Raw genomic sequence first — 144,179 nt, 5'->3', positions numbered from 1 at the left:
TTAAAAATGGTTCAGATGGTAACTTTAATGTTAAGTGTGTTTTACCACATTTTTTTAAAAAAAGAAAGAAGAGATTTTCTTGAGTCCAATGCTCTGGATCCCATCATCCCCAACCGTCTCAGGGGCTTTACTCCATTTATCATCCTGTCTCTTTCTCTCCTGGACCTTCAAGCCTTTCCTTTCTCTCTCTCTGTCAACTCTTTCTAGCCAATAGCCTTCAAATAATTTTCTATATTTTGTAGAGTCTATTTTTTCACTCTTCAGCCACTACCTTCGGACAATCAATCGACAACCTCCTTCTCCTAAAATTCAACTCATGTTTTTTAGTTCTTACCTGCCTGGACCACCAAGCGGGAGTTTATCTTGTTGACCTCCTCCTCCTTCAAATTGTTCCTGTCCCTCTTCTGTCCCACCAAACTTCTGATGTATCTACTATCTGTGGAGTCACTCCCTGACTTCCATTCAGGCTTCTTCATGGTCGCTCTTCCTGTGTGCATAGTGTTGGGAACCCCCAGTTCCACCTTGGATTCTCTTTTATCTCTTTTATCCTCACACTTTTGGAGTGATCATATTCACTCTTTGGCCTCAGGTACCATCAAATGTTGATGATGCCTAAGTCAACATCTATAGTAGAGATATCATTCCAGTACTTTCCACCCATAGTCACTGGCCTTCGAGACATCACCACCTGGATGTCCCACACCCATTTCAAGCTCAATATGTCCCAACTTGAGCTCATTTTGACCCCTCCCCATGATACACATACCAACTTCTCCTTTAATATGCCATTTGCTGAAATGGCAGGCTTACCATTAACTACCCAAACCAGAAAGTTCACATCATCCTCTTTCTCTCTCTCTCTCTCTCTCGTGCCCATTTCCCATCATTTATAATCCTGCTGATGGTGTTGACTCTGGGAAACTGGAAAATCCCCAGGTAGGCCAGTGCCCTGAGAAGGGTCTTACAGCGTTCTGCCCATCTGAGGGGCCATCAGAAAACTTACTAGTGCCAAAAAGAAATATTTTAATGGTAGTTTGATCTGTGTGTTAGGAAAAGGGATTTGAATATTCAAATGACTTGACTTTCATTAGTAGTAAATGTTTCGGGAAGATTCAGTAACCCAGGTGTTGAGTGTACTCTTTAAGGTCTGCTTTTGAGGCATTTGAACTGCATTTGTTGTTAAAGTACTTGATATCAGCAAATGTGACAAGTTACTTCCAGAAGAACCAGGAATGACATCTGTTGTTAGATGATAAGGCATCAGTTTTAATGCCCTGTTAAGTAGCGAGAAGGCAGTCAGCTGGAATTTGCCTGGGAGGGTTGGATAAGGGAATCCCTGTCTCCTCCTCCAAAGCCTGTTGGGTTTGATCTATTCCGGAGCCCCTTCAGGGCTCAAACATTGGCTCACTCACTTCAAGTGGGAAGCTACCCCATCCTGCCTGCCAGGACCCTCCTTCCCACACCACTGGAAGGGAAGAAGGCATCTGGGGGGGTGATGGCAATTAGCACTCATGAAAGAAAATCAACACTGTTGGCCACTGTATTGTCTTTGCCATGCTTGAAACCTCCTGAAGGGCACTGTAGATTGTGTTTCCCCCCAAACTATGTTCAAGTCCCAATCCCTGATACCTGTGAATGTGACCTTAGAGATGGTCTTTACAGAGGCCATTGGATTAGGAAGAGGCCATTAGATTAGGTCCTACTCCAATAACTGGTTTCCTAAAAGAAGAAAGTAATTTGGACACGCAGAAACAGGAGAGAACACCATGAAAAGACAGAGGCAGTAGCTGGACAGAGGAGTCTATAAGTCATGGAATACCAAGGAGAGATGTCAGCGGGGCGCCTGGGTGGCTCAGTGGGTTAAGCCTCTGCCTTCAGCTCAGGTCATGATCTCGGGGTCCTGGGATGCAGCCCCGCATCACGTTCTCTGCTCAGCAGGGAGCTTGCTTCCCTCTCTCTCTCTCTGCCTGCCTCTCTGCCTACTTGTGATCTCTGTCTGTCAAAAAAATAAATAAAATCTTTAAAAGAAAAGAAAAAAAAAAAAAAAGGATAGCTGTCAGCCACAGGAAGGCGGAAGGACCACGTGGCCCAGATTCTTCCCTAAATCCTTGGAGAGAGAGTCTTGGTTTTGGACTTTGAGTCTCTAGGACCCTGAGAGAATAGATTTCTGTTCCTTGAAGCTCTCAGTGTGTGGGTTTGCCACAGCAGGCCTGGGGAAAGAAAACAATGGGGAATCTTGGATGGGACAGAAACAAGAGTCAAAAAAGTCCACCCCAGGTTTAAACGGCAGCCAATCAGTACACTGAATCTTAGCTCTCAGATCTGCCCTCCGGTCTGAGCTAGGCCCCCAGGCCCTCTTGCCTGGATTCCACCATCGTCCCTAACCGGTCTCTCGGGGCCAGCCTTACACCAAGGGATAAAGGAAACCTAACACCAGTCATAGTCACAGCGATCGCCAACTGAGTTCTCAACCCTGTGCAAGGAGCTGGCAGGCTGCGTACACGTGCAGGCAGAGTCCTGACAAGGATCCTCATCCGCCTTGACTAAATCTTGACAAGAGTTCGTGTGAGTGTATCGCCTGGGGAAGGGGCTGGCGGAGCAAGGCAGCCCCGTGAAACCGGGGTGAGGAATCATCATGACTTCTCAGTGGAGACCCTGAAATCTGAGATCGGCCTCAAGCGCCCATGTGAGTCAGAACTGGACCGCAAACCGCCCTTTCTACACACTCTCTCCACCACCACCACCCCCCCCTCCACCAACTGCCGCGGTTCCTTCCTGGGCCCTCCTCCAGTCCGAGCTGGGAGTGGAGCCCAGAGGGTCCCCAGGCGCCACCAGGGGCTGACGAGCCGGAAGTCCCGGGGGTGACCCAAGGCGGTCGCTGGCGGGCTGACAGCCAGCGCGTTATCAGGAACTTTCCCAACAGTGCAGCGAGAGCTAGTGTTTATAAAGTGCTCTGAAAGCCTCTGATAAAAGATGTTAAATGGCATTAATGGAACACGTTCCGCAGATCCCACGTCTGGCTCCGGCTTGATTGATACGCATCCCTCTTGCGCAGTCAGCGGACTCTTTACTTCAGATGAACTGAGCTCATTAATTAGGATCCTGTGTGCCGTTTATTGTGAAGGATGCTCACTTATTACCGTAATTAGGACCCTGAGCCAACCCCGGACTATCTCACTGTAAACATATGGGGGAGGGGGACTGTCTCCTTGAACCCCCAGTGCAGGGAGTTGCTAAATTCAAGCCCATTATCTGGCGCAGACAGGCACCTGAGGTTCCAATAAAACAAAGTGTTGCTGATTTCAACAGGGCTCGCTCTTAGATGAGTCTCTGGTAAGCACGTGATTAATGCATTGCTCAGCAGCGCTTCCCTGTTTCCAGACATGAGCTCAACTCTGGTCCTGTAACACCTCTATTCCTCATTTGCACTCAGCAACTAATAGACATTTTGAAGCAAAATTAAGCTTCCTTACCCATTTGCCACCAAGGGGCTACTTCTATTATCCAGGAAAGTGGCAGTACCCTTAAGGCGAATATTCGGGAAACTGGTTGCCCATTAGAGGCCTCTGGGGAGATTTCATCAAATCTGGATACCCAGACCCCAGCCTTAGAAATTCTGATTCTGATTCACGTGGTCTGGGGACTAGGCATTAGTGTGAATATGTTGGGCGGGGGGAGTATCTTTCTTTTTCTTCTCTTTCTTTTAATTAATAGACTTTATCTTTTTGGAGCAGTTTCAGGCTTACAGAAAAATTGATGGTGGTCCAGAGAGTCCCCTCCATATACCCATTATACATATACCATATAGGAAATAGATCTATATATATTTAATGATCTGAGTGACTCAAAAGTGCAGGCAGAGCTAAGAATTCAGTTTTAGGGCAATCATTAGCTATACAACAAGAATTCAGCAGTTTCTGGTAGAAATAACTTCTGATTGAACCACAGCCCAAGCTGTTCCAGGTTTTCCCAACACGTATCCCTAATGCAGCAGCCCAAGCTTGAGAGTGGATTGACATTCACTCACATGAAGATGACTCTGTCCACCACTGTGGTTTATGCCTTATGCATAATGAAGGGCCTTATCAATTATTAGAGGTCTTGGAGAGTTCTCTTCCTTGCTAGATTAAAAAGAATATAAGCAGAAATAATACAAGTTGTGGCAATCTCGAATTCTTTGAAATGGTTGATGAGCTGCAGTACTTAAGAAAATTAACATAGTACTTCTAAAAAGGAGTTATTTGAGCATTTTTGACATTAGTCGCCTTACTAGAAAGATGACTCAGTAGAATAAAGGAAGTAATCCATTTAATAGAGAATAGAAAATGTGGGGGGTAAATGCATTTTTTCACAGTACCCAAAAGAGAGCTAGACATGAAAGCAAGTATTTTGGGTCCATAACCATTCATTCACTGAACAAATTATTTATCGAGCACTTACTGTGTTTTAGGTTCTAGGTGCTGTGGATAAACAATGAACCAAACAGGCAGTAGTGTTGCTCTCATAGAATTTACACTCTAGAGGCGTATTGGAACATGTACCCTCCCACTTACCTGAATGCTGTTGCAATTGTCTAACTAACAACCTCTGGAAACGTGAAATACGTTATGCAAGTTGTAAACGTTGTTGACATCACCTTTTCATTAGACTGGCATCAAGATAAAACTCTAAAATTCACTACTAAATATAATTTATTACTAAATTTTGACTTGAGGGAAAGTTCATGCACTTTGATATGTGTAACAATTGGATTGTTGAAGTATAAATCATAAATCATATTTAAAATATGGAAAAGAAATAAATTCGGGGCATCTGGGTGGCTCGGTCGGTTGGTTTCCACTCAGGTCGTGATCTCAGGGTCATGGGATCAAGCCCCGCATTGGGCTCCATGCTTGGCGGAGACTTTGCTTGTCCCTCTCCTCTATTCCCCTCCCTACTTGGGCATGCTCTCTCTCTTTCTCTCTCTCACTCTCTCATGAATACATACGTAAATAAATAAATACAATCTTTTTTTAAAAAAGAAAAGAACTCGAGTTCTTTCATAAAGTTAACAGCTTATGGGTATGTTGGGTCTAGTGCAGTTGCTAGACATGTTTGGGAACTTTAGGAGGAAATGCTATCTTTATTGAAGGGCACAGGTATCTATTACTTAGCTTATGGTGCATAATAAGCTTCTCTGAAAGGAAATACCTTTGTACAGCACAATTTATCTTGTATTTAGCTCATGATTCTGTGGGTCAGCTGGGAGCTTTGTCTGGACTGGCTCAGCTGAGCTCTGTTGGGGCCTCTCGGGTGCTCCGGCCCGCTGAGGAGATGGCCTCTCTCACTCACGGGTGGTCTAGCCCCCTCAGCTGGGATGGCTCACCTCTTCTCCAAATGACCTCATAGCCTCCAGTTTCCTGGTCTCCTTCCCTTGAGAGCAAGGCCCAATGCTCAACTAGTTTTCAAGCCTGTGATTGTGTCACATTGGTTATTGCCCCTTGACAAAAGCAACTCATATGGCCAAGTCCAGAGCTGGTATGGGGGGGGGGCACTACTCAAGGGCAGAGACGGAAATTATAGTGACATTTGTGCAAATGATTCATTCCACTATCTCATTGCTAGGTATGGGTTTTTAGGTGAGACCCTCCTAGAAAGTACTATTTTCTGAGAAGTTCCTGCCTTTGATGATGGGCCCCATGTACACTCAGGTCTAACTGTTCCCAGTAAATACAGCCCAGGGAACACAGTACCTTGCTGTGTCACTTCACACAGTCTGGGATCTGGAGATGCACACTTTATCCCTGGGCGTTCCAGGTTCCCCCTCCTGGGACCATGCTTTCCTCTCTTAAAGCGGCTTGTAAATTTCATATACACCCCTAATTTCCACACAGATCACACCCCTGCATTTTTAGGAGAAGAGAGCGATGTTTGTGATAGCGCTGTGAATCTCTCTGTCCCGGGATTCAAACCCAAGAGATCTGCCTCTTCCTTAAGCCAAAAGTATATAGGAATCGTTGTTAGAACCTCATGTAGGGGATTGGAGACCTGGAATTCACGGGGACTGGGTCAAGAAAGAGGCTCAGGAAAGAGAGGATGTACCTCCTGGGGGGACTCAAACTGGACCCCCCCCCCCCAGAGAAGAGAGACTGTCTTCCAGCATCGGCTCCTTCTTGTTTACAGTCTGATAAAATTCATTAAAAACTTTGCTTCAACAAGATCAGCCAGGAGTTCAACACTCAGTTGCATATTTGAAAGTTGCTAAGAGAGATCTTAAAAGTTCTCATTACAAGAAAGAAAAATTTGTAACTATGTGTGGTGATGGATGTTCGCAAAACTTAACATGGTAATCAATTTATAGTACATACATGTATCAAGTCATTATGTTGTATACCTAAAACTAAAAGGTGACAAATTGACTCAACGTGTCAATTATATCTCAGAAAAAAAAAGGATTCTCCATGTGTTGATGATTGTTCAAGCAGATATTTACACAGAGGTTCATTGTACTATCCCCTCTACTTTTGTACATATTGCAAATTTCCCATTAAAAATTTATTTTGTTGGGGATGCCTGGGTGTCTCAGTTGTTAAACATCTGCCTTCAGCTCAGGTCATGATCCCAGAGTCCTGGGATCGAGCCCCGCATCGGGCTCCCTGCTCCATGGGAAGCCTGCTTCTCCCTCTCCTACTCCCCTTGCTTGTGTTCCCTCTCTTGCTGTCTCTGTCAAATAAATAAATAAAAGCTTTTTTAAAAAATTGTTTTGTTTGTTTGAAAAAAATGTATTTCAAGTTTGAATATAATTGCCATGAGTAACTCCCTGTCCTGGCACAGGAGGTAGAATAGTCCACTGGTTAGACATGCAGGCTTCCACCTCTGACCATCTGTGTGACCTTGAACGAGTTAGCCTAGGTAAGCCTCACTTTCTCCCTCTGCCATGGCCAGGGTTGTCCAGAGAAACAGAACCAATGGATAAAGATTGAGATGGAGATCGATTTTAAGGAACTGGCTCACAGAATTGCAGGACCTAGAAAGTCTGAAACTATAGAACAGGCTGGCAGGCAAGAAATTCTGATGGTCAGTGTTGCGGTGTGGAATCAGAGCTGCACAGAGCAGTGGACTGGAAACTCAGGCAGGGTTTCTGTGTTGCATTCCTGAGGATAATTCCTACTTCAGGGCCGGGGCTCAGAGCTTGCTTTAACGCCTTCAAATGATTAGAAGCCAAATTATGGAGCATAATCTGCTTTACTCAAAGTGTACTAACTTGGGGTATCTGGGTGGCTCAGTCAGTGAAGCATCCACCTTCAGTTCAGGTCATGATCCCGGGGTCCTGGGATCAAGCTCCACATCAGGCTCCCTGCTCAGTGGGGAGTCTGCTTCTCCCTCTGCCCTTCCTACTGCTCATGCTCTCTCACTCTCTCTCTAATAAATAAATAAAATATATATTTTAAGAAGTGTACTAATTTAAGTGTTAATCATCTCTCAACAAATACCTTCAACAGCAATATCTAGATGTGTGTTTGACCAAACAACAGGCACCATAGCCTAAGCCAGGTTGACATATAAAATTAACCTCACACTATCCGTTAAAGGGACACAAACAGTATATACGTCCTAGAATTGTAATGAAATAAAGCAACAAAGCAGGGAGAACGGCTCCCAGCATTAATCTTGGTTGTCATTATTCTTATCCATACCCTATAGAAATAGTAAAGGCTGGTCATCCACATAAATTAGGGCTATCTAGTTTGGGGAAGGGGTGAGCGGAAGGTTTGGGGAATTTATGGCAGTAAGTGGTTTTATTCCTTAAAGAACCAGAGTGGGGGGACGCCTGGGTGGCGCAGTTGGTTAAACGACTGCCTCTGGCTCAGGGCGTGATCCTGGAGTCCCGGGATCGAGTCCCACATCAGGCTCCCAGCTCCATGGGGAGTCTGCTTCTCCCTCTGACCTTCTCCTCGCTCATGCTCTCTCTCACTGTCTCTCTCTCTCAAATAAATAAAATAAAATCTTAAAAAAAAAAAAATTAAAAAAAAAAAAAAAAAAAGAACCAGAGTGGGGCATCTGGAATTAGTTTTAAATTGATGTTTGTTTTCAAAAGAAAAGGAATTTAAAAAGAGTTCTGATCCTTTAAGACTGAACTCTTGCTTTAGAGACCCATCACCTAGCAACAGGAAGATAAAACCTTCTCTCCTCCAACAGGTAAACCTCCAGCTTATCTAATTGAAATTTCAGGCTTCCTGCCACACTCCCCCAAAAACTATCACTTTAAAGGGATCAAACTGTACAAGCCAAACAGAGTCAAATTTGAATGTGCTGGTTTCCAAATGGCAGGCTAATGAGATTTTCATTGGGAGAAGAGATTTGAAGCTTTATAGCTTGTAATTTAAGTAGCTTTGTTCCATTGGCATTCATTGAATTTCACAACAAGACTGCAGTAAAATTCCTTTTTTGACTCCTGTCTGGGGATCAAAGATAAGTGTTAGAAGCAGAAACAAAGTGTAAATTGTATGAAAATAAAGAATTATCTAGACTTTTCACCAGGTTGAGTTATCTTTTATTCTTCCCTCCCTGTTCCCTGGCCCTCCCTTCCCATGTTCGTTACAAATGCTCTCCATTCTACTTCTGAAATGACTGCTCATTTCATGCTTTTCCACTCCACTGACATTGCCCTTTACAGTACCCTTGATTGATCTCCCTGACCAAACTGTCTAATCTATTCTTGACACCATTGACCAATTTATTTCTTTTAAGATACAGCCTTTCTTCTTTCTATTCTCTGCTCAAAAATTTCAATAGCTACTATTGCTTTCTTTTCCACAAAGTTCAAACTCCTTTGCTTGGCATTTTAGACCTTCTGTGATATGACCACAAACTTTCTTTCCAAGATTGTTTCCCTATTTCTTTGTACAAGTTCTAGCCAAACACAAATTTCTGGTCCTCCCCAAACCTGCCCTGAGCCTTTTTGACTCCACATCTCTGTTTATACTAGCACCTCCTCAAATGCCCTCTCCTTGAATCCCAGTAATTCACCTAGGTCCAGGCATGCCAATTCCTCCAAGAAGCCTTCCTTGATTTCCCTCCTCCCAAGTAGCACTTCTCTTGTGACATTTATCACATTTAGAGAAGTCAGTAGGGTGCAGGATCTAGGTGCACAACTTTGAAGGTGGACAGCTGGGTTTGAGCCAGCTCTGCTGACTCTTACCTGTGTTAACTTGGACAAATTGCTTACCTTCTGGGAATCACGGCTTATGTTTGCCTTTTTGAAAAATGAGATAGCTACTGGTTGTGAAAGGTAAAGAAGTTAAATCATGGAATGTGCTTGGCACGTAGCTGACAGTCAGTAAATATTAATTCTTATTTTTTAAAAATCACATTTAATCTTTATTGTAGTCTATAAAGTCCCCATCTCATGCCCCCATTGTAAAATCCCTGGGGGTAGAATCTAGATCATAAACCCACTCTCGGTTCCTCTCCCCACCAAGCCTGCCATGTATTACTATTTGAAAACAATTGTTCCTGGTGGCCTTCCCTGGGTGCCCCACCCAGGGAAGGCCAGGGACATGACGCTAATTCTCATCTGAGTTACAGTATATGCCTATTGTTTTCATCATACGTATATGTTATTGTCTGTCGCCCCCACAAAAATGCACTTTCAAAGAGACAAGGACTTTTGTGTGTTTTGATTATTGCTGAATCCCAGCACCTGGATCATTCAACAAGTATTTGCTGAACACTTGAATGAATGAAGATCTACTTTCTATTTCTCTCTCTCTCTCTCTTTTCCTGAGTTGTATTTCCAAATAAAGTGATGACATTTCTTGCCAATTCCTCAAATCTAAGTTTACAGAGAACAACTGGAATACCGACCAGATGATTTTGGTATGTAAGTGTCAGGGGAAGAAACTCCAAATGTGATTGGAAATGTGTGGTAGCGATGTCTAGCGCTTACCCATTTCTTCTCTGCCTCTCCTTTGGGGCATGTGAGGAGAGCACATCTCTCTGCTCCCTTTCCAGTCAGGCAGGACTATGTTCTGGAGCAGAAGTGAAGCACGTCACTTCCAGGCCAAAACCTTTAATTATCAGCGTGAGACCTTCTTCCTCTGTCCCGTAACCCGAGGAGGTCACGTGTTCTTGGAGGTATAGCTCCGGGATGGCGGGCCCTCTGTTCAGCCCGGATCCTGCAATGTTGTACAGAGAGGACAGTTGTGTTAGACAGAATCACTAAATGCACAAATAACTTCTCAAGAGTGAGAAATCAGCTGGAAGGTACTCAGCCATGAGACGTAGGGGTTGTTTGTTACTGTGCACAACCTAGCTGCCCTGACCAATACAGACTGTACTAGGGTGGATTGTACAAAGAGCCGGAAGGAGAGTCTTGGTATTTTCCAACAAATCTATCAATGCAACATAGTTTTTCATCTGAAATATTAAGTAGCTCACAACGTATGCTCTTTAGTTTATTTCAGTGATCATGGGAAATGTCCTCTCATCTTCCTTGATTATCCCTCATTCTTTGTAGATAAGAGGAATGTACCAACTTTTACTGGACATCAGTGGAGTCCTTGCTTTGCCTGCTTCCGTATTTACCAAATCCTGTGCATCTCAGAACCACATGGTCACGATTTGAACATGCCCATGTTCCAGCTAACACTGTACTGGGCAAAGCAAGGGCTACCCAAATTTGACTTTACTAGAAAGTACTGAACTATAAAGGGACAAGACTTTGAAACTCAATTTCCTGGCAGTTTCCTTTGGCTTTCTTTTTTTCTTTAAAGATCAAGAATGTTTTTCCTATAAATTACTGTGACTTCTCAAGAACAATGAACTTCACACACTCTATCTTAACATTACTGATTGTCACAGTCTTCGTTCTTCATATCCAAACCACTGTTCCTCCTAGCACATAAGTAATACGGCTTACTGAGCTACAAGAATTAATTCATCATCAATTCACTCAAGATATGGCAGAATGAACTTAAAAACAAATAGCTGCCATCTTTTGTAAAAGTACCTGTAGTCTGAGGGACAGCTTCCTTGTACAAAAATAATAAGACCAACCCAGAAGCCATGAATTCTTCCCCAGGACTAAGGGATGAATTTGCAGGAGTCCCTCGCTCTTTCTGCCCTTTGGGCAAGAGCAGCTGTTGGCCAGAGGATGAGATCTGGTCCATGTCCACAGGATGGGATATGGATTGACTTTCCAAGGGATGAAGTCCATGTCATTAGCTGCATTAGCACAATTCTCTAAACAGCCGAACTCAGGAGTCATCTGTATTCTTAAAGCGGTTCCCATACCCATTGATTCATTATTGACACCAACCCAACCCATGCTGATGCTAGGAAAATCAGGTATTTTAAGGTGTAGTCTATGCACTAGAGGGTCTTACAACCTAATTTGGTCAGGAGCAACTGTGTCTTCAAAAGTAGAAATAGAAAGTAGTGCAAAAAATTGCATTTGCTGTTTCAGGAAGTCTAGAACTTTCTGTCATGTCCATTACATTATAAAAGATAATCCATGATGAGGGCCATGAATAGTGTAGGCACAGTAAGAGCTATAGGCATGAAGAGCTGCCAAGGGAGGGAATTGCAGGACGAAGCGGTTTTAGAGAGGGCATGAAATAAAGGTCAGGGAAGACTTGCATCCGAGATGGGAGCGCAAACACCCAGGGGGCCGAGCAGATAATATGAGTGAGTGAGAGCAGGACAGGCTGGAAGTGCCAGGAGCACCTGCCCAGTCTGGACGGAACTGTCACCACCCCTCTGCTGCGCGCGAGCCTGGGGCCCTGTAACCGGGCCTTCAGATTTTTCCAGAAAAGTCAGAAATCCATATTTGTAAGAATGGCCACGTCTTAAAATATTGGCAACTCAGATAAACACGATCGCAGGCCAAATAAAACAGTTTCTGGCAGGACTGGGCTACAGCCCTGCAACTCCTGCCTCGGGTCAACCAGGCGGGAGGCTTGAGATAGACTTCTCCTCTGCTCTCAGCCGACACCTCGCATTTGCGACGACGCCACATCGACTGCGTACAGAGCAGAGTGAGCTCTGATTAAACTGATATTAGAGATAGTACACCAACTTTGCATGATTCCTTAAATTCGAGGAGGAAATTTATATTACCCCCCAAAATACATAATTTTGTTCTGCCAACGGTAATTGTCCTGAGCCGCTGCCCCACGGGGGAGGGCTGCCGGGGAGGGCTCAGTCGTGATTAATTAAATTGTTTGCCGCGAGCAAACCGCAGAGCCCTCCATCATGCCTCCCGCCTCTTCGGCAGCCTCCAGAGGAAGTCACTGTCCGGGATTATAAAACTGCTACTTCTCTTTTTATTTTCTTTTTTTTATTGTGGTGATATATACATGCTATTTACCATTTTTACCATTTTTAAGCGCGCAGCTCAGTGGCGTTAAGTACATTTACAATGTTGTGCAACTGCCGTCGCCATCCATTTCCAGAACTTTTTCATCATCCCAAACAGAAACTGTTTATTCATTAAACAATCACTCCCCATGTCTGCCTCCCCCACAAGGCCCTGGTAACCTCTATTCCACTTTCGTCTCTGCGAATTTGCCTACTCTGTGTACTTCATATGAGTGAAATCACGTAAGATTTGTCCTTCTGGGTCTGGCCTATTTCACAAAGCATGATCTTTTCAAGGTCCATTCGTGTTATAGCAAATATCCTGTTATTTTGTTCCTTTCCTCCATATTTCCTCACCTCTTTCCCTATTTTAGTGGTAAATCTATACAAAAAGGATAATACTTTGAGCATAAAATCCACCAAAGTACACATCATTCAGAGCTTTAATTCTCTTAAAAGAGAAAGGATCTTGATCTGTCCAAATCTCTCGCTTTCAGACTGTCTGGATTTGAATCCTGACGCCGCCATTAACTATTTTACGGTTTTAGGAATGTTATTTAGCCTTTCTGTGTCCTGGAATTCTCACATAAAAAAGCCAGGAAAATAATAATTTATATATACACTAATATCCAATGTTATATGTAACACAGGAGGAGCATTTATACAGAGGAGTTTTAGTAATACAATTTTTTGAAAACATAACCAGGGACTGATTTATGTATCTCTGTGTATATTCTAAATAATTTATTTAAATAAATCCTTATTAGTAAATGAGGCCTGTTTGCTAAGCAGGCACTGCTCTGAGATCCAGGACCATTAGAAATCAGAGAAGAAGCTGCCACAGGGCCTCTGCACAGCTCCCTGTACAGGGGTCCCATCCCCATCCATCATGCTGAAGTTTGGGAGCAGAGCACACCCCACACAACAAGATCACAGTGACCACTCTCAGGGGGGAAGTTGACCGAGGTATTTGGAAGTTCTTTGAAAGAAGGAAAAGAGAGAAGAAGGAACAGGGCAGGGGTGGGTGGAGAGGAGAGGTCTAATCCATTGAACAAGGCCATTCAGAGTAGGGGCAGAAATCCTGACATACCTTTTCTTAGCCCCAAGATCATCCACTTTTTCAGTGGCCAAGCACCATTCAAGAAGGACAGGTGGGAGAAAACAGACAAGTGAGAATGTTCGCTATGGGTCCTTTACACAAAGGAACTAAGCAGGATCCTTCCCTATAGACAGATCACAATCAGGCAGGAGAGAGAGGTAGTTTAGCCAACAAGCTCTAGGAGAGTGCCAAGCAGGAGAAAGGTAATCAGATACCAACTACCACAGAGGAGGGACTGATGAACCCTCTCTTGGAGGGTCAGAAAAGCTTCCTGGTATCTAGGACATGAAGGTTAGAAAATTGAGTAGAGTAGTTTCCTGGTCAGACCAAAAAGGGAGGAAGAGACAGTGTATGGACAATAGCATTCAGGGAACATATAAAATCCTTTAACATTGCTGGAGCTTAAAAATAAGCTGGAGAGGTAGGGAGGGGGAGGAACCAGGAGACCTGCGTGTGATGCTAAGACACAGGGAGCCTGGTCTTATTGGAGAGACAGAGCCAGGAAAGGGTTTAATCAGGAGAGGGGGGCGCCTGGGTGGCTCAGAGGGTTAAGCCTCTGCCTTCGACTCAGGTCATGATCTCAGGAATCCTGGAATCAAGTCCCGGGAATCAAGTCCCCCATCAGGCTCTCTGCTCGGCGGGAAGCCTGCTTCCTCCTCTCTCTCTCTGCCTGCCTCTCTGCCTACTTGTGATCTCTGTCAAATAAATTTAAAAAAAATCTTAAAAAAAAACAGGAAGGGGCCATGCTCGGAGATCTGTGGTTTCTGAAAGAACACGCTAGCACGCTAGCATCGGTGAAGAGGACAAAACGTGGGTAATAGAGATAAAGCAGAATCGGGGGGACATCATCCAAGAGTTGACGGGAGTTTCCTGATAAGCATCGAAACCAGGGCAGTAGCCATAAGAATGTAGAAGAAAAATAAACAAACCTGAAGCTTCTTTTATTATTTTTTTAGTCTTTTTTTTTAAGATTTTATTTTTTTTAAGTTATTTCTACCCCCAACATGGGGCTCCAATTGACAACCCCTGAGTCCCGTGCTCCACTAACTGAGCCAGTCAGGTGCCCTTAATATTTTAGTCTTTACAGCCATTCATTTAAGGGGTATTTCATGACCATTCACTGTTAACTGAAGCATTTCATTAATACATGTTATATTTTTAAGCTTTTTGAAGCTTAAAAAGCTTTTCACAAGCGTCATTGTCGTGTTTGAGCCCCAGAGTAACTGTGTAAGATAGTAAGTTCCATCATTCCCATTTTACAGATGCAGAAACTGAGGTCCAGCGAGGTGAACTGATTTTTCCCAAGGTTACACAGAGAACTAGCTGCGAAGCCTGAGCTGGGACCAAAACCTTACCCAGAACCGGCGTTCACTCCTCCCCCACCCCATGACGTCAACAGCTCAAAACTATTTCCCTGTTTATGCATCCCCAGAAAACGAAAGGCTGCTTGGCAATGGGTTATTGGTCGGGAGAATGGAAAATTGCAAAGAAACCCCAAACTATGAGTGAACTGTAGAATTCTTGGAGTCCTTGATCTAGATACAAGCGTTCCAGCCAATGGGAAGGAACGCAGGGCTGTTTCTGGTTTGTTTTCCAAACAGGCGGGGAGTCCACTTACCTACACACACAGCTCAGGCTCCGTTAAGAACCAGGGTTTCTGGGGTTTGACAAGATGCCTGTGCCTCCTTCTTGCTGCTGGGGAAAAATCTATAAAATCTCTGCATTAGACGGAAAGGCAGGTGGGGCCGTGAAGCTCTGTCCTGCTCACAAAGGAAAACCAAAATCATTTGGTGACCCATTTAGGCTTTAATTTGCTTTCAGGCTTCTCCACCGTCTGTGGATGCCGGGAGGTGAGCCTTGCGTGGCCCATTAACACACGTGGGTCCCGTGCGGTGTGTCCACTCGCCTGGGTCCCAAACAGGTGCGCCCTCGGAAAGCCAAAGTCTCTGCTTCTACCTCTTGCTGAGCTGGTCGTGTGTTCGTGGCTCCCAGGCCTATTTGCCAAAAACCATTTTCCATTCAGAGTTAAATCTGGCTGATTCCGCCACCGTATTTATTTGCCTGGGCCTGTGTTTTATCGCTGTAAGAAGTGATTAGTCCCGCTGTAATGATTTTTTTCCATTTAGAGGGCACTTTGGGCTGAGAGGCCCATTCGAAGCCACAATGTTTTGAAGCTGCTTCTTTAAAATCAGCCACTTTCTCTCATCAACCTCTATAAAAATGGCAGATGGGCTCTGGGCACAGCCCGCACAATCACCTGGGAGGGGTCTTAAAGAAGGCCTTGTTGGCAAACTTTTCCTGAACCCCCACAAGAGAGGTAGCCCACACCTCACGTTTAGACCCAAATTAGAGTTAACCTAATTTGTGGGGAAAAGATTAGCTGGAAAAAAGCAGAAATCACTTTAGAAATCACCAAGAAAAGTTTGTTTCTTCCAGCAGAACTCCTTTTACCAGACAGAAATCCGTGACGGACTGGTCAGCACTACCGCAGTCCCCTTGCCCTCCCCTGGCGGCCCCCATGGCTCCCAGGGAACATTCTCTGAAAACTTCTACTACAGGCCACCTTCCTCGTTTTTTGGATAAGGAGAGGAGGTCTGGAGAGATGAGGTGACCTGCTCAAAGGCTGACAGCCAGCAGCAGGGGCAGTGTGGTCTCCCAAGGGCCTCCCCAGACAAGGAGGGAATCAAGGGAGTGACCAAACAGCACTCTGGTTCCCTTTGATCATGTCACTGTTGGTGCTTGTCAATGAGCAGGGGACTTAGGAGAGCTTCGGTTCCTCCTCCATGTCCTCCTTCCTGACCTCCCCTCCATGGGGACCAGCATTGTTACTTTTTTCACCTTGAACCTGAGTTGAAATTATATGACCTTTTGAGGACATGCAGAATCATCCTGCCCAGAACCTTCGCCTTTGTGAATCACAAAATAGACCTCCCAGGGCCAGAGCCCAGGCCTTTGGCTAATGGCTGGAGGGCACCTCCCCCGCCTCTGTGTGCCTCCCACTCCTCCACAGGGGGCCCTTTCTGCCCCAACGTCACCCAGGGATCTCCCTCTTCTTGTGTTTGTCAAGAAAAAGAAAGAAGAAGAAGAAGGAGAAGGAGAAGAAAGAAAGAAAGAAAGAAAGAAAGAAAGAAAGAAAGAGCGAGCAAAGCAAAGCAAGCAGTGTGAACATAAAATGTCAAGATCCAAGAAAATTGTAAGACCAACCTGCTTAACCAAGCATTTCTGGAAGGGAAGAATCCTTTTGACTAATGTTTTCAGACGGTTTGCTCACTGTCCATTTATCACCAGTGCTTGTTTGCCAATCCCAAGCACATCATTTATATGTGCCCAGAATCCCTGGGTAATGGGCATGCTGTAAAAATAAATAGAATAAATAAATTAGTTCTCGAGCTCCTCGAATAAATCCAGTTGAATTAAACGCACCTAAAGTCACTCAGTCTTGACGAGCAAAGTGAAGACTGTAATGAAACAGGCTTTTTGTCGGGAAAAAGGGAGAAGAGGGAAAGAACTTTGCTCGAATGCATGGAAAAATTTAAGAAACAAATGAAGTCATATTTGCACAGAGAATTAGTCATTGTTATTTTCCAGAGGTTTTGTCTCCCAATTGCCTTTTTCCATAGCCTCAATTTCACCTTACATTTCTAGAACCTTCCATTGAAATTTGAATGCAGGTCCTGACAGTTATTGGATATAACCAAAGAAAAGGTAAGATTGTTTACCTCACATCCTTATTGTCTTCCTATTCTGAGGTTTACACACTTAGAATAACAAAGCTCATATGGGCTAGAAACGCACATGGCCACACACACACACACACACACACACACACACACAGGCACGCCCAGACCTCGGTTGAGACCTCACAGGATACCAGGCGCTATTCTAAGTCCTTTATTTGCATTAAATATTTTAACCCTCACAACAACCCTATCAATCGTGTACTATTATGATCATCTCCGTTGTAAAATGAGGAAACTGCTAGTTTTAAATTTTTATAGAGGTCACCTGATAGCATTTTTTTAAAAAGCACCTAAGATTTAAAATATATTGTACAATTAAGGTTAAAGCAGACATTTGACATCTATGCCTATAAAAGTTTATATATTCAAGTTGACCTAAACTGCATTTTTTTTTTTTAGAACTTCTCACTGGAAGGATAAGGGACCACCTTGCAACTTGGATTATTTTCCACTTGAGCACACACAGTGTTTCCTGGGCACCTGCTGTGTGCCAGGGACTGTCTGTCACTTTCGGGGAGAGGGACAGGTACCCCGCGCCACCTTACATCCAAGTACAGTCAGCACTCCTCACCCTCACACACACTCACTGATGCACACTCATGCTCATATGTACTCACCCACACTCACACATCCACGCTCTCACATACCAGTGCACACTCACACTCACACGCCATGCTCACGCTCACAAACTGACCCACACTCACCCACTCATACTCACACCGACACTCTCACACCGATGCACACTCACGCTCACACACTTGCAATCACACATCCATGTTCATGCTCACACTCCATATTCGTTACACTCACACCCACATCCACACTCTCACACTAGTGCACACTCATGCTCACACTCACATCACTATTCATGCTCACATACTCACACTCACATCCACACTCACACACCGATGCACGCTCATGCTCACAGACTTGCATCACACTTCCATGTTCATGCTCACACTCACCATATTCACATTCACATCCATGCTTTCACACACTGGTGCACTCACACTCACATCCATGCTCACACTCACATACTGACCCTCACATCCATGCTCTCACACACCAGTGCACACTCATGCTCACACTCACAAACCCATACTCATGCTCACACACTGACCCATACTTACACTTATACACTCATGCTCCTGCTCACCTGTTCACACTCACACCCACACAGTCACACTCACACTCAGGAGTGTGAGCCAGGACAAGGCCGAGGCAGCCGAAGCCTCTGGAAGCGAGCACCTCCGCAGCCTCACCTCTCCCCATCCTCCCCTGCCCTCTCCCTCCTCACACACACACACCACACAGCACAATTAAATACAACAAAATCAAACCTAGTCCAGTGTGCCAGTGGGCTATGGGGAACACACAGCATCTGCAGATGGCCAAATGACAGGGCTGGTACAGTCGTGACATCAGTTAATTCTGACTAACAAGTGAAGCCACCTAGGCAGTCAGCCTCAAGCATGAACATTTTAAAGAAGAGGAAATGACTGGATTGTAGGAAGATAGCTGAACAGGAGCAGCTCATTAAAATGGGTTTGACGGGCAGGAAAGAGAAAGCCACTGTTCCCCACAGCAGTAGCAAGAATCGAAGTGTGGAAAGTGATGAGATCTGCAAAGAGAATCCCAGCCACACGGCCCTCCGCCCCCGGGGATTCCAAAACCCACTGTGCATCCGAACCTGACCGCGCTGAGCTATCCCAGCGGACTGACTCACGTCTCGTTCATTCAGCAAACACTCACCGAGCCTCCATCACTCCTCTGAGCGCTGGGGGCGGGGGGTGGGGGGGTGGGGGTAATGCTGAGTTCCAGGCACAGATGGGTCCCCAGGGCAGGATTAACCTGATTCCCTCTCTCGGTGGTACTGGGTTCAAATTCTCTTGTAGGAAGTCTTTTCCCATCCACTAATTTTCCAAAACTTACATATTCAATCCTTTTATTTAAAATAAATATTACATTTTTAAGTAATTTCTACACCCCATATGGGGCTTGAACCCACAAACCCCGAGATCAAGAGTCAAATGTTCTATCGACTGAGCCTGCCAGGCACCCCTGTCCTCTTTTTTTCTTTTAAGCGGAATACCATTTTCCAGAACTATATAAACTGAAGTCATTCTGAAATTAATAATGGTTTCCATAGAAATAAAAGCCACCAAGTACCGGCTTTGGAAAAGGCTAGAGGAGTTGGGCTGAAATTTGAGGGAATGCAAAGCTTCTACTTCGGAATGAATGTTACCCTCTCGATGGCTGGGGGGAGGACGCACACTAGAAGGGGGTGAAATCAGGACCCCCTTCTTGGTTGTCGGACATAAAGCTAGGAAGGAGGTGTGATTTGTCCTAAATGGTGGGGGCGGGGGATGTAATTAAACAGGGAACTTAACTGTGCAGTGGGGCTGCTTGTGTTTCAAGTGTATATAAACTGATAGAAATTTATAATTTATAGAATATAAATATAAAATTTATAAAAGCATAGATAGTCCCTACATTGCTTATGCATTGCTTATAAGTATACTGAAAGTAATGATTACATGGGCTCCTGGATGGCTCAGTCGGTTAAGCGTCTGACTCTCCATTTTGGCTCAGGTCATGATCTCAGGGTCGTGAGATGGAGGCCTGCATTCGGCTCCAGGCTCAGCATGGATTCTGCTTGAGACTTTCTCCCTGTCCCTCTGCACCCTATACACCCCCCGCCCCGCCCGTGCTCGAGCATACACACGCATGCGCATGTGCTTTCTCTCTAAATATAATCTTTCTAAAAAACTAATTATTACAACTATTGATTTCATTCCATGAATTTTATATTTCTAGTAAAATGATTTTCTATGAAATGCTAAAATATTTTTAATTTATGTGTTTTGCATATGTTTGTAAATTCCTTTGTCTGTGTAATCCTCTGTGTAGCGTTTCTCAAAATATGACCCTCTGCCCATTGCGGGGCCAACAGATCTTCCTAATGGGTTCCCCTTGACAATCCTAAAACTTTTTCTTAAGTGCCTGAATGAGATCAACTCATTAATAACGGTCTACATATGTTTTGCTACATGTGGTATTTTTAAACTAAAATTAGTGCTTCTTAGACTTCAGAGAATTTAGACGTGGCTCTAATTCAGTGTTTTACTGACGCCGCAAGCCTGCAGTCGCACGTGTGCCTGTGTGAGTGGCTGGATTCCGACAATGTGGGGGGAGGTTACGTATTAATGATCAGTGCTGCCTGGAATAATCGTGTTTTTTAATTGCTGCTCTTTTTTTTCTTCACAGCAAATTATTGTTAGTTTTGTTCATCATTATCAATTTAGTTTGTTGTGAGTTGTTTTTAACCCCATAGTATGTAGTAATGAATATTTATGAATTTTCAGGCTATAATTTTCCAAAATTGCTCTGGAATGTATACTGAAGCGTATGTATACATATTTGCCCCATCATTTGCTAATATGAGAACGTTTCATCTGTAATGTGTGCACTGCATGGAATGTCGGCATGCAAATTACAATAGAAGATGAAAGTAAATCTAATAAAATACTGGGTTATTTTACATTTACATGTTATTATTTTTAAAAAGTGAACATATGAGTAGTAGTTTAATCTTAACATAAAAAATAAGCAAAATATGTGTGTGTGTGTGTGTGTGTGTGTAGTTTTTGTGTTTTTTTGTTTCGTTTTATCCTATTTTGATTAACTGGAACAAGACAAAATTGTGAATCATTATTCAAAGCCAATAGTCTCCAAACTGTGTTTTATCAGATGTTAATAGGTTTTCTGCAAATGATGGATTCTTTACTCACATAAATTGGGAGAAAGTGGTATGTATTATGTTTCCCTTTTCCAGATTTGCAAGGCCCTTTAGCATACCGCAATGGTCAATTTTACGTGTGCTGAGATAGGCCATGATACGTAGGTATTTTGTCCGACACCCGTCTGGAAGGTATTGCTGTCAAAGGATTTTGTAGATGAGATTAACAGGTAAATCACTGGACTTTGGGTAATGCCCACTGTCCTCCCTAAAGTGGGTGTGTCTATTCAATAAGTGGAAGAGTTTTAGAGAAAAAAATAGTAACCGCTAAGGAAGAGGGACTCCTGCCAGCATTTCGTTTGGGACTCAAGCTGCAGCGTCAACCCTTCTCTGGGTCTGCAGCCCCCTGGCCTGCTCTGATGACTGCCAGCTTCTTCAGGTACCAGAACCAATTCCTTAAAATAAATCTCTTTACAGATATATATACAATATGATAAATTTATATAGATATTTGTATATAAATATACACACATATATACATATGTGTATATATGTTTCTCTAGAGGACATGTCACACATGTTAAAGGTTCTAGAAATTTATATAATTCAAAAAAAAATCCCTATTTAACCCAGTGTTTTCTCAGTTTATTTAATCACGAAAACTTTTTCATATAACACCTACAACTATGTCAAATACGGCTTGGGCCAGTTTCTTCTCAAGGCTTGACTCTAGACAGAGCTGATCTGTATGCAGCCTCTGTCAGTAACGGCAGACTCTAAACGCGTCGAACTCAGGAACCAATAGCACAACTATTGGAACAAAAGGCTCGACCTGCCCTTTTCTTCTGCACACGGTGCTGACAGAGGGAAACGGCTGCATGTTCTGTGGGCAAAGCGAGGTGAAAATACTCACTGTGGAGTCAGTTCCACATACAGCGACGTCTGATGAAAATAACTACCGGAGGAATGGACCCCATAGCTGGGCTTTTGTCAAAGGCTCTTTTGTGGCTATTTCTGGGGGACAGGTGAGTCGTCCTGAAATATCACCCATGACAGTGCATCGTGGCACAAGGCAACATGCGAATGGCAGGGAGCCCGACAGGACAAGCCAGCTCTGCCTCCTCTCTTATTGTCCCTTCTTAAATGTGTCCTCACAAACGGTCCTCACTGACCCCAATTTATCCTTCAGAGCTTATTCTAGAAGCCATTGCCTTTTCTGACTCCTCCCTTCCCCAGAACCCACCAGATCAGCCTGCCCTCCCCCCTGTCAGGTATGTTCAAACACCAAGTACCCCTTCCCTGGACATAAACAGCGTTTCTTTATTAATGCCAGGACTGTGAGGGCCAAGAGGCCAGTGGCCACTTCCATCTCGTGTCTGTCGAGCAGCGGGAATGGCCCAGGAGGGAACAAGCGACCCGAGGAGCTCCTACTCCTCCCGGCTCCCAAGGGCGTCCGCCATGTCAGTTACCCTTCCTTGGTCGCGCAGCTGGTGTGGTCGTCTGTCCTCTCACCTGTCTCTAAAGATCTTCACTCTTTCAACGTTTGGAGAAAATCTGTGCCAAGGGTCCACGAGATGTTCACACGTATGTGTATGCACATGCGCACAATACACACGCACGTGCGCACACGCATGCACATTTCTACATCGCTGACTCTTGCAAATAATAATCTATACGTTCATTTACCAGCAAAATAGTGTGACGAGATGGGCAAGCAAGGAACCGGAGGGGGCAGGAGACTGAATCCAATTACAGCTCTGTCCTTTTCTGGGTCAAGTAGAATTGCGCACAAATTTTCAAACCTATAAAAAGAAAGGGAGAGGCTCAGTCTGGGTCGAGGATCCGTTCCTTCCCCCACCCCCACCCCCTCACAGCTGCCATTTCCCCAGCCCAGTGCTACACTACGTACACCGAACGTGCATTTTTCTTCAAGAGTCATTGCTGGAAACAAAAGCATTGAGAAAAATAATGCATTGGCAGGGAAATAGGCTTTCATTTCAGGAAACTCGGCTGACTATTCGGAGGGGACACATCTGTCAGGACTGAGGCTGGGGGTGACACACAGTGGATGCCAGTCCTGGCTCCAGTCACTCCCTGTGCCCCACCCCCATCCCCTCCAGACCTTTGGGGGTACTCAAACGCAGTACCCCTTTGCAGGAGGGGCCAGAATGGCAAAGACCTTGGAGTTGACACAGGTTCCCCCTCTTCTTCCACCCCCACACCCAGAGGCAGAAACCTTGCACTAGCTATCCGAATAGAGCCTCTTCTGCAGAGGTTGCCAACATGGGGCTCCCCAGGCAAGATGTGTGTGCAGGGCTCACCTGTGCTCCCCTCTCATTCACTCCAAGTCCCACCAAGTCTACAGAGAAGTCTCTAGTAAGATACAATCCAGTCCTGCGCTTGGAGGAGCTAAGACCTGGAAAGGCTAAGGTATTTAACAAGGGCCTTAAATGCCTTCTTGCCCCTTTTGAGTTAACTCCTTCTCTAGCTGAATGAAACGCACAAGCTTGAAGAAGCAGTTACAGTAAGGGAATCCCTACCCTCCCCAAAATACACACATGCCCACTCACTCCGAGACCGGGGAGAGGCACACAAGAAATTCCAAAATACGCTAAATAAATTTCACATTTCCAAAAAAGTCTGGACTCCCTAGTACAAAGCTTGCTTTTGGGTACAACGAAAGGGTATCTCACACTTTGCAAACTATTGGGAGGGGCACTTGGGTGGCTCAGTCTGTTAAGCAGCTGCCTTCCGCTCAGGTCATCCCAGGATCAGGTCCCACATCTGGCTCCCTGCTCAGTGAGGAATCTGCCTCTCCTTCTCCCACTTCTACTGTTCAAGCTCTCCCACTCTCAAATAAATAAAATCTTAAAAACAAACAAACGAACCCCCCCAAAACCTATGGGGATTATTTTTTAATTGCCCAAAGAGAGCCAGGTCATGCTTATACAAGCATGCATGCATGATCAGATCATTGATAAGCCCTTATAAAGGATTAGGCCACTTGCAAACTGAGCTGAAACTCATTGATGCGATCCAGAGTTACTGAAAGACAGAATGCTTTTATCAAAAAAAAAAGGCTCTCCTGAAAACTCTGTCCCACGGTTGAGAACGTGCATTGAAGGATGCCTTTCCAGATTCAGAGCCAAGAGGCAGATGACATGGGGGGCCTGGGTGAAGCTGTCCTACACATAGTAAAATAAGATGGTCCACCTGGGGCCCGACACACGCAATGCAATTTCAAGACAGCAGAAGGACAAAGTCGGGGCCACAGGAAGTCATGAAAACCCAAAAAGGCATTTTTCGGCTTCTCGGAGAAGCTGCTTGAAGGTCACCTCCACTTAAAATTCTTGGCTCAGGAGCTCCTTGTTGCTTTATTACCCTAGTCTATTAAAATTCTTAGAGTAACTGATGATGAAAATTCCAGCTCATTTGCGCATTTTTTTTCCTTCATAGAGTGGGAAGAAAAAAAACACACACACAAAAAACCAGCGCGCGAGTCTATTTGAAATCGTTTTATGAATTTTAATCATAGCAAATGTGTTTTAACAGTAGTCATAAAATCAACATTACCACATATACAAAGGACAAGACACCAGTTTGGCATACAAAAATACCATATATTAAAATTGGGTTCATTGGAAAATCTCAAGACTTGCTAAGACACCATCTACACCAGAGAAAGCAAGCAAGAATGCTTTTAAGACATTCAGATTTATAAACAGCAGCTTGATATCCCACTTCCAAAGTCAATTATTTGGCAACATTTGAACAATATTTTCTACACAGCCCAGCAGCTCATTTATCTGTAGGGCAATTTGGCCCTTTAAAACAAAAGCTTCTAAAATAAATAATCTGCATAATTGTGAATGAAACATGTCAAGGACTTGAGTTAGCCTCTCAGCAGCATTAATCTAGCCACCTAATACTGGAGTATTAGCTCTCGAGAGGGCCAGGGAGCCCACCAGTGGGGCTGGAAGACCGGCGGGAACAGTGCAGAGCGGCTGCGTGGCTTATGATGGGGGAGTTGGGACCCGTCCCAAGCTGCAAGCAGACTCCCCACTTGCAATCGTTCATTGAGACAAACAGGACCAGGTGGTGGAATAAAGAAAGTATAATGACAACCACCAGGATTGAAAACCAAAATACTCTTGGATGAGTCTTCCCAGTAGATCAACCTACCCAAGTCAACCACAGACCCGGACAATGCATTCCACTGCTAAGAGGGTATTATTAGAATTCGTGGGTAATGACCTAGCAACCAATTCTAGAACAGGCTCAGAGATTGTCTAGCGTGTGGACAACCCAGGGGTGGGGGTGGAGCAGCTTGGATCCTCTCACTGGCCCAGCCCACTCTGTCCTCAACTTAGACTCTGGAACTGAATTTGGTAGGCCAGCCTAGAATAACAAATTGTGCTTGTCTAAGTTATTCCGAGTCGTCCTTGGGTTTCTTTCTTCAGCTGGTTTCTACCATGACTGACCTTCAGCTCCCACGTCTTTTGTTCTCCACCCATGATCCCACTACAGATTTCTCTCCTTTTATGCAAGTATTTTCTGTCTTGAGCACATCTACCTATTGCTAGAGACCCAAGGCCACGTCTCCACTGCTCCCACACAGGATCTGTCTCTCAGCCAGAAAAATCAGGAGCCAGGAGCTTCCTAAAGCACAGTGTACCACAGCACCTCCTCTGTCCTCCCATCTAAACAGAGAAGACACAGATTGAGGTCAAGGGGACATCTTCCTCCTCTTTTTCCTCCTTCTTACACCCCATGGTCCTTTACCGTCCTCACAGTCAATCATCTACTTCCAGATTCTCAGAAAGCAAATGTCAAATTCAAAATGGAACATCCCTTTGGAAAACTAATTAGAATAACCCAGTAACTCACAGGGAGAATACAGGAAACCCTCACCCAGGCTACTAGCCCTGCACCCTGTGGTGATGAATTTAGAGCAGTGTTCTAGAAGAACAGGGACAACTCTAAGAGAGCACCCCCAGAAAAAACAAAAGACAATGCATGCTGATGCAGACTTTAAGAGACTCCTCTGTACTTTGCCCCAAATATTACTGATTGTCCCTATAAAAGATCATAATATGAATAGTATCAAAAACCTTAGACTAGAATAATAAAGTCCAGCTAACAAGATGAGTGTTTTCAAGCACCACTACATCATAAGGGAGATATACATAGTGGGATACCCCGGGCAGTGAGTCCTGAAAAAAAAAAATCCATTGGCCCAACTGTGCAAGGAAACTTGTGCAGAAAAATTGGAGCCACGCTGCATGAGTTCAGGAATAATGGTACTCCACCCCTGAGCCAAAAAACAAGCCATTTGAAAGACAAAAATTAAATGCCCCTCCTGCTTGTGTTCTTCAATCATCAATGGCTTTCCAATAAAATGTATAGAGGAGAACCCACCTCTTCATAGGTTTGAAGTCTCAAGGGTTTATTCATCTAGACATTCCCAAAGGTGGTTGGTTTGATATAATGTATGCAGCCTACAGCATTTGTTAAGAAATTAAATCTAAGTTCAACATTATATAACCCACAAATTGGAAAACATGACTAACAACATTTTTTTACTTGATTTTTTAAACTCCTGTTACAGCTAAGTCGTGTGTGTGTGTGTGTATATCTACATATACGTCTATACCTGTATGTGCAAATATACACTATATATATATATAAATATACACTATATATATATATAGTGAATCATGTCAGGAAAAAATTCAATGGCTTCAATTTCCACTTATTTTTTTAGAAATATTTCATGCTTAATAAAAATTTAACTGAATTTAACTAAAATTTAACTAAAATTCACTGCTTTTGAGATAGACTAATACTTTCAACACAGCTACTGGATTTTCTTGATGACTCCTCTCTTCTGGAGCTTCTGTTTTGGTTAAGGGTTACCTTGTATGTGATGTTTTCCTGGGAATGACGGAAATTGTCAAGGATGACCGATCAACTGACTGGTGACACGTTTTGTGTGGGAACAAAATGCAGACTGACTGACAGTATCATTCTTTTAGGAGAAGATAGAAATTCAAACCTTTTTGATATCACTCCTCTCATACCAATAACCTCTGGACTTCTAAATTCCTCTTAAGTCTGAAGACAAACTATCATTTTGGCAAAAAAAAAAAATAATAATTTTAAGAGATAAGCTAAAAAGGTCATGCCCACTGACGAGTTCTCAAAAAAAAAATTCTATTTTGCTAAAATTTTTAAAAATTTTGCTAAACTGAGACAAATGCAATGTTCACATTACACTCAGAAACAATGAAAAGTAGACTAGCCAATTCTGACACCACACGGGATTTCAAATAAAGCAATGTGAACTCTTCAAATAAAAATCCAGACTAGAATAAATATCATACTATCAGAAAGAGTCTCATCTTTCTATGAAAATGTATCTCAAACTCAATTTTCTGCTTTCCTTTATTCACTTAAAAAGCAATTTTCATAACTTTAATAACCTTTTAAATTCCCTGGACAATGTTTTTTAATGTAAAAAAAAAAAAAAAGCCTTTGTGCAAGGCTGCAAATTTGCAATTTGTTCAGTGATAAGAGATAAAAGGAAAAACCAAACAAGACTGCACGTGTCAAATCTCACTCTAAGAGCAGTACCTACGTTGTAGTCCAGCATCTGAAAATGGATCCTCATACCAAACACAACGACAAGCCAGCAGACTTCAAGGGCAAACAAAACCCCTCTCCGAACACTGCGAAACATGATTGCTCTTACATTTCACACCTTACTCATGCAATGATGAAGTCTGGGTAAGATGCTTGAAGTGAAGAGGAATTTCATTAGACTTTTTTTTTTTTTTTTCTGTTTTTCTGTAACATTTACTTTTTGGCCCTAAGATCCTAAACACAGTTTCACAGTATAGGTCATGCATAGCTTGCAAGTCAAACGTTTTTACAGCTACTGTCTAACTACTATTTTTGGACAACAGATTTACATGCAGCTAATGATCCCAGACGAGGGGCTTCATAAAACACTCTTTAATCTTTAAGCCTCACTGACCATTCTATGGCCCAAAGTATGTAAGTAATAATCCCAAAGGGTCATCAATGAATTTGAATCATCATACTTGAGATCATATATCTTTTAAGCCCAGAAAGGATTTTTTTTTTTTTTTAGCAACTGCATGTTACTAAACTGCAAACTGTTCTCTTTTCTCTTAGCCCTCCTCTGTACTCTGTCAACACTCTCATGCTAGATCCCACTATGCAACCCTACAGAATTACACGGTCCAATACGGTAGTAACCAGCCACAGGTGAGTGACTATGTTTAGATAACTTAAATAAAATACAAAATACATTCCTCAGTCATACTAACCCCACTTCAACTATCCACAAGCCAATGTGGCCAGTGGCCACTATATTGGACCGCATAGGCCATAGAACACTTCCGTCACTGGAGAGAGATCTATTGAACAGAATAGCTCTAAGCTGCACCAGCACATGGGTTAACCTTCAAGGAACCTACTTTTAGGTCATGCTAAAGACTGAACTTAATTGTATTCTTAAAGAAAATACCTTTTACGCTTTCTAATCATAAAGTATGACTGAAACTGAGAACCAATTGGCCTTTTCGATCACAACTTGTGCCCCAGGTCACTGTACAAAAATTTCCCAAAGACCATGCTTTTTGATAGCATTCTTGGTTGGTTGTACTTAACATATGAAGTATTCTCTTGCTTATGTCAAGATCATTAATAAAGATGAAAATTCATGCTTCTTAAAGTTTACTATTTACACAACGCTCATTGTCCTTTACATAAGGGTGGGGGGAACCAATGGTTGGCAATTTTAAAAATTCAAATCACATCATTTTTTATTAAATGTCTATACTCATCCTTAACTCAATCGTCCTTTCGTTTCCCAGAGAGGTAGATGCTAACTAAAACGGATATATATATATATTTAAAACAACAACAACAACAATAACAACAACAAACTAAAGCACTATTGAGTGAGTAAAGGGTATTTATTCACCCTCCAAAAGATCAGAGCCCAACAGAGACATCAACAGGCCTCGGAAAGAGCAGAGAATAATGCAGTTCTTGTCTCCATTTTGCTGCAGAATTACAAAGGGCCACACACCTCTGTGGGCCTCCATGGACTCATGCACAAAAGGAAGCCACCAGAGGCTGCTCTCAGCTCTGACTTTCTGTGCTTTCAGTTGTGATTTTTTTTCACTGATGTGCAACTGTGAATTCCGGGTGATTGTGTCCTGGACTTTTGTCACACGGGGTAGATGAGTTGTTAGTGTCATGGGGAAATGCCAGAAGAGGCCAGAGCGATGGGATGCCAACTAACATGAAAACATCAAGTGTACAAAAATTCTCTCTGCAGGCTGAGCTATGACGCACAGAAACACACGCACACACGTGTGCACAACTGCACACTTTGACAGGCAATACACAAGTAACCGCAGGCAGAATCCATTGAAACAGGATTTCTTAGGTCAGGAAGATGCACACACAGAATTCTGATTTGGGTGTTATTGTTACCTTAAATTGTAAAGTCAATAATCTATCACAGGACTGATTAATTTTGCACTGCTTCACTGCAGCTCTAGGTGGGACTGTTTTTAAGTTACGTGGACATTTTTACTCTACGGCTTTGCACTAAGAAACACAGGGCGCTCTACTGCCACACACATTAGTGTCTATATAAAACCTACTTAACACGCAGGACTCTAGTTCATACTACACTACAGGGCCAGTCACTTCATACTGAACATAGATAGACGTAGATATCATTCACAAAAGCAACTCAAATATGGCCTGGCTGAAAACTGCAAGGGTCAAGTCCGTTAGAAATGTAGCATTCTTAATGCAACATTTTCCGTGGTTTTTTTTGTTTTTTTTCCTTTCCTCCAAGAGGTATAGAAATTAGGTCAGACATGCATCACGGCAGCCTGGCAGAGTTTGAGAAATCGACACTAACCCAACAGTGTATTATGTTACGTAATAGAGGATAGTATTCAGTTAATAGGATACCTAAATTATTAATACCAAATAAATCCTAGATTATTTGTTGTATAATGCCCAATAGCTTAGACAATAAAATGGCATTTTAACCTAATTTCTACTTTGAGCTTTCAAATACACTTGCTCCGTGAATTCCATAAAAGAAATTAGAAGAGAACAGTAAAGCTGATGGCTATTTCTGAATGCACACACATCCAGACACAGGAAATTACCACTTCAACACCAGCAGATCTTTCTTCACCAGCGTCTGCAGATCACTATACTTTTAAGAATATTTGAGAATTTATGATGAACTGATCCACTTTAGATTGGGAATGTGAGTCGTTAATTTACCTTGTCACTTTTCTCAATAAAAACATATTTTGAAATACAAGAGATTTTCTCACTTGTACCAACAAGAGGAAATTGGAATCCTAAATGGTTTAAACTCTGACGGAACGACATCGTTCAAAAAGCAATCATGGCCTGTCTATTAAAATGTCAGTCCAGGTTCGCCATCGATGAACAATACTCATATCTATCATGATACCTCCAAACCCCGAGCCAAGACAGCGTCTTCTGTCACTTTCCATCTGTGCCTCACAGAATACAGGACTTGGATATGCAGAGGAGGAGCAAACGTTGGAAGTGATACGTGCGCGACACTTCCCGGGGAGGGTCCTGGGTCCTGGCGCTCGAGAGGGGGCCACAGAGTCAGACCCTGGACTCATTCAGGCCCACAAAGTCTTACTCCTGGGATTCTTCTGAAAAGATTCAAAACCTGAGGTAAATCAAATGACACACATACACGCACACACAAATAACACAATATTTACATTTAAAATTCTTACTTCGTGAGATGGCTTGAGAAAAATTGGCATATAGGGTTCCTGTGGGATTAGGCATTTCTCATTATTACTCAGTTTATTGCTCTCCTGTTGGGCTTTCAGTTTAATAAACACGTAGCAAGCTCTAATTACAAGGGAAGAAAAATGGAGGTACAGAACAAAACAACACACTGGAAACACTTGTTCGGACACTTTCTTCAAAAAAAAAAAAAATGACCATCCACTTCACTTATTTTAATTCGAGTGCCATTCAAAAAATATAAAAAGCCTTAGCAACTAAATGATGACTGGATTTCATTAAAAAGGGGAAAGGAACCAGCACTGCAGAGTCGTCGCTGAATTTTTAGGGGGATTCTCAGGTTTAATTCTATTTGTATACATAAGCATCTTTGTTTTAAACTACCACATTTAGAGAAGATCACATTGTACGCACTTGCACAGTTTAACGTCTAAGTAGAATACATCTATCTTGTAACAGGATTCTGACAAATCATAAATCACAGTCCATTTAATAAATGATTATGGGGATGCATGCAATCGTCTTCGAAGCTGTTGCCACCAACGCTCAATGATTTGCCCGGTATCTCGCTGAGACCTCGCGTCTGCCCTTCGCGTCTGTCTCCGGTTAATCAAGTGGCAGCCCAGAGGCCAGCGCTGGCACCAAACGATCAGCGTCGCCCCCCATCTTCTCGCTGCGATCCCATCACCAACACCTGCTCAACCCCGAGTTGGCACCCACGAGAGACTCCCCTGCCGCGCTGTTCAGCCACAGGAGATCACAGTGAAGCGCTTGGAAATGCAAGACATGTTGTGCAGCACTATGCCCAGCAGGAAGACGAGGACGCAGGCCACCAGGATCACAGTGCACACCCCGGACCAGGTGGAGCTTTTGGCCACGCCCCGCCGGTCGGGCTCCTCCTCCACCGCCTCCTGGGGCGCCCCGCCCTGCAGAGGCTGCTGTTCCGCGGGGATGGTCACCACGGTGACCGGCTTCTGCTGGCTCCCCGGCAGCAGGCGGCAGCCCATGTCTCCGGGCAGCAGCGCTCGCTCCTTGGAGATGGGCAGGGGCAGCATGTAGCACCCATTGCTGGGAAGTTTGATGAACACTGGGGTGTGCTCGGTCGCGTGCGGGATGGCGATGACCGCCAGGACCTCGGGGTCGTCGGGGAGCTGCGACACGGAGAAGCCCGGGGGCAGCTTGGTGACGCCCCGGCACCAGGGGCACCTCACGTCCTTCTGGCTCGTCCTCATCTGCTGGAGGCACACCGAGCAGCAGGTGTGTTTGCAGTCCAGCAACTTGGGCCTTCGCCGGGGGCTGTAGTAATTGAAACAGATCTGACATTCCAGCAAGGAATCCTGGGACAGCGTCTCCATCGCGCCTCTGGGAAGCAGGGAGGCCAAGGCCAAGGGGAAAGAGCTTGTTCTCAGGGCCACGCACTCCCACGCCTTCCTTCTTGGCTTTCCAAAGTCGTGAGGGGATCAGGAAGCTCACAGGCACAGAGCATACTCCAGTGTGTTCATTTCTGAAGAAGACAAAAAAATGCAGAAAAGTTAATTATTTCAAACAAGCTGAGGTGTCAGCACACCAGCCGGGGTTCAAAAAGTCTTGACACTGGGTCAAAAACATAAAAATTTCCCACTCGGGAGAGATTACAGGAGTCCCACTTATAATGCCCAGTGGAAGGTAAAGGAGTTGTCTCAGGCGGCTTCTTCCAGTAAATACCTTGCTCATTTCTAAAGGGAATGCTTTCACGGGGGTACACATGCCCCATATTTCATAAAGAGGAAGTCTTGATTATGTTTTGTGTATCTCGGTGGACCCTAGCTTGTTCTTCTAAAATACACCGGAGAAATTCTCTTGCTTCCAATAACTTTGTATCATCTCCTAAACGTAAATTTCTTTCCTTCAACCCGCTGGTCATCTTCTCCTGACTCAACTTACCCTCCTGCAAGTGTTCATTGCCAGATTCAGGAAACTTCCCAAATTTAGGGAGTCCATGTTACCTATTTGCTCAATTCCTCTCTCAAAGGAAATTAAAACAGTGCTGCCAAATATCTGGGGATTCCCCCCACCCCAAATCATTGAAATAAAGTAATGCTTGTCATTTGGTTTCAAAAGAGACAAGAACTCAAAACAACAGTAACAATGGCCAGCCACAGCAATGAGCTTCAGGCAGCAGGGGTCACAAAGGCACATAAGGACCCCTAGTATTTTCCATCCGTTACTTTAATTGCAATACTATTTAGGCTCGCACCCAGGAACGGGACCGCAAGCAAGTACTATTAACTTGCGAGTCGTAACCAAGTATTGTCTAGCAAGAGGTTGCCAAAGAAGACTGGCAAGCAGCCCCCACCATAAAACGAAAACAGTGTAAGCCTCCTGGTACTGACTGAGAGGAAGCAGAAAGACTTAGTTCAACTTAACTGGGGTCTGAGGAAACCCCTAAGGCTCCAGTGTTGCAGTGAAGGCTGCTAATTCTGTTTCCTATTGAAAGTGTCCAAATTACCCATCATTGGATAGAGTGGCAATGGCTCTGGAAAGAACCACCCAACCACTATTGTAGAAAAAAGTCACCAGTCCTTAAACCCCACCCACTCCCAGGGCCAGGAGCTAATAACAAAGAAAAGTTCCAGCACACAGTTCTTGAAAAGCAAGCCTCCTTTTTCTAACTTCCCTTGTGAAATTAAGAATGTACTCCTCGCCAATGATCTGATTTGTCAGAAATCAGAATTAGAAATGGAGGAAAAGTTTAAAGCAAAAAATAATCACTGGTGAAAATAACAACAATAACCAAAACCAGCAACATACTGTGAAACGTTTTAGATGTAGGAAGAGTGCCTCGATTAAATTACTGAAAGTCAAACAGAATAATAGAACATTCAGAAAGTTCATATCATAATCAACTGCTTATCTAACCACTAATTCAAGAAATGTTTATTGAATAATTGAAATCTGCTAAGGGTAGAACTCAAATGTTCTCCATGAAAAAACATATTATCGGGTGATGGAGGTGTTAATTAGCTAGATGGGGGTGGGGGCAGGGGGTCCTTTCACAAGGTCCATATAGCAAATCACCACCACGCACACCTTCAATGTCTTACAGTTTTGTCAGTTATACCTCAATAAAACTGAAAAAAAAAATAAAACTGAAAAAAGTAAAAATTAAAGCTATCTGTAGAGCATCTACCAGGCACAAAGCACAATGCTAGCTACTACTGGGCATATAGATGAAACTGATCCAAATCCTACCCTTAAGCAATTTGGTTGGGTAAGAAAGAAAACGTGAATAGCTTTTCGCTTCCCATTCATTTATTCATTCAGATTCTTACTGACCATCTCCACGTGTCAAGCATTATGGTATTTGTTTTTGTCCCTTGTAACCAAGACCTTGTCACTGCCAGTAAGAAACTCCAAGCCTAGGAGTAACCAGTTATGCGTGTAAACACAGCTGTAATACAAACACAGAGGGAAACGTGCCGGACAGGGGCGGGAGGAACCAGGGAAGGCTCAATGGAAGATCTGGATTACGGAGAGAATTTGGACATATAAAAGCAGGGGGCAGATCATTTTCAGGTTCAGAAATCAGTGTGAGCCAAGTTAAGAGCATGAGCAGCTGCAGAATTATTTCTAGGCTCTACCTGTGGCACTGGCTGGAGGATTTTTTTTTTTCCTAATATGAGAGTAACTTGAAAATCCCCCCTCTAAGAATTTTATAGTTTTAGCTTTGATGTTTAGGTCTTTGAAAAAGATGCCTTTTAGTTTTTTATGATTTTATTTCTCAGGAATGTCTACAACCAACGTGGGGCTCAAACTTACAACCCTGAGATCAAGAGTCTCAGGCTCTACCAGCTGAGCTGGCCAAGGTGCCCCCAGATGCCTTTTACAGAAATGAGATTCTTGGAGAACTTGCAAGCAGCCTCCCGCTGGCCCAGCCCGAGAGCGCATTCCTGCAGGGAGGGGAGAGGGGAGTGTGGCCAGGCACAGACCACACACTGTGGACAGCCTTGAGTGCCAAGGATGTGGGGCTTTCTGGTGGGCGATGGGAAAACACCCGAGAGGTTAGGAGTATGAGAATGAGGGGGCGCCTGGGTGGCTCAGTGGGTTAAGCATCTGCCCTCAGCTCAGGTCATGATCCGGGGGACCTGGGATTGAGCCCCACGTGGGGCTCTCTGCTCAGTGTGGAGTCTGTTTCTCCCTCTCCCACTGCTCCTTCCCATCTCCATCCCCCACTCATTCTCTCTAATAAATAAATAAAATCTTTAAAAAAAAAAAGTATAAGAATGATTCATTAGGTAGTCATACTTGGGGTAGATTGGAAAGACCTGCTGGGAAGCTATTATAATATTAGACAAGAGGTAACGAGTCGTTGAAGGAAAGATGGGCAATTAGGCTGAAGAGATGAGAGGTGCCAAGTGGTAGTAGAGAAGCCGAGTGGGATCCGGCGGTGATTACAATGCGGCCGTGTGGCAGGGAGAAGGCACAGGTGACATCTGGAGAGGAGGGTGGCATCGTTAAGAGAAATAGGGATCCCGACAGAACGACAGTGGGTTCTGCTTGGGCCACCTTCCAGTTGAGGTGCTGGGAAGAGATACGAAACAAGTTATTCAGAAAGACAGGAAAGAGTCGGGAAAAAAGCTGAAAATGTGGGGATGATAGTATAGAGAAGAGTCAGGCACGGACCTGGAGACTCAGGTGAGGGCCACCGAAAAGAGCTATCAGCCAGAGACAAAAGAACAGACAGACACCCTCGGGGAACACACAGCTCCTTCTGATGGAAAGGATGAACGGGGACAGAGGTAGAAGGAAAGCCATCATCTCCCAGCCCGCATCCCTGGGAAAAAAAAAAAAAGAAGAAAAAGAAGAAGAAAAAAGAAGAAGAAGAAGAAGAAAAAAAAGGCCTGAGCAGCATGAGGGTATGGAGAGAGAACCTTGGGCTTTGGTGACCAGGAGGTCCTTGGTATTTTTAAGAGTGTCTTCAGTGGAGTATCAGGGGAATGACGGAGTCAGCAGGGATGCTGGAATGGGAGCACCGGAGTCCCTTTTGAGGTAGCGTGAGGCAAAGGGGCAGGCCAGTAGCTGAGAGGGCGAAGAATCACTTTGATTTGAGAACACAGAAATCTGAGCGAAGAGAAGCAGAGGAGGCAGGCGTGCTCCAAGCCACAGGGTCTGTGCGCTGCTGCCCAACGCCGTTACCACCCGCGACAGGTGCAGGTGAAGGGAGCACATGAGCTCAGACAGGGGAAAGCTGCCGGACGTCTGCAGTGGGCAAAGCGGAATGCAAATCCCCCGTGAGCCAGCAGTTAGGGTAGAGGCTTCTCATTTCATACCCCAGGTATGGAATTTATTCTTTCCTGAAATACAAAAGCAAAACACTGGGTTTGTGAATCTTGGCAAATGCTCCTCTCTGTCCTTAGCATTAAAGCCTAGGGACAGAGATAAGGCCGCGGTGACAGACCACAGGGAGGTGACAGACCACAGGGAGACGGGAATGTGCATGGGTGGGAAGGACTGACTGCTTGGAGCTATGGTGGCAGAAATGACCAAACTGGGGAGGGGACAAGAAAAAGCACAGATTCCTGCAATTTTACGAATTTGGAGACAGCTTTCTTTAACAACGGCACTCGGGACCACCACCTTCCAGATACAAGGAGCTGGGACAAAAAAACAGTTTCTTGATACCAGTACAGAAACAGTGACCACGAAATTATCAATCTTCCTTCCTAACAAAACAGAAAAAAAAACCCTTCCTGCCTGCCCTATCCTTTACCTTACTTTCATATAAAAAATGTGGGAATCCGTTTAGTGGAGGAGGAAGAACAAGGGCTTTGGCCTCAATGAACCTTGGGTCCAATCCTTGCTCGATCACCACCAGCTGTGACACTAGAGCGAGTCACTGAACCTCTGGAAGTCTGATTCTTGACCGGCTAAAGAGGAAAACAGAGTTGTCGCTGAATCAGGTAAAAGGCTCAAGGAGCACTGGTGCATCCCTCTCCCTCCCTCCTGACTCCAGACTCCTTCCAGTGCCGTGCGCCATCTGCCCAGAGAGCGCTTCCTGGCTCTCAAAGAACCGCCATTTTGAACAGCTTGAGGGGAAGAACACAAGGGTTCTCCTTGGCCCTGCCCCAAGGCCTGCCACACCATCGTTTTTCAACAAAACCAACATGCAATTTTATTCATGATTTTATGTTCCAAGTAATGCTCACTTAATTGGCATTGTGCTCCTTTAAAACTGGATTATACTACTCAATTTCCAACTCTATCCAAGTAAGCCTAGGCCCTAGGGTAAAGGCTGACCACCAAAGCAGAATGGGGAAACAGTTCCTATCTTCCATGCTCAGCCACTCAAGGCATCCTGGTGACAACACCTCTCATCTACCCGTGGACGTGCTCTGAGTGACGCCAGCTTGTACTGCATTCCAGCTTATTTTCTGCAGCATAATTAGTAATGATGATGATTAGTTGGGTAAAGGGAAGAAAATTTATGAGCCTATGGACCAAAGCTAATGATGAATCATCCCCTTTCCCTTCCTTCGGAACCTGGAAAGGTGTGTGTCAACCATAAAAGAAAGAGAATGCAAACAAAGCCGACATAAGCTGGGAAATAAACTCGAGTGCCTGGTCGAATGCATCATACATGAAGCACACACAGGCGAGAGCCTCAGGAACCAGAGTCTGAGGTTCTTTCCTTACCAGAGCAAGATACAGCAGTCAAGTAAGACACTCGTTACATTTAGGAGGAAAGGGCACTTGGAACGCATACAAACAAGTGTATTCTGAAACATAATGGGACAATTTATTCTTGAAAGAATCTGAAGATCAAAACCAGATCACAAGAAGAGGAAGAGCCCTAAAGGAGGACATTCTCAAAATAATTATGGCTTATAATAAGAGAACTAATTTTCAAATGTATTTTCCTAAGACAGTACTTAGTTTCATAAATGATGTCAACAGTACAGCATACAGATAAAAGGCCTTGAATAATCACTGAACGCAGTACTAACGCATGCTTTGGTTTAAAATGCCTTTCTTAAAAAAATACTTATTTGACAGCAAGTGAGCAAGTGGGACGGGGGCGGGTAGCGGGAGGTAGAGAAAAGAGAAAGAGGGATAGAAGCAGACTCCCCACTGAGCGTAGGGCCCAATGCAGGGCTCGACCTCACAACCCTGAGATCAAAACCTGAGTGGACGGGGTGCCTGGGTGGGTTAAAGCCTCTGCCTTCGGTTCAGGTCATGATCCTGGGGTCCTGGCATCGAGCTCTCTGCTCAGCAGGGAGCCTGCTTCCTCCTCTCTCTCTCTGCCTGCCTCTCTGCCTACTTGTAATCTCTGTCAAATAAATAAATAAAATTTTTAAAAACAAACAAACAAAAACCCAAGTGGGCACCAGACATCAGGCACTCAACCGACGGTGGCACCCAGGTACCCCTAAAATGCTTTTCTTGGTTTCTTGGTTTCGGCTCAGGTTGTGAGTCTGCTCGAGATTTTCTCCCCCTACCCCTTTTCCTTTGGCCTCTTGCTTATGCGCCCTCTCTCTCTCTCACTGTCTCTCTCAAATAAATAAATAAAATATTTTTTTTAAAACATGGATTGAGATTTGTATAACTACAGGGAAGCATGATTGGGGGATAGGGTAGAAATGCCAAACACTAAAGGGTTGTGTATGTTGTTGTTTGGGAGTAGTGGTATTTGATGTTCTTCAACACTTGATAAATTTTCCCCAAAATAAAAGTTCCCCTTTTTCAAACACTATATACTTTCAAACACCATGATAAAAGGTGCGGGCATGATAAAGCGTCACTATGGATTTAGTGGTGGTAAAATAGCACAGGCCTCCAATACTGAGTTTGCACAGTCCCGGGTGCGTTTAGAAGTCGAGGCACAGGAGGATAAAAAAGCAGAATAAATAAATAATCCAGAACATTGTACTCTGCTTAGACTCTTGCGACCCTCCGTACATCCTGATTTGGATCTGTGGCTGTGACGTTCATTGGGAAGCCTCCCCTCAGAACTGGCGTGGACCGAGAACGACAACATCTGGTTGACCCTGGTTGACCTTGAACTATTCCACCCAATGGTCTCCATCAGGACCTTCAATTCAATGGTCCTGGTGAGAATCATCTCGAAGTCAGAGATGACACTGGACACTGTCCTGCTTTTCTTCCTCTCTGGAAATAGCTCCTCCTTCTGATGCCGGCCATTTGTTACTTCATTCTTCAAGAAAAAGTAAATATTTGAAATGGGATTAAAGGAAATCATTACAATTCCATGTAATGTGGCATTTCAGCTGGTAAGACCCCTTGGTTATACTGGATCTCAGCAAACGCTCTGGTAAGTGGCAAGAATGGGAATGGTCTGGCGGTGACCGACGTGTCACTGACGTCCGGTCCTCTGGCAGCAGAGAGCAATTCTTTCAGGACACAATTGCCTGATGGATGCAGAGTCCGACTGGTCTAACTACACTCGCTCTGACTTAATGGAGAAGGCAGTGGATTCTAGGACTCTGACAAATATTAAATGAGAATTCCATCGGCCCAAACTCTAATATTTATATTGTTTCCTCCCATGAGCATCTGTGGTTTGCTGTATTTAACGATGTTAAGACTCTAGAAAGTGAAAACTCTCATTCATTGTCTTGGATGACCTGAGGATGCGGCAGGGAATGGTGACCCGGTCTAGAGGCAGAGTGGCCTTGGTGGCAGGGGCAGACCCTGTGAGACAGAGAGATCGTGGCTAAACAGGCAGAGGGCAGCAGACCAGCCAGCCAGAAGGCCATGATCAGCCCCAGGGACCTGCACACGACCAGAGGACTCACCTTGCCCATTGGGACAACCACAGTCCCGATGGACTGGGCCAAAGGACAGGGGCCAACTCTGTTACTCTGAAAATTTGACTAACCGAGCAGGGGAAGCTGAACCAAGGTCTTCAGAGATGTTATTTATACAGGAGCATTTCATTTCCTCAGAAGCATTTAAGTCGAGTTACAAAGAAGATAAACAAATTTGATGCCCCCCCCACCAGTTGGGCAATGCATATTTAAAATCCAAGTATATTGGAATCAAGACATATTTAGGAATTAAAGCCGAATTTCAGAGTAGCTATGACTGACAATAACCACTGGTTTTTGTGGGTTTGCTTCTTCTAATAGCTATCAAACCATCACTACTCTTAGGGGTCAGGAAAGGAGGATCTTAGCTCTAATTCTGCCCTAATAAATGTGTGACCTTCAGCAAGTCACCTCCCTGAGAGCTGTGGGGTCCTCACCTATGAGGACACTGTACTAGATGATCCCCTAAAGTACCTTCTAGCAAACATAGTTCTACTACATGACCAAAGTGCTGGCTTTCAGTGACAGAGCCGCCAGGCTATTTGTTCTGTGCTTATGATACCTGCCAGATCATCTATTAGTATCATGTTAATGATCTCACAAGAATGTACATCTATGTGAGAGAGCAGGCAGTTCAATAAATGGGAGGCAACTTACATTAGAAATTTCTTCCTTTGTGCCTCTGGTTCAACAAATGAATTTAGGTAGAGCTAAAGGGCTAACAGAAATAGCCACAACTCTGATTTGCAGCAACAATCCAAAGAATAACTATCTTATGTCTAATCAATAACCTTCTTAGATCAAGGAAGATATTGCTATTACTCAAACTCATTACCATGTGAAGGTGGTCCCAACTTTTCCTTGAAAAGTCACCTGCACAGCCGCCCACCTCACACAGAGGATAATATTGACATAAATCAGATACTTTGTTTCACCTTCACTTGTTCTGATCACCAGTAATGGTGAAGAAAAAGTTGCATATGCTCATAAAAGCAGGGAAGAGCTATAAAGGACTGTCCCTGGAGAGGAGGGATAATAAAAGATGCCTCAGACAGACAGACAGGTAGAACAAAGAGAAAATGATCAATTACCCCAAATCCTAGAATTCTGAGTACAGCCAAAGGAAATGACAAGTCAGACATCTAAGTAGAGCCAAAGAAATGAAAAACAAACAAAAACCCTAATCCTTCCCAATGGCTGGACATCTACTAAGGGAAAACATTCGGTAGGTAAACAGGTATTTTTGGGAACCCATCATGTGCCAAGCATTATCCAAGACACTGAGACACTACGGCCAACTAGTGCCTTTGCCCTCAAGGAGCCTAGACGTGCACTTGAGGGAGGAGCTATGGAAAGAGAACCAAGGGGTGGGAGGGGGGTGGCCAGTCGGAGCACTGAAAGGAGGTGCTTCTTCAATCGATCATGCACAGGCCTCAAGCAGAAATACCAAGCAAAGAGCTACCACTGCCTGTTAGAACCAGAAAGGTTAGAGCCAGCTGCCAGCGGGCTCACTGTTCTTCCTGCTCCGGTGACACTGGGAAACAGGAAAGTCAGAGGAAAGGACACGGACATTTCCCATTATGATTAAGCACCATGTTAGACCCATGTGGGCATCACCCCAGACAGCACGATGGGCTCTGAGCTGTAAGGACTATAAGCCTCAAGAGAAGCCAGAGTTTAAGTTTGAGGGGGGATCTCAAGGTCGTCTAAGTGTGAGGGGGGAATCTCAAGGTCGTCTAAAGACAGCGCATTGCCAGCGAAGCACATTAGGTCATCGCTGGGGAGAAGGGTCTGAGGGCTTGAAATTGTGCATTAAGGACCCCGAGGCTCTAAGTAAGCAAGCTCCCGGGAGGGCAAAGGCCCCTCTCTGCCGTGGGTCCCCACTGCTCCTGCTATTCACGTGCGGGGTACAGGGGGACGCTGAAGGCCCCAGATAGACTTGCTATGTATCCATGTGCATTTCCAGAAAATGAACCACACAGCTGCCTTTCCCACCAACCCCAGCGCAAACAGAAACCTTCAGGCAATTTGTTTTTTTAATTTTTTCCCATTGTGTTTTGTCTGTATCAGAGACCCTCGACTTCCTTCCGTAAAGAGGCAGATATGAATTTTAGGCTCTGCGGGTCAAACAGGCTCGTTCACAAACACTCAACTCTGCAAAGTGTGAAAGGAGTCATAGACAACAGACAAAGAACAGTGCCTTTACAAAGACAGGCCTAGGATTGGAGTTGTGCAACAGGCTATCATGTGCTGACCCCAGATGGCCACCATTTCCCCTCAGCCCTACCCTTAATCCCCTAAATTCAATGCGTTACTCTGGAGACACCCATCCCCACATCTGCTTCTTGCTCTATCATCAGTTATGTCACCTGGTATCTTTCTGTCAAGTTCCAGAAGACAAAATACTTTCATAGTTATTTGGGGAGATAAGAGAGTATCAGCTTTATAGATGCAACACCTTTTTAAATTACTGTTTTCAGAAAACAGGAAGAGAGGTGAGCAAAGACATTGACAATGACCATCATACCTGACCCACTAACTGCAAGACCATTCGTGAGAACACAGGTAGGGTTCCAGACTTCTTTCCACTTAGAAATACGAATCTATTACTTGGACCAAATGGCAATAACTCTAGAATTTATCATGACCACTCCAGATTAAAGACAACCCCTAATTTGATGGAACGTCACAGGGACACAGTGGTAATGCCGCCTGACTGCCCGAACTTTGGATACAATCCTATGTTCACCTCCACAATTATGGCAAGCCAGGAAGTAGCTGAACCAATTTAGATCTGGCCAGGTTAATCTCAGCTTTAAAGACCTTATTTATTTACCTGACAGACAGAGATCACCAACAGGTAGGGCAAGCAGAGAGAGGAGGAAGCAAACTCCGGGCCGTGCAGAGAGCCTGATGCGGGACTCAATCCCAGGACCCTGGGACCATGACCTGAGCCGAAGGCAGAAGCTTTAACCCGCTGAGCCACCCAGGTGTCCCTAATCTCAGCTATATGTTGCTATCTCATGGTACTTCACCTTTATGAAGAAGGGACACTGGGTACATTTCCTAAACACATGGAGAAGTTCTTCAAAGTGCCACAGAACATGGATGAAGATGAGAACGCCATTAATCTGAGACACCCTGAGGCTAGAAAGAGTGGCAGGACAGGAAAGTCTTAGCTCAACTTTATTTTTTAAAGATTCATTTATTTATTTGAGAGAGAGAGAGAGAGAAGGGGGAAGGGGCTGGGCAGAGGGAGAAAGAGAATCTGAACCTCTGCACTAAGCACAAGCCACAACACGGGGCTCGATCTCATGACCCTGAGATCATGATCTGAGCCGAAACCAAGAGTCAGACGCTTAACCGACTGAGCCACCCAGGTACCCCTTGGCTCAGTTGGAAAAAAAAAAAAAATTCTAAATATTAAGACTCACCTACTTTTACACATTTAAAAAATACATATATTTCTTAAGATTTCCTCAAATTACCCGGAAAACATTCTAAATTAAACATCTGAAAAGAACAGCACATTAAAAACCTGGTGGGTTTTATGGATATCTCTTTAAATAAATCTATTCAGAAGCCAGTCGTAAGATTATTTTCTTTGAGCAGGGAGTATTTATTGCTGCAATCACTCTACCTAGCATCAATTTCGATGATTCATGGCATAAGTTAAGTCTCAAACTGAAGTTACTAAGCTCCCTAAAGGCACCAGTACTAAACTAAACCCAGGAAGCACCGTGGGGCGGGGAGGGGGGGTGCGCAGGGAGTCAGCTGTCAGTCTGCTTGTTACACTTCTACTTTTTCTGACATCCAGCTGGAGTGACTCAACGAAACTTGACTTTCCATTTAGGCAGGGCAAGAAGAAAAAAAGCAACCCCTTCCCCCAAACTGGAGATGGAACGGTGATACAACCAAAAGCCATCAACCATGAGTCCGTCTTCCCTAACCTCACAAGAAATCCAAAAGACTTCTCCTTTGCTTTCTTATGTTTGTTTTTAAGTCAACTCAGAAGTAATATTTGACAACAAAATGTACCTACTTTAAACAGAGTTCAATGAGTTTTGACAAATACACACAGCTGTGTAACCACTATGCCAATCAAGCTATTTCCATCAGCCCACAAGGTCCCTTTGGGCCACATCCGGCTCCAATCTAGCTTTGAATCTGTAGCTTGTCTGTGGGTATAGATTTAAGGCAAGTGGCAATATTCTTTTTTTTTTTTTAAGATTTTATTTATTTATTTGACAGACAGAGATCACAAGTAGGCAGAGAGGCAGGCAGAGAGAGAAAGGAAAGCAGGCTCCCCGCTGAGCAGAGAGCCCGACGTGTGGCTTGATCCCAGGACCCTGAGATCACGACTTGAGCCGAAGACAGAGGCCCCAACCCACTGAGCCACCCAGGCGTACCAAGTGGCAAATATTCTGAGTGTACTTTCAGATGACCTAGGACCATCTTCTGGGGAATAAGGTGTTGAACCAACTTCACATTCATATTCCCAGAGAAGACCACAGGGTAACAAAGAGTACTCTGAATGCATTCATTCAAATACAGACAGAGTACAAGGCACTATCCTGGGTTTGGGGGATCCAAAGAGAAAAAGATGGGCCCCTCCTTGCAAAGATAACAACGTGATGTGGTCTGGGCTTAATGCAGGCTATCAGACAGCAATGGAAGAAGAGACACCTGGTCTACCTAGGGAAGCCTGGCACGATTTTTCAGGAAAAGGTGGCACTTTAACCTCAAGGATGAAGCCACAGCATAAGTAAAGGCACAGAGCCCCAGACTGCGCAGTACCAGTGGTTACGGGCAGGGCTCTGAACCCATGGCCTCCAGCAGTACTCACGTGTGTCTGTCAGCACCTACCTCAAAGGCTGTGCAGACTTCAATGGGTTAGAACACACATCAAACTCTCAGACCAGTGCCTGAGCCCCGGCCGGCTCTTCCTGGTATTATCACTACCTGATGAGGAAGGAAAGGGAAGGCCTGCCGGAGCCTGACCGACGGCAGAAGGCAGTGGGGTCTGAGCAGCATTAACGAATCCATCAATTAAGCACAGTCTTCCCTCTGCGCTCTGAGCTCAGCGGAAAGGCAGACAAAGAAACAGGTGGGGGTTCAAATGTAGCCTTGGCTCCAGGGTTCTAAAGCAAGACAGGAGGAAGTCCCCAAAGCCAAAATGGCACTTCCCTGGTCCTCGCACTGAGGTTCCAAGGAACCCAATAGCTGTCCCTGCCAGCTGGGAAAGGTCAGGTCACTAGGTGGCAGTAGAAGCAGGGGGCAAAACATGCCCCCCATGGAAGGCAAATAAGTCATCGAGTGAGGAAGAAGAGAAGGAGGAAGGAAAGAGGGAGCAGGAAAGAGCAGAGGGGGAAGGAAAGAAAGCAAGCCAGAGCAGAGCCCATCCCCCTCCTCTTTGCAACTCCTCAGCCCCCAGCAGCAGGCAGAAGCAGCAGTTCTGAGTTTGTGGGACGCTCAGGAAAGGAAGGGCAGGCCCCTCCCCTAGTTCTCAGGGTTTGGATTTTGGCCTGTGCGTGGCAAGGCTGCTGAAGCTTCACTGGGGAGTGGATCACAATCATAACCACATGATCTTTTTTTTCCCTTTTTAACCATTTTAAAGTCCACAATTCAGTGGCATGAAGCACACTCCTAATGTCGGGTAAGCATCATCACTACTTCCAGAAACAACGTCTTCATACCCAACAGGAACTCTTGTAGGGCCAATGGCAGGCTGCCCCAAGGGGGGCCACTCTGACATGAAGAGTATTTTGAGTTAAAAGCAATCCAAACCCAGCAGATTCAGGAAAAGCTCTTCACCTCCCCTTCCACTGCCTGCCTGTACCAGGAAGAGAGGTGTTCACGGAGATTTCTCTTTACCTATGAAACGTATCCGCGTAACAGGGCCACCTCTGCTTCACAGACATCTCCTCTCACCTCCCCGCTAATGGGCTTTCTCCCCTTTGTGTCAGCAGACCCCACCCCTCTCCTCAGCTCACAGAAGCCCCATGGTACCTCACTGTCTTTGGGATTTCATGTCTGTGTGGATTCCCCATATGTTTGAAACTACATTTGATTTTCTCCTGTTCATCTGTCTCTTGTCAATTTGATTCTCAGGCCAGCCAGAAGGACCTCGAAGGGTAGAGGAATTTCTTCCTCCCTGACAGTTGGTACTCCTCAAGAATGTAACTCCCCACAGTCCCTGGTAACCTCTCTTCTGCTTTCGTTTCTCAAGGAATTTGCCTATTCTAGGTGCCTTATATAAGTGGAACCATATATTTGTCCTTTTGTGTCCCCATGGGGCTCCCTGCTCAGCGGGGAATCTGCTTCTCCCCCCTCCACCCCTCCACCAACTCATACTTGCTTACATATGTGCATGCTCTCTCTCTCAGATAAATAAAAATCTTTTTAAAAAATAAATAAAACTCTAGTGTCCATCTTGAGTGCATAGAGATCAGGTGTTAAGGCTTAAGCCTGTCAACTCCTCCAGCTTCCGGCACCCAAAATAAATTTCTCCCTTTCTCTTTTCCAACTCTCGTCTCTTGAGTTACCAGCTTCTCTTATAAGTTTATCCAAGTTTGTTTGGCAACAATGTTGGCCAACTCAACCAGAAGCTACGTTTTGATTGGTCTGGCCCACTTGGGTTCTCCGGGATGGAGCGGTTGGCCACTACAGTGCCCAGGCTCTTGCATGCAGCTCCCGGGTTCGTGACTATAGCAGACTGTTTGGTAACGTGACAGGGGAGGCAAAGACACCCATGGTTCTGGTTCAGACAACCGAATGGAGGTCAGATTTCTGAGGAAGGCTGCTTACTGAAAGGCAGCACGGTGTCCGGAGGTTATGGAGATGGCCAATACGCTCTGAATCTTTAAGTTTTCTAACTGCTCAAGTTCTGACTTCCACGCGAAACTTAGATAACCACTGCGGAACTAGCATTACCAAATACTTTTATTTATATGACATTATATTTCACCAGGTCAATTATTAGACAACAAAGAAATGGATATTTTCATTACTGGGTCCTCCAGGAAAAAAAAAAAGAGAAGAGACTATGAACCACAAATGTCTAAGTTCACAGAGATTAAACCTTAGCAGTGTTCAAATTCTTCTCATCTCTAAAAAAGCACAGTGTAAAATATTTGTAAGCGGTTCTGTGGTGCCAGGCTAGAGCTGTTTATTAGGACAGCCCATTGTCAAATAGGGCTCAAAGCTGTCTTTTGCCATGTAAATTCCTCTCTCTAAACCCTGGCTCTGGTTACCAACTAAATGGGAAGAAATGCTCAGATTCACCACCTTTCCCTTTGTGGCTCATTCAGCAACCCCCCCAAACAGATACATCTTTACAGAATAATAAAGCCTGCCAGTCCAGTAGACAGTATACAGTAGGCGCTCATCTATAATAACACCCAGATGAGAGAGCCTGTCTTCCTCTCACTGTCGTATTACTTCCATAAAAAGAATAAGAATGTTCAACTTCACACAGAGGCCCAAACTGAAATGTGAGGTTATGGATTATCCTGATTTTTATATCCAAGACCACACACAAAGTATTTAAGCTTCAAGAATAAAAAAATTAAGCAGTTTTGGACATCACGCTCTCCCCCTACTCTCACCAAGTACCCTTAGAGGGGGGGGGGAATTGTAAAATAAGCCTATTTAATCTTTCGATTAACTTATTGAGTTTCAGCTTTCCTATCCTTTGTGAAAAAATTTCTTGTAACTTCCCTTTCTCAGAAGAGTCACAAAATATATCTAAAAGCAGTAAGTTAATATTTTCTTGTATTAACCCAATTCTACTTTTGAATTTAAAATGCAGAGATGCAGCAATAATAGGAGTAAAACAACAGATACAGATTTAAATGAAAATAAATGTCTCACAAACCGTTAGCTGATGTAGGTCATGGGAATCAGATTACATTGGTTTATTGAGAGAGCCAGTCTATTTTGGAAAATAACTCTCTAATGCTGTCAAGTTACTGAGCAACTTAAAATAAAACAAGGTCGAATTTAACCTACACTGAAAGGAGGGAAGAGGTGGCAAAGCCTCACATAAATTCCAACCTACGGTGATGGACAGGGCAGACCCCGCCCCATCCCCCACCCTCCAACGCAGCCACACTTCAGTTCCGCTGCCGTCCTTCCCGCAGACTGTCGCAATCCCTCCGTGTCCCCGTCAATGGAATATCAATGAGACCACAGAGCCACAGACTCACACACAAATACAATTTCCTGAGGAAGTGATTCTAGAACTAACATCAGTGAACATGAGGGCCCTCTGTTAGTCTCATCGGTGTGTTTTTCTTTAGCTGATGGGATTCACTCTAAGGCTTTCAAGGCCAAAGAGACTCTGCATTTTTTAAATGCCATCTATCCCTGAAGCTGGATTATAATAAGCAGATAAAGAGACAGAAACATCATGACAACAATTTGAAGAGATTTTTCTTTCTGTCCATCAAGCCAGGATGGGGCAATAAATACATCACCCAGGGTTCCCCATGATGGCTACTTTCATAACCCAGACTGCCATTTGCATTTAAAAAAAAATCCACAAGATAAAATATCAAATACACGGGCACTACAACTCCAAGATGCCAATGCACACCTTCTTTATTCCACAAATAAAGTCATCATTCCTGCCATCAGCCCTCCAGTGAATTACTCTTGCCAAACACTACAGCAAATGATGGGAGGGACCCCTTGGTTACTTAGTCAAGTACTTGTCAAGCCCTGGCTTGAACTCCACCCTCCAGCCACTTGGGGTCACCCGCACTTCTATAACAGCAGCATGCCTCTCTTAGAGCCTCTGAACTTCTACACACACACCCTTCTTGGCTTAGCGGCAGTTCCCCTTTTTGGTCTGGAAACGTGATGTCCAGCAGCAACTCTAAGAAACCATCTCTTCCCCTTCTAGCTGGGTAAGGTGCTACACTTACACTCTCATAGTCTGTTTACTTGCATCCTCCCCATTGGAAAGGGTTCCCTCAGGGAAGGAACCTACACACCCCCTATGTCTGACCAACCAAAGGGTTGGATGGATTCTTGTTTACCGGCATCTCCCCCTTTCCCCAGCATGAATATAGTGCAGAATGGCCTCCGCACTGAGGACAGGAATCTGGCCTGCCTTCTGTTCTTTCCTTAATGACTGCCGTCCAGGAAGGGCTCCACAAATGCTTGTAGACTGAAAACTAACTGAAATTGAGCCATTTCTGAAAAATTAAGGACATACGGTCACCAGGATTGCAGGCAATTCAGAAATCATGAACAGGGTAAGACTCACGCTTTAACAGTATGCTTGTTATTTACCTCTTCCTAGAATGGTACGCTAAAGGAAGGAGTTACTGATTAGGAAAATAAACTCAGATGTTAAGCTAGTACTTTTTTTTTTTTTTTTTAAAGATTTTATTTATTATTTGACGGAGAGACACACTGAGAGAGGGAACACAAGCCGGGGTAGTGGGAGACAGAGAAGCAGGCTTCCTGCCCAGCAGAGAGAGCCCGATGTGGGGCTTGATCCCAGGATTCTGGGATCATGACCCAAGCAGAAGGCAGTGGCTTAACGACTGAGCCACCCAGGAGCCCCTAAACTAGTATTTCTACAAAATACTTTGAATCCATGCCTCATAATGTCCACTGAAGCCAGTGCCTGGGTGTGGGGTCCTGACGTAAACACCTCCCTGGGGGATGGTCATATCCAGTGAGGTCTGCCAGTTGCTGCCAATTCCTCACTCTAACCAGAATGGGCTCCAACATCTACCCCACAGCAGGCTCCTTCACACACTGCTCTTGGGAGAACAGGACAGCCAGAGGGGGAGGAGTCGTTATTTAATAAACCTACGTGTGATTTACCTGTCCACCTGGTAATTCCACTTCTAAGTATTCACTCTGAAAATATACCCCCATGCACCCTAGACAAAATATTCACAAGGTAATTCATTTCACCATTATTTGCAACAGCCAGATGCTGGGGAAAAAAAGAAATTTAAATTTCCATTCACAGAAGCTAATTGGTTTCTAGCCACCAGCGAAGTAGTATGGAACGCGGCAAACAGAAGAATGAGGAAGATGCTATGAACTGCTCTGCAATGACAGCCTGCTGATACCAAGTGGAGGGGGGCAAGGTGGAAGAAAGAAGGGGAGTAAGAAGATAAATGTGTTTATTTTTACGAAAAGAGAGAACAAACCAATTCATGTCACAATGGTCGCAAGTGAGGGAGTGGGTGGGAATGGAGAGGAAGGGCAAGATGAGGCCGAGGGCTCTCCCACTGCATCTTTTAGACGGCTGCGACGTTGAGTCATGTATACACTGCACTTATTCAAAAACTGAATTAATCAAAAAGGATGAACAAAATCAAATCCTAAAATTAAATGTATACACAGAAACAACTGAACTGAGCTCAGATGGACAACATAACCACCATAACATATCAACATAATCGGGGCAGGGGGGAGGATGCAGAAGGACGAGAAGAATGAGGGGAAGGGGGAAAGGGAGAGAGTTCTTTTTTTTTTTTTAAGATTTTATTTATTTATTTGCCAAAGAGAGCACCAGAGAGCGAGCACAGGCAGGCAGAGTGGCAGCAGAGGCAGAGGGAGAAGCAGGCTCCCTGCCGAGCAAGGAGCCCAATGTGGGACTCGATCCCAGGACGCTGGGATCATGACCTGAGCAGAAGGCAGCCATTCAACCAACTGAGCCACCCAGGTGTCCTGAGAGTTCTTTTTTAATGAAGACTCCCACATATATATGAAAAACGAGAGATTAAATTTTTTAAACCACCATTTTGCCAACTTCAGTGTAGTGTCCGATTTAGCTGAAGATCATCCATAAATGCCAAAATCCCTGGGTGAAAGGTTGCTGGAAGACAGCACAGCGTATTTACTCCCCTCGGAGATCAGCTCACAGGCTGCTTATTAAATAGTGAAGACAAAAATCGTCTCTACGATGGTAAGATCTGGCAGGTGTCACTTAACCAAAGCTCCAACTCAGCACCTCCCAATAATGGCACAGGCTGATGTCACGTGCTTCCCACAATGGCGCACGGAAGAACACGACTTTGCCTGTGAGGTGCCCTGCCAACAGGTTCATTTGAATTTAATCACAAGGAACAAGATGTGGAGGACTTTTATGAGCTCCTCAAAGCCGGCAATGTCACGGAGAGGAAATCAAAAGCAAAAAGACCGTCCTAGATTACAAGACTAAGAAGATGCGTCAACCACGTTGGGATCCATGACTGGGGGGCGGGGGGCTCTCTACAGTGATAAAAAACATTTTAAAATATGGACTGTGTATTAGGTACTATTACTGAATTAATGGTGAATTTCTTGGGTGTGATGATGGGATTCTGAGGGAGAAAGCCCCTGTTCTTGGGAGATACATGCGGGAAGTATTCTGCAAGTAATGCGTCGTGATGCCCGCAAACGAGGTGAAGTGTAAAATTCATCTCCATTCCACCTGTTGAGTTACTCCTTCTGTTTCTGAGACTTCAGGTGAGAGAAAGCTACACGCAGCCAAAGCAAGCCTCTTACACTTCCTGAAAAGCTGCCAATCACCCCTCAAAAGCGTGTGAGGGTCTACAAAAACAAAGCTTCCTGACTATTAGGGGCTGAACTGTGCTCCTCGCCAACCCCGTAACTCATACCCTGAGGTCCTAACCCCAGGCCCTCAGAATGTGACTGTATTTACAGACAGGGCCTTTAAAGAGGCGATTAAGTTTAAAAGAGGTCACTAGCGTGGCCCTAATTCAATAGGACTATGTCCTTATGAGGAGGGGAAATTAGGGCACGGACAGGTATCCCGAAGAGCACATGAAGACACAGGGAGAAGGTGGCCATCGACAAGCCAAGGAGACAGACCTCTGAAGAAACCAACCTTGCCGACACCAGGATCTGAGACCTGTGGCCCCCAGAATGGTGAGAAAGTAAACTTCGGTGGCTTAAGCCGCCCAGTCCATGCTACTGTTAGAGCACCCCAAGCAAATGAATATACTCACTTTCTGCTTTTCTTTTCTTTTTTTTTTTTTTAAGATTTTGTTTATTTACTTGTCAGAGAGAACACAAGCAGGCAGGGTGGCAGGGAGAGGCAGAGAGAGAAGCACGCTCCCCGCTGAGCAAGGAGTCCAATGCGGGACTCAATCCCAGGACCAGGACCATGACCTAAGCCAAAGGCAGTGACTTAATCCACTGAGCTACTCAGGCATCCCTTCTTCTCTCTCTCTCTCTCTCTTTTTTTAAAGAGTTTGTTGTTAAGTAATCTCTACAGCCAGTGTGGGACTCGGATACACAATCCCGAGATCAAGAGTTGTCTGCTCCACAACGGAGCCAGCCAGGCACCCCTTGTGCTTTTGATTCATTTGCTTCTTTGCCAGTTCAAGTGTCTAGCAGAGTTCCTGGCTCACAGCACCCAAATGCACCCTTTCCTTCTTCAGACTTCGCAAGAATGGCACACACGGTCCTTCAGTCCCATCCCCATTAATCACACGGGCTCCATCCCCCACCTCCACCCCCTCCCCTAGGCTCCAGGACACCCTCCAACTCCTGGTTCCTTGCCTCTGGGCCTTTCAAGAAACACACACGCACTGTCCCTCCTGACTCCAAGGCCTCCGTCCACAGTCCTTACAGAGCTGGAGGCTCGCTCCACCCAGTTCCTCAGCTCTTCGTCTGCCCCTATGAGACCCCTCCCCATGCCGCAAGGTAACTACCTGTTCACTCACAATTCCCACCCACCCCCCAGATCTGGCTGCTCTAGAGCAGGAAATAACGTGTTCTTTCTCTTTGCAAACCACAGCGTTTAAGCACATGCTAGGCACTCCTACTTTTGGTGAATTAAATTAACATGAAACATGAACCACGTTCAATTTCAGACTCCTAACTTTTCATCCATTTGGCATGTTCAAGGGACCAGAGAAGCAATCACAAAAAGGATTCAAAAGTTCAGCCCTATCACCAAAGGCGGAGGGATGATCCTTACATCGCAGTACTTGAAGCCAAATGAAGCCAAAATGAAGTTTCATTTTCATTAGTATTCACAGAAATGAATCTTAGAGAACCAAGATCAAATTAAACGTACCTCAGTGTGAGCTTAAACCAACCTCTCTTTCTAGAGTAAACTGTTGTAATCCTTCTTCAGTCCCTGGCCAACCACCTCTCCCTGCCACCCCCCCACCCAACTTGGCCCCAAAGCACCTACAAATACGTCACAAGCTTCCTAGCTAGCACTAACATTCCTGTGGCTTGGGAGAGGTGGAAAAGCTGCCATTTACTAGGACGGCAGCGGAGGGTCCAGTAAAGGACAGCCCATAGACAGATGCATGTCTGCTGTCCAAAGCTACACTCAAGGTCCTTGCTTCCCCCTCCCCATCCAGATCCAAGTCCTACCTATCCTTTTCCCGTGACTCACCTCCTTGCCTTCCACTTCCTCCCTCCTGAGGGACACCTGCCCTTTGTAGGTTGATGCTCCTTCATCCTAAAACGCCGATACTTCCCATCTGTTCCTTCGTCCTTCCTGTCCCTACTGATACCTGCTTCTCTGCAAAGACCAACACAGGCTACAGATTTCTTCTCAACCTTCCTCACCTATCAGCAGTCCCGGCTGACCTTTGCCATGTTCTTCCATTCCACAGCTTCACCAAATGTAATGATTACTCACAGGACCCCATCTTGTTGCCAAAAAACCCCAAATAATTTCCCCTTCCCCAAAATATTTAAGTTGCAGACCAGAGGTCCCATTACTCCTGTGCACTCAAGGTTATTTACTACGTAAGAGCTGTACAATGATTAAAATCAGAAAATTGCACCAAATATCCTGACAATGCAAAGGGACAGAATCCAGGGTCACGTGTTGTATTTACCTGTCCTAATTCTTTACTCTTCTTCAATCTGGAACAGTTCCTCAGTCTTCTCTTGACTTTATTATAACTTTGACAGTTTAAAGATTATCAGGGGTTACTTTGTAGAATACCCTTCAGTTTGAACTTGTCTGTTGTTTTCTCATGAACAGACTTGGTTTACACACTGTATTTGGTGGGGAGACGAGAGAGCTTACAGAAGTAATTCTAGCAGGTGGTTATGTGATATTAACTTGATACTTGTGTCTCCCTCATTTCTCCACTGTGAAGTTACTCCTTAATCCCTTTCCTTTTGTATTTAATGAGTATTTTGTAGAGAGGTACGTTGAGGCTTTATAAATCTTATTCCTTTGGAAACATGCATCCACCCACGTTAGCACGCTTTCAAATTTCTTGCCTGAATTAACGATAACATGATGGTGGCCAGATGGTGATTGTTAATTCTACCCTTCCTTCTACACTTATTAGCTGATATTCTAGACAGAAAGTAGATAGAATTAGCCGATATTCTAGGTGAATGTCCTCTTTTCCTTATTTATTTTATTCACACTAGTATGGGCTCATTGAGTTTCTATGATTCAACGAGTTAAGACTGATTACCGCTATATTTATTTTGATGCTGTAAGTACCCTAGGTTTGGCTACTGGGAGCTCCTTCAGGCATGGTTCTTATGTCCCCATCATTCTTTGCGCATTTCCTTACTTTGTGACACAGAAAGATGTTTTAGGCTCATCTCATACTTCCCCTGTCCCAGGCCCAGAACAGCCACTTCTCCCAGGAGCCCATTCCCTTCACTTACGGGATGGATCTAGAAATCAAGATCGTAGTGGGGTGCCTGGCTGGCTGGCTTGGTCAGTAGAGCATGCAATTCTTGATCTTGGGGCTGTGAGTTTGAGCCCCACGTTGGGTGTAGAGATTACTTGCACACACACATACACACACACATACACACACACAGACACATAGAAGGAAATCAAGATCTTAGAAACCAGAGATATACTCATGGCTGTCACTTATCACTGCTCCCAGGACCTGTCAGTGGACACAGCTAGGAGCTGAGCTCCCCTGGAGATGGCCGGCATCTTGCTCCCATGTAGCAGATAAGCCTCAGTATCAGTTAAATTGGCTAGGATCCTGCCACTGGACTGGTCTGTCTTTTCTTTACAGCCCACAACCCAAGGAGCTGTGCTTACCAAGCTGGGGTCCTATCCTGTCACTCACAGCCCCCTCTTCCCTTCCAAAGTCTCACACTCTGGTCTGAGAGCTTCTAGTTCTACCTGATTGTGTCATCCTTGGTCTTTCTCCTTGTCATACTACCCGGTATGTTTGCATCTAACTTCATGGCCTCCTAGGTGGACTTTCAGAGAACGTGGGTTCCAAGGAGCCCAAAAGCCCTGCCCTGTGCACAGTCCACCCCAGCTCCCAGAACCCCGGGAATCTGTTTGTCCCAGAGGAGAATCTTCCCACTAAAAAACAGCACCAAAAAAAAAAAAAAACAAAAAAAATACATTCTTCATGGTGACAGTTCTTCTTTCCCTATGTTAATTTCTTTTTTTTTTCTTTTTTTTTTTTTAAAGATTTTATTTATTTATTTGACATAGAGAGACAGTGAGAGAGAGCATGAGCGAGGAGAAGGTCAGTCCCTATGTTAATTTCTAATGGATTTTTTTTTTTAAAGTTTTAGGTGCTGTAGCGAAGTGATGGGTAGTACCTTTTTAGGTCTGTGGGGGTGATATTTTGGTCCCAAAGTCAGGGCTCCTCAGCTAGTCCTACATTTCTGAGCTTCTTCCCTTTCTCTGCCTCTGACATCACCATTTCTTTTTTCTTTTTCTTTTCTTTTTTTTTTTTTTAAAGATTTTATTTATTTATTTGACAGAGAGAGATCACAAGTAGGCAGAGAGGCAGGCAGAGAGAGAGAGGAGGAAGCAGGCTCCCTGCTGAGCAGAGAGCCCGATGTGGGACTCGATCCCAGGACCCTGAGATCATGACCCGAGCCGAAGGCAGCGGCTTAACCCACTGAGCCACCCAGGCGCCCACCATTTCTTTTTTCTAAAAGCACCATTGTTTTTTTTTGTTTTTTTTTGTTTTTTTGTTTTTTTAAAGATTTTATTTATTTATTTGACAGACAGAGAACACAAGTAGACAGAGGCAGGCAGATAGAGAGGAAGGGAAGCAGGCCCCCCGCTGAGCAGAGAGCCCGATGTGGGACTCGATCCCAGGACCCTGAGATCATGACCTGAGCCGAAGGCAGCGGCTAAACCCACTGAGCCACCCAGGCGCCCTAAAAGCACCATTGTTATTCCTTCTCTACTGCTCTGCTCAGCTTCCATCCCCAGAAATGTGTTCATCTAAGTAACCTAGAGATGACATATAAATCTTCTGGTCCCTGCCACCTGTCTAGGAGCCGAATCTGGGGTGAGAAAGACTGTCACAGAGTCCTTGAAACAGCCATTCATGGGACAGGCGATCAGAACTCAGTCCCAACCCACTGCACAGTCCATCTTCTGCTTTTTGGAAGTTTCTGCAGGGTTGCATACATGATGGATGTTTAATAACATTGTCAGGCTAACTAGCAGTGATTTCTAGTGGGTACCCATAAAAAGTTACTACAAAGGCCTATAATTCTGGACCTCCAAGCTTTCATTTTTCCAAACGGGAAAGGCATGTAATAAATATCTCCAGAACCACAATGTGATATGACACAAGCTATTAAGGCTCAAGGAACCAATATCCATGAAACAGTCCCTTATCCATTAATAATAGTTACAAAATGTCAAATCCCACAGCTGGCCTGGGCTGCAAATCTTATATTCTTTACTTAAGAATAGATAAATAAATAAGCATGAGTTGGTCTGACTTTTCTGGGCATAGAGAAGCAAGATCTTTGTAATCATCATGTCAAACGTGAATCCATGAGTTCTGCATCAAGGTCCCCCTCTTCCAGACTAACAATTCTTCACTCTCAGGAGCTCCAAACGTTCTGAGAAAGGGATAAAGGGTACAGACTCCTCTGTGTCTGAGAGGGCAGAGGTGCAGAAAAGCACACATGTACACAAGCAGAGAGTGCCTCTAACTTCACGGAGCTCGATCACGGGGGGCCCCAGGTGAAGAGCCCCTGCCCTCGGCCAGCGCTTCTCAAATGTTAATGTGCCAATGAATCACCGATGCTGCTTTGAGCGGCAACCTTCTAGAACAGAGGTCAGCACCCGTTTTCCGTCTGGGGGCAGATGGTAAATATTTTGGGCTTGGTGGGCCACACGGTATATGCTCCAACAACTCAGCTCTGCTGCAGTCCCAGAAAGTGGCCACAGACGATACCCCAACAACCAATGGATTCACCTGTGTTTTTTTAAAAAAAACTTTATTTACAGAAATAGGAGGCAGGCTGGCTTTGACCTGAGGAATATGCTGGAAGGTATTACTTGAAATCCAGCACAAAGACTACAATAGCAAATTATAAAACTAAACTGATTTTTTTTTAACTAAACTGATTTTTTAAAGGTTTATCACATACTCACTTTGTTACAAACTTAACCAGCAAGTCCCATCGCCACATTTTTTCCTACCGCACAATTTGTTATGAAGAAGCCACTGTTCTGTCTTGCAGCCCGCACAGTGAGGGTCGGACTAACTCCACATTATAAACATCTCCTGAAAGACCCTTTGTGGCCTGCTTTTCTACCTCACAGCCCAGTTCTATTAACTGACAGCTGACCACGCGCCAGACATAAAAGCAGAACACATTCCTTCGAGTTCCAAGCTGCCCATTTCTCTTCTGAATCCCGCTGTCATTTTAACAGGCCTGGCAGCTGTCAGACTCAGGCCAACAGTCACAAGGGCTTTGTCTGCACAGAGACTTGTTTTCACAAAAATCGGGACCCACACAAGGCTCTTCTCCGGCCTGGCCTGGCCTTCATGGCCAAAGGGCAGACGCTCAACTACTGAGTGCCTTCCCGGGTGCGCTGCCCTGAGTCGCTTCCCGTTCTCCTGACTTTCTGGCAAGCCCTTTCAACCACAGCCTGTTAGCCCCACAGAATGGAGGGGGTCTGGATGGGTTTTCCTCTCAAGAGTCCTGCATTCTTTTCTTAAATTTTTATTTTATTTTATTTTTTCAGTGTTCCAAGATTCATTGTTTACATATAATACCCAGTGCTCCATGCAATGTGTGCCCTCCTTAATACCCACCACCAGGCTCACCCATCCCCCCACCCCCATCCCCTCCAAAACCCTCAGTTTGTTTCTCAGAGTCCACAGTCTCTCATGCTTCGTCTCCCCCTCCAATTTACCCCAATTCCCTTCTCCTTTCCTTCTGCTAATGTCCTCCATGTTATTCCTTATGCTTCACAGGTAAGTTAAACCATATGATCATTGACTTTCTCTGTTTGACTTATTTTGAGAGTCCGGCATTCTGAAGTTCACACCTGGCCAGGGGCCTGCCAACCTTGCTCTGAGGAAGCGGGTCAGCACGAGCTGTGCGGGTATGGAGCCATTTCTGGGGCACTGAGGAGACGGTTTTCCCATCCTGACAGAAAAGCCAGCTCTCCTCGCTAGAAAGGACTTAGTTAGGTTCCCAGTGTGCTTCTAGCCATTTCTGCTGGTCTCCCAAGTTAAGCCTCACGGAATTCAATATTAACTTCTTCAGAACTGCCAACTAGTTTAAACCCTAGTGCGTGTAAACAGCGTAAACAGCACAAAGCATAAAAACTCTACAGAGCACGAAGGAGCTTATCCTTTTGTATGAAAATTCACCAGCAAACACCTTTTATAACGTCTCCCACAACCCCTCCGGAAGAGCTGTGGGAAACAACACCCGACGCCACCAGCACACTACCCCGCTGCCTCCTCCTGCTGTGGCCACGGACCTTCATCACCTGGATGTGGTGTTATGAATAAAGCCACGGGGGCTCCGCTGTCTCTCAGGGGGTTGTTGTTGTTGTTGTTTGTGTTCGAGAAACGTGTCTGGGATGGGGCGGGGGGGGCTCCCAGCTCCATTTTTTCACCTGGCAGGTCCGATTCTCCTTCTAAATCACTAGCACAGACTGTCCAAGTTATTCATCGTGCGTCTCCACAGTAACTCTAGAGATTATGAGGAAATAAAAGTAATAATAACGTGAGTCTGCAGGTCAGATGTGCTTAAAACTTGGGTCTCCAAGGAGGGCAGTCAGATGCAGTACAACTTGACTCCTTAAGGGAAAGAGCAAAGTACATTTTATCTTTGTTTTTAAAGGCTGGGATGGCCCTCGGTTATTCACGGTGGCCTTGCAAAAAGGCATTTAATCGCCTGCTCACCCTGGTGAGGAACAATTTATGGAGGGCAAGTAACACAGAAGCTACTTCGTTCACTTCACTCCCTCTGCTTCTCCTGGGGGCCATAAGTGCATCCAAGGGAGATTTTTATTGGGTTTATGAGGGCTGGGTGAAAAGGACTCTCCTATTCACTTGCGGAGGTGACGGGTTTCGGGGTGCTGTAGAGGAAGGGAAATGCTGGGGATCTCAGATAAAACCTCAGCCACGAAGGTGGCTTGAGCGCCAGAGCCCCGCCAAGCCTGCAGGCCGCCCGTGGCCGCTGGGCTGACAGCGCGGCCCACCACGCCATCCCAGGGCTCTGCGCTAGAAAACATCAGCCTTCCGCTTAGGCAGGTGCTGAAGTGTCAAGTTTATGGTCAAAAAGGTTTCCTCCCTGACAACAGAGTTTTTCCTTTTTCTTTTTTTTAAGATTGTATTCGTGTATCTGAGAGAACAATGGGGACAGGGCACAAGCAGAGGGGAGGGGTAGAGGGAGAAGCAGACTCCTCGCGGAGCAGGGAGCCCGATGTGGGGCTCGATCCCAGGCCCCTGGGATCATGCCCTGAGCCAAAGGCAGATGCTTAACCGACTGAGCCGGCCAGGCGCCCCGCAGCAGCGTTGCTGTGAGCGTCCTCTAACGCGCCCACACGCCCCCTCTGAGACACCAGCGCCTGAAGCAGAGGCGGCCCAGGCGACTTCCTCCCACTCCCACCCCGCCTCCCCGGCTTCGGTCACACGAGCCCGCGGGAACCCGGGAACCCGAGAAGCTGCTCAAAGTGCGGCCAGGCACACTCCTCCAACCACGCTTGTGCGTGCTCCTGTCCTGTTCCTACCCTTTCAAAAGATCCCCCCCAATTTTTTTTTTTTTTTTTTTAAATAGGCTCACTGCCAGCATGAAGCCCTACTTACAACCTTGAGATCAAGACCCGGGCTGAGAACAAGAGTCCGATGCTTCGCCGACTGAGCCACGCAGGCGGCCCCAAAAAACTGTCTTGAAGAGCAGCTGTGATACCATGAAACGGAAAGTCAAAGGTACAACCACCACGCAGCACCACGGAATAGACCGCTTCCATCTCCCCTAGACTCTCCGCTCGTCCCTCCCCACCACCCCTCTGCAATCTCCTCTACCCGGTTTCAGCCCCGCCTCAGCCTTGGTTCTTGCTGTGCCTGCTGCCAAGAGCCTTCTTCCCCTGCCTCCCCTTCTTCACGTTCCTCTCCCACGTAACCCCTTACTTCAGGTTTGCCCAACTCTAAGCCCCCAGGACTTGCTGTCCCCTACCAACACTGAGCTCGCCACGGAAAACCTGAGAAACAAGTTACCAAAGGGGCAGCAGGCACCAAGTATTAGTACTTCTTTATCCATGAGGAGGCCAGACAAAGCAAGGCACTAACACCGGAAGCACTAGACTGCAAGAAGACAGAACTTTCCTTGGGCAGAGCTGAAACCCCAGACCCTGGAAAGTCACCCACCAGCATCTCAACTCATCACTAATTAGGGGTGAGGCTTTAGGCCAATCATTTAACCTAAGTTTCAGTTTCCTCAACTCTTAGGCAAGCACAATCACACAATCACACCGATCTCAAAGTTTTATTTTTAGGACTCAGTGGGTAACTGATAAGGTATCCAGCCCAGTAGTCAGCACATAATAGGTGTTCAGTAAACACTGCCTTTAAAAAAAAGAGAGAGAGATTATTTATTTATTTATTTGACAGACAGAGATCACAAGTAGGCAGAGAGGCAGGCAGAGAGAGAGGAGGAAGCAGGCTCCCTGCTGAGCAGAGAGCCCGATGTGGGGCTCGATCCCAGGACCCTGGGACTATGACCTGAGCCGAAGGCAGAGCCTTTAACCCACTGAGCCACCCAGGCGCCCCAAACACCGCTCTTCCTTCCCCTACTTGTCTGACTTATTTGAGAGCGAAGGTGACATTGCCAACAAGAAAACAGACCCTTCGGGAATAAATAAAACGAAAGGTGGAAAGAACCCAAGGAAAAGGTAGCAGAATAATATTTAGAAGAAAAAATATCTCTGAAAAGGTAGTGAAGTTTCCACACGAGCAAACAGGGGCTTTGTGAAAGGCGCTATTTCCATTTGCTTGAGGTCTGCTTCGGGGGCTGACTTGAGACCCTCGCTGCGTCATGCCCTCGCACGCAGCTGTGCCCTAAAAAAGGTTTGGTGCAGTTATAGCAGGAGCTGATAAAACAGTGCCAAAAGTCTCTTGGCTCAGAATAAATTCCCACAAGTGTCCTTGAATCTGTTAAGCGTGCAAAGACGGCTTTGCATCAATGGAAGAGAGGGGCAGCCTGAGGCTCACTTTCAAAGTCACTACAGCCACGGTATCAACATTGCTTTTTCTTAAAACACACCTCAGAGAAAGCCAGCCAAGGAGGGTAATTTTAAAGTTAAAATTACCACTCAAACATGGACAAGAGTCACACAGCTGGGATCACCACCTGGGGCTCCCATAAACTTCTCAAAGTTAACATGTCCAGAATAGAATTCTTGGTCTCCCCCGAAGCCTTCTCTTCCCACAGTCCTCCTCATCTCAGTTACAGGAAACCGTATGCTTCCAGCAACACAAGCGACAGCCCTCGGCATCACCATGTCTCTCTCCTCTCTCTCACATACCTCAGATCCCACCTACACCATCAGCTTTGCTTGGTTTCCTCCTCCCCTCCGACCGGGCCCTGGCCACCATCCCTCTCACCAGGAGCACTGGCAATATGGTGGCCTAGCTCCCTGCCCCCTCCTCTGCCCTCTACAGTCTACTCTGGGTACTGCACCCAGAGTGATGTTAGGACAACAAAAGTCAGAGCAAGGAACCCCACCCTCAAAGTCTACAATAGCTCTATATACCCTGGGAAGTAAAGGCAAAGCTCTCACAATGACTCATGTGTGGCATCACACACCAGGGCCTCCCCTGGGTCACCCCTTGCTCCCTCTGCTCCTTCTATCAGATAGGCCATCTTTCCTCCTCACCTCCTTCTGGTCTGCAAGCACACCTTCTGAAGAAGGCCTTTCTTGATGGCCTTTGGCCTTTTTACAAATTGCAACACCTCCCAGCATCTCCTTTCCTCTTTCTTGCCTTATCTTTCTCTAGACACGTCATCTTTTAATGAGGTATGTCACTTAGCTTTTTATTTTTGCTTGGCCTCACCCCCTAAGTACCCAGAACACAAGCTCTGTGCAATGTCTTATTTGGTGCTGCATCCCCAGCATCTAGGACTGTGCCTGGCACGTACCAGACGCTCCACTGAAAAACTGCTTCTGGGGGGCGCCTGCGTGGCTCAGTCATTAAGCGTCTGCTTTTGGCTCAGGTCATGACCCCAGAGTCCTGGGATCGAGCCCCACATCGGGTTCCCTGCTTGGGTGGGGGAGCCTCCCTCTCCCACTCTCCCTGCTTGTGTTCCCTCTCTCGCTGTGTCTTTCTCTGTCAAATAAATAAAATCTTAAACAACAACAACAAAAAAAAACACCTGCTTCTGGGCTTCTAGCACATCAGCCAGCTAAAGCTTTGGGGGGGCGGGGCAGGAAGAACAGGCCTTACTGACTGTCCTCCCTCACTCCGTCCCACCACACCAAAGCTTTCTAGGTTTCCCAGTATTTTTACAAGAGATATCAGGCTTCCATCATTTTTCTGACCATTAATAATTATACCACATTTGAACGATTCCCTAAAAGAGAAATGCATATGTCAGATACAGTAAAAATTAAAAATATAAATAAATTACTATCCCTCTTCTGCTATCACCTTCCTCTAATTAAAGAGGAAGTCAAGGGCGCCTGGGTGGCTCAGTGGGTTAAGCCGCTGCCTTCGGCTCAGGTCATGATCTCAGGGTCCTGGGATCGAGTCCCGCATCGGGCTCTCTGCTCAGCAGGGAGCCTGCTTCCCTCTCTCTCTCTCTGCCTGCCTCTCCATCTACTTGTGATTTCTCTCTGTCAAATAAATAAATAAAATCTTAAAAAAATAAATAAATAAATAAATAAAAATAAAGAGGAAGTCAATAAGAGAATATAGCAAGCAACACTCACATGCTTACTATTTTCATATGCAGTGATCCGGCCTGTGCTTGACCTAAGCTGGGCATGGCTACATCTTCCTGAGGAGTACCTGAAAAGAGATGAGGAAGGGCCTGTATACAGGTCAGGTGGGGAAGGGGTGAGGGTCCTCTCAAGGCTGCCAGGGATTAACAACAGTAGAAGATCCCTACCAACCCCAGAACTGAAAGGCAAGAGAAGGGAGCTGTCACCACAATTAAGAGAAGGTTGAAGTTCTGGAACCTGGAAAGTGGGCTTACCTAGCAGGAGCTAAGAGAGGTGGAAGGGAAATAGGGCTCAGGCAAGGAGGGAGCAAGGATGTAGGAAAGGAGACGTCCTAGCATCTCCCACCAGTAGTCAAACCCAACCTGAAGCCAGAGGGTAAGGGAGGCGAGGCAGGTAGGAGGACACAGCCCAAGAAAGTCTGGGAAGGCAGGAGGGATGAATGGAGAATGTCCCGCACACCCTGTTAGCCAGTGGAGACCCTAGAGTCTTGCCCAGTGCAGGGAAGAACAGGGAAGCCTGGGTAAGGGCTGGGAGCTTTCCTTACTTCCCCTCACTGTTAACTGTGGATCCACTAGGATCTGGAAGCCAAATCTGTGTCAGGGAAATACTGCCCTAGGTGGGGGTTATGGGTTGTGGGGTAGGTTTACATCTCACAACCTAGGTACTAAGTGCCCTGTCCAAAGCAAATGGTCTCTAGTACCCCACGCACAAACACTGAGATGCAACTGCTATGTGATATGGCCAGAGAATTTCTTTTCTAGACGAACTCCATTTTGGCCACCTTGAAGTCAGCCTTGAAGAGATTTCCCTAGGCCCAAGATGACAGTTCAGGATCCTGCTTTGTCTTCTAAAGTTACTTCAAATGCATAATGAGTGACCGATCCCTCAGCAATTACAGAATACCTACAGAGTTCTAGGTGCCAATAGTACCCACTCCTCCCAAGAGCCACACAAAGGAAACATTCACTGCTGCGTTGAAGTTATCTGCCCAAGCTGACCACTGAGCAGATGCCAAAGCCTGTGCGCTTTTTCAAAATATGGAAAAAAGGAGCTTTAGAATTTAATCCAAAGGAAAACTTCTTAAACCTCTGATTTCTGAGGACCCATAACAAAACGGATCTCTGCATCACCAATGCATTTGAATAGATGTGGACAGTGTAAATGTGTAAGCTGAACCTTCACGGCATGAGTTCGGAGAGCACCAGGCTTCTGGATTAAGTTCTATCAATGATTTACTTTGTACCCAGAGGCTCTACTGATTTCTCTCTCAGCCGCTCCGTGTCCCCAGCTCTTTAAATACAATGATCCTTCATCCAAACCTGTCTGGGACATATGGAAGTGAATTACTCACTATATCCTTCCAAGAGCCTTCTTCCAAGGCTCTTCTTCCCCCAACCCTAAAAGTGGACTTTTCCCAAAGTGATAATATGGTAGTTTCGCAACCACACCCGTTAGACCCAACTGGAGTCAAATGACAGACCTTTTGCTGGTGAACCATTTGAACTTGGACAATTTATCCAACTTAGTTGTGCCCTAGTGTTCTTCATCTGTAAAATGCGAACACTAAGAAAGCACGCTCACTCACACAGTTGCTGGGTGATCAGATGAGAACATGCGTGCAAAGCCCTCAGGATAGTATCAGGGATAGAATAACCACTTGAAAGCAGAATGTAATCATTATCCTCATTATAATCCTCATTATCATTTTTCATATGTGGTTCTAAGTAGAATTGGTAAAAGTACAAAATTTCTTTGAGCATTCTCCAGAATTATTCTGTGACCTTAAAAATCTTTTTTAGTCTTTACAAAAAGAACTGAAAATAACACAAATGGGTTTGGGGGGCAGGGTGCTGGGTGGCTCAGTCGGTTCAAAGTCGGACTCCTGGTTTCCCCTCAGGTCATGATCTCAGGGGGTGTAAGACTGAGTCCCGAGACGGGCCCCACGCTCAACAGGGAGTCTGCTTGAAGAGTCTCTCCCTACTTGTGCGTGCATATGTGCCTGCTCTCGCTCGCTCTCTCTAATAAGTAAATCTTAGAAAGAAAGAAAGAAAGGAAGGAAGAAAGAAAGAAAAGAACGGAACACTAATGGGTATTATGTTCACCACCAAAGAAAGAAAGAAAGAAAGAAAAGAACAGAACACTAACGGGTATTATGTTCACCACCAAACTTGACTGACAGTTCTCATCGATCTCATCGATAGTAAAACCCAAGTGACTGAAAAGCAGGAGCAAACTACATAGACTTCATTAGAGCACAAGAAATGTGTCCCCAGGGAAATCTTGAGGAAAGAGGATTTCACTTTGGACTATTTTCTATGAAAAAGGTTTCAATTCAGGACAACAAAGTAAACCTGCTTGTAAATGAATGGTATCCAAAACACAGGTTTAAAAAAAACCAATTTGATGAGCCTTAAAACACCCCCAAATGCTTCTTTGAGGTCAGGGATCTGGTGAAAACATCCAGAAGCTCCCAACCAGCATTCTCTATATGTAAGTATCCTAGTCTCCACGGTAAGGTCTTCTGATACTCCGGAAGCCCTGCCCAGCAAGGACCAGACCACCCAGCAGGGACCACAGCCCTGGGACAGCTGGGACAGCTGGCACAGTGCCAAACACACAGAAATGCCCAGCCACCACATTCGCTTTAATAAATGACTGATTCTGTGGCAAATCAGACCAGAGAACCATATCAGCTTGCCAGGGAACCACTCAGTGGATCAGCAACATGCCAATGGCCTTCCTGCTTGGTCCCTAAGACCACCTACTGATACCCACAATTATAAAAAACATCTTCTGCTCTGACTCTGGTTGGCACAGATAAACCATGTGAAGTCTGACATTTCTGCTCTAACAGAAACAGAAACAGACAGGCTGTACTCACTCAGTCCTTCCCCATCAGCACTTTGTATCAATATTTTAAATCGAACTTTTAAACCATTTGAGTCTGGACCACCGTGTCTACTTCACATTAACACTGTAGCCACAGTGTAGTTCTGAAGAATAAGAGGTATCCAATAAACATTTATTGAAGGGAGAGATGGAGGGAAGAAAGAAAAATGGAAAACAACAACAAACACTGAGCCAAGCTCCTGAGCTGCCCCAGATTCAAGGGTGAGGAAGTAGAAGAGCTGACCTATGTTCTCCATGGGCCTCCCCTCATCCTTGTTAACAGTCTTATGAGACTGTTCTCATTCACCCATTTTAGGGATGCAGAAACGGAGGTACAGAGAGATTAAACGGTTTTCTGAGTGCAACAGGACAGTGTTTCAGATTTAAACTGAAAGAATATAATCCAGAGCCATCTTCTAATACTGCCCTACTATCTAGACACCCAAATTCACCTAAGGCAGCCTGAAGAAAGCCAATCATTAAGGTTTTCATTTATAGATAAGAAAATTAAACCCAGGGGTGCCTGGGTGGCTCAGTGGGTTAAAGCCTCTGCCTTCCGCTCAGGTCCTGATCTCAGGGTCCTGGGATCGAGCCCCAAGTTGAGCCCCAAGTCGGGAATCTCTGCTCAGCAGGGAGCCTGCTTCACCCTCTCTCTCTGCCTCCCTCTCTGCCTACTTGTGATCTCTGTCTGTCAAATAAATAAGATCTTTAAAAAGAAAAAAACTAAACCCAACTGGCTAAATGACCAATAAAAAATCAAATGCCATCTAGAGGTAAACCAGACCCAGTACTTCTACTTGGTCACTACCTTAGAACCTAGAAATTAAGGACCCTGAATTGTTCCTTTACTTGAATATAAGTTTATGCTACAGGCTTTCTATCATCTTTCTAACTTCAACCCAGAATTCCCACTGAAAATACAACAGCAATATTTGCATAGCACCTTGTGATTTATAAAAACTATTTTATCTCCAATACACTCCCTGTGACATACACAATGCAGATAACATCATCAGCTGTCAAAGACAAGAGCAATCCTAGTGACAGGCAGCCCAGAGACACACCTCAGCTCAAAGCACCCAGCGACACAAGGAGGGAACTTTCAAAGACTATGGCTTCTGCCAATGGTGGTTCCCAAGGAAGAAATTTCAAAATGATTACTTTCTCCTCCAGACTGGAGACTAAGGACACAGAATTTAAGTAAAAGCAATATTCCTCAATCCTCAAGGGTATCAACCATTTGAGAAGATCCCCATGTCTTTCTTCTTTCTCCCTCACTATTGCTTTTCAAATCCTTTGGGCCATAGAGGAGAAAAGTATTTGCTTATTAAAACTGTGTTTGCCATCAGGGCACACCAGTCTTTTTTGCTGAACATCTCTAGAGTTGTTGGACTCACTATTACTTTTGTCTTTCTTGCCAGAATCAAACCAGAGCTCAAAAACTGGTAAGTTAATATCCCTGAAAGATATACTAGAGTTCCCAGCAGAACATCTTCCCCAAAACTCAAAGGAACATCTAGATCATCAGACTTCAGAAGACTGATTTGAAATCTTACTTAGCAGACACAACCACTCTGCAGTGGGTCTCATTCTGGGCTAAACACCACAGTCACTTGGAGAGCTTTAGAAAGATACCATTGCTCAGGTTCCATATGTAAAAGTACTGATAGAATTGTCCTGGGGTGGGGCCTGCACACTGGGACTTTTTTTTTTTTTTTTTAAAGACTGTATTTATTTGTCGGGGGCATAGGTGGCTCAGTAGATAAAGCCTCTGCCTTTGGCTCGCGTGATGATTCCAGGGTCCTGAGATCGAGCCCCACATCAGGCTCTCTGCTCCGCGGGGACCTGCTTCCTCCTCTCTCTCTGTGCCTGCCTCTCCACCTACTTGTGATCTCTGCCTATCACATAAATAAAATCTTAAAAAAAAAAAAAGATTGAATTTATTTGTCAGAGAGAGAGAGAGAGCACACAAGCACAAGGAGGGGGAGCAGCAGGTAGAGGGAGAAGCAGGCTCCTCACCGAGCAAGAAGCCTGATGCAGGACTTGATCCTAGGACCCTGGGATCATAACCTGAGCCAAAGGCAGACACTCAGCTAACTGAGCCACCCAGATGCCCCCACACTGGGGCTTTTAAAAGCCCTCCCAGTGACTCTACTGCACTCAAGGTTGAGCCCCACAAGCACAGAAAGTAAGGTGTACACCTGCCCGCTCAAGTAAGAAGTGATTGACTTTTGATCTGCTGACCAGGAATGATTTCACAATTTAGGATTATTTGATATATGGGTTTAAATGTTCAGACCCAATCTTTTCACTGCATAATTGAAATTGTTCTTCTGGTCTTCCTGATATCCCTAGACAACCTTCACCTGGAAATGCAAATGAATATAAAAATGCATTTTGAAGGTACTAACGTCTACGTATTTATTTATATCCATTCATAAATTCAACATGAATTGATTCTTGCAGTTCTGGAGAGGAGATGTCTGAAATTAGTCTCCCTAGGCTAAAGTCAAGGTGTGGGCATGGCTGGTTCCTTCTAGAGGCCCTGGGGGGAAAATCTGTTTCCTTGCTTTTTTCAGCCTCTAGGGGTGGCCTGGATTCCTTAACCGATAGCTCCTTCCCTAAATTCCTCCGTGGCCTCCCTCTTACAGGGAAGGACCCTTGGGCTTACTTTGGACACACACAGCTAATCCAGGATAATCTCTCCATTTCCAGATCCCTAATCACTTCCACAAAGTCCTTTTTCCCCTGTAAGATAACATTCACAGACTCCAGGGATTAGGACAAGTTCATCTCTAGGGGCCATTATTCAGCCTGCTGCAGAATAAGGCAACTGTCACCACTATTACCATTATGCCCATCCCCCCTGCCCACCATCCTTTTTTTTCCATTACAACTGAGCGTCAGGGTTGCATGACTTAAGCAGGTCCCATGTCCGGGACAAGGCTGAATTTCAATCTGACCTCCTAACCCTCAGTCCCACTTTCTCTCTGCCCCAAGTGTTGCTTCCCCACAATAAGGTGATGTTTGCAATATTACTTTCTTTTCCAACTTTCCACCACACTGTTAACAAGAAGTGTTTTCACTCAGCCTCAATCATTATTTCTATTCCTCAGCCAACATATGCCAAGTGGAAACGTCCATGCACTAGTACTCCTGGTAAACATGCCTTAAGCCAGACCCCCTCCCTACTGTCCAGCAAGCCCCCTGAGGCAGTAATTCATTATACAAAGTACGATGTCACACTATCTCAGAGTTAGAGGCACAAGGTAGTATACGGAGAGAAAAGGCGAGCTCTTGGTTTTAAGAGAGCAAAGCAATCTGAACTTACTAAGACATAAACATAACCATCTTGAGAAAAATCTGTAATCCGTGATGTCCATACCCTGCCTGCTTGAAACAGCTTATTCAGAACTACTTTCTCTTCTTCTCAGCTGAGGAGGTAGTATGTACTTAGAAGCCCAGATAGTGGTCTTCTAGAATGTGGTATCATTTTAGCTGGGGTCGTCAGGAAGTAGTGGGTAAGGCTTTCTACACAAAGAACATTCTAGGGGCACCTGGGTGGCTCAGGGGGTTAAAGCCTCTGCCTTCAGCTCAGGTCATGATACCAGGGTCCTGGGATGGAGCCCCACATCGGGCTCTCTGCTCAGTGAGGAGCCTACTCCCCCCACCCACCCTGCATGTGTGTGATCTCTGTCAACTAAATAAATAAAATATTTAAAAAAAAAAAAAAAACATTCTAATGTGATGGTCCTGCCTCCACTGACTTGGGATTTCACATTCTCCTCCCTCCCAAGCACATCAGGGAGAGGAGAACTTGGTGCTGAATCACAGCCACTTTAACAATGGGAGAAGGTAAACAAGCAAATCTCACTGTCACACTTATACCTGGCCTGAGTCTGTTCAATCTGATGTGAAAATGGTAGGGAAGGGAAAAAAAAAAATCAATGCCGCATCAGAATGCAACTGGTGTAACACCAGCAAGTTACATGATTTCCCAGGACTGAAGCAACACATCAACTCCGTCCCCAGAACTATAAAATAACGGCAAACAGGGTTTTAAAGGTCATGTGGAATAATTCAAACAACCAGAATATTTTATTTTAAATAAGCTAATGTGGTGGAGAGCGGGGAAAGGCTGGGATATTCATGCCAGATCCATGCTCTGAAGGTATCACTTCATAGGATTATAACCAATATTGGGAATGACTCTTAGGGGCAGCAAGATCCCCTGACATCTTCTTAGATGTCAGTCTGGGCCACTCATTCAGAAAATAAACCAATGCATTTTTAAAGCTTTTCAAGAAGGTAGCATTACACAGGAATTCTGGTTTACCAGGAGTCAACCATAAACTCATAATAAAATTAGGATGTTCTTTGGAGAAGTGTCTGTTCATGTCTTCTGCCCATTTTTTGACATGATTTTCTGTTTTGTGTGTGTGGAGTTTGAGGAGTTCTTTATAGATCTTGGATATCAGCCCTTTGCCTACAGTGTCATTTGCGAATACCTTCTCCATTCCGTAGGTTGCCTCTTTGTTTTGTTGACTGTTTCCTTTGCTGTGCAGAAGCTTTTGATCTTGATGAAGTCCCAAAAGTTCATATTCACTTTTGTTTCCTTTACCTTTGGAGACATGTCTTAAAAGAAGTTGCTGTGGCCGATGTCGAAGAGATTACTGCCTATGTTCTCCTCTAGGATTCTGATGGATTCCTGCCTCACGTTGAGGTCTTTTATGCACTAAGAGTTTATCTTTGTGTAAGGTGTAAGAAAATGGTCGGGTTTCATTCTTCTACACATAGCTGTCTAATTTTCCCAGCACCATTGATTGAAGAGATTTTTTTCTACTGTATATATTTTTCCTGCTTTGTCGAAGATTATATGACCGTAGAGTTGAGGGTCCATATCTGGGCTCTCTACTCTGTTCCACTGGTCTATGTGTCTGTTTCTGTGGCACTACCATGCTGTCTTGGTGATCACAAATGGCTAACAGACATGTGAAAAAATGTTAATCATCATTAGTCACCACAAAGATTCAAATCAAAACCACACTGAGATACCACCTTACACCAGTTAGAATGGCCAAAAATAAGAGGACAGGAAACAAGTGTTGGAGAAGATGTGGAGAAAGGGGAACTCTCTTACACTGCTGGTGGGAATGCAAGTTGGTGCAGCCACTTTGGAAAACAGTGTGGAGATTCCTTAAGGAATTAAAAATAGAGCTACCCTATGACCCTGCAATTGCACTATTGGATATTTACCCCAAAGATATAGATGTAGTGAAAAGAAGGGCCATATGTACCCCAATGTTCATAGCCCCAATGGCCACAGTCGCCAAACTGTGGAAAGAACCAAGATGCCCTTCAACGCATGAATGGATAAAGACGATATGGTTCATATATACAATGGAGTATTATTCCTCCATCAGAAAGGACGAATGCCCAACTTTTTTATCAACATGGACAGGACTAGAAGAGATTATGCTGAGTGAAATAAGTCAAACAGAGAGAGTCAAGTATCATACACTTTCACTTACTTATGGAGCGTAAGGAATAACATGGAGGACATTGGGAGATGGAGAGGAGAAGTGAGATGGGGGAAATCGGACGGGGAGACAAACCATGAGAGACTGTGGACTCTGAGAAACAAACTGAGGAATTTGGAGGGGGGTGAGGGAAGGTGAGCCTGGTGGTGGGCATTATGGAGGGCACGGATTGCATGGAACACTGGGTGTGGTCCATAAACAATGAATTTTGGAACACTGAAAAAAAATAAAATTTAAAAAATAATAAAAAAATAAAAAATAAAATTAGGATGTTTTAATCCATGTCATTTAGACATAACCCAGCTAAACTGAAAGACAGAACACCTGCTAAATATTTTTACTCCATGTTTCCCAACATCCAGGTAGTTAATGAGCCCTGGGTTCTGGTCCTGCCTCTGCAAGGGCTGGTCCTTCTGCCTGGGAAGGTGAGAGGGCTGGACAAGAGGACCTCCAAGGGCTCCTCCAATTCTGACTCTAGAAGCTTTCAAAAGATCCATTAACAAAGTTTACGGGCTGACTTCTACCTAGAATTAGATTCCAACTGAGTTGGTGAATAAAGTGAAGACAATGAAGCTGATGGTCAAGACTGAACAGTGGAGAAGACACATAAGCTGGAGAACAACATGATGCAACAGAATATGTGTCCTCCCTTAGGGAAAGCTACAAAACCTGGGGGGCCCAAGAGTTTATTTCAAAGACTCCTGCGGGTGCTTATACTTAAGTGCAGGAGGGTCTTGTGTTTTCATGCTGCTTCCAGCGCTCAGAGCCTCCCAAGACAGGCACAGAAGGGATGGGCTGAAATGGGGGGTGATGGACATCCTCGGGATGGGAATTCCACATGAAGCATCATCAAAGCATCATCACTAGGGCCCTTCACGCCACACAGGGTCCAGCATAGCGTTTAAGGACAGTCTGCTACAGAGATGGCTATTCCTTTCAGCTAGAGACTGAGTGGTCAGGGACTTGCTACACCTTCTTCCTCCTGTCCCTTCCTGGGGTGGGGAAGGGGGACAGTAGAGCAACCTCTGTCCTCTTGAGGGTCTGCAAAATTAGCCACAGCAAATGAAAACTGGATTCACAGAGCTGCTGAGCTCACTCAGGATTCAGATCCCCGAACAACTAGTTCCGTGAAACAAATGTGCTTGCTTAAGTGGGAGAGCCCAGAAAAAAAGTGACAGGAAAATTGAAGACTTGTTATAAACCTCATCTTCAAAAAGCCATAATTATCACAATCGTGTCACCTAAGCATTATTTACAAACATCCTTCTGCACAATTTCTCCTCTTGGAACAGCCCTTGTCTAGATACAGTGCCATTACTCAGGGTAACATTTTAGATTAATTAAGTAGTAAAACACGGAAAAACAAGCATTTTTCCATCAAAACTCTGGAGTGAATATAATTAAAATAAGATGCTAGAGAACAGGCATAAAAGAGGGAGAACGTGACTTTCACCTTCGTGCTGATAATCCCTACTTACCAGTCTTATAACATGCCAGTTTCCAGGGTCGTGTACATTACTCAGTAGATTACCCCTGACACTGGAAAAGGGAGAAAAGTGTAAGAAAATTTTTCCCATTTTGCAGATGTGAAAAACTGAGACTTTAAGGAAATTAATGCTTCATCCAAAGTTGAGTCACAACAAAAACCCTGATCACCAAACTCCTTATTTCGATGCCCTAGGACATCAAACACAGTCTAGGTGATTTTGTTTTCATGATGAAACTAAAGTAATTCTCACATCAAAAGCTGTCATCTATTTTGTCTGGGCCTTACTTCTGAACCTTTCAGGTCTCAGAACATTCTGGTTGGGCTCCTGGCAAAATGAAGCCCATTTTGAACAGCCACACAGACAGGGTTTTCTCTGCAAGCAGAGACAGGCGAGAGAATGCTTCTTGCAGTCTGCTGTATTAACTGCAGTTCTGCTCATAACCTACTATTCCTTTTTTTACTTGTTTTAATTGAAGTGTAATTGACATGCAGTGTTAGAGGAGCTTCGGGTGTACGACATAGTGACTCGACAGTTCCAGACGTCACTTCCGTGCTCATCATGCTAAGTGTGGTCCCCAAACAACATGATCATTCCTGGTGGTGCTGTACTTTTCATTCCCAGGACTTATTCATTTTACAACCAAAGTTTGTACCTCTTCATCCCCTTTACCTATTTTGCTCCTTCTCCCCCACTCCTTCCGGCAACCACGTTTGTTGTTTTTATTAATCTAGTTCCGTTTTGCCTTGTTACGTTTTTTAGATTTCAGGTATAAGTGAAGCAGGGCGTTTGTCCTTCTCTGACTTACTTCATTCAGCCTAATCCTTCTAGATCCATCCAAGTTGTCCCCAGTGACAAGATTTCATTCTTTTTTAATGACTAAGTAATATTCCATTGTGTGTACAGATTATTTTTTTGAAATCCCAAGCCTCATGGTTCCTGGCCATGATCTGCCTGTACAGGACACAAAAGCAGCAAGTGGTTCCTCACTATTTCCATGTCTTCCAGGCCCTGGCCAGCAATCAGAAATAGGACTGTGGACCTTTGTTCCTTCTACTTGGGGATGACATCACCTCTCAGTCCCAGCTCTGTTAATCAGTAGTCATTTGAGGTAGATCTGTCATGGAAGTATATAAACATCTACCCTTAACTGTGTTTTCCCAAATAATGCATCTGCCCTGTGATTTTAAGGAACAGGACAACTAAAACAGCAGCTGCAGGAACAACTCTAGTCTATGCTCAGATGGCAGACAGGACTTTAGCTTTATTTTGGGGTCTCTGCTACCAAGTCCCCAAGTCTATTCAAATAAATGAAGCAGGGTAAGATGACGGCTCTGTCCCAACCTGGAGTCAGGCTGCCCCAGCCCTCTTTTCTCATGAAGGAATCCCTCCCATCGACCCAGTTTCTAGGACCAACACTAATCTTAGTGCAGACGTCTGGGGAGTTTGGGTGCAACCTCCTGTACTCCGCCCAAGTCCCCCAGAACACCAGCTCAGCATTAACTTCCTGCCAGCACTACACTGTGTTCCTTCTTGATTCCTTAACCTTCAGGTTCACTGGACCCCTGGCTGCCTCTCACTCCCCCAACCTGCTGTCCCTTCAACCCTGTACCCTAGGACCAGGAAAATATTCCCAATCCTGCCTTCTTCAACTTCCTATCAACAAGTCATCACCCCAAGGGGATGCCCCAAGCCCAGAACCTTCCCGCAGCTCCTCTATCTTACGGTGCAGGTGCACCCCACTCCTGCCGGGCCTGGCAGGGCCCTGAGAATAAGACCATCAGCTCTTCAAGTGACCCTCTGCCTTTCAGGCCAGGTTCTTATTTAAATGCCTTTGTCTGAGCCTAAACTCCATTTACTGGTAGAGACAGAGCTAGTGAATGGCTGTCCTCACTATCAACCGTCACTATTTACTTGAGGTCTGCCAGCGGCTTGCATACAGCAACCTATTAATTGCCCTGCAGACATCATGATGCAGCAAATTTCACTATTTTCACACAGAGAGGAGAAGCCGAGGATCCCATTCTACTAAGAACCATGCCTCAGTTCTGCTGCCAAGACTGGGGCAAAACCGGGAGTAACTCAGAGTCTCCTGGCTTCGTGCTTATAGTGGGAACCGTCTTCGGGGAAACCATGTATCTTGCGCACTGAGTTCTGTCAATTACCCCCTGCGGGAGGGGGTGGAGCAGGTCCTTTCCAGCCCACGACGGCCAACCCCCTCCCATGGACAAGCACCGGGGCTCCCTGGTGTCCCAGTCACCTGCCTGTGTGACTCCAAAACCACCGCATACGTTCCACACCTCGCGCAAGGGGCCACAGGACGCATTTGCTCAAATTCCCAACTCAGTACTTCTGATAAAACCAATTGTTTCAAATAAAAACTGGAAGGACTTCTGTACTTCCCACCGGTCCCATCAAAGCTTCTTGGTTTCAGGCTTAGTTGACGTCAGTGAAATCTGCAGCAGAGCAGGAGACGGCTGTCGGGGCTAATCCACCTCTGAGTTGCTTCCGAGGGGCAGCGTAAGTCTCGCAGACCACGTTCTCGGGGGCCTCACGGCGCTGTCAGGAGAGACACAAGCTATCCATTCTGGGAGAAGCCAGAGAGGAGCTGCCTCCCTGTCCAGGCTGGCACGGGCTGCCCTTGCGAAGGAGCTTGAGGCTGTGGTGTGAGCAGATGAGCAGCAATCCACGTGTGTGTGTGTGTATGTGTGTGTGCATGCGCACGCACAGGCGGTATGGAACGGAGTCTCCAAAAAACGCATGTTCAAGTCCTAGCCCGCTGTCCCTCACAATGTGGCCTCGCTGGGCAGTAGGGTCACCACACAGGGGCAGTAGGGTCACCGCACACGTGGTTCGGTAAGATGAGGACCTTCAACCCAACACTGCCGGGTGACCTTGTCAAGAGGAGAAGAAACACCTGAGGAAAGAGGGTCCTATGACACGCGGGTGGCAATCAGATGCATCCACAAGCCAGGGGTTGCCAGCAGCACCAGGAGCTGGAAGAGGCAAGGAAGGGTCTCCCCTCCCCTGTGGGTTTCAGGGGAGCATCACCTTGCGGACACCTTGAATTCAGACCTCCAGCCTCCAGAGCTGTCAGAGGATACATTTCTGTGGTTTTAAGCCACCCAGTTCCTTGTACCTTATTAACATAGGGTGGAAAGGAAAACGGAGGAATCTCAAAAATCTCTTGATTTAGAAACTGCACCAAATAAGAAAAATATATGGTTGTGCTCAAGGACATCTTCTCAGCGCGGCTACGCACGAGAAGGAACTGGGGAAGAAAGACAAGGCTCTGCCTCCCTCAGAGGAACCTTCCCTCCCCTGAGAAGTGAGACTAATCCAGGTCCTGAGCTGGGGAGGGAACCAAGGCGGAAGTCCTGCCCTCTCCATCCTGAGCCTCCGAGCGCCTCTCTGCCTCACATACTTCTGAGAGGTACTAGACAGGTGTTTCCATATCCGTGATCTCCTCTCATGATCACGACCATCTGGGTGACAGAGAAGGAGGGCAGGTGTTATCATCCCTATTTTACACACAGGGAAACTAAGGCTCAGACTAGGTCGCAGGCTGCCCACAGACGAGAGGACCATTCCAAAAAGAACTTGAGTTGACAAAGCAAAAGGCTTTCAAAAGAGGTGAGATGGGAGTGAATCCTGCCTGGGGTTTGGGGGGAGAGGGGGACAAGCTAAACAAAAGTTCTAGACACCTTCCATGTCCAGCCAAATCAAATCTGCTGGCCTTGACACGTAGCCCCTTTCCCTTTTTCTGAAGGTACAACAGTCACAAAACGTGGCTATCGACACAATCTGCCCATTTTCTGGCCAGCTTTTTATATTCAAGTATCTCTCAGGGGGGAAAAAACAAAACAAAACAAATTGCATGTGTTTTCTAGCTTGAAATATAAGGCGTCTGCGTGTGTGCTCCCTGTGTGCCCCCAAGTGTCTAGGCACCACCATGTCCCCACCCAGCCGTCACCCGCACCGGGGTGTACTCTACTGAGCTGGACTCCAGGGTTCCAGAGGCTGAAGCTCCCACACACGGCGTCCAGCAACCTCTGTGCCTGAGTGAGCCCTCTCCGGAAGCAGCCCTTGAGAAATCAGGAGAAGGCAGGGACCCAGTGGGATGCCAGGGCCCCTGGAAAGGACAGGAGGGAAAGGGTTAAACTGGAAGGCCCTGGAGATAAGGCCCTTGGGTGGAGAGCTCCGACTCTGATCAGCTGCCTTTTCCAAATATTTTAATCTCTCCCCTCTGAAAAACACCCAGTCGGCTGGCCACTGAGAAAACTTGGATTTCTTTTTTCATGCCCCTTAAAACCTGCGGCCAAGATGCCAGGCGGACACACACACACGCCAGGACCAGCCACTAAACCACTCCGGGAACGCGCAGCTGCGAAACGCCATTCCGCATTTTGTCAGCTTGAAAATATTAAACACCACTGAACAAAATTTAAGGTTTCTTTTTCGGACGTAAATGTCTACTTATTTCAAAATGAATTAGCGGTTCTCTGGGTTTCATAATGTTTAATTCATTAATGATAACTACAGCTCGAGAATTTGAAAGGAAATTGCTTCCAGGATAAAATTAAATGCGAAACTCTAAGCAGTGATTCATGGCTGTTCCTATCTAAATTACTAATCCGTGTGACAAACCTGGTTGGCAGCACACAAAAAAAGCAATACCATTTTCCCCATTGCCTTTATATACTTTGCTGAATTGTTTTCCAAACCGCCTAAACCCAAGTCCTAGATAATCCTCTGCCAGCAGCATCCAGCCCGGTGGTGGGATTCAGTGCTCAGAGTCCCTACTGCCTCGCACAGACTCCTGGTGGACTAATACTTCAGCGCCTCGGAAAAGAGTTTTCTCGACATTACAGTTTAGACATATAATCCAATGGATTTCCAAGGAAACTCATTTTAAATTAAAGGCAAATATCCCCATGATATCAGTCTGCATCTCCCCGAAGAAACCTGCATAAAACTCTAAAAATGGCAGTTTTCCTTTCGTTTGCAAGGAAGCCTAGCCAGCTGAGATCCAATTACGTATTTCCCCGTTAGAACAACTGGGCACCCGAGTAACCGTGTTATCCAAAAGATGAGAGAATATCACACTTCTGAAGTTTCATCAGACCCAGGTTATTGTGCCTCCAGAAATTTCTCTCAGGTCGGTTCCTGGGTTCACAGGCGAGGCTAGGGAGAAGCAGGCAAGGATATTCCTGACCGCACACCCCCCACCTCCAAAAAAACTCAGAGGACCAGGGTCCCTCAGGGCACCTCTCTGGGAACTGGGACCGGACTGCCCCACACCAGGTCCCTGTCTCCAGGCGGTGTCCCGTGCCAACCAACCCAGGTACTGCTCTGAACGGCAGGTCATATCCCCACCAGCCCTCGGGGGCGCTACTCCCTGCCAGGAATTTACATATGGTCACTCCTTTATCCTTGGGACCACTTGGGGAGGGTGTCCTCCTTGTCCCCACATGGCAGAGCAAGAGATGGCAGCAGAGAGGTTCAAAAAGGTTGCCCAGTAACAGAGCAAGTGACTGGCAGAGCCAAGATTCACATCCACACTTCCTGCCCAGCCGCCCACATGCAGAACCAGCGGATCGAGCCCCACCACCGCTCGGAATATTCTACTCACTCCTTACTACCAAGAGAGCAGGGCCTCCACGGCCACCAGGCTCTATGGGTCCTTCGGTGATTCGGTTATATTTGCAGCCTCATCTGACAAACACACTCTTCTCTGTCTACCCCCATTCTGGTTGTTCTAACCTATGTGCCCCTGCTCTTCCCCCCACCCCTCTCCTCCTCCTGGGACTCCAAGTCCCCCTTTGGGGTCTCTTCCCCCCGGAACTTTAAGCTCCTGGAGTGCCAAGTTCATTCCTCCAGTTGACCATCCACTACTGCCTAGGACACTGGGGGGGCCCCTTTGTCTCCCCCCGGAGCGTGTGGCCTCCTCACAGACACCACACTGACTTCTCTACGACCTGCCCTGTGTCCCCACCGCGGAGACGTTCTGTGACCCCTGGAACCAAAGAACGTGCTACAGCAGATCATCAACGACACTGCAAGAAGTAAAATGAAAACCAAACCAGAGACTCAGGGGCTTGTCCCCAAATGACCCAGTTCGATCCCTGAAGAGAGAAGACGAGGAGACGGTGGGATTTACGTGAACTCCATAAAAGCTCTATCAGGGAGCATTTTTTTCCATCCAGCATGCAAATGTGGCCACCACAGGAAGGCAAGAACACTGGCTATCTGCTCGCTAGCGAGGGGCTTTAGGAAGCAAGCCTATTTGAGATTTACAATCAGCAAGAGATCATCTTCAGAACCGAACTCAAGAGTTAGCCATGCGCCACCAAACAGGGATGGCGAACTTAAGCCACAACTCAGCCGGGGTTTTGTTGTTGCTTCCAAGCAGCAGGAGGGGGAAGCGAAGAGAAGAGGCGTGTGGAGGCCGTTCTTTTTCGATTTTAAGGAGGGAGTGTATCCACTCCCTGCAGCTCTTCTGTCATCCCCACACAGGGTGAAGGGGTGGGTGGAAAGCAGGCTGACATCCATTCCTGACCATGAACTCGGCATCAGAGAAACCCCAATACCATCAGCAATGCAGCCCGAAATGCAGAGATCACAGATCGGCGACACACAGAGTTGAAAATACAAAATAATGCTCCTAAACCCCATACAACGGTTGCAACTGTCCAGTGCACGCAAATTCTCTGAGGAACCCTGCAGCACTGTGGAAATACACAAATGCACATAAAAATACAACCCTACCATTATGTAAAATTAACCTAAAACTAATATGCTCGCTAAAGCAAACTATATATTAAATCCCTTTCGCTCACCTTCTTAGGATTTAATGAGCCCCAGGGGGTGAGGGGTGTGATCTGGATGCCGGAGCCTCTTTCACAAAACCTTCCAAGGAGATTCACCGTAATGGGTGGAGCTGGGTTTTTCCGATCTCTCCCCATTTCCCTTGTAGGCAGCACAGGCATTCGGAACAAGCTGCTGACTACAGAGGTGGGCTCCCAGTGTTGCTGGAGGCTTAGGACCCTGTGTTGGGGGTGGGGGGGGTTCCTCCCAAGGAAAGGCATTTTAAAAATATTTTCTTTTCCTCCCAGCTTATACAAGCTCTCCAAAGCAGCCACACCTGCCCAGTGTCAGCTCAGGGAGCAGGGGATGGAGGGGATCTGGGCATTGGCCCGATGATCACTGTTTGCTGAGCCCGCAGGGCTCTCCAGAAAAGCCATTTCCAGTCCCAAGGCCAGACACCCGCTTTACAAGTAACTTCAAAGTTGTCCACAAAATGAATGAAAAGCATGTATCGGTATCATGCCCTGTAGTGACGTGGGGGGAAGAGGAAGAGCAGGAAAGTGTGTAGGGAAGCTAGAAGTAGGCCTTAGGAAAGCAGCTGGGGCGGGGTGGGGGTCGGGGTGGAGATCAATGATATAGGAGGCTTCCCACGAGACTTAGAGCCGGTTGATAAAGGGAATGCCCAGCCTTGAGTTCTCAAGGTTCCCACTTTATTCTTTTTTTTTAAAGATTTTATTTATTTATTTGACACAGAGAGAGAGATCACAAGTAGAGAGAGCGGCAGGTAGAGAGAGAGGAAGAAGCAGGCTCCCTGCTGAACAGAGAGCCTGATGTGGGGCTCAATCTCAGGAGCCTGAGACCATGACCTGAGCCGAAAGCAGAGGCTTAACCCACTGAGCCACCCAGGTGCCCAGTGTTTCCACTTTAGTGATTAAACAGAAGAACTAAAAGTAGTCACTGTTTATAAAAATATAGGTCTTCATAAGCATTTGAAATTCTTAGAAAAGATTTTTTTTTTTAGAACATGCTAACACTTTGCAGGTGATCTTGTTTGTTCCATGAATATCTTCAGTTCTCCATCTCATCGTAAGTAGGACTTGCTAAAAGAAACCCTGTCTCCACCATTTCCCCCCACCATTTCAATCACCACAAAATTCTAATTAGTGAAATCCACAGAAATGGGAAATCTCCATCTTCACATCTTAACTGCTAACGACACAAGGATGACATAGAGACTAAATGAGAAGGTGTGTAAACATCTGTGCTTTGAACAGGAAACCACGACAGTTGACAGTGTCATCAGAATTCACTCTAAGCGTTTGCATTTTCTGGTAGAGACTTCTGCAAGGAGCTTGCTCACTCTGAATTTAATCCACAGTTTAAAAAAAAAAAAGAAGATGGGCAAGTCTATCAACCTAAGGCAACCTCACCTGTCAGGTCGTTATCTTTCCATTGCTCCTAAACCTTGCCCTATCTGGGAAAGAAATCATTTGGAAATGTGGAAATATAGTTTTACTAAACCCACATGGGATTCTAATCCCCTGCTTTTAGGATTATAAAGAGGCTGGAGTGGGGGTGGGGCTCAGAGCTCAGCGGGGTGCCTTCGGGGCCAAATGTCCCTGCAGCCAGGACATGGCCTATGAGAGATACAGGCTTTACGGATCACTGCCTGAAGATGGGATTTATTATTGCAAATACACTCGTGGATGGCAGTTTTAAAGATCTTCATGTCATACATTCCATCTGCTTGTGTCCCACACCACTTTTTTCTTCTAAGTGACCTCATCTGCTGGGGCTTTCTTCCACCCAAGGTGGTAAGTGTGCAGCGCTCCCTTTAACGTTCCCGGGGTCAGTCCCCTCACCCCTTGGCTCTTCACAGCCCGCCTCCTTCCCCTCCAGAAAAGACTCCCCAGCCCCGCCATCTGCCTTGCTCCAGAGTCCAGCCAGGGTTGTGTCTCGGCCAACAGCAGCCCCAACCCCACTCCCTTTAAGTTTTGCTTTGGGATGTCACTGTTCCTTCTCTCCCTTTTTCCTTTTTTTCAGGATGTGGAAAGAAGAGTTCCTTTAAGGTTAAGCAAGAAGGAAAAAGGACCAGAGTCCTATTCTCCTGCCAGCATGTGCGTAGACCTCACTGCTTCAGATCCAAGAAAAAGAAAATGAAGCCAAAGTAAGGGGCCAGCTCCATCCAAGGCAGAACGATCCCGTCTGAACTGAGGGCCTCCCAGGCTTCGTGCCTTCATGCCTCCTGCCCTGGTTTTCGTGCTCAAGTCAGTCCTCCGGCCACCCCATCCCCAAGTCTTAGTGGAGCCCACCTGTCTGGATAATGTAACAGCCTGTGGTCGTCACCTTCACATTCCCTCCATCCGACCGGCCCACACCCCATCTGCACCTGCTTCCCAGCGCGGCGGGCAGACACTTGAGCCAAGCGATTAGCCACAACACCCTTACGGAGGTGACTGTGTTTCCCTTCCTAAGGCGCTCACATTTTAGCAAAGGATTCAGGGACATAAAACCCAAAAAGGAAAGGAACTAATTTATAATGAATCGTCTACGTACCAGCTTCAGACCCCAGACACATCATTTAATTTCTCTGGGCCTGCCTCTGGCTCCTGCCTCAGACAGCTGTTCTGATACTTCAGTAAGCTAGCATATACGTAATACTTAAAACAGCACCTGACACCTTGCAAGGGCTCCACAAGCATCCATTTTATTAACCTTCACCACGATCTTCTGAAATAAGTACTATTGGTTTCATCTTAAATGAGGACACAGAACGACTGGCTCAGGACCACAAGGCTGATGAATTAGCAGAGTAGGGATATAGCCCTCAGTATACCAAGTGACCACAATCCCTGCTGTTTTCAACACATCACAAGGAATGAAGCTCTAAGGGTAAAATCATGGACACACTGCGGGCCTGTGCAGTGTGATCCCATTGAAGGGGTCCTGTGGTATGCTGATGGTGGACTATCAGAAGGAAAGCACCGGGCAGCTGAGGTGAGCATGGGATGATTTGACCAGAGTCCTGACCAGAGTTGAACGCATGGTGTACACTGTCAAGGTTAACGCAAGGCCCACCTCTGAACCACAGACCTTGGTCTACCCATTTGCCTCCTTTAGGCTCAGCTTATCCTGACGATAAAATGAGGCATAAAATTTACTTGGGGAGCACCTGGGTGGCTCAGTCGCTAAGTGTTTGCCTTCAGCTTGGTCATTATCCCAGGGTCCTGGGATTGAACCCCACTTTGGGCTCCCTGCTCCGTGGGAGCCTACTTCTCCCTCTCCCACTCTCCCTGCTTGAGTTCCCTCTCTCACTGGGTCTGTCTCTGTCAAATAAATAAATAAAATCTTTAAAATAAAATTTACTTGGGCATTGCAAGCTCCTGACCCCTGGAGGTGTTCATGGCAGAAGAGAAAACCTCCTGTGAGGGAAATTGCAGAAAGGGAGTAAGTCCTACAGTAAGGAGGCCAGCAAACCTGGGAATGTAAGTTACTTCCAACGTGAGAAATCGAGGCTTCACTGAACAACAGGCTAGAGACAAACAATGCTTATTTAAAAACAAACAAACAAACAAAAACAAAAAAAAAAAACCCTGCTGGAGCCAAAAATATTACTAATGACTTTGATAATATCTGGTTAAAAATTCTTAATGAAGTCTGGGCGGTCTTATTTTTTAATCTCCAAAATATTCCTGAAAACTCACCTATTTCCATTATAGGTTACAAATCCATTATTAAACCTCTTTCCTTTCTGGCTTGTTCTACATTTGAAAAGCACTGACTATTCCACTGAAGCGGACTTCCCTCAAAATAACCTCATTATTCTAGACTTGCACAATTATGTCACGGATATAATTACCACCATCCTGATTCCAGGGCTATTTGTTGCGCCATAATTTCCAGATGAATTTCTGGTGTAGAAATAAAATAGCCACAATAAAATAATTAATTACAACTCCATTATGACAACAGCACAGAATGACTGAAATTAAAACTCTGAAAGTTTTAGTATTTCGTTTTTAATATCATGTTCATCTTTGTAGCCAGCAAATAATTACTATAAAGGCGCCCACTGTTAGTACATTTTGTTTCTAATAGCACTGCTTTCTTGGTATTGGTACTTTTCCATAACTACTACTGCAAAGTTTTGAAAGACTGCTATATCATGACGGTCTGAGTACCAATGTTACTACTAACCAGATTCAGGGTCTGTTTTTTGGTTTGGGGTTTGTTTTTTGTTTTTAGGATTTTATTTATTTATTTACTTGAGGGGGAAAGAGAGAGAGAGCTCACAGAACAAGAAAGCACAAGCTAGGGGAGGGGCAGAGGGGGAAGCAGACTCTCCACTGAGCAGAGAGCCCGAAGCGGGACTAAATCCCAGGACCCCGGGATCATAACCTGAGCTGAAGGCAGATGCTTAACTTACTGAGCCACCCATGTGCCCCTAGATTTAGGGTTTGTATGTTCCTTCTACCCCTCGGGAGCATAATCTGGCCCAAGCCACTAAACTTCTCTGGGTCTCAGTTTGTTCAACCATAAATATGGGGCTTAAAACAGCACCTACTCCTAAATTATTGTGATAATTAGGTGGGGTAACTTTTACAGAGCTTCAGAAAATACTCTGGATTTAGTTACAAAATACTCTAGATTTAGTTAGACTTAGTTAACAATTCTTTAACTTGTAAATTCAGTTCAAAGATATTCAATATTTTAAATCTTACTCAAGGGGCGCCTGGTTGGCTCAGTAGGTGGAGTGTGTGACTCTCATCTCAGGGCTTGAGCCTACTTAAAAAATAATAATAATCAAATAAGATTTTACTCAAAATGTTGTCACCTCCATTTTCTTCTTTTTCTGCCAGTGTACTAAAGTGATTATCCAATAGTCAGTAAGGACCATCAGCCCACCTGACGCATTCTCTGAAGGACTAAGGTTCCCTTCTACAACCCAAAGAAAGCAGACTCGTTTTCTGAGACAATGGAATTGGCTGGAGCAAAGCACAGGGCAGCAGCTTGGAATTAATCAGCAGATTCGAATTAATCGGCGCTGATTATACTAAAGTTCTTGAGGCCCTTGGGGCAGAGAGTGCATCAGTAAACAAACTTCACAAAAGGAAAACAAAACCCACTTCTCATCTTCAAAGTATTTTCCTAATCTATCTAAACAAGTAGTTTTATTCTGCATTATTTGTTACCATTCCTCACACCATACTAAGCGAATTCTATCTGATGAATTTAATTTTAGACCTATAAAAACTAATTTCAGGCCTCTACTACTGTTTTACCCACTTGGGGTTCCAAGTATATTTTGGTTCCTGAAAACCTACCCCCAACTTCTTACATGAAACCCAAAGGCCAAACTACAGGGCGATTTGCCCCAATACTATTCCCTTTCTGCTAGCTGCACAGCGTATTAACTGACAAGAGAGAAGAATCAATCAAGACCGTCAGTATGTCTTTGGAATAGCCAAATAAAAAGGACACCAGTGGCAGGAACCACCATACTTCCCTGGCCAATACAAGACTCAGCCACCAGGATGCAGTGCCCCCCACCCCCACCCACCCAAAGAAAACTTCTTGATGATACAGCCCTTAACCCACCAGTAGCACAAAGATACCACATCCAAGAGAATGTGGGGGATATAAAAAAGTGTGAGATCAGTCCAGTCTTTAAGGAGATTAAGAGCCAGTTAGAGATAGAAGATAACCGGTCCTGACAACATTTACTGGTGAAAACAAATAAATAAGCCAGGTCCCTGGTAGGGTAGGCACAGCCCTCACGCAAGCCCCATCCGGCACACTCAGCAGCCGGCCCCACCCCCGGAGGCCCTGCACTAGGTCGGCAAGATGGGAGGAGACAGTGAAGGTCCCTTTCTCCTGCAATCATCGGGGATTCGGAGATGGGCCTTGGGCAGGGTACCAAAGAAAGAGTTAGGATCTGAACTGGGGTGGAGGGAGAAAAAAAGGCAAGCATCCTCAAGGAGACCACAGGAGGAAGGCAGGCCAGCCGGAGCACGCTCAGGGGTTGGCTGGTGAGTTAGAAACACATGGCCAGTTTGGGATGAGCAGAGCATCATCCCACTGGATTCCCAATACACCAGGCAGGGCCCCTTACAAGACCCTCTCCATGCACAGTCTGCAAAATATCTCAAATGTCTTAAATCAAGGAGAAATCAGAATCAATCTGGGAAGAACAACTACAATTTAGCTCCACTAGAACATGAAGTCACATATTACCTTTTAGTTTTCAATACATGTAAGTGTCCTCTGCTCCGGGAAACAGCCGTGTTTTCCTTGTTCCTTCCTCCCTTTTCACCTCTGTCCTTTCACCGACAGCTCTCAGAGCCTCTCTCTCCCCCACTTGGCAACACGGTTCAACCTCAGACTCACAATGGCCACCTGGATGTCGATTAGTCGCAAAGGCCCAGCTCTGTCCTCTCTTCCAAATGCCATTTCCAAAGAGAACTCTTGATTTCTCCAAATTTGGCCTTTTGCACATCATTTTGTCTTTGTTACTGTTATTCGCCTGTAACTCACACCTGAAAACCTGTTTATCTCCCACCTCTCATTCAACTGATCTCCAAAACTCCACTAATTTTGTCCCTGAAATGTCTCTTGCATTCATGCATCTTTTCTCTCCTGTGGCCCGCCTCCTGGGGTGCAGGTCTTCTCTGGACCCCAACTGGTCTCCCCACCTTTGTCCTTCCCCATCCGCACTGACTCCTGCCAGATTAAGCTCCCAAAAGCACAGCTTCATACCCACCTGCTCCCAACCCCCAAAACCACCATGACTTCCTGCAAATAAATCCCAAAGGCCCCCTTCCCACCAGCTAGTCTAATCCTTTTTCCCCCCAGCCCAGCTCACATAAGCCACAGTCATAAAGCACTGTAGTCATAAAGCACTATTTGGTGTTCAGAAGACAGATCTCCCCTCCCCTACCACCTTGCTGCTCTGCTGGAATGCCACTCCACTGCCCACGTGGCCAGATTACTCCCTACACTTCAGGAGCATCGCCAAATGCTACTTCTTGCATGAAGCCTTTTTAAATCCTTTAGCAGGAAGTAATCTCTCCCCTTCACACTCCAGTACCACTCATTTCATCCACTACCACCTGGCATGCAGTTCCTGGTGTGCCTGTGTCCTTACTCCTACCGAGGGGACCTTCTCAAGAAGCATCCCTGTAAGAAAACAATCAAACCAACATGCTACATTAGTACTTAGGAGGAACCATGGCACCAAGAGTTATGGAAGACACAAGAGCATCCGTTGACAGCTAAATTGGGAAATTATGCTCCAACAATGCAAAAATAAAGCGATAATATCCGTAACTCTTTTTAACCACCATATACAGATGTTCGCTGAACTCATGAAAATACAGAACATCTCGGAGAAAAGGAGTCTCCTGGACAGAATGAGGAATGTGAGGCAGCACATGGATATATCTCACAGCCTCAAATCCAGAGCCATGTGGAGCTGAGTTCTAATCCAAGTTCCGGCACTCACGCACTTTGTGACCTTGGCATGTCATGTAGCCTCAAGTTCTTGTAAAGAAGCAAATTAAAATAGAGATAAAAAGTACCTTCCCCTTCAGGCTGTAGTGAGAATAAGGCACACACAATGCAAAACACTTAGAGCCTGGCATATAACTAGTCCTATACGGGTTAGCTGGTCTTATTATAGTGCAAATGTTCTATATGGGGGAAGAAAACCCCACAAAAATCACAGACTTGGTAGTTAAGATATCTGGCAGGATTTTTACTAGAAAGGAAGACTTCACCATCTTAGAATTGTCAGTCCACATCTGCTCTCTTCCTGACAGGGAGTCTCTGGCTGATTTGACAGGTGGGGTGAAATTCACCGGGGGCGGGGGCAGAGGAGGGTGGGGGGACGGGGGGGTGGGGGCAGGAGGCTCTCTGTACCATGGAGTGAATGTTGTGCAAACAGGGCAGGCATCCGGCCACTGAACCAGACACAACGCCTTCGGCCGTCAAGGGGCTCCCGTACAAACAGCCATTGTCTCCGGCAAACAACCCTGCCGCTGTCACCCAGATGGGGGCCAAATGAAACTATGGGACTTATGCATTTTGGTCCGTGGCTCTGTGTAGAGACAACCACAGATACGATTAATTGCTGCACAAGAAATCCAGAACCAGGCCCTGAATCTGGCCCGATAAGCAATCTTTTGGGGTCAGATTTTTAAAGGACACGAATCCACAGCATCCGGCTGGACTATGCAAATATGAGTCTGCTTCGAGGCCCAGCACATCACACGGTGACTCATTAATTAATGGTGTGGGGAACAGCTGTGACTGCAGGGTATCCACATCTGTCATCCCCCTCCCCCAAAATGTGAAAATGCATTATACAAAAATTGCCACAAATAAACGACCTGAACCCAGACCACAGGCCCACAGCCCCACATGGTGAAGTGAAACCTGCCAGGATGTTGGAGGTTTTATCACTTTCTACTAAAATTATTTATAGCTCAAAATTGTTCGTTCTTCACATGTCAGAATTACCAGAGTAGTGGGATCCAAACTCCCATTTCTCCTCGTCTTAGTTTCTGACAAAAATCTAGAAGTTAACAGAATTATAGCACTAAGGCTGATGCCTTACAAGAACCAACAAAAATACCGTCCCTTTCTCCATGGCTGGAAGGTCTGTTTTTACTGACTACCTGGAATCCTGGCATGGCTGCTTCACGGAGGGGTCTCCATCCAAATGTCAGGGAAGGTGAGGCAGCGGAGACTGACTGTCAGAATAAATACCCCCAAATCTCAGCAGCCTAACGCCGCACATGGTTTAACCCCTTCTTCACGCTGCATTTCACTTCCGCTCGGGGAGGGAGGTTCTGCTTCACACAGTCATTCAGGCTTCTCCCATCCTGAGGCTTCTCCCATCCTGAGGCTTCTCCCACCCTGTGGCTTCTCCCACCCTGTGGCTCCATCACAGCCCAGGCCTTCGCAGTTCTCCCCCACCACACCCCCCCGCAGCTGGCCAGCAGACCAGAAAGAGAGCAAATGTGGAAAAGGCCCTCCTCCCTTAGTTGCCTCTCATTTCCACACACACCCCATGGGTGAGAATCAGTCACATGCCTCTGCCTCCCCGCCCCATGAGGAAAGTTGTCTAGTACAGTGGTTGTCAACACTGTGGAGGCAACTATGACTCCCAGGAGACTGGCAATGCCTGGAAACATCTCTGTCCTAATGAGGCAACTGGCACTGAGTGTGTAAGGTCCAAGGGTGCTACTGAACACCCCGCTGGGCACAGGTCAGTCTCCCTGCAACAAAGACCCATCCAGTCCCAAATGTCAACAATGCTGAGATTGTGGAAGCACCCAGCCACTCCCCACCACCATAGGACATGTCAATGCTCAGGTCTACCGCCATCTGTCACCATACACTCTCATCAATCCCAAGGAATCCACATTTCAAGTTTGTTCATTCATCCGCTTGTTTGTTCCTCCGTCCATTCATCTGAACTCCTGAACAAGACAAGGTCCCTGCAGTCAGAGAATTCTCCAGTGGAGCAGGGAGGCAACCAGAGGTAAGTACGATTAAAAAAGAACAAATGGAAGGAACCCTAATTCTTCCTCAGAGGGTTGGAGGAGAATCCATGAAGCAGAATGGGAAAGAAGTCTTGAAGGAAGCAGCTACTTACAGCTTTCCATGGAGACAAGGCATTTTTGTGGGAAGGGGGAAGGCATTCCAGGAAGAGGGAACTCCACGAACAAAGCAATGGCACAATGAAAGGAGAGGACTTACTCCCGTTTTGGTGTGGGGCAAAACAGTAACAAGGGCAGGAGGGCTCGCCCACCGACGGCCATTGTAAGAAATGCTTTTTTGTTTGAACAATATTTTTTAGTAGAGTACTCATGAAAGTCTTAAGCTCCCAGCTACGCACACTGGCCTTCAGTCAAGTAGCCCTTCAAGAAACAATTCCCACCACCAAACTGCACAGAAACATGTCAGCACAGGGCAGAGCTCAGAGAATAGTCGGAAATCACACTGCAAATTTCCCAGCAGAACTCATCACCGACTCCTTCAAACCACACAGCCCCGAAGCCACGATGAGACTGATTCAGGGAGATGCGGACCCAAATCATCCATCTTTGTTCGCAGGGACAGAAGCGTGCAGGAGTCAGATCGCTTCCTGAGTTATACCACACTGAACCCATTTTTTAAAAAGGACTTAACTGCTTTTTTCAATTCTGAATCCCAGCCGTGGATGTGGCTCCCAGGCTGGGGGTTAAGAGCAGACCCCACAGGCTCCGTATCCCAGCTCTGGCATAAACTCGCCGTGTGACCTTGGGCAAGTCCCCTAACTTTCCAGGATCCTCTGCCTCTCAGATAACATGCTTAAAGCAGTTAGCACTGAGCCTGAAGCCTGTAATACATGTTATCTGCTATCTCTGTATTAGAGTTATTCCCCCCACCCCCCACCCCCCGCCGAGAAATGCACTGTGGAATCCAACACAGTTTGGGAAGGAAAACAACGGATAAAGTTCCATGTCATTTTGTAAAACATGCATTATTAATAACAATGTCAATTTGCTTCGGGCAAGATGCTTTTAATTACGAAGTCAATGCCACCATGTAAACACCAGTTTTTCTTCATTTTGAAGCTAAAATTGAGTCTAAAAAATACCACACTCCTACATAATTATTTACCCCCTTATTCGCTTAACTCACTTTTCTTCCCTCCAACTGTTGTCTCTCTCTCTCTCCTTTTCTCATTTTCGCTGTGATCAGCTCTGGGAAAACAAAGTGTATTTAGCTGTTAAGTACTATAGATTATATCGAACGACACCAGTCACCTAGCACTAAAAAGCCTCATAAAAGGAAGAAATTTGTTTCTTTACAAGTCAGAATCTCAGAGGAGTTAAGCTGAGGGAGGTGAACTCCAGAACGCAGAGGAGCGTCACCCAGAGCCGAGCGGCCTCCCCCTCTGCCTAGACTCACGGTGAGCACCCCACTCCTGGGGGGGGGGGGGGTCCTAGGTGAACACAGGCGAAGCCCCAGTCACCTTTACTCACGGGTGCCGTAGAGTCAAATGGCGCTGCCCTTTGCGGTAAGTCAAGGACAAGGAACAAAATGAAAGCCAAGGCGACCAGATGACCGAGGCTGAATTCCATTTACACTTCAAAATTGATTATCACTGCCCTCCTAATTTACAAGGAATTCTAAGTTGTCTGGACAGCATTTCTTTTTCAATTTCCATTCCAGACTGGCCTTGATTCCTGAGAATGTTATTTTAAGGAGCACATTACAAAGAAGCTTTGGCACCTCCAACGAACAGGTTCCACAAATAAGACCTAATAAATCTGGGGTAAAACTTCACATATTCTTTTTAACCTCTAGGTGAAGACATTTTTTCTCGCAAATCAAAGAACTTCTTGTTGGGAAGAATGAGGGCCCTAAGATGCAGTTCTCAAACACCGCGTTTATTACTGTAACATAAACTCAAGGTGTGTGAACGATTAATTTTAGATAGCTCTGACTCTGCTGTTGGAAAAAAGTAAACGAGTGATTCTGCAAAAAACAAAACAAAACAAAAAAACAAACAAACAAAGCACTAACTCTTTGAACTAATATTTAACATTTGCGTAGAAATAAGGGCAATTTATAAAATGCATTCTGGGGGCGCCTGTGTTGCTCAGTGGGTTAAAGCCTCTGCCTTTAGCTCAGGTCATGATCCCAGGGTCCTGGAATCGAGCCCCACATCGGGCTCTCTGCTCAGCAGGGAGCCTGCTTCCTCCTCTCTCTCTCTCTGCCTGTCTCTCTGCCTGCTTGTGATCTGTCTGTAAAATAAATAAAATCTTAAAAATAAAATAAAATCTTCAAAATAAAATAAAATGCATTCTGCTTGCCTGTAAGTTTCCCCTTCCACAGACAAACCATTTACCTTTTTCTCAGGTGAAGCAACAGGCCCTGAGGAAATCTGGCTTATCAGGAACCAAAATGAGTATTTCTCAGAGCCATGGTGATTACCCAGGAATCTGAGTTGAAAGAGTGACGTAAATGTCTAGCAATTGCCCTCAGGTGCTCTGTGCCCCGGGTCTACAACTAGCAAACTAATTACTGTTTGGGTAATTTGCTGCAGGTCCTAACATCCCCAGATAAATAGTTACACTTCCCAAGAAGAAACAGAACACAAAGGGTTATCACTGGAGGCATCGGCTAAAGATCAGAAAAATCTGTGGCTAATCCAAGGGCCTTATCAGTTGCCATCAACCCCATATGTTAGTAATGGAGATTCAGAAAGAGAATGCAGACAAATTGGCCCCCAGGCTTCCAGATACCCCACTCCGGAGGCAGGAGCTAGGCTCCTTCCCTTCCCAACCCCCACTTGGGATGAACAGACTCATCAGGAAATCGCTCCCTTAACTCGAGGAAAACACAGGGCAGCGGGCGCACAGGCCCTCGATCACACTACAATTCTGTGCACAACATGCGCACGTTCCAGAAGCATCCGAGCGTCAAACAAAAGACAAGGCAACGCATCGGCCAGTGTCACGTGGTTCCAACAAGAAGAACAACAACAAACAGTCAGAGAAGCAACAGCTCATACACTCCAGGTCGCAGCACAAGGGACCCAGAGAGGAGAGAAGGTTGTGCATTTTCAAGGAACCCATCCGCGGGCCCAGACTGAAATCCTGCAAGGATCAGCAACCTGGCCCTGCACTGGAACCCAGCTCAAGGTCATTTCCCAAGATTAAACTGCACCCTTCCTTCAACAGGTATTTATTAAATAGCCACTGTGTACCAAGCCCTGTGCAAAAAACCCTTCCAGGCACAACAAATATTACAACTTAAAGAGCATTTTTAAAAGATCCCGTTAACTTTATAGCTCTATCATATAGGCTAGTTGCCTTTCTTGCCTGTACTAAAGAGATCTCTTCTTTAATAAAAATAACAGCAATAATAATAAAGATCCTATTCCAAAAAGCACATTCAGAAAGAAAAGGACTGACAAAGCCAACTGCCTTCTGCAGGCTTGTCCAGGCCAGCTCTCTGCTGCCTCACTTCTGAGGACGGCTGCCTCTCCAACCGTGGGAAATGTCCACAAAGCCTGCTTCAGGGAGAACAAAAAAACAGACAACAAGGACAGGACCCCTCGGTAGCGTAACCAAGTAATGCTGGGCTTCCTGGGGCCTTTCTGGTTTTGAAAACAGAAAGTCCCTCACTCGGGGTATCCTCTTAGTCCTGGAAAAGCTGAATTGGTGGGTCATCCTACCTCCCAAGAAACCAGACCCTGGAAACCAGACCCCCTGGCCCGGGAGGACTGAGGTCACCGGAGAAAGGACGCTGGTGCTCTTCAAGGAAGGCCGACTGCCTGTGAGCTGTCCCAGAGCCGCTCTGCTTCCTCCAGCCTCCTCCTGAGAAGGCCGATCATCCTAAACTCCACGCCATATAGGCAAAGCTCTACAAAGACTCTCCAATGATAAGACTCCAATGCCATGACATACGAAGCAAATCCTTATAAAAATGCCAGAGGCCGTAGGTATTTGGATGTGGTTATCTTCGTGGCTAGTTCCAGAGCTTCTGCAACGTAAAGCACAACTGTTCATCCCGAGATTTCCAGATTTCAACACAACTGGTGGATGGCAGATGCCAAGTAAAAGGGACAGTAGTAACAGCCGCCATTAATGTAGCATTTAGGATGCACAGGCCAACACGCTAAGCACCTTATGCAAATGAACTAACTTACTCTCGAATAGCTCAGTGAGGTTGACTGTCCTCCATTTTCCAGACAAAGAAACCAAAGCTCAGTCAGACCTTATTTACTCAAGATCATTAAGGGCAGAGCCAACACCTGAACCCAAACCCATCTTGCTTCAAATATGCCATGTTTTTAATCACTCAACTGACTTAGGATCAGGTAAAATGGGTATGTATGGTAATGGTCAAGAATTGAGGGGGATGAGTATCAGAAACATTTCTTTTATTCTGTCCCCTTTTAGCTTCGCCACTGCCAAAAAAAAAAAAAAAAAAAACCCGCAAATTAATTACAAGTTAAGTTTGTACATTAAGCTAAGGCAAGGGTTTTACCTAGAACTGTGCAGAATTGTGCCTAACAAATGACAGGAACTTATTTGAATAAATTTAATAATTTAATACAATTTTATACCTAATACAGGGTTTACGCCATTGATTCTCAGTGTTTCATATGCTATTTTACCCATCACCAGAGGTGGACAGATGGATTCTATTTCTCAGTAGTTAGGTTTCTCAATCGTCAATGTGATGGAGTAGGACCGAATGGACAAGTGCTTGCCTCACGTAAAGAAGGCTCTTTACCTGTACGGTTGAATAAGCTATCACTCACTCAGTCACAATGACCGTTGATCCTTACGTCACATGCAACAAAGGGGCAAATTCTCCAAAAGAGGTACAGAGATCTATCCACATTCTCGCCAACCACTTTCAACCTCGTATCAACCTGCAAGGAAGCAATTTACAAACCTACCCCCGAGCAATACAACTGGAAAAGAATATCACACCAAATACTTTGTTTTTTGAGACACGGATCTCAGTTCCATTCATTAGCCCTCAAACTGAGAACATTATTTTGATGTTAATGTATCCGTGGCCATTTTCTCCAAGCAGCTAAACACATTTCCTCTTTCATAATAACGCTATCCGTAATGATCAAGCATTCCAAGGGTTAGTTTCCATCATGTGAACGAGTATTCCAAAATCAAAAGAGGAAGAGCAAACCAGATGTCTACCTCAAAGGCACTTATGGCTACAAGCTAATGACGAAGGGAGACATGGCAGCCAAATGGACAACAGTTGCCCACTATGGTCAAATCCAAACAACATGGTCTGCTTCTTGAGACTGTGGGGTAGCCTTGAGATCATGGGATGTAAGTTTTCTATGTCCCCCAAGAAGATGTTTTTGTGTGTACTCTTGTTGTGCTGGAAGAAGCGGACAAACAGAAGCTGAGAAACAGATTACCAATAACAATTCCTTTTGTTAGAGTGACAACCCTCAATGAGAACATTCACTTCCCAACCGCTGAAATGCACATGAAGCCTGGCAACTCTAATTTGATTCAATACTTAATCATTATTAATGCAAGTAGGGGAAGCTCTTAAAAATAAGTTTCCCTTGGTTGGGGTCAGCTGGGCTTCCAGTTCTTGGCTTCAGTTCAGGACATGATCTCGGGGTCCTGGGATCGTGCCCTGTGTTGGGCTCCGCGCTCAGCGGGGAGTCTCCTTCTCCCTCTCTCTCTGCTCCTCCCCCACCTCCACTCACACTCGTGCTCTCTGCTCTCTAACAAATAAAGAAAGTCAATCAGGAAAAAAAAAAGTTTCTGTCTTCTTAACTTCCTTTAAGTCTAAGGCCAAAAGGATCTATAATCACAGTAGGTCAAAATCATTTCTGGGCTGTCAAAGATTCATCAATGATTGAGTATGTATTGAGCCCTTATGTTGCACTAACATGGTGGGGAATACAAAATAGGTTCAAACCTCATCCAGTATTCATCTCTAAGGAGCTTGCAAGAGAAATGAGATGTTGCTGGTTTCAGTCCCTACATCCACCAGCTCCAAGGCCCCCTTGGAGGAAACTGTACCCCTCCCCCTCTCCCCCAGCTAAGCAGTGACTGGAAAAATCCCATTCACATCCTGGGATATCTTTTCAGTACATCACCCTTCATCTGAACTAGCTCGAGTAGGTTTCTATTCCTAGGGATTAAAGAGAAAGAAAAAGACAAGGGTGCCTGGGTGGCTCAGTCAGTTAAGCACCTACCCTCCAGTCCTGAGCCTAGGGTCCTAGGATCGAGCCTCGCATTAGGCTCCCTGCTCAGCGAGGAGTCTGCTTCTCCTTCTGCACCTCCCCTCTACTTGTGCTCTCTCTCCTCTCAAATTTAAAAAAAAAAAAAAAAAAAAAAAAAAGAGAAGAAAAAGACCCCTCCATCTTAGGTGATAATACAAGACCATCTATGATAAGTGTCCTTTGTAGAATGAATGAACGTTAAATGAAATGAGGGATGAATACGATTTTGCCAGGGAACTTTGCAGGAGTGAAGCATTGCTATGGGATAAAGTGACAGAGTTAAATGTTTTTTAGAAGAGTTAAAAGCCAAATCACACCTTGAGGGACATAGTATAGGGAGAGGACATTGCAGGCCACAGAATATTCCAGAATTTTAAACAGGCTATGCAAAACATTTCAGGGACTAGTGGGTTCACCATCCCAGCTACTCTTAAACTCAGAGCAAAAGTTAGGGATGGACATGAAGTCTTGAGTCTAGGTGGGGAAAGCCTTAAAGGGAAGAGTAAAATATATGAACCTCATCCCCAAAAGACAGAAGCCACCAAAAAGTATTAAGCAAGGGAATGAACACCTAAAATGGTCTACTGTCCTAAGGGTACCAGCATTTTCTCATATGGATTGGGGTGGGAAAGCCAGGAGGTAAGGTTATTCACTCTTAGAGTCCCGAGAGAAATTAAGTCCTCCGCTGGGAGACGATAGTGAGGACAGAAATGAAGGGAGGCAGGGAACTGTCACTAAGGAGGGACAGTCCATCTGTTCATCAACAGAATCCCAACATTCATGAGAACGCTCCCTATTTCCACGGTATCTGTCAAAGCTTTTGCCAAAATCTCATCAGTGACCAGAGAACGTCAGTGAGGAGTGTACTAAGTGTGTGCTTATCTGGATTTATAAACAGAAAGTGAGGCAGGAAAGTTACATTTCCTTGGGAGGTAGGCAGGAGGGCCAAGAAAGCAAGCACAGGCACAGAACATGGCGCCCCAAGCCCCCACTTCAACAGGTCTCTGCCCCTCCCCGCGGCATTTGATCAACGCCGTCCCTGCATGAAGTCTGGTAGCCCAGGGAGCCTGTGTGACCTCAGAGTAAGTTTTAACCTGCAGGATGTTTGCAGTGAGTGGGAATGAACAAATCCAGCGGCAAGTAAGACACCACGCTCTATTCACGCCCTCTGCTCCCCGTAGACCACAAGGAGCCCCCCTACACTTCTACAAAAAATGTACTCCAGGCCTCAGCAGCCATAGAGGGTCTAGGCCAGAAAACCACAGGCTTCAAGGACCACCCAAAGGAGAAACAGTCACACACAAACTGCTTGCTGCTGGCCTCAAGTCTTCCAGGGACAGTAAGTCAACCAGAAACCAAAAATCCTTAAACGTAAGAGTAACTTCGTTTATCTAAATGGTGATTTCAATCACGAAAGCAGACTCCTGGAGTCCGGGCAGCTCACAAAGCCAAAAAGCCAGCAGGGAAGGAGCAGGAAAACCCACGCCCTCCTCCCTTCCGGCTTTCTCGACATTTCCACGGCGCCCGGGGCCAGGCATCCCATTCACTCCACAAGTGTCCTCTACCTGGTCCGCGGACTAATTATGAAATTAACTAAGTGGTGGGCACTCAGAGGCCAAACAAAACACAGAAATGTGTTGCGGAGCTTCACAAATGTATTTCGAGACTCGAGTCCCTCAGGACTTCGTTTTCCCTCTTGCGGGGTCTGGGCTCACCCTCAGCCCAACCCACACACCCTGGTGGGTTCCTGGAGGTTGTGGCCGGGCTATATTTGGTTCTCCCGTCAGGCTTCTCAGCCACTCATTTCCCACTTTCCCCGCCTCTGGGTGCAACACTGTGTCACTCAAGGGAAGCAAAGGGCAGCCTCTGCCTTCTTAGGCTAACACTGATGTCCCCTAGTCACTGTGACTCAGGGGCCATTTCACCGTATCACCTGTCTAGGGAGAGCTTTTTATAAAAAATGACTTCAGCAAGCGAGGTGATTACTGAGCCAGAAGCAATACAAAATATTTTGTTAAATTCCACACGTATGCCGAAGGTATTTCTCAAATCCTAAAAACTCTAATCCATGCATGCATTCATCAAAACATGAACAAAGATATTTTGAGGAACCAGCACTTCTGACAGCAAAATCTCTCTACAAGCCGCCAATTACTTAACCCACTGCCCCTTGTGCACCCAACTGTTTTGAGGGAGAAAGCAACAAGGCAGGCTTTAAAACTTACCACCCTCTTTGTCAACATGGTTGCTGATGGGAGCATGAATGTCCCAGAACACTCTAGGTGTTCTGCTGGCCCCATGACCAGAAAACGTCGCTCATCCAAAGTGCTTTTTCTAAACCTCAGAGTCACAAGGGGATAACCCAAGGCCACCCTATACAAATTCCTGCCCCCTCGAAGTCTTCTCTAGGGCCCTGCCATCTTTGCTGTGTGAGGCGACCCCCTATGTGACTCTAGGCCCCCCGCCACTCCTTTCCTACCCAGGCTGTTCCAAACAAACTCAAAAAGTCTTAGACAAGAGGCAGATGGAGAGGGAGAGAAAGTCTGTAAGTAACAGCTCTCTGTTACATAATGCTAAACACAGAACCTCCTAGAACTAGCCCTACAACCATTTCCTGGCCTATCACGTCAGAATAAACAACTACTCAAAACAGGCAACAAGAGAGAACATTATGGTTTTTTTAAATTTGATGGTCAGTGTACAGTTATATCAGTAAATATAATACCAACACATCAGTAAATACCATTTGGGGGTAGAACCAGATTCTTTAAGTTATTTTTCATTCATTCTTTCAACTGATACTCTTATAACACCCAATGTCTACAAAGTATGAGCTAGCCCCACAGAAAGACACTTTGTAACCTCATCTGGGCCACAGCACCTGTGGAAGTCATTGGTGATCACTCGCGGCTACCCCTTTTTCAGATTTCGCCTTCTTCAAGACAAGAGATACTGAACTATGGTTTCAGTGGGGTTCTAGGACAAGTTCTGGCCAAAGCAATCTGAGTCACTTCTGTGCCCGATCGTGTCATTAATACAATGAGATCCTCTAGCTTCCTTTCCAGGACTGCACATTCAAGATCACACCTGCCTCAGTTTGTGTCTTCAGGTGATGAGGACGAGCAGGGCCTACACCTGCTGACCACACCGGACACACTGCACTGGAAAGAAAGAAACTGTGTTTAACCACAGAGATTTCAAGGTGATTTCTTCCTGCAGTGTAACCTAGCCCAACTTGCCAATATTATCGCTGTTTTAAAACAGAGAGAACCCTGCAAAAGTTCCTCTCCCCATCTGCTTTCTAAATCAGGTAGTACCAAAAAAGCAGAGTTTGTTTCAAACTTCAAGCCACTCTTTCAAATGTAGAGGGTGCAGACAGGACAGACAAGTTCAAGCAACTCACAGGGAATAAGGAATGAAACAGAATGACCTTTCAACAATGGTGAGATCTAAACATTCATGTGGAATTCAGCTCAAGAGTTTAAAGCCTATGAAAAAAAAAGGTCACCTTCTGACAATAGGTCCAGTCTATGAAGTAGTGATCTCCCCAATGAAAGAGGCATTCAATGGCCATAAGCTCCTCCCTCAGAAGTCCAATGCCACCCTTTGTTCCTCTTTCTTTAGCTTGCATCCAACTTAATTAAAATCAGGTCTTCCATAAGCTTCCTGAAGGTGGCTCATCTTTAGGTCTCCAGACAGTCTCCCCACCCGCCCTCCCCTTGGCATTTTTCACAGAGACTATTATTTATCAGGTGCTCGATCAACATCTACTGAATTGAATTAGAGGGAACACTCTGTAGAAAAGCCTTGGGCACTGGGGGCAAAGGTTGGTCTAATAACCCTCTAGGGTTCCCCACCCCACAGCTAAACACACTACTGCAGACATCTGGGGCTGGGGAGCCTCCACCTCAAGAAAACAAAATCAGCATCAATATAACACTTTATTATGATTTATTACCACACAGCGCTTAAAACCACAGTACGCCGAACACTGCACTGTGGCTATCTTTGTTCTTGGACGTGCATTTACATGTGCAGGCAGCTGTTCTCCCTGGTGGAATTCTGTGTGTGAGGTATTTATTTTTTCTATTAAAAAAAAAAACCCACACCCTTTGTTTCTATTGCATTATTACACTCCTTATTATCCCATCACGTGGCTTCTCCTCTTGCAGGAACACAGCACACACCCTGCGTTATTGCTGACATAAAAATTACTTGTCAAAATCCCTCTATCCTGGCACCATTACGAATCTGATCTTCCCAAAGCAGTGGCCTTTGTTCCAGCTGGGACCAGATACCTCCCTTACTTTTCCTGGTGATTCCCAGACACTCGGAGTACAAGGATACAAGCCAGTTGTCACTGACATTTGCTTAAAGTCACCTTTCAAGACTACCCTAGAGGGGAATGACAAATCCTTCAAGTTTTTCCATTTTATTTTTCAAGGGATTTGGAGGGGAGGGCAAGGTGATGGGGGAATCTGCCACAGACAGTGCGGGTATCGCTGCAGCTCAAGAGAGCTTGGGCCCTCAGCAATGCCTTCTTCCTGGGAGAGGAACCTTGAGGCTACCTCCATAGCCACTCTTAGTCTCTGCTTCTCGGGCAGGATGCGAGGACTCTGCCCTCTAGGAGACAATGCCGATGCCAAGGTGATCTGACGCGTCTGAAGGTTACATTTTCATTGAGCCCCATCAAGATAACCCCAGATTTCATTAGGTTGACACCAGAACAGAGCTATCCTTGGAAAGAAAGGAACAGGCCAGAGTTTTTGGAAAAGAACCAAACACCTAAAGATAAAACGCAGACTGAGAGCCTAATGTTTCATGGCTATGTAAATGGAAACTTAACTAAAGCGCCCTTTCTCTGTTCTCTTTCTGCTCTGCTCCCCCAACTGCCCTCCGTTCCACCTCCCAGGAACTTACTGCTGGCATGTCCCTCCTGATATTGCAAACACGATTACAATGAAGGCTTGCAGGAGAGACATTATTTCCTAAGAAGGTTACTACATTTGACCAATGCCCTAATTGAGCTCTGGTCAAATTTACAATCCGCCTCACAATGATACCTTTTCAACAAGCGATTATCCACGAAGAGACTGAAGCCAAAATAGATTACTACAGATAAGAAAGCAGGCATCTAATCCAAACCCCACGTTCAGATACAATTGCCCATGTACTGAATATATCAAAATTCCCATCCATGGAAACCAGGGGGAATTGATTCAACCCCAAAGGCACCCTGCCCTCAATGACTTCTTGCAAAGGAAGATTTCAAGTCATTTGCAATTTCTTTCTCAGAACCAGGAGTTAGCAGCAGCCCCTCATGGCTCCACCACACAGACAGCAAAGGAATGGTGTGATGCAGAAACCCCCCAGTCGGCCCCGTGCAAACACTGTTGGCCCCAATGACCCAGAGACACCCAGGCGGCTACCCAGACTGCTGGGGGTTACCTGAATCTGTCATCAAGTCCCTTTCACCCCCTTCTGCGTGATGACATCAAGTGGAAATGGTACGCGTTTGGGAGGCAAGAGGCAGACAAGCAGGAAGCACAATTGAGCCTGAGCTTTGTTCAGCCTGCAGTGAAAGACGCGCAGGAAGGGTTAGACTCGCGCAGCAAAGAAAGAAATTCAAGCACCCTCCCCGGCCGGCGGCGGCAGAGTGGGTGCGCTGGGAGGCGGAGGGAGGCGGCGGAGGTGTGGGGAGCCGGCCAGCCCCGGAGGGGGCGTAACGCTTCCTAATTGTCTCTATAGGATAAATACCCCCTCCCCCCACTCCGCTGCAGTCTCCCCCGCCCCCAAGTTCTCCTCCGGTGGCAGAGCTTCCACCAGCAACTGTGACCCCTCAAAAGAGAAAGAAACACGAGAAGGCGTAGAATAACATCTCGGGGCAAAAGACACACTAGCAAAATATACTAGTCAACCGGGTTCTCGGGGAATGCGGGACGCCGGGTCACCCGCCCAGACAGACACACCGGCGCTGCATTCGGGAGCATCCTTTCCCTCGCCCCCGTCCGCCACCTCATCAAGTCCCTGTCACTGTTTTGCCGATTTCTCCACTCTTTACAAAACCGCGCAGCGCTCCCCCCGCCCCACCCCCACCCTAAGCGGGATCCGGGACCGCCGCCTCGCGTGCAGCGTCCCACGCGTCCAGCCTGCTTTGTCCTGCCGCTGCCCTTCCAGGAGCAAGCGCCCCAGGCACGTGGGTCCGCACAAAAGACCCCCACCATCTGGCCCGCCACGGCTCCCTCTCCTCCCGAGAGGGGTCCCGGGGCCGCGGAGTGGCGCGCGAGGGCAACTTCTGGGGGTAGGGACCTCGCTCGACAAGGGGCTTGCTAGGGGACCGTCCGGGGTGCGTGCGGGGTGGGGGCGCAGCCGGGACGCGCGTGCACGTGCACCGTCCTGGGCGCGCGCGGCGCGGACACGAGACGCGCTCCCTCGGACTGGAGCTCCAGGGGGCATCCGAGGACTCGGCGGAGCGGCCGACAGCGCCGCTCCCCCGCCCCAGCCGCCAGCCCAACTCCGCCAGCGCTCGGGCGAAACGCAACTCCAGGGACCCCCTCCCCGGCGCCCCGGGACCGCCCCGCTGTGCGCTGCGCTCCCTTCCCCGGGACCCCTGCGGTCCGCCACTCCCATCCGCTGCCCAAAAGAAGCCCCCCCAACACACCAGGCGGCGGCTCCCCTTCCCCGCTTCCCTGGCTCCGGGCGCGGCCACGGTGGGGGCGAGGGCATCCATCCCTTCGCGCCCCTCTCGCCGCCCCCGACCCGGGAGGGGCAGAGCCGAGAAACAAACCGAAAGTCACCGACCTCTCTCTGCAGCGGGCTCCGGCGCTCCCTACGGCGGCGGCGGCGGCGGGAGCATCGCGGGGTGGTCCCGGCGCGCCCGCCACCCGCTCGGCCAGACGCGCGAGGCGGGCTGCGGGGCCGGCGCGGGAGGGGAGCGCGCCGTCCGCGCCTGCAGCCTGGGCTCCCGGCTCGGCCCTTCGGGAGGCGCCCCACCTGCCCGCTGCCCTCGGCGCTCCCGGTCGGACACGGCCGCCAGGCACTGGGCTCCGAGCGGGAGCTTTTTGTGTCACCGCCCAGACTCAGGCACCGAAGGGGGGGGTGGGGGCGGGAGGCCGGGCTCCGCTCCCCGCGGCACCGCCCCTCCCCGGCGGCTCCACCTCCTCCAACCCCCACCCCCCCTCCACGGCTGCTGGTCCTGGACGTCCGTCTGTCAGTCCGGAGTCGCACCCCCGCCGCCCGAGTGAGGAGCTGCCCACCCTGGCCCGCGCGCTCCCTAGGCCATGCCCCAAATGCCCAACCTGGGCCGGGACCTCGACGTTGTCTCTGCGCCGCGCGCGGTGGGGGGCCGGGGAGGGGGGGACCTGAGCGTCGATCAGGTGTGAGACGAGGCCGCGTTCTGCAGGCGGGAGGTCAGGGGCTGAGGCGGGGGCCAAGGCCGGAGGGGACCGGCGTGCGGCTCCCCACAGGGGGACCGAGCCGGGGAGTTGATACCGTCGCGTTTCCAGAAACTGCCCTGGCATCCGCGTCGCCGCAGATACTTCTGGCTGCCGCTAAAAGTTCACGTAATCCAAGCAGGGATCGATCCTGCTTTTGTGGAAGAGAAGATACTTCCAAAGCAGCCCGAACGGATATCCCACCACCTGGCTCCCTGGGAGGGTGTGCAGGGGAGGAGGCGGGGGTTGGGAAGAGCGAGGTGCACATGCTGAGGGTTCCATGACAGGTGCAAACCACCGCGGCCCACCTTAATCTCCACCTTGAAACCGAACTTCTACCTTAGGGAACATGCTTAGCATGACTAGTTCCTCCAAGAAAATATGAAGACGGTCTCTTGCCTCTTGGGTTGACTGCAGAACTGGGGAATGGAGGAGAGGGGTGGCTGGTAGAGGATGGTGTGCATGCTCCTTGGTGCCCTTTCCAAGGATTTCTATGCAGAATGAAGATCTAAAAGTCTGTTGGATGACTCTGAGAAGGATAAGCCCGCCCACCTGCCTGAATGCCAGCACCAGGTTAACTGGATGGTTCCTCAATTAAACAACAGAAAACATGCAGCCTTTTCCCCTAATTGTCCTAATCTCCCTTTTTCCTAATTGTCTCTATAGGATAAATACCCCTCTCCCCACTCCGCTGCAGTCTCCCCCGCCCCCAAGTTCTCCTCCGGTGGCAGAACTTCCACCAGCAACCGTGACCCCTCAAAAGAGAAAGAAGCAGGAGAAGGCGTAGAATAACATCTCGGAGCTTGTCCACAAAGAAAGAACTCCTGTTCTAACCTTTCCCAAGAGCTCACCGAAGTGCTTCTGCCAAGAAAATGAAAAGGAGACCCTCCAAACCACAGAAGGGCAGGGGGGGGGGGGCTCTGAATGACCTACTAAAATTCAAATTGTACTCAACTAAAACCCGTTCATAGTGTTTCCGAATGTGTTGTCCCTAAGCACATACAGAAATCAGTCACCAAGAGACAGCTTTATGGCTTTATAGCTTGATGGCTGTCAGTCCTCTCTTGGGCTCCTAATTAAAGTGTTCACTTGGCTAACTCGTGTCCTTTTGTTCCCCAAAGTTATATCCTCACAGCACCTGGCAGCAGGGAAAGCTAGATGTGTGCTTTAAAAGCCTCAGGTATGCTTGGAGTAGAAGGCTTCAGGAGTCTTTAATTTTGGCCTCCAATTCAGGGCAGAAAAAAAATTTTTTTTTCAATGAGAAGCTAATGAGAGTATCGAAAACTTCTGATGTTGACCAGGAGCTTGGAATAGGATGGTAAGTTATCACACCTCAAAATTTTACAAGGAAAGTTTAGCCTATAAATATTGTGATTATACAAGAAGTGCCTTTAAAGACTACTTTTAAGAAGCTAATTTCAGGGACCAGTAATTATTCCAAAATATCGAAGCTCCTTTTTTCAGCGGCTTTCAAAATGATTCTTTGGGAGGATTCAAGATTTCAGCCTGGTGTGGGGTAACTTCCATTCTTACTGATTCATTCCCGCTGGCTGGTATTTTAATTCGTAACCCATCATGGGTGTTCTGCCTTCTGTCCAGTCTTGTAAAGCTGTCACGTAGAGAAGGTTAATTAACTGGGGCAGACCGGGATAGACCAGTTCTAAGACTAGTAGGGGGCAAGCATCAACCCTTCGAGTCAGGGGAGGAGCAGGCAATGACATGTCTGAACAAGATTCTTCAGCGAGGCGGTCCCAGGAGCAAAGCAGTGGCGACAAGGCAGTGTCCCCAGCTGCAAGCTGGCAGGCAGCATGGCCAAAGCTTCCGGCCTCCAGCTCCAGACCAAGCCCCTGCCCATGGTGGGAGTAAGACAGAGTCCAGGTAGCATCTCAGGTCTTAAAGAACTAGTCTTCTCAGGATGGGCTCTGGGCACAAGATAAAGATCAGATGGTCACGAAGGCATTCGACAAATATTCCTTGAGTATGGACTGTGTACCGGGAACTCGGCTCTAGGATCAGAACAGAGAAGAAAACAGACCCAAATTCCTGCCCTCAGAGAACACACATTCTAACAGAAAAAGCAGAGAATATACAACATAATCACAGGTAAAATGAATTATGTGTTGGGGTGAGAAGTAAAAGGGGAGAAAAGCGATCAGGAAAGTGGGTGATTAAGTCTCTATGTGAGAAGAAGTCTGAAATTTCAGTTCAGTGGCCAGAGGGGGCCCCCTGAGAAGGGGGAGGGAACTGCAGGAAGCGAGGGAGCAAGGCAGGCAGTAAACAGGGGAGACTCGCCCTTATCAGACAGGGTACAAGAGATGGGTCTGGCGCCTGGGTGGCTCAGTGGGTTAAAGCCTCTGCCTTCGGCTCAGGTCATGGTCCCAGAGTCCTGGGATCGAGCCCCACATCGAGCTCTCTGCTCAGCGGGGAGCCTGCTTCCTCCTCTATCTCTCTGGCTGCCTCTCTGCCTGCTTGTAATCTCTGCCTGTCAAATAAATAAATAAAATCTTTTAAAAAAAAGAGAGAGAGATGGGTCTGTATTTCCCACGGGCAAAGGTTGAGCTACTAGGACTAGTTCACAAGGTCAGTGAGACCAGCAACACTGACCAACATTTAGTCACCTGAGGTGGAACTAAAGTCGTTTAAATCCAGACAGGGATGAGTTCTTATTCATCTTTGTACCCACAGCATTGAGAAGGTTTATTGTGCTCAACAATCTTTATGGTTTATTGGCCTGAACCCTTAAATCTCTGAGAACCTGGGATGGAGTTGAGATAAATGTGGCCCCATAAGACCAAGGACAGCCCTTGTGCTGGAGATAACACTTCCACAAAAGAATGTGGCGATCTAGGGGCACTTGGGTGACACAGCTGGTTAAGTGTTTGACTTTTGGTTTTGACTCAGATCATGATCTCAGTGTCCTGGGATCAAGGCTTGTGTAGGGAGGTCCGGTTTCAACACGGAATCTGCTTCAGCTTCCCTCTCCTTCTCCAGCTGCCCCTTCCCAAGCTGCCCCTTCCCAAGCTGGTATACTCTCTCTCTCTCTCTCTCTCATTCTCTCAAATAAAAAATAAATAAATCTTACCCCCCCGCAAAAAAAGAAGATGATGATCTCTTTCATTGCTTTTTACACATCTTACCGATCTTTGAAGGCAGGATTATTTTTTACCTTCTACCCTGAGCACCTAACACATGAAGAGGGAAGGAGGGAAGGAGAGAAACAAGAGAAGAAGAAGGGAAAGGAAGAAGAAATTGGGACGGGAAACAAATCCTACTCAGCCTGCAAGCTCTAAAGATCCTAATCCAACCCAATAATGAGGGTGAGTTTTCTGTTTAACATATATGAGTTTTATACGTTAAAACTGCATCTTGAAATCGAATTATGGTAATAGTTGCACACTTAAAAACAAAGGGATTTTAAGGCTTGTAAATCCTACCTCAGCAAAGTTGTTTGAAAACACTGAAGAAGTACCCCATGCTGAGCCAGCTTTCACATGCTATCAATGATAAGCCAAGGAGGCATATTCAACCAGACACATTACTGTCCTCCCTAATAGATGTTGAAACCAAACTGATTTGTGTGAAATAGCAGAAAATATATATATTGGTCTCTGCTCCCAGTTCCTGGCACAGGGCTCCTGAAACCCTTGTAATTTCCTAAGCGATAAGAGCACTAGGAGTATTTGTTCTATTATTTGGCCTTTGACCCCAGTTCCTGACTGGAGTTCCTATACCCCTGGGAATTTCCTGGGGGATGGGTATGTCTTTTGTTCTAATGAGGTGACTCTTGGTAGGCTCCTGGGTGAGTGCTGGTCAGCACAAAGGCCAAGCCATGATGAGAAGCTTGGAATTTTCAGCCCTAGCTCCCTTTCTCCAGAGAGGGGAGAGCAGCTGGAAATGGATTTAATACATGATCCCAGGGGTGCCTGGGTGGCTCAGCAGGTTAAAGCCTCTGCCTTCGACTCGGGTCATGATCCAGGGTCCTGGGATCGAGCCCCGCATAGGGGTCTCTGCTTGGCGGGAGGCCTGCTTCTCCCCCTCTCTCTGTCTGCCTCTGCCTACTTTTGATCTCTGTCTGTCAAATGAATAAAATCTTTTTTGAAATGTTACTAATACATTTATAGGAAGTATTACATCTATAGGATGAAGTGTCCATAAAAGTCCCCGAAGTACAGAGTTTGGAAAGCTTTTGAGTAGCTGAATATGTGGAGGTCTGGGGGGAAGAGATACACCCAGAGAGGACATGGAAACTCCCAGCTCCTTCCCATCTTCCTTGCCTTACACGTCTCTTCTACCTGGATGATCATCGGTATCCTTTATCCTACCTTTTATAATAAACCGATAAACAGTAAGTAAACTTTTCCTGAGTTCTGTGAGCCACTCTAACAAATTCATTAAACCTAGGCAGAAGGTGATGGGAACCTCTGCTTTATGGCCCATCGCTGCTCAGATGCACAAGGGATCTCCGGGACTTGCAACTGACATGGGGGCCAGAGGCCACAGTCTTGTAGGACTGACCATCCTCTACATAGCATCAGAATTGAGTTAAATTGTAGGACACCCAGCTGGTGTCACAGAGAATTGCTTTGGGGGTGGGGGGCACACCTTTGGTGACCAGCAGAGTCAGAAGTGGAATGTTCTGTATGAACATAAAGGAGAAACTCCCAGGAGGAAGAGTGAGTTTCTCTTACTCAATTTGCAAACTTACTTTTCCTTATGTGGTATTTGCCTCCTTAAGGCATATATAATCTTTTTAAAAGTCTAGAAGAAAAGCCTTAAACTTGACATAGTCTAGTTTACTAATAATGACTGCTAAAGAGAGTGCACATTTCCAAAACTGGTTTTTATTTTGGGGCCCTACCTAAACCAATTCTGTCAGACTAATCATTCCGATAAGATGTTCTAAGTGAGAAAGGCACTGTATTTGACACATAGTCTAATCTTTTTCCTACTTAGAACCAGGTGCTATCCATCTAAGGACAATGAAGCCTCATCTGGAACAAAACACTGAAGTATTCTAGAACCCCCAGGGGATGTTCATCAGACCTACATCTAGATTGCTTTTCTAAAAGTGGTGATGGATTGAACAAAGACATCTCACTTTTTTCTTTCTTTTTTTTTTTAAGCTCATCTTTGATACCTACCGCAGACACTGTGAATCAGCCGTCTGGAACTATGTGAGCATAGTCAGGGGTAACAGTCAACATGTTTAACCAGCTGTAGGCCTAGGCATCCACCAATCCATGTGGATAATGACCATAAACAATATGGCCATTTGGTGCGTCTGGGCTGAATGTCAGCCTCGCATTATGATGCCAAAGTCCTCTAGACAACCACCTCAACAGCAGGTGTCTGCTGTGTTCTCATGACATTTGGGAAGTTTGGGGTTGAGCAAAATCCTCCCATCCACCAGCCAGTTACTAGTGTCTGCTCTAAGTAGGGTAGAGGGAAATCATTATAAACTGAACTCAATTCCTTGCCCCGTACAATCAACGTGAGACACGGGCCTCACTGCCTGATGGGCTGGAGTGACTGCATTCCATCGGCCCTCCCCTCATCATCTGCCCTATTCTCATTCCCTCCAGCCGTGCCTTCATCCATGCTCATCAGTCACTGTTCCTGTTTCCTCTCCATCAGCTGTCAGGTTGCTGGAACCCATTTGGCTACTCTCCTCTTGGCCACTAAACCCTCTGATCCAGCTGCCAGATGGTACAGAGGTGCAGCTCAGAGACAGGAGAAAAGGAAAACAAGAACAAGCAAGTTCCATCTCCATTGTTTGGACCCAAGTCTGAATCTAATGCTTTGCCCTACTGGTCCAAGAAACAGGCTCCATCTTGTGGACTCAATTCCTAGCCTGCATCTTACTCAAGTTGGCCTGGCACCCCTTTACCGGATCCAGGTCCAGACCGGGCCTCACCCACCCCTTCTCCCCACTGTCTCTTCTCCAAGCTGCAATCATTCTGAGCAGCAATCCTCCCAAAACAAGGGAAGCAAAGCATCTGTTTCTGGCCCTTCTGGATCCAGAGGGTCAAATCAGTGCACCCTCTAGTGGTCAGGAGGAGGGATGGCAACCCCTGGTCCATGTCTCCCAGAGGTCAGACCCTTGCAGGGGTCAGGATAGGGCCAAGTGGACTAGGATGTTCTCCATAGACTTCCTACCTCTTTTTGCTTTAATGTCTTTCCTCTGCTGTTGCTTCTCTACCCGCCCCCACCCGCCCCCGCCCCGGGTGGGTGGAGTGTGTTGGGAAGCGCGGTAGAGTAGAGCATGCCCTACTGCATTCTCAACCTTTCTGCTGCCGTGCTTCCTGTCTCCCTCTTCATGTAACTGATTTAAAGACCGCAAATTATTCTGCTACAGGGTAAGAGAACCTTGAGATATCAATCAAGTCCGAAGCCAGTAAAGAGCAACTTCTTTTCTCGCTAGTGAATGGCTTGGAAGCCTGTGGATCAGATAGTATTGCTGACCATTACCAGAGTATTTCCATTCATGCTCGCGAGATCCTTAGAAGTTCTATGATCACCACGCCCCACCTTACAGACAAGGAAACCGATGCCCACGCCACTTACACACCTTGCCCAAGAAGACAGGACCAGTGAACGATGAGCAAACCTTGACCCAGGTCTGCCAAACCCAAAGTCCTTCCCCTGAATACCTGCCACAGAGCACACTCTCCAGATAATTCCAGGTAATTCCTCTTGATCTGACTTAAATGCATCTCAGCCTCTTCCCAGCCACTACTGTTGTAGTGTTAGCAAGTGGCTTCCAAGGCTGACACTGTGGCTCACGGCACTGCAGGGCCCCAAATCTCCTGCAGATTTCAAGAGGATCTGCTCTTCCCTAGCCTCACCGTCCCACTTTCTTTGTAACTTATGCAGCCATGGGGCCTACATTTACAATGGCCAATCTCCAAAGATTGGGTGCTTTCAAAGTTTCTCCGTCTGTCTCTCACCATGGCCTTGTGTCCCTTCAAAAAGCACACTCTGATTTCTCCAAACAGATTCATTTTTATCTTCTGTGAACTCTTAGGGCCCACGAATCATTCTTTTATTTCGCACTTACGGGACTCTGCCTTACAGCCGCTCGCGTATTCATCCCATCAACAGGTCCTTCAAGAATAGAACTCTGCTGTATTCACATCAACAGGTCCAGGAACACTTGCCCTGGCATCATACAGATTAGCATGCTCCTGCCCTGCACACGGTCAGTGCTTAATAAGTGTTCATTCTAATGACCAGTCAGAAATTTCCATTTTTTGTTTCAGAGGCATGCTTCCTACATCCCCTCTCAGGGGAGCTTCTTTAAGTTGTTTCTCCACAAATCTGGTACAACCTAGTTACTCCAGCTCAGCCAAAGTGGGATTTAGGGTTATTTCCAAGTCCCCGTGGGGAGGGGGCTGGGTAGAGACAGGATGAAGAATCGTGACATGAGAATTCTCTGTGGGCTCTAAAGGAAAATGGACTTTCCAGTAGCTATTCTTACCCTATGTTATGGGTTGAAATGTGTCCTTTCAGAAGCTGTATGTTGAAGTCTTAACCTCCAGTACCTCAGAACATGGCTATATGAGGGTCTTTATAGAGGTAATCAAGTTGAAATAAACATTTGAAATGGGCCCTTATCCAATAAGACCAGTGTCCTTGTAAGAAGGGGAAATTTGGACATAGACACGTACAGAAGAAAGATGTGAAGACAGACAGGAGATGGCCATCTGCAAGCCAAGGAGAGAGGCCTGGAATAGGTCCAGTCTTCACAGCCCTCAGAAGGAACCAACCCTGCCAAGACCTCAGCCTCAGACTTCTAGTCTCCAGAACTGTGAACCCAATTTCTGATGCGGAAGCCACCCAGTCTGTGGCAATTTGTTATGGCAGGGCTAGCAAATGAACACAGCTTAGGACTCCAGCTCACAACCTCTGGTGGAGTATCCAGGGGCCGTGTATTTTCCCAAGGACTAATCCACATCGGCAAAGCTAAAAAGACAACCAAGCAAATGCTCATTTACATGTTTGGGAGAAGAACAGCTAGGATGGCTACCATTTATGAAGCATTATTGTGAGTAATGAAATAATGTTTAATACAATAATGGGTCTAATCACTGTTAGGTGCTTTGCAAACATCATCCTACTTAATCCTCCCATCCACCCACTCAAGGTGAGTACTGTTACTCTCCTCCCTCCTTTGGCATGTTTTCTGGGGAAACTGCCCTTGTTATAAAATGGTTGCCCTCATTCTGATGTCATATGTAGATCAGGTAACATCCCGCAGCAAAAAAGGGAACAACTTCTTCTCAGAGTGACGAACTCTTTTCTAGAAGCCTTCCAGCCAACTTCCTCTTGTGACTCATAATCCAGAACTATGTCACATACTTATCCCTAAACCAATTCCTGGCAAAAGAAATGGTACCGTGAGTGATCACATGACAAGGCAGGATAGTTGAAGTCACGTGGGGTAGGGTGGGTGTTGGAACAAAAGAAGGGATATGCTATATGGAAGAAGAGGAAAACAGACGAACAGGTTATAGCCACACACTGAATCTTATGGGAAGTATGATTCTGGGCAACTTACATAAATAATCCCCTTATTGTACAAGACACGTCACATTGTCTTCTGCTACCTATAGCCAAATTCATCCCAATATGCCACTACTACATGTATGCTTTGATTTTCTACTGTGAGAACAGTCTTTACAGCATATTATGAGAAACTAATAACACCATGTTGACTGTCACCCAGAGTTTCAAAGGCCCAACAGAGAGAAACAACATTTTTTTAATTGTGATAACATACACATAACATAAAATTTACCACTGTAGGGACGCCTGGGTGGCTCAGTTGGTTAAGCAACTGCCTTCGACTCAGATCATGATCCCAGCGTTCTGGGATGAGTCCCACATCGGGCTCTCTGCTTAGCGGGAACCTGCTTCTCTCTCTCCCTCTGCCTGCCACTCTGCCTGCTTGTGCTCTCTCTCTCACATTGTCAGATAAATAAATAAATTCCTAAAAAAAAAAAAAAATTACCACTATAGCTATTTTTAAGTGTGCGGTTCAGTGGCATTAAGTGTATTGACACTGCTGTGTGACCAGCACCACTGTCCATTTCCAAAACTTTTGTCATCCCAAACTAAAACTCTGTATCCATGAAACAATAACTCCCCATTCCCCCTCTTCCTAGCCCCTAACAACCACCATTCGACTTTCCGTCTCTATGAAATTGACTTCTCTGGTCCCTCATATAAGTGGAATCATACATTTGTTCTTTTGTGTCTTATTTCATTAGTCTAATGTCTTCAAGGTTCATCCATGCTGTAGCCTGTTTCAGAATTTCCTTCCTTTTCAAGGCTGAATAATATTCCATTGGAATATATCCATATTCCATGGATATACCTACATTAATTTATCCATTCATCAAATGAACATTTGGGTTGTTTTCACTTTTTCTTATTGTGAATAATGCTGCTGTAAATGGGGGTGTTCACGTATCTGTACAAGACCCTGCTTCCCATTCTTCTAATATATGTCTAGAAATGGAGTTGCTGGATCACCTGTCAATTCTATTTTTAATTTTTTCAGAAATATCCATAATGTTTTTCACAGCAACTACACCATTTTGCACTCCCACCAACAGTGCACAAAGGTTGCAATTTCTCCATATCCTTGCCAACAGTATTTCTAGGTTTGGTTTTGTTTTTTGTACAACAGCCATGCGAGGAGGTGTGAAGTATATCTCATTAAAATTTTGATTTGTATTACTCTAATAATTGGTGATGTTGAACTAATTTCTCATGTGCTTATTGGCCATTTGTATACTTTCTTTGTTGGAGAAGTATCTGTTCAAGTCCTTTGCCCATTTTGAATGAGGTTGTTTGTTTTTTTGTTTTTGTTGAATTTCAGGAATTCTCTATTCTTTAGGGATTACATTTACTAAAACTAATCATTTCTACAAATTTCTAGATCGTTAGCTTCTTGCTTCACTTACCTCTGGTTCATCTTTGCATTTTCCCAAATCTCTAGCTCAATGTTGTCATAGGCTAGGAACCCAAAATCTTTGTTAGCTGTCTGGCTAGACAGGTGATGGCTGGATGCAGATGAACCATATTAGGAAATAGAAGATAAGGCTAGAAAAGTAATTTGGGTTTCAGCTTGAGGATGCATCAGTTTGGTGGTAAACGGAAAGCAGAATAGTATTTCAGCAAGAGTGTAATTTAGAAAAGCTGAAGTGGCCTGGTATAAAGGAGGAATTGGAGGCAGAGATCCTGGAGGCAAGGAGAGCTAGAGAGAGCTAGAGAGCCCTAGTGCCTGTGAAGGTGAGTAGGGCTAGAAGTCAGACCGGCAGCAACAGGAGTGTGATAATCCTAACATACCTGGCTGTACTGTACACAGTTACAGGGCCTTTTCACACCACCATTTCATTTGCCCCTTCAATAATTCTGCTAGGAAAGTTTTACCACCTTCTACAGTATTGCAAATTGATTCTCCGAAAGTGTGAATTTTCCCCAGGTCAGAGTAATTAAAGGCCAGGTCAGCATCGGATCCCAGGCCGCCCTGTTTCTCATTCAGCAGCACGACTTGTCTACACACATTAGAGTCACAAGATAAACTTCCAAACAGTAAGATGTCTACGCTGCAACCCAGATATTCTGATTTAACTGGTCTTCAGTGAGGCATAGGTAGGGGAGTTCATGAGAGCTCCCCAAGGACTCTAACTTGCAGCCAGGCTGAGAACCTCTAGAGAGCGGAAGGGGAGGCAGAGTCGATGAGACCCAGTGACTGACTGCTGAAAGATACCAATGTAACAACAAGATTTTTAGCCTGAGGGACTAACCTTCCTAAGAAACTCATCTTACCAGGACAGAATTACATGCACATACGTGCAACAGCCGCATTCTGGGTTAGAATCAATGGAAAATGGCTGCTTTGGATGGGATCTCAAATAGTCATCCACAGATGGTAATAGACAAGTGCACGACAAATGTTGGGGAGACGGGGTGGTTAACTCTAGAGGCAATGATACGGACAACGCGTCCTTCGGACTGTCGCACAGACTTCCATTCAATGGCATTAAATTGCATCCTTAGAAACAGTCCAAAAGAGACTTCCCCTTTTGGATTCCCACAACAATCCCCATTAGTGGTCCATGGGAAAACCAGGAGCAGTGCCATCCTTGAGTTTAAGTCAGTCAGTTATGGAGGATGGCTAGAGGGGACGATGAATTCAGGAACCCAAAGTATTTGAGATGCTGGTGGCATATCCAGGTGGAAAAGATCAGCAAGCATTTGAAGCTGAGAGACTGAATCACTTGAGATTAGGTCTGGGCTAGATTTTCTTTTATTTATTTAATTTTTTAAAAATTATTTATTTATTTGACAGAGAGAGACACAGTAAGAGAGGGAACACAAGCCAAACAGGGGGAGTGGGAGAGGGGGAAGCAGGCTTCCCACCAAGCAGGGAGCCCAATGCGGGGCTCAATCCCAGGACCCTAAGATCATGACCTGAGCCAAAGACAGACGTTTAACAACTGAGCCACCCAGATGCCTCTGGGCTAGATTTTAAAACAAACCAAGTAGAAACTGGTTAAAATTTAGATATGAATGAGATCAACATTCATTTGGTCCAAGGACCAAATTGTAAAGAATGACTCATGATCATGGTCATGATCTCAAGATCCTGGGAAGGAGCCCCACATTGGGCTCCCTGCCCAGCACAGAGCCTACTCAAGGTTTCTCTCTCTCTCTCTCCTCCTCCTCCCTCTGCCCCTTCCCACCACCCATGTGCATGCTGTCTCTCTCTCTAAAATCAATAAATGAAATATTTTAAAAAACAGAATACTAGTTCACAGGTATCCATGGAACACACACACACACACAAATAAATATATAGGAAGAAAAAAAGATAATTTCAATAAGTTCCAGATAATACAGGTCATTTTTTTTTAATAAATAAATATTTATTTATTTATTTGACACAGAGAGAGAGATCACTAGTAGGCAGAGAGGCAGGTGGAGAGAAGAAAGCAGGCTCCCTGCTGAGCAGAGAGCCCAGTGCAGGGCTGGATCCCGGGACCCCGGGATCCTGACCTGAGCCGAGGGCAGAGGCTTTAATCCACTGAGCCACCCAGGCACCCAGGTCACATTTTTTTAAAGAATCGATCCAAATTTAAAGGTATAGAAGTTTAAACAAAAAACGCTTTACCATCTGATAATTAATACACATCCTATTATGTTATCATAAAAACACAAACTATTTAGAAAAAGCAAAAATAGAAACACACATTATTAAAACTTAAGGCATTTGGCTGAAATTGTGCCCAGACACAAATCTGACATTCTAGAAGCTTTCACTGTTATTCAAGAAAGGTTGAAAAAAGCAAACTTTATCATTTGAATGTGGAAACTAGAAAAAGATTATAAGATACCTAAAATAAAGAAAAGGCAGAAAATAATAGAGGTAAAAGAATCCCAAAATAATAAAATTAAGGATTGGTCAACAAATTCAAGAGCCTTATGTGTGCTGGGGCGCCTGGGTGGCTCAGTGGGTTGGGCCTCTGCCTTCGGCTCAGGTCATGATCTCAGGGTCCTGGGATCGAGCCCCCGCATCGGGCTCTCTGCTCAGCGGGGAGCCTGCTTCCTCCTCTCTCTGTGCCTGCCTCTCTGCCTGCTTGTCATCTCTCTCTGTCAAATAAATAAATAAAATCTTTAAAAAAAAAAAAAAAAAGAGCCTTATGTGTGAGAATAAATAGCCAAAATGGCCTATCTCTGAAAAATTAAATGAAAAAATAAAAACGATACAAAACTAGAACAGGCCAAGTATGCAACAACAAATATGGAAGGGAATTTGAATAGATTAGCATATACTTGCATATGCAATTCTCACACCAAATTCAACTCTATGCTAATAAATTTCAAAATCTGGCAATTTTCTTAAAAAATATAAATTTCCAGGCACGTGGGTGGCTCAGTGGGTTAAGCCGCTGCCTTCGGCTCAGGTCATGATCCCAGGGTCCTGGGATCGAGTTCCGCATCGGGCTCTCTGCTGAGCGGAGAGCCTGCTTTCCTCTCTTTCTCTCTCTCTCCGCCTGCCTCTCTGCCTGCTTGTGATCTCTGTCAAATAAATAAAATCTTAAAAAAAAAAATATGAATTTCCAAAATTGAAACCAGAAATACTACAATGCACTAGTAGAGTAATAACAATAACTATCAAAGATCTGCCTCCCAACAAAGCCTCCAGGACTAGATTATGTACCAACAGATTCTTTCAAATTCTCAAGGATTAAGATCCACACCCTCCATAGTTTGTTCCAGAGCACACAAAAATGGCAATTACCCCATTCATTTTGTGGTCCTTCCCTTCACTTTCTTTTACCCCTTTCTTTCACTATTTATTTATTTTATTGGTCTTTTACACTCGGTTAACCTCATATTCTATCCGACTTGCAGCCTCACCAAAGTGCTAAAGTATTTTTGCTTCTGAGGAGTTTTGAATAGACTGTGACACAGGCTTGTAGATAAGAAGTAAACCAGAAAATGACTTTCTCATCCTTTTCAGAATCCAAACTTTCCATAATAAATATCTATAATACGGATGATCTTATCCTGCTTTTTTTTTTTAATCACAAGCAAAACACTAGCTGACACTTGTGATTTTTATCCTGTCCTTTTGTATTTTAATTTTAATACATAAATTTTTTTTGGCTTAGTTTAGTTTATTTAATGTCCTTCCCTCTTAAAAATCTCTGCTCATGCACAAAGGTCTAGGCCAAAATCTTGATGTTGCAATTCTTATATTCACAATGACTTTATGATCATGAGTACTGGTCTTCACCAATATAAGTATGTATGTATGTGTATGTATGTGTACATACATACATATATACATACATATATATATATTCTGCCCACCCCAAATACCAGCTGTTTAATATTCAGGATCATCCCAGGGCACCTGGGTGACTTAGTTGGTTAAGCATCTGCCTTCAGCTCAGGTCATGATCCCAGGGTCCTGGGATCCTGCCCCGGGTCAGGTTCCCTGCTCACCCTGGAGTCTGCTTCTCCCTCTCTCTCTGCCCCTTGCTCCTGCTCGTGCTCTCACTCTCAAATAAATAAAATAAAATAAAATAAATAAAATCTCAAAAAAAAAAAGGGGGATTTTTTTTTTTTTTTCATTTTAAATAAGTGAGAGTTACAAGCAAATGAAGAAAACTACTTGACTCTAGAAAGAAGGTTGCCACCATGCTTGGCACATTTGCTGAAAACTTGAACAACCTGGAAACCTCAGAAATATTTCCAATTTGCAGAACTGGATTCACCAAATTCAAGAACAAAACCAGTGAAGGAAAATTTCGCCACCATACTTCTCTGTTGTGCCTCTTCCATGGGGGTGGGTGGGAGGAATCCTTTCTTTACCAACGCACCAAGATCTGAATCCTTCTCAAAGGCAAGGGCCCAGTTTTTCTGAAAGCTTTCTTAGTTAATTCCATGCAGTCAAAATCATTCATTTTCAAAGTTGTCAGCACCTGGAACACTAATACAGATTCCCTTCCCCCTGCCTTCTTCGAATTTTGTTGTTACCAGGGAACTAACTGCATTAAAATTAGAGCATGCATGCATGCATACACACACACACACACACACAGACATGTGCACTTGCACACACTCCTGTTTGATGGAAGGTGCAACTTAACTTTCTGTTCCTTGAACCCCAGTACAGTAACTAGTACCTAGTTTACACTTAATAAATGTTATTTGAAATGAAATCGAATCAAATTGAATTAAATTTAGCTAAAATAGAGGTATAAGGACAAAGCTAAGAAAGCAACAGAGGAGAGCAGTTTCTAATTCTGCCTGGGAGGATTTGAAAAAGCCCAAACAAAAATAACACAAAATGTGTTCGGAGGAGTCGAAAACACCACTTTTACAATGCAATTTAAATGCATGGAGCAAACATTTATTTAATTTTAATAATAAATGCTTACACATTTTTACACAGCATTTTAATCTTTGAAACCCTTCCAGGCACTAAATAATTGAATTTTCTAGATTACATTCTTCAAAAATCATCTACATTGATTTAATGTTCCCAGCAGAGTAGTTAAATGAAAATGTAAACAAATTAGAGACAACACAAAGACCAGGACTCTTCTCCACATTATTCAGACCACCCACTACCTAAGAGGTGGAACCAAGAGGAGACAGACGGCGCTGATTCTGTCTGTGAGAAATGGGAGCCACCCACGTCACCGTGGACACCAGCGTCACCTTATCGTGTGCAAAATGCAGATAACGAAAGAAGACATTCAGATTCTCTGGGCCCTATAGGCCAAAATTTTAACATCCAAAGCTCAATATGGGCTATTTTTCTCAACACTCACTTTCTATGGTCACTTCTTTCCTAGTAAGAGACTAAAAAGCTTCTAGGAGCTATGCTGATCTTTGAAGAACTCTCGCATCATGTCAAGTGAGGTTTCTACACTGAAACATATGTGTGCTGTCGTGGAAATGTCTGTAAACAGATGTTTAATGGGATTTTTCTTGTTGTCCTAAGTCCATCTGCAGCTTATTTAAGAAAGACTAGAAATAGAGCGCCTGGGTGGCTCAGTGGGTTAAGCCTCTGTCTTCAGCTCAGGTCATGATCTCAGGGTTCTGGGATGGAGCCCCACATCAGGCTCTCTGCTCAGCATGGAGCTGCTTCCCCTCACCCCCTGCCTACTTGTGATCTCTGTCTGTCAAATAAATAAACAAAATATTTAAAAAAAAAAAAAAGAAGAAGAAGAAGAAAGAAAGAAAAAAAGAAAGAAAGACTAGAAATAGGGGCACCTGGGTGACTCAGTCGGTTAAGCGTCTGCCTTGGGCTCAGGTCATGACCTCAAAGTCCTGGGATCCAGCTGCATCTTCGGGCTCCTTGCACAGAGGGGCGTCTGCTTCTCCCTCCCCCTCTGTGCCACCGCCCTCCCCCGCCCATCAGCTCAGTGTGCGCGCTCTCTCTCTCTCTCTCAAAGAAATAAGTAAAATATTTTAAAAAAGTAACTAGAAATAAAAAAGTAATTGGAAAAAGTTGTCAAATGAAAGAGGGAAAGCTTCCTCCCACTGCAGGCCAGAAGGGCTGAAAGACAGCCTCACCCCTCACAGAGTCTGGGGCTGTCTTCAAGAAGACAATTTGGGGGGCCAAGAAAGGAGAAAGAAGAATGAGGGCGCTGGTCCTTACCTGCGGGGCCTCTGAGCCAAGAGGGTGAGGCCACAAACGGGGAAATGAGAAACTCTGGACTGAATGGGAGGCTAAGGTTTTTGATTTAGACTAGAAGAGACACTTTAACTCGCGGCAATGAGTCACAGCTACCTAAGTGAGATTAGTCTTATAACTGAAAGCCACTTAGCAATGAGACGGGCCCGCTGTGCCATCACGGATCAGAGAGCAGAGATCTGGCAAAGCCATGGAAGGAAAAACCAAGAGCGCCATGTCCTGTTTGCATCCACTGAGATCACTCCACGTAATAACACAGTTACGCAGCCGTAAAACATCACTTCATTCGTCCTAACATGGACAAAGAAATAAGCTGTTACACAGCTGACTGTTAGCAGTTGTCACGACCCAGTTGGCTTAATGACATGGTAATCCAAATAACTGTGCAAAAATCAAATCAAATAAACAGCCACACGGAAGGCTGACTGAATGGTCACGGACAGTGCAGCTTTAGCCCTCTCTCCCTTTTTCCTCAGAACTCTCAATAAAACCGAATAATAAAATGTAGGCCAAGCTGCCATTAACATGACATTATGACTTGTCTGGATCATCAGAACCTGGCTGCCGTTCAGTGTAATTGTTGTTTTAAGCAAACACTTTTCCACTCAGCAACAGGCCGAGGGACTAACCTCAGTGATTAGTAAGGCCCGAGTTTAGCTGGAGAAACACACTTCAGCCTAGTCTGCAAGCGTCCCAGGCTTAAGCTACTTCTAGAAGGACAAGATGCGTAAGTGACAACAGCCTGCCCAGATTACTGTGTAAACGGCCTCTTGATTTTGAATCACTGAGATGGCCTGTTCTCATCTATTACCTGCAAGGGGGAACCTGAAAGCAATCTCTTCCTTGATGAACTGCTTTGATTTTCCACCTCTTGGAAGGGTCAGTCATCCCAACCAAAACAACAACAACAAAAACAAACAAACAAAAAGCGGGGGGGGGGGGGGGGGGGGGGGAGAAAAAGCAAAACAAAACCCCCCCTAAAACAAACACTAAACTGATCAGGAGATAGCTAAATGAATCAACCAATAAAATTTGGAATGCTTTGTAATTGCATGATAATGACAGAATCTGCAATAATAAAATGGTTTGCAATTTGGATTTACAATCCCTATTTACTCCATAAAGCCCTAGCATTTTAGAGGCGAGATTATCTGTTCACAAGGCTTCTGCCCAACTCTTGTAAGAGGATTCTATTATGGTTAAACTGGAGATAAAATGGGAGTTTTAATATGATTATAGGTCAGTGGTTTTTGAATTGTTAATGTATAAAAGACCCCAGAGGCATATGCTGAATATATAGTCCGTGAAAGACAAAATTAAATAAACAAAAAGCAATTTACAAGCTGGAAAACATTTTTTAGTTCTCATGGAGCGTTAGAACACATGTCCTCTAGCATCCAACTTAACAGGGCTGAGCTGACACCATGGAAGGGAGGCAAGTAAATTAATTTTGCATCACAGGCCCAGAACTAGAAGAAAATGGTTTGTGGAAAAACATTTCAAAATGTAAAATATGAACCACAGGAGTAGACACATGATTCCCGAGGGCATGGAAGTTCCTGAAAATGAGATTCATCCTAGTAATGTTACAAGATAATGAAAACGAGATATATTTATTTATGTGCTTATTTATGTTTGTTCTACCCTACCCACCTCCAGAAAGAATTGTCGTAAATGAGAAAATCCTGGAGAATTTCCAGTCTAGATCAGACGATGTTTTGAACATCTTGGTAAGGCAGTCATACCAAGTATGGAACCTAGGAGGGGTCTTACACACAGCTTTCCCTTTAGCAGTTTGAAGATGACCTTGGCTGTGGTAATGCACTTCCCTATTTTCTAGACCCCAGCCCCTAGTTGCTCATTTAGGCCTTTGATTTCTTGCCCTAAGATGCCATCTGATGACAGCTGTCCAGAGGAGTGTCATTGCACACACACCATGGAGACTCTTGGAAGAATATATTCTTCTCCTTTGCAGCACCCCAGAAGCATGAGAAATGTTGTCCCACTTAACCCTCCCAGTTAATGGTTTGAAAACAAGAGACACAGGTGGGTTTGGTTGCAAAACTTATCAGATGTGGTCATTATAGGGGCGCCTGGGTGGCTCAGTGGGTTAAAGCCTCTACCTTCAGATCGGGTCATGATCCCAGGGTCCTGGAATTGAGCCCCACATCGGGCTCTCTGCTCAGCAGGAAGCCTGCTTCCTTCTCTCTCTCTGCCTACTTGTGATCTCAGTCAAATAAATAAATAAAATCTTTAAAAAAAAACAATTGATCATTATAGGCTCTCAGATTCCCTGGTTCACCAGCACTAAGTGGGTATCCCAACTGTTGAGTTCCATTCTGACACTAACCGCCTGGAGTAGTTAGTTCAAGACCACTCTCACTTCCAATGCCAACTGCAAATGGAATGCCTAGGCTGCTCACACTTCCTTCTGACTTGGCTACAAAATCTAGGGTTCCCATGCCCCCCTTTCAATTTTGGTGGTTATCTAGAACTCACAGAACCCAGGAAAATGCTGGACTTGCTACTACAGTTTATTATAAAGACTGCAACTGAACAGCCAGATGAAGAGGTACAGAGGGCGAGGTCCAGAGAAGTCCTGAGCACAGGAAGTTCTGTTCCCCTGGAGTTGGGGTGTACTGTCCCCCTTGACCATGGAGGTGTTCACTGACATGGAATATCCCTAGACTCCCTCATGTGGGAGTCTGTATGGAGCTTTCATTATGGCGGCATGACTGAGTAAATCCTTGGCCATTGGTAACTGAATTCAAACTCCAGCCCCCCTTCCCTCCTCAGAGCAGGGAGTGGGGCTGAAAGATCCACCCTTCTAATATGGTTTGGTCTTCCCTGCCACCAAACCTCCCCAACCCCCCACCTGCCCCCACCAAGCTATCTATGGACTTTGCCCAAAGTCACCTCATTAGCAGAGACTCGGGTAGGGTGGTTCAAAAGAGCTTATTTAAATAACAATAGATGCTCCTATCGCCCCTATAACTCAGGAAATTCAAAGGGTTTTAGGAGCTCTGTGCCAGGAACCTGGGACAGAAGTCAAACACGTATTTCTTATACTGTATAGGCTCATCTAGCATTAAACCTCAAAGGAGCACGAGATCCTCTAATTCAAACCAACTATCCCACAGTAAGGTCAAATAAGGCCCATTTCCTTTTCACCTCCAGGAATCCCCAGCATATATTAGACATTTCAGTTTTGTTCCAGAATAAATAAAATCTTTAAAGAAATCTTAAAAAAAAAAAAAGGAGAGTAAGACCTGGAGCTCGTTCACACCAGTGGCTACTCCCGAAGAGTGCTGTCCCTGCCTTGTCCCATTCAATCCTGTTAACTATCCCCTGCAGTAGGACCCATTTCACAGACGAGCACCCCGAGGGTTAAAGAGTTAAGGAAGGCCAAGGTCCCATGCTAGCAAGCTGTGGAAATGCCATTTGAGCTCAGGTTAGTCTAACTCCAGGGGCTGAGTTCTTTAGCTGGCACCACTCTGCCTCCTGGCCACCGTGAGCACGCAGACCATGATCCACTGGCTCAGAAGTAAAATAACCTGTAATCATCACTAATATTGTGAGTCAGGCACGTCTTCACAGCTGATGCCTCTGCTAGCGTGGCCCTGAGTGAGGCTGGTAGCTCTGGCTCTGGTGAGTGGGCGCTCTTAGTTACTGACCCCATCATGGATGCAACCGCCAAAAAGGGTCATATAATCAAAACAAATTGTTTTAAAAAGTAAAGTTTCACTCAAAATAAGACCTCATTAATTCAGATGCCACTAATTCATAATCAGTGCTATTTTAATAGGAACCAGGCTGAATTCCACCTTTGCAAACACTTTCCTAATAAATCGAAATTAATTGCACAGTTGTGTGAGATTTATTATATTCATTATCAGTTTCCAGAGCACTATATTATTCTCAATTAAAATTCTGCAAAGCTATATTGACTGTTTTCATTATTTTTTGTATCCATGCTTGCAAAATTTAATGGAAAGGCAAAATATAGTTAGGATATGTAATATAGAGTGTCGATATTAGAAATATTTATGCAACAAATGTTTCTTTTTACAAAATTTGCATTATCAGTTCAGCAAGTTTATATTGTTTAGTGCATATATACAGAAAAATGTATACTTTTGAGGTATAGTTTCTAGAATCCTTGCAAAGAATGTGGTCCAGGTGCTTATTTCCTACATAATGACATCATTCATAATAAAAACTGCAACTTCTAAGACTCCAGTAGCATTGGGATTTAAAAGTTATTTACTGATAAAGCTCTAGGGAGATCCTAAGTGTTCTTCCAAGCTATAAATATGTCAATTGCTTCATATTATGAAACAAGTAATTTTCTTTATGGAGTATTTGCTGGACAAAAAGGCTTTTCCCCCTGATCTCAGGTTCACATGACGTGTGAATCTCTAGGTCTACTGTTAAGCCAATGAACCACAGGGACATCTTCCTCTGCATGGGATGAACATAAATATATTTGAAGTCCCCTGGGTGGGATTTTCTATCTGCTACCGCCCCACCCCCAAAAGTTTGTGTGTACTAGTCTGGCTCTTAATAGTGTTCAGGAGTTGGGGCACCTGGGTGGCTCAGTCGGTTGACCATCTGACCTTGATTTCAGCTCAGGTTATGATCTCAGGGTCGTGGGATTGAGTCCCCCAAGTCAGACTCTACACTGGGCAAGGAGCCTTGCTTAGGATTCTCTCTTTCTCTGTCTTTCCACCCCCACTTCCTACCTCAACCCCTGTGCGCACATGTATGCACTCTCTCTCAAAAAAAAAAAAAGTTCAAAAATTTCCAAAAGGAGTGCCTGGGTGACTCAGTCAGTTGACCATCTAACTCTTGATTTCAAATCAGATCATGATCTCTGGGTCAAGACCTACGTAGGGTTCTGCACTCAGTGGGGCATCTGCCTCTTTCCCTCTCCCTCTGCCCCTCCCCCCTATTTACACGTGTTGTCTGTCTCTCTCTCTCTCTCTCTCTCTCTCAAATAAATAAATAAATCTTCACAAAGTTGCCAACAGTAGTGATTGAAACACTGTTTGGTCTACAGCAATCTACTGAAATGGAGGCACATTTTGTAAAAATCAAAATGAAATTTAGTATCAGTGGTTTAGAATGGGGGAATAAAAAGGAGTAAGAACAAATTTTGGTGGGAAATGGGCCCCCATGTTTTGAACAAGCTCCCAAGGAGCTGCTTTCAGACGCTGAGGTGGTGAACCCCGCAAGTGGATCCCACCCTGGCTGACCCCACAGGACTCATCTGTGAGGCCAGTGTCCTTCCTGCAGTCATCTCAGACCAACATTACAGAGGAACCTCAGGACTTCAGGGTTTGTGGATTTGGAATCTGAGAGACTTCATGAAACCAGAAAATGTTAAGACTGAGGGATCTGAGCGAATGGGTTAACCAATCTCCTCATTTCACAGATAGTGCAGATAAGGAAACCGAGCACAAAAAATGTTAAGTGACTTGTCTTGAGGTTATACAGCCAGTTCCTGAAGAAAACCTTCTCCTCCCTGCCAGGCTATGTTCATGGTCGCTACTGTGGGCTGAACTGGGTCCACTCCAAAAGATATGTCCAAGTTCCAAGTCCCAGTAACTGTGAGTATGATCTTATTTGGGATTAAGTCTTTGCAGATGTATTTACATTAAAATGAGGTCCCACTGGTTTTGGGTGGGCCTTAATCCAAAGAATGATGTCCTAATAAGAGGGGAGTTTGGACATAGACACAGAAGAAAGAAAAGAAGGTGATGACAGAGGCAGAGGTTGAAGTCATGTAGCTGCAAGACAAGGAACACCAAGAATTCTGAGAAGCCAGAAGAGGCAAGGAAGGATCCTTCCCCAGAGCCTTCAGAGGAAACTTGGCCCTGCCAACACCTTGATCTTGGATTTCTAGCCTCCAGAAGAGTGAGATAATAAATGTCTGTCGTTAAAGCCACCCAGTTTGTAATAACTTAATACAGCAGCCCTATGAAACTAACACGGTCATATTCGTTACAGCATCAAAACCCTTCCTGTACTAAGATTGTTTACAGTGACATAAATCTCCAATGAAGATTCACAATTGGCCACAAACACGTATCACAAAAAGTGTACTTATTAAGCATTTGCCTTTTTCTGAAGTGCAATACCTTACTTTATTTAATCCTCATAATCACACAATCATGGATGATTCACCCATTCTAAAGATGAACAAATTAAAGTCCAGAGAATGGTAAGGAACTTGCATAAAGTCAATAAACTAATAAATGCTGAAATTGGGACTCAAATCTGAGTATGCACACCTCAAAACCTGTGATCCTAGCACTACCTCAAGCCAGCTGCATATGGAGGGCCAGCCTGGCCCCTGAACGTACCAGAGTTGTGTAACACAGCGGCCCTGCCTTGGGTCATGAGATGGCAATAACTGTGAACAGTTGTCAAAGAGGAATGACCAGACATGCTAGAGTCCTTTAATAGGCCACTAAAATGACAGATAGCTATCTGACTCTAATGGTTCACCTTCCTACTGAGTGTTCCTCTGTACCCATGCCTCCATGTTCATTCATTCTTTCCTACAATAAACATCGGTTACCCGCCTTCATACGCCAGCCGCTCCCTTGAGTGCGTCAGTGACCACTGGGAGGTTGAGATACTGGCATTGCCCTTACAGGACTTCTGGGGAAGTTGTGGTTGAAGTGGAAAAAAACCTAGTTCTTGCCTGTAAGAGAGTCAGAAAACTTCCCTGTGGTTTGCAGATGCTAGCCCTTTCGGGAATTTAGAATTTTCCTCTAAGTATTAAAAATGTAGTTCAGAAGACCCACGGCAATAGAGCCCTGATTGGACCCTTTGAATTTCTTCTCACTTGCCCGAAGGCAAGGGAATGAGAGCTCAGAAATGGGAGACTCAAACAGAGGGGCCCATTTCCCAAGCATGCTCCAAGGAAAAGAGAACGAATTTGATTTCATGTTCTTCACAGCTAGATTTGGGGGGCAAATGCATGGTTTCAAGGCACAAAAAAGGCATGAAAACAGCAAAAGCAAAGACATAGGGGGCATGAAAGTTTATGAAATCTGTAGAGAGCTGTGAGATTCATGCTGCCAAAGCACAGTGTGTGTGTGTGTGTGCGGGGGTGGGGGGGGTGGGGGGTTGTGTTCGTCTAACGCAGGTGCCTAAGCACAGACATGAACATGCAGGGGCTGGAGGGCCAGTGTAGGCTGGTGATGCTGGAAATATAGACGGGTGCAGGTGACCTCAGGCAGTGACCAAAAAGGGACACAGAACACGTTGTTTGGAACAGAGCAGCTTAGAAGGGTGGCCTGGGAGGAAGCCACCAGCACTGAGGGTTCAAGAGGAAGCTTTCTTTCTTTCTTTCTTTTTTTTTTTTTAAAGATTTTATTTATTTATTTGTCAGAGAGCGAGCGAGCACAGGCAGACAGAGAGGCAGGCAGAGGCAGAGGGAGAAGCAGGCTCCCTGCCGAGCAAGGAGCCCGATGTGGGACTCGATCCCAGGACGCTGGGATCATGACCTGAGCCGAAGCTTTCTTTATCTTAACTGCAGTTTTAAATAAAGAGGCTACAAATCTTCCCCATTAAGCTAAGATCTGATGCCAATTAACATTAGCACCTTATGTTTACACCTCATCTTTCCCCTCTGGCCTGACCTGAATAAAGAAGCGGCACAACTTGTAGTGACAGAACATTTTTTTAATTTTTAAAATTCTTCTATTACAAAATTAAGATATTTTACTGTGTTTTCTTTTTTACAGAATTAAGAACTATTCCCCATACATATCTATGTTTACAAATTGCCAAACAAATTTTGTCCAGCTCAAAGATTATCTCTAGACTAGAGGTTGGTAGACACTTTCTATGAAGGACCAATGAGTCAGTATTTTAAGTTTTGCAGGCCATACTGTCTCTGTTATACAAATTCTGTAGTTACAGTGTGAAAGCAGCCATAGACGATATGTAAATAAGTGAATGTGGCTGTGTTTCAATAAAATTTTATTTAAAAAATGAGGCAGTAGTTTTGGTCTATTGCAATAGTTTGCTAACTCATCTAGCCACATAAACTTATTCTTTTTTTTTTTTTTTAAGATTTTATTTATCTATTTGACAGACAGAGATTGCAAGTAGGCAGAGAGGCAGGCAGAAGAGGGGGGTGGGGAACAGACTCCCTGCTGTGCAGAGAGCCAGATGCAGGGCTCCATCCCAGGACCCTGGGATCCTGACCTAAGCCCAAGGCAGAGGCTTAACCCACTGAGCCAGCCAGGCACCCCATAGCCACATAAACTTATTCTTTTACAGTCAAGGAGTGTTTAACACTGGACACGTAGGGGGCTCAGTTGTTAGTCTGCCTTCTGCTCAGGTCATGACCCCAGGTCCTGGGATCTAGTCCTGCATCAGGCAGGTGGGGAGCCTGCATCTCCCTCTCCCCCTCCCCTTGCTTGCGTGTTCCCTTTCTTGCTTTGTCTTTCTCTGTCAGATAAATAAATAAAATCTTAAAAAAAAAAAAAAAGGAATGTTTGACCCACTTTATAACTTGCCAATTTTAATTGTCTTATTACTCAGTTTTCTCCTCAAGTTGATCATTCAGATTAATATTTTCATGCATATTTGTATAAGCACAGACTTTCTTCATCCCTGGGACAGTATTATACAGATTGGAAAACATTCAGAAGAATAGTTTTACCATTTCACTTTCATTGTCATCAATAACACTTTTATAGAATCCCTTTAGTTCATGTGATTCTTTGCAGAAAGTGTGAGTAGGTATCCAAAATGATGGCCCTTAGGGCACCTGGGTGGTGGCTCAGTCGGGTAAGTAACTGCCTTCAGCTCAGGTCATGATCCCCAGGGCCTGGGATTCAGTCCCATGCTGGGCTCCCTCCTCAGTAAGGAGTCTGTGTCTCCCTCGGACCCCCCCCCCCCTTGTGCTTGTTTTCTCTCTCTAGTGCCCTCTCTCTCTCAAATAAGCTCTTAAAAAAAGAACCAAAAAAACCCAAAATGACTGCCCTCTAAAGGGACAAGGTCAAAGACAGCATAGACACCAGAGGGTCTTGCCAGCCTTGACTTTCTATATTAAAGATTTTGTTAAAACCATGGGAGGGGTGCCCAGCTGGCTCCATCAGTAGGTCATATGACTCTCGATCTCAGGATTATGACTTTGAGCCTCAGAATGGATGTACAGATTGCTTAAAAAAAAAAAATACAGGGACGCCTGGGTGGCGCAGTTGGTTGAATGACTGCCTCCGGCTCAGGGCGTGATCCTGGAGTCCCAGGATCGAGTCCCACATCAGGCTCCCAGCTCCATGGGGAGTCTGCTTTGCTCTCTGACCTTCTCCTCGCTCATTCTCTCTCTCACTGTCTCTCTCTCTCAAATAAATAAAATAAAATCTTTAAAAAAAAAAATACATAAACACATAAATAAACAAAAGCATTCCTGGGCATTTTCTCTGTACTTTTGAGTTAACAGGCCACACATCTCATTATTCCACACTACAAAATGTTCCTAGTCAGATGGTAAACAATACGGTTACCCTTCAGCTCATGGTAACACAGACTCATGACTCAGAATTCTAGGAATCAAAAAGTATCTCACTGGTAGATCCCAATTATATGTGGGTCCTTTTAAATAAAAGGAACAGAGGGGGCACATTATGAATGCAAAATTAGATACAAAAGTGAATTTCATTTCAAATGAGAAAACGAATTTCAATAGATGATAAACTCTAAAGAGTTGAGAGATATGACAACCATTTTATTTCAGATTACCTTATGGGTTTCCACTAAAATACTTCCTTTCTGTCACATTTAAAATTTTGGCTGGGTCTAAAGAATACACTTATCATCATGAGCCCTGAGTAATGAAAAGAATTTTTAAATCGCTATATTAGGCACCTGAAACTAATGTAACAACATTATGTAAACTATATTGGAATTTTAAAACTTAATAAAAAATAATAAAATAAATTTTCATTGGTTAATAATTTTGGAAAAAATGTTAAAAATTAATCTAAAGTCAAAGAATACACAAATGCAATTTGAATACTTTTATAATTGCTGTTACACTGAAAGGGTGACAGCATGATCAAATTACTCTTAGTGTAAGAGTTCTGTCACTGGGCTTTCTTTTCTGCCACTGTCACTTGTTTATTTCGGTTATCTTGCTGGGTTGGGGGAAATTTTGCTATTTCATCTGGAACCATCATGCTTTGTCAGGACAAGACGTGTCAGATATTCTAAAATTCAATCCGATATGTTGAAATCCATAAAAACATGCAACTTCACAAATGAACTGTACTCATTTCCAGCACTGCTACACATGTGTTATCTACAAACCCTGGAATTCTGATAAATTCTGTTTCAAGAAATTCCTAGAAAAAAATGTTAAGTTACAGTCAAAACAGTCAGGGGTCAGGACACCATCCTGACTGGCTCGGTCAATGGAGTATGTGACTCTTGATCTTGGGGTTGTGAGTACAAGCCCCACATTGGGTGTGGAGATGACTTAAAAATAAAAACTAAAAGAAAGAACAACCACCAAAACTAGTCAGTGGCCTTAATCAATAGTGATACAAAGATCTGCACATTGAGGGACATATATGGCCACGTGAGCACATTGCTCGGCCTTGAAAGGGTCTGTGAAGAGCAGGACACACAAGTTTCAGCTTCATGACCATTAGGGGGAGCCCGCCTCTGACCTTCTAAAGCCCCTAGTTTAGGTTTCACAGCAATCACATACTATAAAATACCCCCTATGATGCTGAATGTGTTACATCCCAAAGCAACCCATTCCATTTTTAGGCATTGTATTAGTCGGGGTTCTACAGAGAAACAGAACCAATAAGATAGATACAAATACACATTAGAAGAAATTTATTATAAGAATTGGCTTGGCAGTAATCAGGGCTGAGAAGCCCCAGAACCCGCTGTCTGCAAGCTGAAGAACAGGAAAGCTGGGGGTGGGGGGTCCGGTGCGATCTGAGACTGGAGGCCTGAGAACCAGGAGCATCCATGTCTGACAGCAGGAGGAGACGGCTGGCCTAGCTCAAGCAGAGTGAATTCCACTGCTGCCTTCTGGTGCCATTTGGGCTTTCAACAGATTAGATGCTGCTCACCCCATAGATGAAGGTGATCTTTACTCAGTCTACTGATTCAAATGCTAATGTCTTCTGGAAACACCCTTAGAGACACAACCAGAAATATGTTCTACCAGTTTTCTGGGCATCCTTTAACTCAACTTGACACATAAAATTAATCCTCATGGGCATCTTAAGTTATTCCAAAATTCTTTCTTACGCTAAGCCCAAACCCACCTCCTAATAACTATCCAGTGGTCTTAAGTCTCCTGCTCTATTTTTTAAGTTTGTTTGTTTATAAATAATCTCTATGTCCAACATGGGTCTTGAACTCGTGAATCCAAGATCAAGAATCACATGCTCTTCCGACTGAGTCAACCAGTCACCATCTACATCCCCCTTTTGCAGAGTAAATCTAATTGCTCACAGTCATCCATTATTTGAAGACTGTGGTCACATCATCCTCTGTCTTAGCTTGGGTTCCCTAGGAGGCCGACTCTGTCATAAGGATTTATTCAAATGCTAGTAGTTTATCTAAAAGGTAGTTCTAGGGGAGCACGGAATTGAGAGGGAAAGGAAACAACCAGGGTATGATCAAGCCAATGACCACTGTGGACAACCTGAGCTCTGTCCTTCGCCAGCTTTGGAAGCCACTGCAGAACACCAGCCTCAGGGTTATCCCACTTAAAGGGTGAGGAAGCTGGGGATTTACATAGCAACACCCATCAGTTATTAGTTGACGGCTATCCTTGAGAGAGACTGAGCTCCAGCTTTCAGAGACAGCCCTCAAAGAGATGCACAGGCTGGCAGCTGGAACTCAGCTAGCCTGCACTTCCATGGTAAGATCCAGGGAAATATGGGCAGCACATTCTCCAGATCAGAATGCCCAGGGGTCTTCCAGGTTTCTGCAGACAGAAGAGCTAGAGGTCTCCCCATCCTGTTCTATTAGATGCTCTTGCCTTTGCTTTTTTTTTTTTTTTTTTTTTAGAGCTAAACATTATACTCTATGTGTGGTCCTGTCTTCTTGTTCCCCAATTTCTGGTCCCACAAAGAACATACACAACATGGAATAGGCACCATCATTGATCAAGGGTAGAAAAAAACATAATCAAATTCAGCCATGAAAACAGCTAAGAGTATTTAAGCAAATTGGACAAGAGTGGGGTGGGTTTGGTGTGGTTCTGATGCAGTATGTGTACTAGGGCTCCTGAATGGCTTTTACTGGTCCATGCCCAGGTTTTTATTTTCTTTAAAAATTCTAGACAGATTCACTCTTTCCTTGTCACCTGTCACCTAAAAGGATATTCTTTAGTGCTGTCCTGTAAGCAAGACCTAAGTCTGAACTATGGAGAATTAATGAACAATTTTTTGTACTAGATAATTAAAAATAGTAAGTTCTTTGCCAAAAAAGGACAGAATTTTTTCCAGTAATCATTGCTGTAGCGGTTTTTTTTTTTTTTTCTAAGATTTTATTTTTAAATAATCTCCACACCCAGCACGGGGCTTGAACTCATGACCCCAAGATCAAGAGCCGCATGCCCTACTGACTGAGTCAGACAGGCACCCCTGCTACTGTGACAGTTTTAAAACACACTCACAATTCTTTGCTACTCCTATGCTCATAAGCTGGTTCCTCATTGCCTTCCCTTTGAGTGTGGGTTACACTTTGGTTCTAACAAAGAGAATGTTCCAGAAGCAACCACATAAGAATCCTGAGTAGGTCAAAACACATTGTGGCTTCCTCCTTACCCTCAGGCCACTCTCTCAAGGAAGCCAGCTGCCATGTCGTGAAAACACTTGAGCAGCCCCCTGGCGCAGTCCCCATGGCGAGAAACTGAGGCTTCCAGCCAAGAAGAGCAATAGAACAAATCGTCTTGAAAGCAGGTGATTTGGCCCCAGTCGAGCCTCCAGATGACCCCAGCTCTGATTGACTTCTTGACAGCAACCTCATACGAGATCCTGAGGCAGAACTATCAACTAAGTCACTCCTGGACTCCTGACATTCCAAAATTGTGAGCGAGAAGACATAATTGGGTTTTCTTTTTGAACTTGTTGGGTTTTCTTTTGAACTTGTAGGGTCATTTGTCTCACAGTAATAGATAACTAATACATGGAGAATACACGCATGGCTGACTAGTATTTTTAGATAATCAAAACTTGCCAGCACTTTACCTGAAAGTGGTAAAGTTCCTTCTTATGATTCATTGCCACAAAATCTCCATTTTCCTCTTATTCTTAGTGAAATTCTAAATCATTTATCAATAACCTTAAATTACCATTTCTTGGATCACATATGTTTTTAACCTATCTTAGAAATAATCTCACCCCTAATCCCAGCAATGTAAATGCTATTGAGGACTGCACTACCGACTTAAATCCCATCAATGGATGGCCCTGCCACCTCGCCCCAAAAGCTATAGAATAAATTCCTTACTTAGAATAGGGCAGAGGTAGTGGGCATTAGGGCAAAGTTTTATTCTGATATGTTTAACTAATAATCTCTTTTATCTTTCCTTTCCTAACACCTTTAGCAAATGATTTTTTAATTGCAATATGTGAAATGCAACAGATTTGGCTCTAGACCATAAAAATGCCTTCCTGTCTTTGCTGCCTTGTGAGCAAAACAGAAACAGTCCAGCCAATCCCACTGACTCTGGCCAATTAGTGTTTCAGCAGACAAGTATGTCTACGTAAGACATGGGGTCCCTATGCCTTCCCGGCTGCTATGGGGAAGTAATAAAACAATAAATTATGGTTGGGTGGAGAGCTACCCTTTGGTCCTTGATCCTGCTTCTCTGATAATAGCCAGTAGGCTTCTAGTTGTGGTAGATTGAACTTAACTTGTTTCTTTTTCCCCAAACAGCTGCCGTTGCAAGTTATTGCTTGCCAGAACTCATTTCTCTCATACCTGTTCAAACATCTATCTGTGAGCAAGAAAAAGCTGATGGAAGGAAAAGGAAATTTTGCTGTCCTCAGAGTACAGGTGACTTAAGAAACTGAACGCATACTGACACCAGGATGGAATCAAGAATATTCCTACAGTTATAGGAGAACTAGAGAGTGCAACAGAATGCTGGCTGTGGGTATAAATATATATGCTCCATGTTCCCAAATAATTAGTATTATTTGGAACTTCCAAGTTAATTAAATTGTGTCTCATCACGGTTACTGGATTATAATTATCCTTCAAAAGCTGTGCACATTTTACCTGGCAATAAAAATTCTCAGGGTGAGTCAGTGAGTTTATGAGCAGCCCAGCTCTGATTTGCCACCCCCCCCCCCCGATTCTGGCCACTCAGCTGCCCCAAGGTCCAGACACCATCATACCAGCACCTGGTTTGAGCCTCTTCCATTGTGGATGCTTATCTGTGGGTCTTTCTTGACTTCCCAGTTCATACTTTAAATTGAAATGTTATGAGCCAAGCCAAATTAGTGTGTTTCGAGGGTTTATTCCCATCTCTTCTATTGTTCTGTAATTATGAGTTGGGTCCAAAATGATTTGGAATCTTGTGCCAATCCTGAAAATATTCCAAATTTCTTATTTTGGGGATGAGTCTTAGAAAGTCTGGGACATAGTAGGCACTCAATAAGCCTTTATGGACACTTGGTATATATAAGTGGTAATTTTTTTTGCTGAGACAATTTCTATTTTCAATAGATAATAGAAGCAAGACATTCCTGGAACATACCACATTGACCGAGGTGACTATGAAAACAGGGATCACTGAACAGAATTCCTGGAAGGGGTGATTTCTTCCAGCTACTTTATTAGCATATCATCTCCCACTCTTAATTCACTTCCCGAAAGATCTACAGATATTAGAATAAATGTTCCGGGGCCTTAACAGTTACGGGGTCCATAAGGATGCAGAATTCAGTTGTCTATCCAAGACTTCTCACTAGCTGAGCTACAATAGCCTTTATAAAACACCCTCTTGGGGTGCCTGGGTGGCTCAGTGGGTTAAAGGCTCTGCCTTCAGTTCAGGTCATGATCCCAAGGTCCTGGGATCGGGTTCTCTGCTCAATAAGGAGCCTGCTTCCTCCTCTCTCTCTGCCTGCCTCTCTGCCTACTTCTGATCTCTGTCAAATAAATAAATAAAATATTTTTTAAAAAAGACAAAAACAACAAAAAAAACCACCCTCTTGTATGGACTCAGGTACTAACATGATAGCTTGGCTCTGATGATTTTCTTTTAATCAAATGAAAGAGGAAGATGGAGAGAGAGAAAATAAGAGAAAGGGCCTTCCACTCTCAAACTCAGCCTATTCATCTGAGCATATAAGAACAAAAAGATACAATTCCAAAGTTGAACTTTAAAAATTCCATCATAGGAGTGGGTTTTCTTTTCCCCCTTTCATAAACCGAAATCTTCCTATCTCCTTATTTTGGGGAAAGAGATGAGAAAGATTGATGATAGCACCTTTCTCGCCAAAGTCCTCTCTGTCAGTTCAAAGCAAGGAAAATGAAAATACCAAACAAATCCATCCATCATGATATAATTCTTGTCTCCTTTTCATCTTTCTTCTACTTCCTAGATTACTAATTTCTCAGTCACCTTGTTTTCACTCCCAGTCCAACGGGGAGCATATTTATAATACTTCATATTTGCTGGAGCTACAGACACGGGTGCTTTAGTACTTAGTATGTGCCATATATACAGGGTCTCAGAAAGTTTCAAGATAAGAAGTAGGTGTCTCAAGCTATTTCAGAAATGAGAATGGGGCACCTGAGTGGCTCAGTTGGTTAAGCATCTGACTCTTGATTTTAGCTCAGGTCATGATCTTGGGAGAGATCAGGCTCAGGTCATGATCCTAGGTTGAGACCAAACCCAACAACAAGCTCCCTGCTCAGCAGGGTATCTGCTTGAGATTCTCTTCCTCTGCCCCTTCCCCACTCATATTCTGTCTCTTTCTCTTTCTCTCTTTGAAATAAATAAATCTGTTTATTAAAAAAAAAAAAAAGAAAGAAAGAAATTAGATGGTGCTTCGGTGGGTTAGTCGGTTAAGCATCTGCCTTTGGCTCAAGTCATAATCTCAGGGTTCTGGGATCAAGCCCCACATTGGGCTCCCTGCTCATTAGAGAGCCTGCTTCTCCCTCTCCCTCCACTTGTGCTGTTTGTCTATCAAATAAATAGATTAATTAAATATTTAAATAAATAAAATATTTTTTAAAATAAAATCTTAAAAAAGAAAGAAATTAGAATAGGTAAGGAAAGTGAGCTCGAAGGATAACTTGTCGTCTCTAGTAAAAACCCGAGGATTTCATCAGGACACTGGGGCTCCCTATCACATTTAACCATTGGCAGCTTCACCATTGGTAAGGGTATCAGTCAGTGTAAGTTAGGTTATGGTGTGGTAACAAACAATCTTCATTTTTATTTTTCTGTTTTTAGATTTTATTTATTTATGAAAGAGAGAGATGGCAAAAGAAGGAACATAAGCACTGGGGAGCTGGAGAGGGAGAAGCAGCCTCCCCACTGAGCAGGGAGCCTGATATGGGGCTTGATCCCGGGACAATGAGATCATGACCTGAGCCGAAGGCAGACGCTTAACGACTGAGGCACTCAGACACCCCAACAAACAATCTTTAGAACTAAGATTGTTTTTCCTTTGTATCACACATGCATCATAGACGGTTGTGGCTTTGGGCCACATCATCTTTACTTTCAGATGGAGGCTGATGGAGCAGTTTCCATCTCGGATCCAGCCAGTTTTGTGACAGAAGGACAAGAGCACATGGAAAATAACATGCTGGCTCTAAAAGCTTCTCTCCTGAAGTAGCCACCGTTTCCACTCAGTCTGTTGACAGAGCAAGATCAATGGCTTTGTCGATGGGACAGGGACACAATTCCTTCATAAGGGAGGGGCAGCAAGCATAGACACATTATATGATCTACCCCTGAGAGAGGCCTCTGTGTTTTCTCACTTGTGAAAAAAGTTTGGCCTAGGTTACCTCCCAGAGAAAACTTATGATCTCATAATTCTGGAACCACTTGGCAGTAAAGGAGGTAGCATAGGTATTGTTCATACCTATTCTCTGTAAGTATCATAAATGCAATAGTTCCTCATAAAATCAACAGGCAAAGTTAGGAATGGCTTCTTGTTCAAGTCTTGGTTGGTCCAGTGTTTCTGGAGGATATGAGCAACTACCAGCATTCTTTCCCCCTCAAAATTCTATGATACTCTAGGGGCGCCTGGGTGGCTCAGTCTGTTAAGCAGCTGCCTTCAGCTCAGGTCATGATCCCAGGGTCCTGGGACTGAGCAGGGTGTCGGGCTCCCTGCTCAGCAGGAGGCTTCCTTCTCCCTCTCCCTCTGCCTACCACTCTGCATACTTGTCCTCTCTCTCTCTCTGTCAAATAAATAAAATCTTTTTAAAAAATTCTATGGTACTCTAACACAGAGGGAGTCAACAAAGCCTGAGAATTTTGTGAAAACACTCTAGCCAGGGTTTTCTTTAAAATGTATCTCCTTCATAATTATACTTAAAGTTTCAAAATACATATCTGAGTCTTCAAACTGTCACCAGAAATCTTAGCCGCTGAGGTTACTTTATCTAGGAGGAAATCTCAGAATCCCATCTCATCTTGGCTTGTGCCAGCAAAACCCATGGATTTCTGGTTCCCATTCAATTTATGCTGAGAGATTCACATTATTTACCTGGTTATATTAAAAGGGGAGGCTAAGTATTATAGATACAATTCTTTAAAAAAAAAAAAAATCCAGGGTTGCCTTGGGGGTCTCAGTTGTGGTTGAGCCTCTGACTCTTGGTTTTAGCTCAGGTCGTGATCTCAGGGTAGTGGGATCCATCCGTGCGTCAGGCTGCCCCCTCAGCATAGAGTCCGCCTGGGATTCTTTCTCTCTCCCCCTGCCCCCACTCTCTACCCCTTGCGTGCACTCTCCTTTTCTCTCTCAAATAGATAAATAAAATCTTCTTTTAAAAAAATCTGGGGTACCTGGCTGGCTCAGTGGGTGGAGTCTGTCACTCTTTATCTCTGGGCCATGGGTTCCAGCCCCACATTGATCATAGAGATTATTTAAAAAAACAAAAACAAAAGAGCAAAAACAAAACAAAAACCGATGTTGGGAGAAAGAAAAAGTATAAATTACTCATAAGTGATTTATATTTTACAGGGGCAGTATGCCTTATCTGAAGTCCTTAAGAGTTAGATATATTTCAGAATTCATAATTGGCAGGTTTCAGAAAGGTAATACATTGCATATACTAATATTATTTAACTCATCAAGCTATGAGGCTGGGCCCATAATCAAATATATTAAATATTCCAGTATCAAAAATATATCAAGTAGAAGCGTGCAGAAGTATGAAAATAAAGATAATAGGGGCATCTGGGTGGCTCAGTTGGTTAAGCGTCTGCCTTCAGCTCAGGTCATGATCCCAGGAGTCCCAGGATGGACCCCTCAGTCAGGCTCCCTGCTCAGCAGGGAGGCTGCTTCCCTCTCCCTCTGCCCCTCCTTACCCCCACTTGTGCGCTCTCTCAAATAAATAAATAAAATCTTAAAAAAAATAAAGACAATAAATAACTTAACAGGTGTTCAGATCTGATTTTTTTTTCCCCAGATGAGTTTGCTGAAAGCCTATAATAAAATTCTGGGTTTTCAGAACTTTGAGAATTTGGGAATTGTGGGTAAGAGTCTGTGAACTTGTATTTTATTTAGTATTTAAAATAGTCCTATTTAGTAATCTGTAACATATATTAAGTGAAAAAAAGCAAGGTGGAGAAGAGCATGTATTATATGCTACCTTTATCTTAGGGGGAAGGGAATGAACATTTGCTTATATTTTTAAAATTTGTTCATACTAAAAAAAAGAAGAAGAGGAGAAGCAAGAAAAGATAAACCAAAAGGTAAAACAGTGGAAGTGATGTGGAGAACAAAGGCAAAAGAAATGTAGAAAAAAATTAAATCTCCTTATAACGTACAGCTCCTTGACAAGTCCTTGGGATAGGCAGGGTGACCTTACTTAAAAGCTCAGTTGTCACAATGTGAATACTTTGCTAGGGGCAAAAGGCAACCTTAGCTTGACATTGGCCTGAACTCCAGGATCCTATAAGTCTTCTTTAACATATTAAAAATCCCTCTGGAAGCTTCCTTTATCTCTACCCGCCCCCCCAAGATATATATTAGCAATCATCCTCCAAACATATGGGCCACTGATACATCTGAAGGTCTCATGACTAGTGTTTTACTAGACAGTAGTAAATGTTCTTATCTCAACAGCAGCTAGCCCCTCAAGGTCCTGGAAGCCTTACTTCCAAATTCCTTAGAAACATTAACCCTATGCCTAACCCCCTCCCAGCTGAAAAGTATATAATCAGTCACTCCCCCCAATCCCAGTGCAGCTCTTTCTGCCCACGGGTCCTGTCCCAGTGCATTACTAAAACCACCTTTTTTTCATTGAAGACCTCTCAAGAATTTTTTTTTTTTTAAGATTTTATTTATTTGACAGATAGAGATCACAAGTAGGTAGAGAGGCAGGCAGAGAGAGAGGTGGGGAAGCAGACTCCCCACTGAGTAGAGAGCCTGACACGGGGCTTGATCCCAGAACCCTGAGATCATGACCTGAGCCAAAGCCAGAGGCTTAACCCACTGAGCCACCCAGAACCTGCTCAAGAATTCTTTCTTGACTGTTTGCTCCCCAATCCCAAAACATTTCTATCAGAAGAAAGGAAAACAGGATGGAGAAGACTGGGTTCAAAGCTAGACTTCAATGAATATACCTTGACTGTAAAGCAAAATTAAATTTTAAAAACATTTAATTCTTAAAAATGTAAAGCATGATGAAATGAATGGATGGGTTCCTGAGAATCAAGCTGGCAGCATAACTTTACCAAAAGGGATTATTCCATGACCCTAAAAGACAAAATTTAGGGGTGCCTGGGTGGCTCAGTGGTTGGTCCTCTGCCTTTGGCTCCGGTCTGGATCTGAGAGTCCTGGGATGGAGCCCCGCATCAGGCTCTCTGCTCAGCGGGGAGCCTGCTTCCCCCTCTCTCTCTGCTTGTGATCTCTCTCCCTCTGGCAAATTAATAAGATCTTTTAAAAAATAAATAAATAAAAAATAACTAAAACACAGACTTAGATGAACATCTTTTAGGGAACTGTAACCCAAGGACAAAACAAACTATTAAATAAATTGAAGTGTTTTCAGTTATCATATTGTTGGTGGTAGTGCTGCAATTATTATTCTGAAACTGTTGTTTGTATTTTGGATAAAGCACATGAGTAAGTATGCTGGTTTGAGTTGGGAACCAGGATTTTAAATTTTTTTATTTTATTTTATTTATTTATTTTATTTTGGGAACCAGGATTTTAAAACCTGAGTACCTGAGTTTCAATTGGAAGCATCCATATAAACTCAACAACCAAACTGAAAGGAGACCATATCTGATGAGAACAAAGGCAAAAAAAATGTAGATAAAATTGTTTCCTTACAACCTGCAGCCCATTGACAAATACTTGAGACAGGCAGAATAGGACATTCCTCAAGGAACTCGCAACGACCTTAATGTTAATGCTCTGCTAGAGGCAAAAAGCAACCTTAGGTTGACAATAGCAGACCTCCAGGATCCTCTAAGTCTTCTTCAACATATGAAAATCCTTCTGGAAACTTCTTTCATCTTTACCCCACCCAATTTAACAATATATCACAGATTGCTGCTCAGGATCCCAGTGCAGAACTCTCTGCGCATAGGTCCTGTTCCCGCGCTTTAATAAAACCACCTCAAAAACATCTCAAGAATTCTTTTTTGACCATTCACTCCCAGTCCACATCACATCATATCTAAGGAGAAACAATGAGGAGGAAAAACAATACTTAAAGGAGACTTAATAAACACACCAACCAATTATTGATACATGTATTTCCTTGTTCTAGCCATTGATAAAACCTAAACGCAGTGACCAGCTCAGAAGGAATAAGCGCTAGAAAGCAGTAAGATAATGGTCTCCAAATACAGCCTCCCTTTAAACGGAACAGGGCTTGTTTGAGATATGGTAAAGCCCAGGCATGAGGTAGGAAATGTATAATATAAGCCTGGAAATTTTCTCATCCCTGAAGACAGGAAGCTCACTTGAGTTCTGTCCAAAAGAGTTGGGGGCAAGCTTGAAGCTTCTGATGAGGGAGCAGGAGGCTGGCTGAGGACAGAGTAGAAGTTGGCGCCTTGCACCCCCTCTTCACCCGCTCCCCTCCATATGTGTAGCATTCCTCAGGCATCCCTGACCGCCATAAAACGATAAATAGTTAACTTGCAGGGATCGCAATCCTGCAGAACAGGAATCTCCCTTGCTCTACAGATGTCCTGGAGATCTAAACAGGGAGGTTACCTTATCAATAGCACAAATTTCCAGAGGCAAATAACTCTCATTTCCTGAAGCCCTAATGTCCCCCTCCCCACTATAAACTGGAGGAGACTGAGGTAGAAGGGAATGTAAATGACAGCAGGGTCATAATACCCCACTAAGAATCTCCCAACTATCTTGATGTTAATGCCTGACCTAAAAACGACACTGATCAAGCCATAAGGGCAAGGACTCCCCCCGGCACCTTGTAGGCCCACCTTAGCACGTGAGAGCTCTGTCGAAATCTCCCATCCCTTCACCACCTCCCCCCAAACGCAAGGTATATAACACGCCCACCCTCACAACTCGGGGCAGCAGCATCTCTGCCTGCCCACGGGTCCTGTCCCTGTGCTCTAATAAACCACCATTTTGCACCAAAGATGTCTCAAGAATTCTTTCTTGGTCATCGGCTCCGGACCTCAGCCCACTGAACCTCACCTCGGTTCTAGAACTTCATCACATCCAGAGGCCCAACATGGTGCAACTTCAGCATCAGTGAGAATAACTACAGTGGGAACGCCTGAGGGGCTCCCGTCATGATCCCAGGGTCCTGAGAAGGAGTCCGGCTTCGGTCTCCCTGCTCAGCAGATAGCCTCTTTCCCTCTGTCCCTGCCATTCCCCCTGCTTGTGATCTCTCGCTCTCAAATAAATAAAATCTCAAAAGAAAAAAAAAAAAAAGAATAACTACAGTGGATTGAAACTGATCAAGTATGTTTAAACCAATGAAACAAACCCACTTTCTGAGGATACTAACAACAACGCATTATTTTTGAAAACAGGTTAAAAAACAAGGCAAAGAATCAAGCATTTAATCTACCTTTCCTGTGCAATCTTACAAAGTAGTTGATGAGGAGACATTTCTTTTTACAGAAAAAATTATCATGCCAGAAAATAAAGACGGAATGGTAGAATTAGAATATCCCACTTTTGCAATTCCTAATTAAATAATTAATCTAGACAGCGCTCAACGGTAGCTGCTAGCATAACAAAAAGAGAGATAATTGGATACTATGTTCTTTGGAATGGAAGTCACACAAAAAAAATGGAATTTGATCCTAAGGCTTTAAATTTCATTACCAATTTATAGCAAATACAGGGGACAGAAAAAGATATAAAATGACAACATGAGGATGCAATAGACAAAAATTTGTGTATTAAGCATGTCTTTTTATTGCAGTATTTTGACATTTGGTGTTTTATGGTGGTGGGAGACTGTCTTTCTATGGCTAATCAATTTCTAGGAATGGTAAACAACTCACCTACAAGCGTGCCTTTCATATGCAAATTAACCAATACGGAGCCACCCCACCCCCATCTCCACCGGGCTTTCACAATTCAGGGAAATATCCCATGCCCTTGTCACACCAAACAGCTAGAGATAGCCCTTATGTCCCAGAGCCCACAGAAATTATCCCAGCCAGCCAGTCTTCCCCACCCGCCTTGCTTTGCCTTTCCCACAGACCACAATAAAGGGGCTTGCCCACGTTTTCCTCTCCCCTTCTACCTCCGACTGACGCTGATGCTTCCCAGCATGGCTTCCTTGGCCTGGCACGCCCCCTCCTCTTGGGGGTGTCTCATGATCTGTTGGCCTCACCAAACTGGAACAATAATAAACTCTACATTTTTTAAAACACACTGACTGTGGGAAGCCTCTACAAGACAAATGACAACTGCAAGGGAATTGGAAGGAAGGAAGGAAGGGAAAAGGAAAAGAAAAAGAGAAATAGGAAGTAAACGAAGAGGGAGAGAAAAACTTTAGTTAAATGAGTCGTAAAAAAATACATCAACTAATTGCAAAGTATCAACCATATTTTACTCTGAATTTGAACCAACTTTTAAAAACACGATGAGACTAATGGGCAAATGTGAACACTGATTGAGCCACTGACAGCTGATATTATGAAATTACTGACCGTATTTTTAGGTGTGATTATGGAATTGTTGTTACAGCTTTAAAGATTTTATTTATTTATTTTTTTAAACAAACTCTGTCCATCATAGGGCTCAAACTCATGACTCTGAGATCAAGAATCACATGCTCTACCGGGTAGGCCAGCCAGGTACCCCTGTGGTTCTGGTTTTAAAAAGAGATTTAATCTTGTAGAGATCCATACTGAAATGTCTACGGATTAAGTGACAAGACACCTATGATTTATTTTACAACAGTCTGGAGTGGGGGGAGGGGTGTTGAGTAAAAGTTGGGAAAAGGTAAGATTGGGTTAAGTAACAGGTGTTGACGCAGCGTTGTAAATACATGAGGGGGTTGTTGGTATACTATCCTGTTTATAGAATCTTCAAAATTTTTCATAATAAAAAATAAAAATCCTTTGAAGAAACTTTTTTTTTTTTAAGATTTTTTTTTTTTCTTATTTGAGAGTGAGAGAGAACAGCAGAGAGAGAGAGAAAGCAAGAGTAGGGGGCAGAGGCAGAGGGAGAAGCAGGCTCCCTGTGGAACAGGGAGCCCAATGTGGGCTTGATCCTAAGACCCTGAGCAGAAGACAGAGACTTAGCTCACTGAGCTACCCAGGCACCCCTGAAGAAACTTCTTTGAAGAGCATGTTAAATGGCCCAAATTTTTTAGAAAAGATAAGTGAATTCAGAACAACTAAATAACTTGCCCAATTGCTAATCCACAGTGAGGCCAGGTTCCAAATCCAGGCACATCCAACCACCCAAACTCTGCCCTCCCAAGTGAAAAGAGAGGCCACGTCCTCCAGCTCATCTCTAGAGGAGAGGGTGGGCTTCTCTCTTCGTCCCCAATGCACCAGCCAGGAGCAGGAGGGACTGTTGAGCTTTTGGCAGCAGCGGCCTCAAACTGTGGCCTCCAGCTGGAATGCTTGTCCTTGGTTTCTCTGGGTTGTACCCCAGCCCTCACCCCCAAATCTGCCCCACAACGGAGACCCACCCTGACTTTTTTTTTTTAATTCCCCTTTCAACACCTCATACTGCTCTGCAGAAAGTGTACCAGAATGGACACATCCCAGTGAAGCCTGTCACCTTAAGCATGAAGGAAATTACTGTCAAGATATTTTTGAAGCTTTCTCTTTTCCGGTAATTTTAGTGAAATATAATCTTTCACTTACGGCTTATGAACCACATGAAACAACCTCACCATTTCTGAAGCCTGCATTTTGGGCTCCAAATGCCCAGTTTTGGCTTGACCCCTTTCCTCATACATCAGACTTCCCTCTAAATGATTTTTGATTGCTTGCAAAAATCAAATCTAATATTAATAATTGTCAAAAGAAGCCACAATGTTTCCCTCATATTCAGGGCTAGGAGCTGCACTCAGTGCTTTAAGAATATTATCTTCTTCAGTCCTCAGGATAAGTCCTTCAAAGGATGAAGATGAGTGAGCCTCGAGGATGTTCAAAGAGAAAGCTTGGGAGGGGGAGGGATTACCTTGATCCCAAGGTTAGAATTAACTTCAGCCTTGACAAAGGATTTAGCAGCGTGGACACTAATATGAGTCTTTAAATATCACTTTGTCCTGTCATCTGTGAGTCTTGAGATCATCCTCAAACAAAAAGAGGCTGTGGATACAAGTAATCTGCACTCTCCAATCTCCTCGCAACAATGACCATCAACCCCGATAATTCTCTTCTTTTTCTGAATCCAACGTTCTTTACTGGGGATTGTGTGGGATTTGTTTTAGCATCTCACAATATATAAAACTATTCGGGTAAGCCATGTTATTCAGAGCTTACAACCTTTCCCTGAATCTGCCCTTTGGGTTTTCTGCATGGAACAGAATTGAGAGGACATACAGATGCGACTCGCAAAACCTCTGTCTTCCTTTCTCTTAATTCTCCTTGACACCATCAGCCCCCACTCGCCCTGCCAGGT

The 144,179-nt window shown here is 45.0% G+C and overlaps 1 protein-coding gene and 1 long non-coding RNA gene across 3 annotated transcripts in view; both read right to left on the bottom strand.

Moving 5' to 3' along the window:
• Positions 1-4,181, bottom strand: part of LOC122901903 — a 9,371-nt gene extending 5,190 nt beyond the window's left edge. The window contains exon 1 of the long non-coding RNA XR_006383704.1: positions 4,028-4,181. This is a non-coding gene — a long non-coding RNA (uncharacterized LOC122901903). The remainder of the gene's footprint in view (positions 1-4,027) is intronic.
• Positions 4,182-24,421: 20,240 nt separating this feature from the next.
• RNF152 (ring finger protein 152) lies at positions 24,422-102,133 on the bottom strand. 2 transcript variants are annotated; one of them, XM_044242870.1, is made up of 2 exons: positions 102,049-102,133; positions 24,422-32,279 (listed from the first exon to the last, which is right to left on the bottom strand). In XM_044242870.1, the coding sequence occupies exon 2, from the start codon at positions 32,128-32,130 to the stop codon at positions 31,519-31,521; it is 612 nt and encodes a 203-aa protein (XP_044098805.1). In that variant the 5' UTR covers positions 32,131-32,279; positions 102,049-102,133; the 3' UTR covers positions 24,422-31,518. The 2 variants fall into 2 exon arrangements, with proteins under 2 accessions (XP_044098805.1, XP_044098806.1); XM_044242871.1 differs by lacking the exon at positions 102,049-102,133 and adding an exon at positions 100,696-100,764.
• Between the last annotated feature and the right edge of the window lie 42,046 nt (positions 102,134-144,179).

Source organism: Neovison vison, chromosome 3 (assembly GCF_020171115.1).
Source record: "Neovison vison isolate M4711 chromosome 3, ASM_NN_V1, whole genome shotgun sequence".
NCBI classification, from domain to species: domain Eukaryota; kingdom Metazoa; phylum Chordata; class Mammalia; order Carnivora; family Mustelidae; genus Neogale; species Neogale vison.
Note: the sequence above shows the minus strand (reverse complement) of the source record. Positions and strands in the feature narration are given on the sequence as shown.

Coding starts and splice junctions, on each gene's coding strand:
- RNF152 (XM_044242870.1), bottom strand. CDS start 32,130: ATGGAGACGCTGTCCCAGGATTCCTTGCTGGAATGTCAGATCTGTTTC.